Source organism: Vanellus vanellus, assembly GCF_965231255.1.
Source record: "Vanellus vanellus genome assembly, chromosome: 24".
In the NCBI taxonomy this organism is placed as follows: Eukaryota; Metazoa; Chordata; class Aves; order Charadriiformes; family Charadriidae; genus Vanellus; species Vanellus vanellus.
The window spans coordinates 6276206-6412693 of NC_138929.1; the positions used below are offsets into that span (position 1 = coordinate 6276206).

At 53.5% G+C, this 136488-nt stretch overlaps 28 protein-coding genes and 1 pseudogene across 30 annotated transcripts in view; 14 read left to right on the forward strand and 15 right to left on the reverse strand.

Moving 5' to 3' along the window:
• The window catches only part of GOSR2 (golgi SNAP receptor complex member 2), a 13394-nt gene extending 11311 nt beyond the window's left edge, over positions 1 to 2083 (forward strand). For both annotated transcript variants that reach the window (XM_082494947.1, XM_082494948.1), the window contains one exon: positions 1622 to 2083. In XM_082494947.1, the coding sequence (XP_082351073.1) occupies positions 1622 to 1783 (162 nt within the window). In that variant the 3' untranslated portion in view covers positions 1784 to 2083. The remainder of the gene's footprint in view (positions 1 to 1621) is intronic.
• A 13698-nt stretch (positions 2084 to 15781) lies between these two features.
• LOC309681205 (gametocyte-specific factor 1-like) lies at positions 15782 to 23216 on the reverse strand (the record flags this gene model as incomplete). Its single annotated transcript, XM_082495044.1, has 6 exons — positions 15782 to 16019; positions 16987 to 17047; positions 17500 to 17586; positions 18583 to 18709; positions 20980 to 21077; positions 23195 to 23216. The coding sequence occupies 6 exons, from the start codon at positions 23214 to 23216 to the stop codon at positions 15782 to 15784; spliced, it is 633 nt and encodes a 210-aa protein (XP_082351170.1).
• Positions 23217 to 28967: 5751 nt separating this feature from the next.
• On the reverse strand, positions 28968 to 29282 carry LOC309681283 (feather beta keratin-like; the record flags this gene model as incomplete). The annotated part of the gene is made up of 1 exon (XM_082495124.1): positions 28968 to 29282. The coding sequence occupies one exon, from the start codon at positions 29280 to 29282 to the stop codon at positions 28968 to 28970; it is 315 nt and encodes a 104-aa protein (XP_082351250.1).
• A 3284-nt stretch (positions 29283 to 32566) lies between these two features.
• On the forward strand, positions 32567 to 32872 carry LOC309681314 (feather beta keratin-like; the record flags this gene model as incomplete). The annotated part of the gene is made up of 1 exon (XM_082495161.1): positions 32567 to 32872. One exon carries the CDS (start codon positions 32567 to 32569, stop codon positions 32870 to 32872), a length of 306 nt encoding a protein of 101 aa, XP_082351287.1.
• A 2919-nt stretch (positions 32873 to 35791) lies between these two features.
• On the reverse strand, positions 35792 to 36106 carry LOC309681324 (feather keratin 1-like; the record flags this gene model as incomplete). Its single annotated transcript, XM_082495174.1, has 1 exon — positions 35792 to 36106. The coding sequence occupies one exon, from the start codon at positions 36104 to 36106 to the stop codon at positions 35792 to 35794; it is 315 nt and encodes a 104-aa protein (XP_082351300.1).
• A 4454-nt stretch (positions 36107 to 40560) lies between these two features.
• Positions 40561 to 40875, forward strand: LOC309681076 (feather keratin 1-like; the record flags this gene model as incomplete). The annotated part of the gene is made up of 1 exon (XM_082494879.1): positions 40561 to 40875. One exon carries the CDS (start codon positions 40561 to 40563, stop codon positions 40873 to 40875), a length of 315 nt encoding a protein of 104 aa, XP_082351005.1.
• A 10687-nt stretch (positions 40876 to 51562) lies between these two features.
• On the reverse strand, positions 51563 to 51877 carry LOC309680985 (feather keratin 1-like; the record flags this gene model as incomplete). Its single annotated transcript, XM_082494764.1, has 1 exon — positions 51563 to 51877. The coding sequence occupies one exon, from the start codon at positions 51875 to 51877 to the stop codon at positions 51563 to 51565; it is 315 nt and encodes a 104-aa protein (XP_082350890.1).
• A 3336-nt stretch (positions 51878 to 55213) lies between these two features.
• On the forward strand, positions 55214 to 55528 carry LOC309680998 (feather keratin 1-like; the record flags this gene model as incomplete). Its single annotated transcript, XM_082494779.1, has 1 exon — positions 55214 to 55528. One exon carries the CDS (start codon positions 55214 to 55216, stop codon positions 55526 to 55528), a length of 315 nt encoding a protein of 104 aa, XP_082350905.1.
• Positions 55529 to 58698: 3170 nt separating this feature from the next.
• LOC309681083 (feather keratin 1-like) lies at positions 58699 to 59013 on the reverse strand (the record flags this gene model as incomplete). Its single annotated transcript, XM_082494895.1, has 1 exon — positions 58699 to 59013. One exon carries the CDS (start codon positions 59011 to 59013, stop codon positions 58699 to 58701), a length of 315 nt encoding a protein of 104 aa, XP_082351021.1.
• Positions 59014 to 62771: 3758 nt separating this feature from the next.
• Positions 62772 to 63086, forward strand: LOC309681095 (feather keratin 1-like; the record flags this gene model as incomplete). The annotated part of the gene is made up of 1 exon (XM_082494907.1): positions 62772 to 63086. The coding sequence occupies one exon, from the start codon at positions 62772 to 62774 to the stop codon at positions 63084 to 63086; it is 315 nt and encodes a 104-aa protein (XP_082351033.1).
• Positions 63087 to 66256: 3170 nt separating this feature from the next.
• Positions 66257 to 66571, reverse strand: LOC309681109 (feather keratin 1-like; the record flags this gene model as incomplete). The annotated part of the gene is made up of 1 exon (XM_082494928.1): positions 66257 to 66571. One exon carries the CDS (start codon positions 66569 to 66571, stop codon positions 66257 to 66259), a length of 315 nt encoding a protein of 104 aa, XP_082351054.1.
• A 3756-nt stretch (positions 66572 to 70327) lies between these two features.
• Positions 70328 to 70642, forward strand: LOC309681121 (feather keratin 1-like; the record flags this gene model as incomplete). The annotated part of the gene is made up of 1 exon (XM_082494949.1): positions 70328 to 70642. The coding sequence occupies one exon, from the start codon at positions 70328 to 70330 to the stop codon at positions 70640 to 70642; it is 315 nt and encodes a 104-aa protein (XP_082351075.1).
• A 3170-nt stretch (positions 70643 to 73812) lies between these two features.
• Positions 73813 to 74127, reverse strand: LOC309680960 (feather keratin 1-like; the record flags this gene model as incomplete). The annotated part of the gene is made up of 1 exon (XM_082494730.1): positions 73813 to 74127. The coding sequence occupies one exon, from the start codon at positions 74125 to 74127 to the stop codon at positions 73813 to 73815; it is 315 nt and encodes a 104-aa protein (XP_082350856.1).
• Positions 74128 to 77883: 3756 nt separating this feature from the next.
• On the forward strand, positions 77884 to 78198 carry LOC309680959 (feather keratin 1-like; the record flags this gene model as incomplete). The annotated part of the gene is made up of 1 exon (XM_082494729.1): positions 77884 to 78198. The coding sequence occupies one exon, from the start codon at positions 77884 to 77886 to the stop codon at positions 78196 to 78198; it is 315 nt and encodes a 104-aa protein (XP_082350855.1).
• Positions 78199 to 81368: 3170 nt separating this feature from the next.
• On the reverse strand, positions 81369 to 81683 carry LOC309680961 (feather keratin 1-like; the record flags this gene model as incomplete). Its single annotated transcript, XM_082494731.1, has 1 exon — positions 81369 to 81683. The coding sequence occupies one exon, from the start codon at positions 81681 to 81683 to the stop codon at positions 81369 to 81371; it is 315 nt and encodes a 104-aa protein (XP_082350857.1).
• A 3758-nt stretch (positions 81684 to 85441) lies between these two features.
• LOC309680962 (feather keratin 1-like) lies at positions 85442 to 85756 on the forward strand (the record flags this gene model as incomplete). Its single annotated transcript, XM_082494732.1, has 1 exon — positions 85442 to 85756. The coding sequence occupies one exon, from the start codon at positions 85442 to 85444 to the stop codon at positions 85754 to 85756; it is 315 nt and encodes a 104-aa protein (XP_082350858.1).
• Positions 85757 to 88926: 3170 nt separating this feature from the next.
• LOC309681149 (feather keratin 1-like) lies at positions 88927 to 89241 on the reverse strand (the record flags this gene model as incomplete). Its single annotated transcript, XM_082494985.1, has 1 exon — positions 88927 to 89241. One exon carries the CDS (start codon positions 89239 to 89241, stop codon positions 88927 to 88929), a length of 315 nt encoding a protein of 104 aa, XP_082351111.1.
• A 3756-nt stretch (positions 89242 to 92997) lies between these two features.
• LOC309681157 (feather keratin 1-like) lies at positions 92998 to 93312 on the forward strand (the record flags this gene model as incomplete). The annotated part of the gene is made up of 1 exon (XM_082494995.1): positions 92998 to 93312. The coding sequence occupies one exon, from the start codon at positions 92998 to 93000 to the stop codon at positions 93310 to 93312; it is 315 nt and encodes a 104-aa protein (XP_082351121.1).
• A 3170-nt stretch (positions 93313 to 96482) lies between these two features.
• LOC309681264 (feather keratin 1-like) lies at positions 96483 to 96797 on the reverse strand (the record flags this gene model as incomplete). The annotated part of the gene is made up of 1 exon (XM_082495101.1): positions 96483 to 96797. The coding sequence occupies one exon, from the start codon at positions 96795 to 96797 to the stop codon at positions 96483 to 96485; it is 315 nt and encodes a 104-aa protein (XP_082351227.1).
• A 3756-nt stretch (positions 96798 to 100553) lies between these two features.
• LOC309681277 (feather keratin 1-like) lies at positions 100554 to 100868 on the forward strand (the record flags this gene model as incomplete). Its single annotated transcript, XM_082495118.1, has 1 exon — positions 100554 to 100868. The coding sequence occupies one exon, from the start codon at positions 100554 to 100556 to the stop codon at positions 100866 to 100868; it is 315 nt and encodes a 104-aa protein (XP_082351244.1).
• Positions 100869 to 104038: 3170 nt separating this feature from the next.
• Positions 104039 to 104353, reverse strand: LOC309681284 (feather keratin 1-like; the record flags this gene model as incomplete). The annotated part of the gene is made up of 1 exon (XM_082495125.1): positions 104039 to 104353. One exon carries the CDS (start codon positions 104351 to 104353, stop codon positions 104039 to 104041), a length of 315 nt encoding a protein of 104 aa, XP_082351251.1.
• A 3758-nt stretch (positions 104354 to 108111) lies between these two features.
• Positions 108112 to 108426, forward strand: LOC309681316 (feather keratin 1-like; the record flags this gene model as incomplete). Its single annotated transcript, XM_082495163.1, has 1 exon — positions 108112 to 108426. One exon carries the CDS (start codon positions 108112 to 108114, stop codon positions 108424 to 108426), a length of 315 nt encoding a protein of 104 aa, XP_082351289.1.
• Positions 108427 to 111596: 3170 nt separating this feature from the next.
• LOC309681326 (feather keratin 1-like) lies at positions 111597 to 111911 on the reverse strand (the record flags this gene model as incomplete). The annotated part of the gene is made up of 1 exon (XM_082495176.1): positions 111597 to 111911. The coding sequence occupies one exon, from the start codon at positions 111909 to 111911 to the stop codon at positions 111597 to 111599; it is 315 nt and encodes a 104-aa protein (XP_082351302.1).
• Positions 111912 to 115669: 3758 nt separating this feature from the next.
• LOC309681077 (feather keratin 1-like) lies at positions 115670 to 115984 on the forward strand (the record flags this gene model as incomplete). The annotated part of the gene is made up of 1 exon (XM_082494880.1): positions 115670 to 115984. One exon carries the CDS (start codon positions 115670 to 115672, stop codon positions 115982 to 115984), a length of 315 nt encoding a protein of 104 aa, XP_082351006.1.
• Positions 115985 to 119154: 3170 nt separating this feature from the next.
• Positions 119155 to 119469, reverse strand: LOC309681302 (feather keratin 1-like; the record flags this gene model as incomplete). Its single annotated transcript, XM_082495146.1, has 1 exon — positions 119155 to 119469. The coding sequence occupies one exon, from the start codon at positions 119467 to 119469 to the stop codon at positions 119155 to 119157; it is 315 nt and encodes a 104-aa protein (XP_082351272.1).
• Positions 119470 to 123227: 3758 nt separating this feature from the next.
• LOC309680986 (feather keratin 1-like) lies at positions 123228 to 123542 on the forward strand (the record flags this gene model as incomplete). Its single annotated transcript, XM_082494765.1, has 1 exon — positions 123228 to 123542. The coding sequence occupies one exon, from the start codon at positions 123228 to 123230 to the stop codon at positions 123540 to 123542; it is 315 nt and encodes a 104-aa protein (XP_082350891.1).
• A 3170-nt stretch (positions 123543 to 126712) lies between these two features.
• Positions 126713 to 127027, reverse strand: LOC309680999 (feather keratin 1-like; the record flags this gene model as incomplete). The annotated part of the gene is made up of 1 exon (XM_082494780.1): positions 126713 to 127027. One exon carries the CDS (start codon positions 127025 to 127027, stop codon positions 126713 to 126715), a length of 315 nt encoding a protein of 104 aa, XP_082350906.1.
• Positions 127028 to 130373: 3346 nt separating this feature from the next.
• LOC309681084 (feather keratin 1-like) lies at positions 130374 to 130688 on the forward strand (the record flags this gene model as incomplete). Its single annotated transcript, XM_082494896.1, has 1 exon — positions 130374 to 130688. One exon carries the CDS (start codon positions 130374 to 130376, stop codon positions 130686 to 130688), a length of 315 nt encoding a protein of 104 aa, XP_082351022.1.
• A 4078-nt stretch (positions 130689 to 134766) lies between these two features.
• The window catches only part of LOC309680974 (feather keratin 1-like), a 283730-nt pseudogene continuing 282008 nt past the window's right edge, over positions 134767 to 136488 (reverse strand). Inside the window, exon 2 of the transcript in view lies at positions 134767 to 135102. The product of the transcript in view is annotated as a feather keratin 1-like (transcript). The remainder of the gene's footprint in view (positions 135103 to 136488) is intronic.

The following is a 136488-nucleotide window of genomic DNA, read 5'->3' on the forward strand; positions in this document are numbered from 1 at the left end:
TCCGAGACCAAAGATACAGCAGACTGTGAGAACAGAAGCTAGAGTTTTTATTTTAAAGTTAAAGCGTGGTAGTAGAGCATTGTGTTAGGAATTTGTCCTATTGACCTTGCTCAGAGAAGAAATAACTGAAGTCTTACAGCTTTCTGAAGCAGGGTGTTCTGTTAAGAACTTGGACCCAGAAGTCATTTTGAGAGACTGGGTCCGTTATCATCGCCATGATGGGACAAGGCTACTTCCTAGCCATACACGTCTCTGCGCACACGTAGGTGTGCTGGAGGCTGGTCCTGGCCAACGTCTCTCCAATTGCATGCTGTAAGCTGAGCTGCAGTGCACAGTGTGGCACCTCTGCTGGCCCATCGGGGTATGTTACCCATTTGTCTAGCTGACCTCACCTAGCTGTGCCGTCGTGACTCTGCAGCCGTGAGTTCTCTCCCTTATTCCCAGAGGGGACGATCCAGCTCTGAACTGTGCCCAGAGCCCATCTGCGTGCCTGTATTTCATAGAATCGTAGAATGGTTTGGGTGGAAAGGGACCTTAAAGACCATCCAGTCCCACCCCCTGCCCTGGGCAGGGACACCTCCCACCAGCCCAGGTTGCTCCAAGCCTCGTCCAACCTGGCCTTGAACACCTCCAGGGATGGGGCAGCCACAGCTTCTTGGGGCAACCTGGGCCAGGGGCTCACCACCCTCATAGTCAAGAATTTCTTCCTCATATCTAAAGAAATTCTCCCCTCTTTCAGTTTAAAACTATTACCCCTCGTCCTGTCACTCCACTCCCTGATCAAGAGTCCCTCCACCTTTTCTGTAGCTCCCTTTGAAGTAGCTACAATATTCAATTCAATGCAAATTTCATACAGTTTCCTTTGGTGCCCTGAAATAAAGTAGCAGTATTCCTGCTGCACTGCAGTAGTGACTCCCTCAGCTCATTTCCTGGTACCTCCGGTTCTGCAGCTCACTGGGTTTATCTGTCATGTGCCAACTGCTGACGGGGTAACTGGTGGGATCCACATTCTTAATAACACCAACTGTTTCAGCAGCAAAACAAAACTGAGGTTTGGGCCTGCCTGCAGTACACCTGTGGCAGTCTTTGTTCAGTGCTTTTCTCCGGAAGGGTTTCTCAAAATTGCAGCAATTACATTTTTATATGCCTTTTCGTTGCACTCTACCATTAGCCTGACAAGTTTCTGGAACTTCTTTTCAACCTCGTATTGGTATGAACTGTATGTCAGTAGGAGGGAAGTTCTGCAAGAAAGGTTGTCTGATCAAGAAGCTTCAAGCTGTTATTAGATTTTGTGTCTGGAAAAGGACCAGAAAAACTCTTGACGCCTCTGTAGAGAGTGCATTTTCTCTGAGCCGCTCTTTATGACGTCTCTGTCTGGACAGATTGTTTTGTATCTTTAACCACATTCCTGTTCATGTGTGTGAATTAATGAGTCTGATCATCCAGCTATTCCCAGGGTCCTGTGGCCATCTCCTCTGAAATTGTAGAACTGTTGGCTGATAGCAAGTTCTATCAGACAGAATTCATCATTTGCCATCTGTGATGATATATTCGTGGACTGTGGAATAAGAAGTGTTGGACCGTGAGGCTAACTGTTTCTTTGCTGTCTTTTTCTTCTTAGGGTACTCATAAGAAGATCCTGGATGTTGCCAATATGTTGGGCTTATCCAATACAGTAATGCGGCTGATTGAGAAGCGAGCCTTTCAAGATAAATACTTCATGATTGGGGGAATGATTTTGACTTGTGTAATTATGTTTCTCGTCGTGCAGTATCTGACATGAGCTACTGAACTCCAGAGGAGATTGTCTTTTGGAGCAAGATGGACTGTCCTCCAAACTGTACTTTTTCCTCCGAGCACCGCTTTGGATGAGCCCCTCCTGTGAACTTCCGAGTTTACAAATCACACTCAGACACGTCATGTGGAAAGCATATAGGGAAACAAATTTTTCTGGGAATGCTGTAGTTGAGAATGGCCCTATAAAAATAGCCCTGGCCTTTACTGCTCTCACCTTACTGTCTGTGAGTTTCAGAATCTGCATAAATAGGAAGCAGAAGTGAAGGTTTTGCCCAGCTGCATTGCAAGGTAGGAGTGTCCGTGTGGGTAAGTAGGGATGAGAGGATGCAAAGGCACAGCGTAAGATGTAGTGAGCCTTTCCTTTGCTAGCTAGAAGTGACCCTGATCCCTGTATTCTGCAATGAAAGAATGCCCTGGAGGAGAGTTTTGCATTGCTCGTGGGCACACGCCTGCCGAGTAAGTGTGCAAAAGAGGTGGGAAGTGAAGGGTTCCCACCTGTAAACTCACTGTTGCACTTGGAGGGAGAAGGATTTGTGGGGAAGGGCCTTAAAGCACGGTTATAACCTCAGCTAACGTTTTTTTGTTCACGCGTACAGTATTAACCAGCACAGATCTTCCCATTTTAGGCTGAAATGCTTCTCATCTTACCTGAGGTATGTTTTGGTACCTTTTTGTGCCCCGCTGCTGCCCCGTGGGAGCTGAATGCTGTACGCCTGCCTGCTTTCGGTCAGGGGGGCGTCAGGCCTGTGTCATCTCGCTGTGCCTCGTACCAAATCCAACCTCCAGAAACTCTTTAAGACTGACATTTTTAGTGCTAATGCACATCACGTTTTGGGGAGTTGTATTCCTTTTCTGAGATGGTCAGTTGGGGTTTTGCACTCTGTAGCTGGTACTTTTCGTGTCAAAGCAGGCAAGTCTTCACTGTGCTCAAATTCAGATTCATGGGTTTTGTGTTTGTAGAGGCGGAATGGGCTGTCTCTGCTGTTCTTTACGTTCAGAATAACAGTGGGATCAGGGCAACAGACCTTTCTCTTGAAATTAGCTGTCGTCAGAAGAGTTTCCTGAAGTTACGTGCCTTGGGATGGTAAACATCCCTCATCCTTGGGGTGTTCTTTGCATTATCCTCTGTATCTGCAAATTTACTGTGAAAGACATTCTCATACATCTCATCTCACAGAGATGACCACCAACTTAGACGGATCTCCTTGCCTGTAGATGTCTGTCCACATTTAAATATCCATGGTTATGAAATGCCTCATTGTTTAAATATGGTACTCCTTTCCCCGCAGACTGTGGGGGCTCTATCAGAATGGCCATCCTGGGATTTTGGGCATCATCCATTTCAGTCGGCCTTCAGATACATTCCCATCTCTGTCCCTGTACATGTCTGGAGCATTTCCAGGTGTCAGACAGTGGCCCAGAAGTGTCATATTCAGAAGATGTGGCATAATGCTGGCAAATCCTTCTTTTTTTTTTTTTTTTTTTTTTTTGTCTGGTATGGTTGTGGGTCTTAATTTGTAATAGATTACAAATTCTGCATCCTGTCTTTGCTGCAATCAGCTCTGCTTTGATTATCATGTAGCCTGTTGCAAACGTGGAGAAATGGTATTAATAATGGTAAAAAATGGATTTCAGGTAATATGGGCAAGTGAAACAGGCTTTAGCTGTGCTTGTTTACAGCAGCGTAACTGAAGTCTTGACTGACCTGTGTGCTCTGGCATGGCTTTAAAGCCCAGATACGGGCCAGTTGGCTTCCTACTTGGTGGCAAGGGAAGGGCCAGCAGGCAGCGCTAGCCACCTGCGCCACGGACACAGGAGCAGAGGCTGATGTGCCACCAGCGCCTGGATAATCCTGTCAGGTGGTTCAGCAGAGGAAAGCAGGGAACCTCAGTGCTTGTGGAATACCCTGTGTGCTCCACACCTTCTGGCTGCCTCGTTCTGTGCTGCTCAATGTGTTGGGTGCTTCTCGAGTGGTTTGTGCTCTTCCTGTTCCTCGCGCTTTCCCAAGGAAACCCATCAGCAGACCAAGTACGGAATCAGTTTTCATTTGAGCCTGAGGGATGAGGGAATTAAAAGGAAAAGAGGAAGTCTGCAGCGAGATATCATCTGTCTTACTGTGTCTTTAATCTAAATCTGAAATCTAAATTTACCTTAAATTATTTTTAAATAGGAAATCTGAGAGGTTTAGCATACGATGCACTTGTGGGATCATGTTCTATGAGATCAGTTGTGCACCTTATAAGGGATCCCTGCAAATCTTTCTGTGCTGATAAACTGGTCCAATTCCACCTTGAGTTTACAGCTTTCTGGTTTAGTGCTTAAAGGATGGCATTTGATGGTGTCCAAAGTTTATATAGTTGTGACTTGGTGTAGCAGGATTTCTCTTCTACCAAGGTGGGACTGTAGCCAATTTTTCCTTTTTTGTCTTGTGGTAGGAGCCATAAAATAATTGGAACTGGATTTTTTTTTTCCCTGTTTTTGAGACTAGCTGGGCATTTTAATGCATGTTTCTCGGTTCATTTATTTTGCCCGTTTAGAGTCTCCTTGTTCTCATGTTGGCCAGTTTCCTTTTTGTAAGTGAAGTGTCCTTGCTATTCGCTGTCTCTGAAGGTGAGATGTAGGGCTTGAAGGAACCGCTTAGGTAACTGGGTTTGCTGACAAATTTGTACTATGTTATGTCCAAAATGATTTACAAGAGCGTCTGTGCTGTCTCAGATGGTGTAAAACCCTCACAGCCTCTGTCATTCCATGTGCCACAGGGAGGGCTCAGGTAGGAGCGGGAGTCCTGCTAACATGGAATGAGACGGAGCTGAAACGCCGGTGGCTTTACACGTTGCTGCTGCAGTTCTCTGTAAAGTTCCTTTTTCTTGCTAAAGACTACATTTCCTTCAACAGAGCCCTTCTGCTTCTCAACTTCTGGGACACAGCAAGCGTTCCAGCTGTTGGCTGAACTGCTCTCTTACGGGAGGACACTGTGGAAACTAACTTGCCTCTGGAAAAAAACCTTTTTACCAGTATTTTATACATAAAGGGGCAGGGGTGGGACATGATGTGATTCATGTGATGTGTTATGTGATTAAAGATTTTTTTCAAACACAATGAAGTTTTTTACTTTGACAGAGTAATATTTAAAACAAGCTGGATGAATTCCAATATTCTAAATATTGATGCAGATGAGGCAGAAGGGGAACCCAGCCTGAGCTCAGCTGTGAAAAGGAAGGTCACAGAAAGTGGAAGTGGGAGTGGGCTACCAGAAGGAATCACAGAGTGGTCGGGGTTGGAAGGGACCTCTGGAGATCATCCAGTCTAACCCCTGCTGCCAGAGGAGGGTCACCTGGAGCACATTGCACAGGACAGAGTCCAGGTAGGTTTGGGATGTCTCCAGAGAAGGAGACTCCCCCCCCTCTCTGGGCAGCCTGTGCCAGTGCTCCGCCACCCACAAAGTAAAGAATGTTGAGACGGAATTTCCCGTGTTCCAGTTTGTGCCCGTTGCCCCTTGTCCTGTCACTGGGCACCACTGGAAACAGTCTGGCCCCATCCTCTTGCCACCGCCCTGTAGATACTGATTAGCATTGATGAGATCCCCTCTCAGCCTTCTCTTCTCCAGGCTGAACAGCCCCGGGGCTCTCAGCCTGTCCTCAGCAGAGAGATGCTCCAGTCCCTGAGCATCTCCGCAGGCTCTGCTGGACTCTGCAGTAGTTCCTGGACTTTCTTGGCCTGGGGAGCCCAGACCTGCACACACAGCTCCAGCTGTGGCCTCCCCAGGACAGAGCAGAGGGGGAGGATGGCCTCCCTTGACCTGATGGCCATGGTCTTCTTAATACCCCCAGGAGACCATTGGCTGCCTTGGAATGGACAGATATTACTTAAGGGTCAAAGCCAAAGCTCAGCTGACGTTGAAACTAGTGAGGGATAAGATGGGCTTTTTTAAATGCACTGGTAGCAGAAGGAACCAAAGGCACCAGCCAAAGGAGACACTACAGGAGGCAGCTGGGTGACAGTCTTTCCTCCTCCTGCCTCTCCCACTGCCCACCCAGGAAGGTGGGTTGTGGCAGAGAGAATCATAGAATCGTCTGTGTTGGAAGGGACCTTTAAGATAAGTCCAACCATCAGCCCAACACTGCCCAAACCACCACTAACCCATGTCCTTCAGCACCACATCTGCCCGTCTGTTAAATACCTCCAGGGATGGTGACTCCACCACTGCTCTGGAAAGCCTGTGCCAATGCTTGACAACCCTTTCTGTGAAGGAATTTTTTCTAATATCTATCCTAAACCTCCCTGGCACAACTTGAGACTGACGCCCCCCTTGCTACACAGCTGTAGAGAGCGAGAAGGTCTCCCCTCAGCCTCCTTTTCTCCAGCCTCAACACCCCCAGTTCCCTCAGCTGCTCCTCATCAGACGTGCTCCAGACTCCTCACCAGCTCTGTTGCCCTTCTCTGGACATGCTTCAGCACCTCAATGTCTTGTCGTGAGGGGCCCAAAACTGAACACAGTACTCGAGGGGGGGCCTCACCAGTGCCGAGGACAGGGTGACCCTTGCTGCCCCAGTCCTGCTGGCCACACTATTCCTGATACAGACCAGGATGCTGTTGGCCTTCTTGGCCACCTGGGCACACTGCTGGCTCATGTTCATCCTGTTGTCAACCAGCACCCCCAGGTCCTTCTTCACCGTACAGCTTTCCAGCCACTCTGCCCCCAGGCTGTAGTGCTGTGTGGAGTTGGTGTGACACCAGTACAGGACCCGGCAATTGGCCTTGGTGATCATCACACCATTGGCCTCGGCCCATGGATCCAGCCTGTCCAGATCCCTCGGTAGTGCCATCCTGCCCTCAAGCAGATCGGCATTCCTGCCCAACTTGTTGTCATCTGCCAATCTACTGAGGGTGCACTCGATCCCCTCATCCAGATTACAGATAAAAATGTTAAAAAGAGGGGCCAGACCTTCCTCTTTCCTGTCCTGCACCTGCTAATGATGCAGGTGGCGGGGGCTGGAGTCACAGTGTCCTGCTGAACCTTCCTTCTCAGTCCTAACGAGGACAGCAAAGGAAAAACTTGGAGGGCACAATGTGGACGTTGCTTAAGAGGTCGTGGATTTAAAATGTGAGATCAAATCAGTTAGGCAATCAGGTTAGATTATCTTTCTTTTGCAATTATGTTTTGTTTTGCAGTAATTCGAGTTCCCCACAGCTACAAACCACTTACTAAATCAGCAAATATCCAGCAAAGAATTCAAAAAAAGTTAAAAAATCATCCTGTGATGTAGGTATGAACTAGATACATAGATCAGCTCAGCCTTTGGCAGTCTGCTGAGACAGGGCTTCACAGTTTATCTTCTCGGGTGGTCCCCAGAAGGACTTCAATACCCTATGCAGCAGCTCAAGCTTAGAAACAGTGTTGTTGATTCAGCTGTGTACTTTAAGGTGTGACTGTACATGTAGAAGAAATCTAGGAGGGTATAAAACAGAGAGGTAAATGTTTTGAAACAAAGAGACTGAGTGCAGTCAGTATTTTAGCAGTTAAAAGCAGAGTGAAGTGTCGCTCACGTATATGCAGATTGGAGGGGGAGATAATGACTAGTGAGACATTCTGATTGGGTGGGATAGAATTAAGTTAGAAGGAAGATGGTACAGATAAGTACTAGAAGGTGTTTATACTTGTCCAGCAACCAAAGCTTAATATGTATGCCTATGTTACGTGTACTGTTTCCAAATGTTAACCCTGTAATGTGTGATTACAACTGGGATTAAGAAAGAACACCTCCTTTAGGGTAAAGCAAACCCAATGGTAACACTACCCATGGTGGCAGTATCACTATTGAATGCCTCAACCGTATCATAGAATTGCAGAATGGTTTGGGTTGGAAGGGACCTTAAAGCTCATCCAGTCCCACTCCCCTGCCATGGGCAGGGACACCTCCCGCCAGCCCAGGTTGCTCCAAGCTGCATCCAACCTGGCCTTGAACACCTCCAGGGATGGGGCCTTGCTTCCAGGGATGGAAGAAAAATTTCTCTTTGTGTGCTATAACAAAATCCAAAGGTGATTGTATCGTGTTTTCACAATAACACTGTGTAAATATGCCAACTTCAATAGCTGCTCTGCAGAGGGTGCTCCTGCCTCACTCTGTTTTGTCTTGCCCAAGGCCTGCAGACCTCCCACCCCTCCCCGCAGCACCAGCCGCTGCAGTCCTGGGTGGATTTTTGGCAGCAATTGGCCCTCCTCCTCCCCAGGCAATCATTTGGCTCTTGTTCTACCGATCTTCGTGGTGTTTTGGCTCTTGTTCTACCACTCTTTGTGGTGTATCTTTGTGCCTTGATTTAAGGAGGTGAAAAGCTAAAAGTGAAAAGAGGGGGGAGGGATCTGGACAGGCCGGATTGATGGTCCAAGGTCAATGGTGTGAGATTCAACAAGGCCAAGTGCCGGGTCCTGCACTGTGATCAAACCAACCCCATGGACACTACAGGCTTGGGGCAGAGTGGCTGGAAAGCTGCCCGGGGGAGAAGTACCTGGGGGTGTTGGTGGACAGTGGCTGAACATGAGCCAGCAGTGTGCCCAGGTGGCCAAGAAGGCCAACGGCATCCTGGCCTGTATCAGGGATAGTGTGGCCAGCAGGGCTGGGGAAGTGGTGGTCCCCCTGTCCTCGGCACTGGTGAGGCCCCACCTTGAGTACTGTGTTCAGTTTTGGGCCCCTCACAAGAAGACAGACATTGAGGTGCTGGAGTGTGTCCAGAGAAGGGCAACGGAGCTGGTGAGGGGTCTGGAGCACACGTCTGGTGAGGAGCGGCTGAGGGAACTGGGGGTGTTGAGGCTGGAGAAGAGGAGGCTGAGGGGAGATCTCATTGCTCTCTACAGCTCGCTGAAAGGTTGTAGTGAGGGGGGGTGGTGGTCTCTTCTCCCAAGTAATGGGCGATAGGACAAAGGGAAACGGCCTTAAGTTGCACCAGGGGAGGTTTTGGCTGGGTATTAGGAAAAATTCCTTCACGGAAGGCTGTCAAGCATTGGCACAGGCTGCCCAGGGCAGCGGTGGAGTCGCCATCCCTGGAGGTATTTAACAGAGGGGCAGAGGTGGTGCTGAGGAACACGGGTTAGTGGTGGTTTGGGCAGTGTTGGGCTGATGGTTGGACTCGATGATCTTAAACGTCCCTCCCAACGTAGCTGATGCTATGATTGTATGAATAACACATTGACTGGGGCCAGAGAAGAACAGAAGTGACAGCAACGTTCTGGAAATGAGCTGTAGAAATTACAACCCAGCTGGGCTTCAGATGACATCAGACTGGTATATTGTCAGAGTTGTCAGTTGCGCTGGAAGGAGTGAAGGACTGCTGCTGCCCTTGGCCATCAGCAGCTCTCCAGGGTAACTCGGATGCTGGTTTGATGCGTTCCCTCCTTATGGGCAGGGAGGAGGACACGGCCAGGCAGGCAGAGCCCTATGGAAATCCTCAGGGACTTTGCAGAGCCTGGGTTTGGTGACAGAGCTCTGGGATGAGTGTGCAAGTGCCTCTCTACCTCTGGAGCCCACGTGGTGGGGACTACTGGGAGCAATAGGCACCGCTGCCCATGGAGCAGGTGACATCTGCTATCCCAGTGGCTCACAGCAGCATTCCTGGGACAGGGACACCCCAGCAGTAAGGATGGGACGTGGCCATGGGCCTTCCTGGGCAGACCTGTGCACTGTGGGGAACAGGAACAGCTGCCACGAGGCATCCGAACATCAGCAGGGCTGAGAGCTCCATGCAGGAAGGTCCTTTGCGGACACTAGATAAGAGTCAACTGGGCCATTTCCATCTACCTGCTCTGGAACGTGTCATAGCTGTGTGAGGAAACACCTTGTCTGCACACTTCGGCCAACGCTTGTAAAGAAACACGCTCAGCTCCGTGGCGGGGGGAGCAGCCCAAGCATCCACTGCTTTGGTTTCCAGCCTATTGCTGAGTGAGCACTTGTAAATGATCTCCAAGCTGAAACCACGCTTTAGGTTTTATGAGTTATAACCTGGACTAAAAGCCATGAAAGGGGAAATGACTTCTTAAATGTGGTTTGGTTGTAAAGGTGAGATCTGGGGCCAGAGCCTGATCTACCAGAAAAAGGAGACTTTGTGCCGCCTTCAGGAACCCCAGGCAGTCTTGCCTGCTGGAACCTGAAGTTGAGAAGCAGGAGGTAATTCCCTGGGGAGTTAAAGGAACATCACATGCAACTCACCACCATAACTCAGGCTGAAGTGCTGCAAAGTGAGAGGTCCACCTACAACACAAAGGCTGTTATCTCTGGAGAGAGTCCTTGGACAGCCTGGTCCCCACCACCACCCAGCTCTTCTCCTCCAGCATTCCTGACCAGAGCACAGACGAAGGAGCTGGACACTGAACTCCAAAGGCAAAACAATACCAGGAGCTCATTCACATCCCAGAACAAGCGTAAAGGGGTATTTTTTTGCGGTTGGCATTTTCTTGCCTCACCAGGCAGATCGCTCTCTCTCCCACCTACAGCACTTTACGTTTGCTTGTAAACACCCCCATGATGGAAAGGTCTTCCTTATTCCCTCTCCATCTCTCACCCTCTTCCCTTTTGCACTGGGTCGGAGCCAATACAGTTCAGGACACTGTATTTTTGTGCAATGTTGAGGTTATTAGATTGACTAAGCAGGATTTAGCTCATCAGATTCAAAGCTGCTTATTGGCAGAAACAAGGATCCCTGCCCGCTTTGATGGGGGGACACTGGACAGTGCTATTCTCCTGGATAACTGCTAACTAATAAATGCAACTAACTCAAATCCCCATTAGCTGAAGACAGCACTCAGGAAAGAGAACAGTCTGAACTGCCATGGAAGGGAGAGACTCAAGGGTTGTGTCCTCCAGGAGTATTCCACTGGATGCGAGCCACACGTATGGACACACTGCAGCCGCGAGTGCATCTCTGTGGGATTACAGGCAGCCTGTGCTCATCTCAAGATCATGGGGAAAGGGGAGAACAGATGGAGAAAGGGGTGCCAGTGGCTATGGCCAGAGGATTGCATGGCCTTCTGGAGTTGGTGACAAAGGGCCCCAGAGACCTCAGCGGTGCAAACCACTGAGTGCCAGAAGGGCAGTCTGGAAATCATCCATCCCAACCCTGACCCTGATCAGATGTGTGGCTGAAGGTAGAGCTCCTCCTTCTTCTCCCAACACAGCAAAGTGAAAAATACACAAATCTGTGTGCAGGCGTGGCTTTGGCCATGCGAGTCAGGAGGAAAGGGGCTTATCCCCCCACCAGTTCCAGAGCACTGAGAAAGGAAGAGGGAAGACTGGAGAAAGGACATGTCCTTCCTGTACCAGTGGACTATGGCGCTGCTGAGGGAAAGCACGTGCTGCATCCTGCAGATGAGAAGAGCAGGGAATGGGCAGAAGGCACTGCTCATGGTGTTCCCACTCCAGCTGCAGCTAACAGCCAAGCAGAGAGGAGCTGGGTACCCCAGACCATCCCGCCAAGGTGCAGAGGAGGGATCCAGCATGCAAGAGCCACCCCAGGGGGAAGTGTAGGGAACAGACTGCACTGGCTGGATCACAGCCCACAGGGAAGAAGCGATCTGGTTCCCCACCGACCCATGTAAGCCTGTGCACCTCGCTGTGCTCCAGCCCCAGTGGGACACAGCACTAGCACGGGGGTGTCCTGCAGCACAGGCTCAACCCTTTGGTGAAAGAAAGTCTGTGCAGAACCATATGGTGAGCCATGGGGACAAAGCAGAGATCTGTGGGTCTAGGATCTGGACCAAGAGCATGGGTGCACCTCACCACTGAGCAGAGCTGCTGCACCTCCATGGCCGGGTGCAAATCAGGGGTGGGGAGACCCAGACGCCACCCAGGCCTGTGGGCACCGGGAGAAAAAACAAGGAACTCCAGCATGTCCAGGCTCCTCAACACAGAGGAATCTGTGCCTAAAGGTAAACGCTGCTTCCTGTCTTCCCTCCTGAGTCACCAGTGACAACTGCAGACACAACCATTTCTAGCCCAAATTTCCTTAGGCATTTCTGGTCAGACTGGTCCAATTGCCACAGAGCTGGTAGCTCAGACAAGGCAGAAATGGCCCAGCAGGCAGGGTGCACCCACAGGAATGCTCACAGGGTCAGCACAGGCACCGTTGACCTACCAAGAAACTCAGGTTGGGGGAAGAGTCACCCAGGCATGTGCTCAGAAACCCTCTCCGGCAGGCCAAAAGGGGCTGATGTTTCCCCACATCCCATCAGCATTTCCTGTCAAGGGACACATCCAGACTCTAGGGAAGGGGGTGAAGGCTCCAGCACTGCACAACCTGCCCATCACAAGAGACACTGACTGCAGCAATAGTCACATCAAAGTCCTCGCTCTGCCACCTCAGAGTAGGTGTCATCTGGCATACTTTTTAAAACATACCTTGACTTGTGTTAAATACAAAACAATCAGAGGGCGCTTCATCCCAACAGCCCAATGACAGACAATAGTGGGATTTTAAGTAGTCATAATGCTGGAGGAGGGTCAGCTTTCTGTTTTACATCCTTACAGCCTGTTAACCTTGCATTCCCAAATCACTGCAGGGAACAGTAAAATTAGGGGTTTTCCGCTCTTCACAGGCGGTGGCACGTGCAGGACGTGCTTGAGGAACCTGCCCAGAAGGATATGGGATTTCAGGTCTCAGAGCTCTGTCATGTTGTCCTGCTTGCTTTCTCTCTCTCCCTCCTCTCCTTGAAGAGAGAGGTGGGAGAGCTTCTGTTGTTCGTCTCAGTGGCCAGTCCAGCTCAAACCATGGCACATGTGTTGGCTGCACCTATCCTACAAGACAAACCTACTTCTTGTGGTCCCTAATCCCCCCAGTTATTGTGGCCAGGGGATGTTTCGAATTCCCAACCATGACCTTCCAAGCCCGTGTGGCTCTTTTCAGGAGGCAGGGCTATTGGAGAATAGTGCTCTCCCAGGACTCCCCCTGACAAAAGCAATAATGTGCCTCCTGGGAGAAGGTGCACCTGAAGTTCACCTCTTCTGCAGTGCAGACAAGTGGTGAGACCCAACAAAAAGCAGGTAGTTATGGCACTACATACTGCCAGACTTTCACCCACTGGCAATTAAATAAGCTTAGGATAATGGAGCCTGATTATGGCATCTAAAATTATAACTCTGGCCCACAAATCCTGCAAATAAGCTACTGCAGTCAAACCAGAAACAAACTGCTGGCATTTGTCACCACTTTCATTCAAAGTGACAAAAAAATAATAATTAAATGAAAGTTGCATGGAGGGCTTACTGTGTAAGCATTTACTTATTCAACAGAACAAGAGTATAACGCGCCATTGCAGATGTCTTTTAGAAACGTAAAATGGGTCCAAGAGTATTCATAACCTTTTTATTCTGAATTGCCAACAAGAATCTTGACAGAACCGAACTTTAAAATAATCCTAATTTTGCACATTCTAGTCAACGTGCAATATTTTACATTGGCAGTAATACAAGTGGTGAAAATTCACTATTTTGAGGAATATTCTTTTCAAAAGGCATTATTTTCTTCCTAGACAAATACCATGTCTCATTTCTTAACTCTTTGTGTTTCTGTATTTAGATCCCATTTTGTACTTTGCATCCATTTTTAGAAATATACTGCTTAATCCAAACATTTATACAGTCCTAAATGCATATTTTTAGTGATTTAAACCCTTCCTGCAACCCCACACCCCACTCCCCTCTCCCCCAACAAAGAACAGTTACATTAGAGCATGTTTTAAGTGTTTGGAAAACCACAAAACCTTAATGGAAACTAGGCAAGTACTTAAGCGTTCTCTTTAAAACTTCACCTGTTTGGTATTATGCATATTGTAAGGAATTCACAGAGGATTCTCCATTATTATATGACGTGAAACATCACACACCCACGTGACAGAGTTAAGGCTCAAAGCTTGAAGGTGCGAAGGTGTGATCAGGATGCTTTCTAGGAAAAAGACACAAGTCTGTAAATGACAGTGTACTTGAAAACCAACTATGCACTCTATATATGCCCTGTCTGGACAAACTCACATGCTGGCAAGATAAAAAGGTGAATGCACATAGAAATACTTCTAGGCTTGGCTGATCCAGATGATTTTAATTATGCCATAAGAAGTCTCAGCCTCTTTACAGCTGGAGACACTCTCAGAACATACTTTATGCTCTCCAGGCTGTAACAGGCCTTCAAATACGAGTTTACTACCTACAGATGTTATGACCACAGCTTATTGCAGAAAAAGTTTTCTCCACCTCCCCAGCAAACAATCAAACATTCTCACAAGTGTCCAGTAAAAGTTCCACAGAAATCACTCTATACACCATATAATCCTGAAAACAGTAATATGTAGTGTTGCTTTGCAGACGCAGGACACATGCTTATGGTGCAGAGTAGAAATTCTCAGAAATTACTCTGTTGTGCGGTTCCCGACTTCCACTGAAATGGGACTACTACATTCCTGCCACACCAAGGCCTGAATTCATACAAATCTGCCCATTTTTGCAGGGCATTTCTGCCTGCCTCCCCCCCCCCCCCCCCCCCCAAGCATAATTGCATCCCTTCGTTTAGTTAGCACAAAACACCTTACATAGACAACTCTGAAGGGGCCTCTCTTGCAAATGCACACACTGATTTTAAGGCATCAAGCTAATGAACAAGATTTTAGTGGTAGGTGCACCCCCCCCCCCCCCATGCTGTTCTGTTTCCCACTATCACTCCTCTGATTAGGAACCTAATCAGACCCTATCTCCTCTACTTCGAGCCATCATCCCCCTTCCCGACCTCCACCACTTAAAACCCATCACTATTTCAGAAGACTTCCACTGGTTCCAAATCACTGAGGCAAACAGAACTTTACAGCTCATCAGCGCTGCCATTTGAGAAGTGAACCACCAGAGGCTTGCCAATACCTGCATTTTTCCCATTTATTATTCACTGCTGTCTCAGGTGGGAAGATGTCTGAGTTGGTGCAGTGTAAATTTAGCCCTATTCTATTAAATCTATTTATATTTCAACCCTTGGATTTCCTTTTTTCCCCTGATTCCCCTTCCTGGGTGGGGAGGGGCCATTGGATGAGAGAATAATTGCCTGAATGACAATTAATTGTTTTGGGTTCTTCAAACCGTAACACTTATGAAACAAATGCTTGGGATAAAGATTTGACAAGCAAGGATAGTTTTAAAAACTAAAGTGTTGCAAAAACATGTCATGCAGCAACAGTCAAGTCTACAGAGTCCTGCCATCAGGTCCAGGGAATATCTACCACCTGCAGGAGCTGTAGGGTCCTAGAAAGGGAATGAACTTCCAAGGGGAAGAGACACTAATACTCCAAACTCTGAAACGGGCAAGACACATTTTTAGCACGAGATGGAGAAAAATGCAAGAATTCCCTCCACTCCCCCAAGCGAGAGTGGCCTTTGGCTGAAGTAGCACTTGTCACCTTGGCAACAATGCTTATCTACAAGTGTCATTTTAATTGGGTTTGGCAGATTCAGCCAGACCCTATGGCAACTGCATAGTCACTGGATCATGCAGGAGCCATGCCTGCAAAGCCTGGAGAGCACTGGGTTTAGTTGCTCCAAGCAGGAAATAAGATGGTCATTCCTCAAAGCATCTTTAAGCTTCTGCTTTGCTGCTAATGGCAAATAACGGTCTGACTTCAGCATCAGACACTTCAACAGAAGCTCCCTCTCACCTCCAGATGTAGTTTGATAGTTTTTTTTCCCCAGTAGTGCTGGTTTAAGCAGCCTGAGTTTTACCCCTGCTCTGACGTAGCTGCATCTGACAGTGAGCAGAGTTGTACAAAGCAAGGAAATAATTTGGTTTAAGGAGGGGTGTGTGTGTGTGGAAGGACTTGTTTAGAGAAACAGACCCCAAGTGGCTGGGCAGCAGGGCTGCTTAAGTTAGACCGCTGTAAAGAAGGGCCAGTTAAGAATATGAAACAAAGAATACACAGGATGCTTCAAAGAAAGGATACAGAGGATGATCCAAACATCACATGCCCTCAGAAGGTGCTCTCAAGGAGGCAGGTGTTACACACTACCTCTCCTGTCCATGCAGCAGTGGCCATAGAACACTGCTGCAACCAGAGATTTAAGCGGCTGCCACCAGCTACAGAAGTCACAGTATCAAAACCACATGCATAGTACTTACAGTCTTTCCATGATACGGCGTATGGGAAGGACTCAGGGGCACGTACTCTTGAAGGCAAGCAATTCTTTTGTTCAAAGGTAGTCCTGGAACTAAAAGACTTCAGTTACTTCTCCTGACAAATACACTTGCTCAAATTTATTCATTTTGCTATAGCATGGAGGAGAGCGGGGACATAAGGGGATGGTACTTTGCTACTTGCAGCTGGTGGTACTTAGAAGAGCTATATATGCTCTAAACACTAGAAAGTTTTCCAAAAAGCATAACAAGTGAAACCAGACGTCACTGTTGTTATGGAAGGAGAGGTGGTTCACGGCTGAGCTCATACAGAACTACAGAGCTGTCAGGTGTGGGACTGTTGCTGCATATGGACTTAGACAAACCTTAAAACATGCTTTGGCAACTAGTGGTATCATCACATCTTGCATACAGCCTGCAATCACAATCCACTGTCAGACCAATGAAACAAATCAAGGCCGCTCCATCCTGTTCACAGCTGGCCATTAAGCTCCTCACTTCCCCAAACCCAAACTGTGATTAAGCTTTGCAAAGGGCAAGGGAGGGGGATTTCCGCTAACATAAGGACATAATGCCAGTACATCTGCCACATCTAAGGTGACAGGAGGTCACAAGGGACTGCTAGCTAACCATTAGCTCAACAGAACCTCAGTAACTGTACGAAGTGGCTCCAGAGGGAGGCACCTGGCCACATTTCCAATGCCAGCATAATGGCTCAGCATCTTTCTCCCCTGCATATTGACCAGACACCCAGCATACTGAATGTATGCCACGGGCAGGCAGAGCACCCTGCCACGTGCAAACAAGAGCACAGAGTACCTGTGTTCTTAAAAGCTTCCTTCTCTGGTACGGGCCAGTCATACGAGAAAGCAACTAACATTGAACCAGCGCTCTAAGAACATTCACTGTTAATCCCTCCTCCCAGGGTTTGTACAGCAGCAAAGCCAGCCTGTGTCCAGCCATAGAGGCTGAGTTACGAGAAGGCTGCAATAATCCTCTATATAAAACATTGTTGTGAGGAATCAAACTCGCATTTGCTACCTGTTTACGCTAGAATTGGTCATGCCCCAAACAAAAGGAGAATCTGACTGCTCCAACGATTCTGCAAAAGGAAACAGATATTGTGGCTCAGAACTAAGAAACTCCAGCAACCACCAGCAGATCAGGAATATCTCTGTCGCATTTCTATATGTTCAAGATGGAGTAAAAGTTGATCTAATGAGGAATGTGTCTGCTTCACTGTCATTTAACTGAGCAACATAAAAGTTATCGTGTTTCCATCGTCATCATTGCACATAAAGTACAAAAGCTTATATGGGAAAGAGTAGATGCTTGGGAATCTCTCTCCATGCCAATTATGGCAGGCATGTTCAAGAGTTCCCTATACCAAGAAAAGCCTGCTAGGTGGAGAGATGCATGGTTTCAGGAATGGGCACAAGCAGGGTGGCCTACAAGCGGGACCAGAGTGAACAGCGTTCTTGGACTCATACTGTCGCAGTTGGTGGACAGGGCCAGGGAGAAGGCAGCAGTGTGGCAGACAGGGAAGTTCCTCACCTGTTTCCCAGTCTTCCTCACATGGAGGTGCCTGCCATGTGCTCACAGCATTCATCTGCTCTCTTTGGAAGCCAGAGGACTGATTCACTTCAGGAAGAGGAAAAAAAACTCAGTGACTAGCAGTCAATCCTGCTTCAGAGGCATTAAGTGCTTTGGATCAAGCTGTAAAACAGCTCTTGACTTAAGAGGAAACCCTGCACAATGCAAACAGGTTAGGTATGCCCAGGAGCCAGGTATTGATCTGAAATCAAGCAACTTCAAATTCACCTTTTTCAACAAACAGGAAAATACTCTGCCCCCTGGAACTTTGCAGCAGGAATGCTCGAGTGACAAGGAAAACCGCTGACATGAACGCAGGCATCAAGGCTAGCCTCAGTGCAACTCTACAGAAGACAGAAAACCATCTATCTGCTTTGTAGCAAGGCAATAGTTAAAGAGCCACTGCAGGGGACAAAAAGGACACTGCATAGCACAGGATTCCTGCTAAATATTTTTGGGGGTTTGGACAGCCCCCTCCCACCTTGTCTCACTGGGCAGGAGACTGAAATCTTAATTGTATGGCAGACGAAGCAAGAGCAGCAGCAAAGCAGCCCAGAAGAGGAACTGCCCCATCTCTTGGTTGGGGTGAGCTATTCAGGTTGCCCTAGAGGAGAACAGATGCAGTAGTTTCCACAGCTGAAACACCTGTTTGGTAGAAATCAGCTTTTCACATGGCACCAGTGGTCAAGCCTCAACAAAAGGAGATCAACTCTACAAAAAGAAGGGCCTGTCCTTCTGGTCACTAAAGCATCCCAGCTCCTGCTGGAGGTACTTCAATTTGCACAGTCTAGGGTACAACCTTTTTATTCAACAAGCCTGGTAACAAACTAAGTACAAGGTCTACTGGGAGCACCTGCAATATTCTTCTGAACCAATACAATAAATTGAAGCAAATAAGACTCAAGTGTGCCCAAAGCTGCTGTGCCACACAAAACTATCGACAATAATTTGACTTCCGCTTTTTGGTGATTCTATGAGCTATCCTGACAAACAGGAGACCTCAGTCCCCAGGGTAAACAACCATCTCAGAGCAGGAGCTCTTACCTATATCTTGCTCAAGGATCCCTTTGTCATTGCACTTCATTATGTGATCACTGAGGTCAGCTCGAGGAACTAGATGGCGAGCGTTGAAGGGGCACGTGGCCAATTCCTTTGCAACTTCAGGGTAGCTCTAGACAAGGGAAAACCAAAATCATGTGCCACATCACTCAAGTTCAGTTACCTTTTGCTAATCTATAGAAAACAAACAAGGATATTTGTGATGTTGCTTTAAAAAGAAGACTAAACAAGGAACAGCAATATATTGTTAAGACACTAAAAATGCAAGGGGAAACTAACATGACTATTTTCTAAAACACAATTCACTGAGAAACTGAGCCACCCTTGAGCTGACTGAAATGAAACATACCCTCAGCTAAACTCCCTACAGTTTGCTGCAACATTGGCAATGTGGTTGCATGGTTTAAAGCACACATGAAACTATTTTAAAAACAATAGGGGAGAAATGTTAAGCAAATCTAAACCATTCATATATTTTTTTAAATAAGCAAGCACAGTGGCAGAGAAACTCCTTAAACCTCTCAAAACAGTGAAGGAGCTGGTAGCATCCACCTGCAGATTTTGGTGCTACAGATTACCATTCAAAAGTAAAACCTTTTTATCACAGACAGAGGTTCTACTGGCAGTGCTCAGCTGTCACTATGGTAAATTAGTTCACCCCCTGCAAATGATACAGCCTTTATTGGGAAAAGTACAATTTTGCCACTGCCCCAGTGCCTGCCTGGTTCCAGCTGACACAGCTCTGCTGGTCTGACTTGCACCTGAGGCAGACTCAGAGGCAGAAGTGCCTTGCACAGACACTGCTCGAGGCAGCGTCTCCTCCACTACCGCTGATACGTGACTGCAGCACAGGCTGCAGGAACATCCAAGGCAGTTGTCATTACTAGGTCTATACAGCCTGTCTTGCTGTGTCCTCATGTGTCCATCATTTTCTTCAACTAGTTTGAGCAAGCTATTCTGGCCACACAGCAGAAGGTTCTCAACACTGACGCAGCTCAAGCTAACAGAATTCAACTTTCTCTGCTGGAAGGGTTCCCGTTCGTGTGGCAGGGCTGCATTTCGCACAAAGCAATGGGAAACTGAGGCAGGTGGAAGCATTTAATTGGATTTTATGCATAGGGTATGCAAAGGGAATTCAACAAACTAACAAGCAAGAAGGACAATCTCTGCCCAGACACTTGCCACTGCAAATAATGACACACATGCATCTTCAGATAGATCAGATAATAATCCCTGAGCCCTTCTTCTGTTAATTACTTACAGATACCAACTGCATCTGATAGTCTGACTAGTGATAGTGGTGATCACTATCTCTCCTTGTCCGCCCAACTAGTTAAGCTTGCCAAAACTGTCTGGTCATCACTTATGCAACACAAGGACACAACCAACATAGTTAAAAGTTTACTTGCCAACATTGTTCAGCTGGCTTACATGCACATTCTTGCCAAAATTTGCAGGGGGTCAACAGGGAAAATTTTAGCCCTCTTGAATGCTGGCAAGATGGAGGTACTTGCAACTTAGCTCTTCTCACCACTTTCACTTGTTTCTTAGTATTTTTTTAAGGCATTAGTTCCACTAAGATGAATTGTTTATAAGTACTGATAACAGGACACACACTCTACAACTGCATCTAGAAGGCACAGCACTATTATACTGTTTTAAAAACATATTGCCAAACTTAAAGAGGAACAATCAGTTTTCAAAAGTTCCCAGCAAAAACCCAAAGCTCAATCAGATGCTACCGCTTGGCAGGTTTAAAGAAAACAAACAAACTGTGAGGACAACAGAGAAGAGAGGAAGGAATGCTTCCTATAAATGATTTGTATTCAAATTCTGGATAAAAGATGGGAAAGGGGAAGAAAACCTCTCCTATGTGTGCTGAGCCCAGGATGTGCAATTTCTGCCAGATGCACATTAAATAGTTATTAGCAAAACAAAACAAAAAAAACCCAAAACACAACCACCCAGCCCTGCTATGCAGCTGCATTTCCAGCACTTAAAGAATGAATTGCAACATCACAACACTTCCACTCTTGACTAGCCAGAAGGGGTGCACGCAACTCAGAGGGAGTTCTCCAACTTAAAGTGGAAAAATGTATCTTACATCCAGGTGGAAGAGACCAGAATTTCCTCCCTGACCTAACCATGAAGAATCTGTATCTCCTTTCAAACAGAGCCACACTAGTCTTGAGTGAATTAACATATGCTTGAAGCTATTACTAAACAAATAATAAAGTTATATGAAATAAAGGCTAAACAAGGCTATTTGTCAGAAACTTACTCCAGCCAGCCAGAAAATGCAACAAGAATGAGAACATGCATGTTATATTTACACATACAGAACTACTCCCATTCAGTGCCTTTTTTGGCAGTCCAGCTTACCTTCCTACACTTTACAAGGTGATAGGGAAACCGACTGGCTCTGATTCGATGGTGCTTATTATACGGACATTGTATTAATCTCTCCGGATCCAAAACATCTAGTAGAATGTAAGAACAGAGAGAAAAAAAACACTAGTTAGAAAGACAAGATCTAGCATCACTAATACAGCAAAGCAGGGAAAAAAAAAACCCATACCGCCACATGAGGGCTGTGATCTTAAGGAGTTAAACCAGTTGTTCTTAGTTTGAAAGCATTCATTAAGGCAGGCATCTGTTTTGCATAACCAAAGAAATTCATTTAAGTTTGTGGTGACTGGGTTGTTAGTCAAAACAGAGGATATTAAGTAGCACTGAGCACAATAACTCTTTAAGTTACCATATTAGGCAGGTAACCACACTTACTCAAAGTGAATGAGGCCAGCAGTACTTTTCCAGCTATGTTAGAGGAGAATCAGTGGGAAGACGACACACTCACCAGTGCCCTCAGGAGTACCATCAGTCTGAACCAAGTCTTTTTTGATCAACAGCTAGTTTTGCTGGAAGAAGAATGCCAGACAATTTGGTTTCATTTCTGAGGAAGCAGCCTGCCTAACATGGTGCGGGTGACTTCCAAGTGAAATTTTTCATAAGTCATACAATTATATTTGGAGCCGTTGAGTTAATAAACCAGCTAGAACACCTAAGAATCTAGGTACCAAACAATGAAGCAGCATGAGTACATGCATACATGATATAACTTATCTATCTCTAGATAAAATATTAAAATAGAAATATTAATATCTCCATTAAAAAAAAAAAAACACATTTCCATATTCTCAGTGAGGAAGACAGCCAGCCAGAAGGAGACACAGGTCCCCTCTGCTGCCCACAGGTCTGTTTGTGGGGTACACACCTGGAAGCCAGACCAGGCTCCTTTCATCCTTTCTGCTCTGCCATTCTTTTTGCACAGGCTTTTAGCACATTTAGGATACGATTACACAGTAGCTTAAACAGATCTAAGCATGGGCTGCTGCCGTTGAGCTTGTCCCCTGCCATCACATCCCATTCTCCTTCACATACATTGGTATTCATTGATACTCAGTTCTCTCAACAGACAGGTCAGGGAGCTGTATCAGCCCACAGGCTGACAACTAGTTAAGACGTTGCTCAACAAGTCACACTAAGCAGCTCATGCTGTGAGCCACCAGGAAGGAAGGATGAACCTAATCCTTTCCATCTCAGCTGTACAGTGCTCTGCCACCCGTGGGCACCTCTCACTATCATTAGCCAGTTTAGGTCACTAGAACAGCTGAAAACTGAAGACTTCTTCATCATTCAGAAGGATTGATAAGCTTTGTACTGGTTCAGCTGCCCCTGACAGGGCAATCAGAAGAGGTTTCTCTGTGAACTGGCTCAACACAAGATCAGACCGGGTGCATCACCAGTAAAAGGAAGGAGACAGAGATGAGTACCAGAGGAAAAGGAAAGCCCTCACTGCAGTACATAAAACAGCAAGCACAAAAGTCACAGGAGTTGGCTTGACCAGGTAAATAGCTGCAGTTAACACAAAACTGCAACGAGTAAAGCCTCTGCGCCACCACAGCAATGCCATGTGGGAATGAGATCCCTGTCCTTCTCCATACCGCCCGCAAACACAAACCCACAGCAACCCAGAAAAATGCATTTCTGGAGTCAGCTGAGCCCACGGCTACAGGCGGGAGCAACGCTTTAACCAAATTAAGTCACTTTACTCAGATACTTCCTAAAGGCCAGCACCTGCCCACATCAGAAGTGCGCCTGATGTGGTAACCACATATGACACTAGTTAAAATAACCAGCAACACACTAAAGCCTTCTTGGCTCAGGCACGGAGCACAGAGACTGACCCGGACCTGCTGTTGTGGGGCCAGGCCGGGCCAGGCCCTGCCTGCAGCAAGAAGGCAGATGCAGACGCAGACCCCTACCCCTACCCCTTCCCCTTCCCCTTCCCCTACCCCTTCCCCTACCCCGACCCCTTCCCCTACCCCGACCCCTTCCCCTACCCCGACCCCTTCCCCTACCCCGACCCCTTCCCCTACCCCGACCCCTTCCCCTACCCCTACCCCTTCCCCTTCCCCTACCCCTACCCCTACCCCTGCCCCTACCCCTTCCCCTTCCCCTTCCCCTACCCCTTCCCCTTCCCCTTCCCCTACCCCTACCCCTACCCCTACCCCTACCACCCCACCCCGAGCCTCACCGAAGTCATCCTCCAGCTCCATGTCGGGGAAAGGGTTTCGCGGTACACTGGGCCACCGGGCCCGGGGCCGCCACCTCTTCCCGGGGAGCGGTGCCCGCGTGCTGCGCGGCGCCTCTGCGCCTGCGCGGCTGTTTCCTAGCAACCGTCCCCTCCCCGCTCGAAGCCCCTCCCGCCGGGGGGCGGTTGCCAGGGCAACGCCGCGGCCCGGGGGGTGTCTGTCGCCGCCATCTTGCCCGGGCCTGGTCTTGCGGCGTCACCCGGTTGCTGCGAGTAAGGCCGGCCTGGCGGAAGGGCCCTCCTCGCCACCAGCGCCCAATGAGGCGCTGAAATGAGGACTGAAAACAACAAACCCCCTTCCCCAGCTAGGGAGAGTCGTGTCCCTGCCCTGGAGGTCTCGCAGGAGGCTGTGGCTGAGGGTCTGGTGAAGCCATGCGCTGTGCAGCTCCAGTGGGTAGCCTGTCCTGCTGGGCTGTTTCCAGATGTTTGGAGCAAGGGGATTTGCTTACCCTGCTTGATTTCTGCTCCCACAGGTCTCCTACCTCGAAGGCTCTAAGCAAAGAGACAGCTTTGAACAAAGGCCACATTTTTACACTCTGCTCTTGGGCCCATGCAACACTGGAGGAAAAAACCGGAAGTTTTACTGTCAAATGAAATCAAACATGCATGCTGCTTCCTCTCCCCACATTACTGGGTCCAAAACCACTCGCTTTTGCCTCATGATTGCCTCATTTTGCAACCAAACTATAGTGTTCAGTGGATGTAGAAAAGAATGGAGAGGTACTTTTTGGAAGCAGAAAGCTGGAGATCTAGGGGCCTGGATTCTTGCAAACCATTGTTGTCCGAAAAGTGGATTCATGCCCGTGGTTAACCAATCTCACACGTTCAGGAGAGATGCTGTATTTATTCAGGCCTGGGTGCTCGGTGGATTTTCCACAAATCAAGCACACCCCATGCCGGTCTTCCTGCTATGTTTGTACACAAAAGTTACAAGGTAGTACACTCCCAGTTACAATGATTGGTTAGTAATTTACATATAATATCTGCTATGTCATTCTTTTAATTGTCATGCATGCCTGGGGGAAGGGTCTTCACCCGGGCAAGGGTCTTCTTGACCTGTGGGCATGTTTTTTAGTATTATAATGAAGGCAGTTTACTTCAGGATACCTTAAAAGTAAGTTCTGTTGCCGGGTTGGCCAACTGGATTCTCCTCTTGCCAGGTTGTCATATAATTCATCCTATATACAATCAATCGCAGATGTTAAGGTCCAGAAAATAGGGACTTCAAACAACACAGCGTTCTGTTCATTACTAGTTAATTAAGGCTAACATTGACAATGCTAACATAAGCTAACTTCTTAGGTCAGGATGCCCTACATCACCATCACCCAGGTCCCTTCAGCTGCAGGATGGGAGTGCAGCCCAGTGGCTAGAGTACAGCATCTGCTTGAGCACTGGCTCGTGCAGACTGCGTTCACAAGCAGGTGTCAGGCCTGCCTGTGCTGCCATGGAGTGGGACACACAGGAGGATGTGCGTGGAAGACGGACGTGCTCTGCTCTGTGAGTGAATCCCTGTCCTGATGTTACCTAGCGCCTTTCAGGGGTGAGGGAAGGAAACTTGAATGTCTGGAAGAGATGTGTTTTCCACTGCAGCACAGTTTTAGCTTCTCCTTCCAGTCACTGCTTTTTCCAGGTCAAGAAGTGGCAACCAACGTCTGATAAGAGTTTGCTGCACTTTGGAGCTCAGTGTAGACTCCAGTGCATTGCTCCATTGCAAAGTTTCCTAGTAAAAACAGGCTAAGAGCATCACAACTTGGCCGCATGGACCTCATCTGTTCCCATCCACCACACAGACTTTGATACTGCCCACAAAGCACTTCTGGAGCAATTTGGCTTCCAGAGCTGCATCTCTGCCATGTCCTTTCACTGGTTCCAGTGGGGCTCTGAGCTGGGAAACTTCCCTCAGAGAGACATTTGCAGCTAGTTCAGGTGAATTTAGGACCCATGGATTGAAGACATATCCATGGAAAGGCCTGATGTTAGGCTGAGACTCTGGCCCCCTTATGCTGCCCACTCTGACACAGCGAACCCTCCCCAGAGGTGATATGAAATCTCTCCAGGAAGCCTGGACAAGCAGAGGGTCTCATCGCTGCACCAAGCAAGTGGTTGTTCTTCCAGAATCCCAGTGGGGTGCCCCTAGCTCTCTTCTCCTCCTATGTATGTAAATTTGCAAGCCTGGAGGGAGGATTTCAACTCATCCTGGCTCCTCCTGGGCACTGGAAAGTCTCCTGCCACTGTCTCTCCCCAGCGCTGTCAGACCCTGATAAACATCGCCTAGAGCTGAAGGATCTTGAGTCCCTGCTGAAGGTGAGTCACTGCTGTGCTGATGTGCCTAAGGCCCACTGAAGCCATTGTTTACTTTCTGGCTGACTGTCCCCTCTGGGCTTGCATTGCTGAGATGCTTTTTCATCTTCCATTTGGTTGTCCATGAGAAAAATCCCCCTCTATCCTGTTGTCTGACTGCAGCAAATCTGCTGTAGGTGCCAAGTTAGGGGACACAGCTACTCTGGTTAGGTAGAAGTAGTTCAGGACAGAGGGCAAACCAAGAGATTACAGAGCCTACAAAAAAAGTTGACTTGTGCTTGTGCTGCTGGATAAGTCACACACATATTTTTACTGAATCGTTCTGGCATTCATCATGCTGTAAAGGTTATATCCATGGCAGTGATATTCATGATCACTGCTCTGCCATATGCTGCACCAACATACAAGCTGGGCCAGCATCATGGCCAGCATTTTCTTAGAAAACTTGCTTTGCATTGGTATGTCCTCCTGTACATCTCCACTCCATCTAAAGTGAATTCCTGTTGCAGCTGAACAGGTTTTCTCTGTAGTAAGACAGGCAAGGGATGGGAGGGTGGTTGGCTTCTGATTTAGAACCCAGGTAGCTTTTCTGCAAAGAAAACAACACTTATTAATTTTTTCCCTCTAAATGTGATTTAGGGAACAATTTGCTGTAGAGCTGAAAACATTATCTTCTACTCCATCATTCTGCCTCTACTTCTGTCCTCCCCGGACAACATATGCTCACAGCCTACATCTCCTCAAGGCAATAGCCCTTTCTTGGAAGTGACTTCATATGAGGAGACTCATATGGATGTGAGCAAAAGGAACTGACCCTCAGTTCCCTGATTTCCTTGAGGGAAAGAAGAGCACTAGAGGGTTTCCCACTGTTTTAGTTAGAGGTTACTGGACAAGGTTTTCTGGCAGTAGGTCCTGCCCTGCCTAATTTATTTCCAGGAGGTAACTGAAGACTTACCAGTGCTCTCTGGTAGTAACAACAGTAAAATCATCTTAAGGTACAAGAGACAGTGTGTTTATACAATCATAACAGTAGATCAGGAGTACAGTGTAGGCTTCTTTTGAATGGAAATACTAACTACAGACGTTTTCAAGCACAGAGAGGCTTGCATCTTCTTGTCCTTTCATTTGCAAAAATAAGTAAAATCTTAACTGTTTCCAGGAGCCTGAGATGGACTAGATCTGCCAAAGGATTGAGATATCTCCCTGCATACATGATCTTGCAGTGGTGTATTTCTCATCTGTCCTAATGCAGATCATAATACAATTCTGACCATTATGTAAACCCAAGGGGTTATACACAGGAGTGACCCTTTTTATCCCTATTTCCAAAATGTTCCCCTGTCAGGGAATGATTGACATGTGTCTTGGATGCTAGTGGTAACTTGACAGTGCTAGGTTAACAATTGGAGTTGGTGGTCTGGAAGGTCACTTCCCACCAGAATGATTCTATGATTTTGTGCTTGTCCTGAGCTGGCTGTTGGGCTGCAGAATCTAAAGCAGCCATTGCTGACACAAGGATGGGCTATGCTCCCTTCTCAAGGTGGCTGGGAGAACTTCTGACAGGAAACTGTCTCTTCGCAGTCACAGGTCACTTGGTGACAGAGCACACATGACACTGCAAAACTCACCCTGAGCAGCAATGCATCTTGCCTTGCCTTCTCCTTTCTTGTTTCCACATTTGATCTTAATCTCTTTTTTCTTGAAGAAAAGGCAAGCAGAAGGCAAAGCAGCTCCTCGCTTGCTGACAGTCTGTTCTGACAAGCCTTTAAGTGCTGAATACCATGTTCTGCTCTCCTACCATGGGGATAGTGAAAAGACTCTCCCAAATTCAGGGGTACGTGTTGTGAATTCAAAAGATGTCATGAAAAAGTCCAACCTCTTTGGCAAGGAAGCTGAGCCATGTGTGTCTGTTCCCTTAGACTGATTCGCACCTGCTCACACAGCAGACCCTGCCCACAGTGGGAAGACCTCTCCAGTGGAGCTCATGTTTATATGGATGGAATTCTCCAGCAGAAGACATTTTCCTGACTCGCATTTGAGCATTTGCTTGCAAGGGGCTGGAAGATGTGTGTGGAGGATTTTGGCAGTGTCTCCGCTACCAAGCCAATTGCCGATTAGGGCTCTGGGACGTTCCTGCATCATCATGTTCGGGAATGTCCTGAGGCAGTTCAGCAGCTCTCATTCCTCAGCTGTAACCCTCTGTACAGTTTTTCCTGCTGGTGTCAGCACTGCTTTGGAGAGCTTCTGGACTCCCCTTAATGAATGACTTGCCACAACCCCCTGCCTCCCTCCTTGCCCTCAGTGTCTCTCCAGCAGCTTTCCCAAGGAAAGCCACAGCATAGATGGAAGTAGGAGGACTATGTGCCCAGTGAACCTGTTCACCTCATTCTCGCTCCTGCTATTCTCTGGGACCATTTTCTACCAGAGCCTTTCCCCTCCAGCACAGTGGCATCCAGAGCAAGAGGAACTCCCTTTCCTCCCCTTCTCAAGACCTTGTGGGGCTGCTGCCCTCCCAGGGCCTTTAACAGCCCAGGCTTCTCAACCAAGCTTGGGAGTGGCCACACAGCCCTTCAGTAGCATGAGCACTGAGGCCAAGAGGGCATTCTGGGCAGAGGCTCAACAAAGCCAGGCCTGATGGCCAGGGGCTCTGAAGGATGCCTCCTCACCTGCAAGTGACAGTGCCTGACGGGGGGCCTGGTGCACTGTGTCCCACCCTTCCCTCTTTTGGTAATGTTGAAGGCTCTCCGTGTGCCCCATGCACTCCTGACTCCCCCACAGAAACACCCTCCTTCCTGACTGTATGTGTTGGGAGTGTCCACAGAGTGAAGGACCATGCAGTGACAGTTAACAATTATTGTGTTAACAACCACTGCGCAACCACCCCCAAAACCCCCATCCCAGAACTACCCCAATCAACATCTCTGTTCTTGACTATCTTGAGAGACCATTTGCAGGGCAAAGGACAACACAAAGTCACGGGCTGGGATGCATCAGAACTTTAATGAGTCAAAAGAGGGAAGCGAGATTGCTCGAAGTGGAGGCCCCAGTGCAGGGAGCACCAAGGTTGGATGAGAGACTGTGCCCCATGTCTGTGGCAGAGATCCTGACAGGTGTCTGTCTGCCTGTCCCAGAGGTGGTGCAGGGCCAGCAGGTCCTCCCTCGGCTGGCTTTGTGGGGCTCAAAGCCCAGGGCACCACAAGAGAACAAGGACACAAGAGGGAAACAAGAGAGTGGAAGAGGCGAAAGGCAGGCATGGGCCATGCTTTCCGAGAGCCAACGCTGGCCCCGTCCTTTGGCAAGGGGTGCTGGGGTTGCTCAGACCCTCTGAAAACAACAACCCAATGCTCCGTCCCCACTCCGGTACCATCTTGAGGGTCCCCAGGGACCTTCCTCAGGGCCACGGTCAGCAGCTTTAGCAGGGGAGGCACCTCCTGCCGCAGTAGCGGCTGCCGAAGCCGGAGAGGCCAAAGCCCCCGGAGGAGATGGGCACTCCCTCAGAGCTGAGGATGCTGCCAACGGCAGCGGAGGTGGAGGATCCCACAGCGGTGTTCTGCGGGAAGGAGCTGAGGATGGGTCCGGGCAGGGTCACCACCACGGGAGGAGGTTCGATGACGACGGTGGAGTCCTGGCACTGCCTGACACAGGGCTCATTGCAGCTGTTGGCCAGCGGGGTCGGGCCGCAGGGCTGGCACGGCAGACATGGCAGGCACTGGTTGTAGCAGGACATGTCTTGTGGCTGGAGGTGCACCTGCGAGAAAGAGCAGGGGGAAGCAGACCAGGAGAGATGAGTGAGGAGCAGCCTGTCACCCCACAACAAGGGTCCGAAGGCATGTGCTGGGTGGAGAGCTAGAGTTTCTTTAGGGACACCCACAGGCTTCTCCTTCCCCTCAGCCCAAAAGTGCCCTGCCAAGAGCGACCAAGCCTCGGAAAGTCCTAGCCCATAGCTCAGGGGATACCTCAGCCAAGACCCAGCCTCTTTCCATGCTAGGCCTTCTCCCTCCTTCCTAATTCTATGACAAGGGCCTCCAAGTCCTCCTGTGCCATGTTGGAGTAGGCCTCGGCTGAGGTATCCATTGGTGTGAGACCTCAGCCTGGGGAAGGATGAGAAGCAGAAAGGGCTGCAGACTCACCTGGTTCCAAAGGAGAGCGAGGTGAGAGAAGTGAATGAGAGAAGGTAGCTCTGGGTTTAGTTTTATACTGCTCCTGCACCGCCCCAGGTCTTGAGCCTGTCTCTGTGTGGGCAGTAATTTTCCAACAGACTCATCCTAAATGCAGAATACCGTTCCTAATGACACAGTTTGTAATTTGGTTTCCTTCATTTCCTCCTTTTCATTTCCTCATTTCTGAAATGCCCTTTCTGCCAGAGACACTTCTGTCAAGTGCTGGCATGAGAGGTCCGTGGACTTCCAGGCAGGAACACAATAGCGCTGAGGGCAGAACTCAAGTGCTGAAGAGGTCTCATGCAGGCAGGGGACAGCACCTTGGGCACTTTGTGCTCATTTGCAACGCTTTTTTCAGAAAGGGTTCCAGGTACTCCAAGTGTCTCAGTTCTCAGCTGGTTCCCAGGCACAAGGACTTGCTCAGTCCTTCTCTCTCCCTCTATCCCAGCTCACTCTGACAGTCATTGGTAGTCATTCCTCATGTTGGTGGGCTGTGCTTCTGGTTTCAGCACTCTTTCTCCTTATACTGCTTGGTTTGAGGAGAAATTTCCCCCCTTTCTTGGCCTCCTCTCTGGTGTCTTTCTAGGTGTGCAACCCAGCCTGGGACACCTAGGTGGCTGTAGTACCCACAAGTGACAGGATTCTCACTTCCATATCCTAGACACTGGATAAAACCTCTCGGGAATTGAATCACACGAGTGAGAGCCTGCCTATTGGAGCTTCTCAACAGCTCAAAGCCAATGCTTTTTACCTGTGTCGAGGTGAAGGGGGTGTGGGCAGAAATGTGCCCAGGTGTGTTCAGGGGACACGGAGGAATGGGGCAAGAGGGGATTCAGTCACAGGTAGAGAATTTGTCTCTACTGTTGCACACCCCACTCCCCACCAGTAAGTGCCACTGTGCAGTGATTACAGATACGGAAAGCCTGGCTGGAAGAGAGGAAGGAGGTTACTGAGAGGAACAGCCCAAGATGAAACACAAGTTTCTTGCAGAAGCAGTTCTCGATAGGGAGAGCATTTCCCCCTCTCCTGTATTGCCCTTCTTTTCACTGCCAACAGTCTCCGAGGGAAAGAGTTCTTCTCCTGACACTCCTCATAGGATAGCAGCAGTGTTTGGGGACTGTGGCCATGAATCAGACAATCCTTCCCTCCCAGGCAGTTCCTAGCATAATAGGATTTCCGTGTGGGACATAAAAGCTCTGTGTGGCTAAAGACCAAATGAGTTGTCAACTGTTTGGCTCTTCTTTTGCAGCTGAGACGGTCTGTCCTTCCTCTCAAAGCACAGTGACACTAGATCATCTGTCCTTGTTTTTGGTAGCGACTCAAGGTCTCAGCCCCTGGCCGTCTCAGTGTCAGGTCAGTTAGCTGCAGAGGTGCCCATGGCTTTGACTTGGACACGAGGGTCCTATATCCCATCCCAGACACTGTTAACACTGCAACAGAAGCAGATTCACTCAGGAGTGTCCTTCATGAGGTGCATAGGACTTCCTGGCCTTTCTCCCTGTACATAAAGCTAACCCCATTGTTTTGAACTCCTTAACACTGGGAGGAAGAGATGTATCCTGACCTGGAGAGGCAGGGAGTGGTGACTGACAGTCATGCTAAGATGCTTTGAATGTTGATACACTGAATTTGACTGAGTTACCAAACTGGTGTGAAACTGTCCTCACTAGGCTCTGCAGTAGCAGACTGTGAGCTTTGAAGGAGCATGAAAAGGAGAGCTCAGGAGACAGGGGTTGTGTTTCAGTGCAGGCACCCAGGGCACGTCTCTGCCAGGTCCATGCCATTGCTGTTCAGCTGCTACTGGGCTCCTTTTGGCCTGTGGAACCTGCTGCTCTGTGGTGTTCATGTGCAGAGGAGTGGAGAGAGCCATCACCATGACCAGCACATCCCCTGAGGAGGAGACGTACACAGGGACACACAGACAGATGCTCATGCACACCTGTGTGTATGCACACACTTAAGCATGCATATACACGCAGATATTAGGGAAAACAAATTCTTTTGTTGCAAGAATGAATACAGACACGCAAGTGAGAAAATATATATGCATGCATGAATATATGTGAAATTACACAGATGTTTGCACAGATTAGACAGAGAAATAACCCTAATATGCTGAAGGCATTAGCTGGAGACCCTAGGAGATTGTTCAGAGAGGGGAAATGACAAAACAGACTGACAGATTTGTCCCAAAAGCAAGAGCATCAGGAGGAGGTGATTTAAAATGAGCAGTGCAGCCCACTCACTGGAAAGTACAGTATGACCATCGGAGCATGCTGGACCCCTTATTTTGAACAGGGCAACAAACAACCCCGTGGGAGAATCTCAGGCCATTGTTACTTGCCTCTACAGGATCTCTACACAGCAACTGGGTCATGTCTTCAGCCAGCAATGATGCATTCCTGACCTGAAAATGCTTGGGTCTCTCATCTCAACACTTGAAAGGAGACTCAAAGGGAAATGGCCATGGGATAAATCACAATATGAAAGCATTGAACTGTGGAAAACCAAAACAGAGCCTGCACCATTGGCTGGTGTGTCTTCAATTAGAGAGTCTGTTGGAAAATTACTGACTGTATATAGCATGACTGCGCACCTGGGGCAGTGCTGGAGCAGTATAAAAACCAGCTGAAATACCCAGTCTTTCATCCACTTCTCTCACCTCTTTCTCCTTGAGGATCAGGTGAGTCTGAAGCCCTTTCTTTTCTTTCTTTCCTCTGAGCAGCGTTCAGCTCCTCACCCAGCCTGTGCCTTGTCTCTTTCATGGTGGGGTGACAGGCTGCTCCTCACTCACCTGTCTGCCTCTGCTTTCCCCTTCCCTCTCTTCCAGGTGCACCTCCAGCCACAAGACATGTCCTGCTACAACCAGTGCCTGCCATGCCAGCCCTGCGGCCCAACCCCGCTGGCCAACAGCTGCAATGAGCCCTGTGTCAGGCAGTGCCAGGATTCCACCGTCGTCATCGAACCTCCTCCCGTGGTGGTGACCCTGCCCGGACCCATCCTCAGCTCCTTCCCGCAGAACACCGCCGTGGGATCCTCCACCTCTGCTGCCGTTGGCAGCATCCTCAGCTCTGAGGGAGTGCCCATCTCCTCCGGGGGCTTTGGCCTCTCTGGCTTCGGCAGCCGCTACTGTGGCAGAAGGTGCCTCCCCTGCTAAAGCTGCTGACCATGACTCTGGGGAAGGTCCCTGGGGACCCATAAGATTGTACCGGAGTGGGGACGCAGCATTGGGTTGTTGTTTTCAGAGGGTCTGAGCGACCCCAGCACCCCTTGCCAAAGGTCGGGGCCAGCGTTGGCTCTTGGAAAGCACGGCCCATGCCTGCCTTTCGCCTCTTCCACTCTCTTCTTTCCCTCTTGTGTCCATGTTCTCTTGTGGTGCCCTGGGCTTTGAGCCCCACAAAGCCAGCTGAGGGAGGACCTGCTGGTCCTGCTCCCTCTCTGGCACAGGCAGAAGAACATCAGGACGGATCTCTGCCACAGCCATAAGGCCAAGACTCCTTTCTGCCTCTGGAGCTCCCTACAGTGGGTCCTCCACTTAGAGTGACCTCATTGCCCTCTTTTGTCTCATTAAATTTCTGATGCATCCTAGCCCATGCCTCTGTGTCATCCTTTGCACTGCAGATGCTCTCCCAAGATGTCCAGGGAGAAAGCTGCTCGGGTTGGTTCTCGGAGGGATTTTTTGTGGATGGTTGTGCAGTGGTTGTTAACACAATGATTGTTAACTGAAAGACTGTGGGCAGCCTTTCCAAAGCAGCCTTTCTCTGGAAAATGCCTGGGCATCGGTCTGCTGGTGCTATGTGGTGGGTGATTGCCTTTGCTTCACTTGTATTTCCCTCTTTTTTCCCTTCCCTTGTTAAACTGCCCTGATCTCAAACCCGGAGTCTTTTGAGTGTCTTGCCCTTCCAGTTCTTCCCCTATCCCACTGGGACAGCAGATCAAGAGAAGAGCTCATGGGTGCTTAGTGCTTGCCAGGATCAGCACATCACAAACACACACGTTGTCCTTGTCCTGCTCCTTCCCAGTCTGTGCCCAGGGCTTCCTGGGAATGTTTCTGGGGAGAAGAAGTCAGGGAGAGACTTTGGGCAGGAAGGGAGGTAGCGGGTGCATGTTGACTGTCTCAAAGATCTGAGCAGGAGCTCTCTAAAGCAATATTGTGACCAGCAGCAAAGGCTGCAGAGGGGCTTGCAGCTGAGGAAGGGGAGCTGCTGAGAACTTCTGCAGGACATAGTTGGGCAAGAAGGCACATGTCCACCCAGAGCTCCGAATGGCATCTGGCTTGGTAGCAACCAGCCCTGTCTCCCCACGAATTCTTCAGCCCCTGACAAACAGCAGCCCAAAAGCAGGGCCAGGAAAAGGAGCCTTTGCAGTAACCCTATCAAAACACGTGTGACTCCCAGCACTGCTTCAGGACACCAAGGACTGTCATCAACATCCTGACCAATATGAGCAGGACCTGAGCTAGGAGATGTAGTGACTATTCCACTCTGCTCAGCACTTCCCTGATGGCATCAGAACACTACTGTAATACAAGAATGCTCTAATGCAAGAAAGACCTTGTACAAGTGGAGTGAGTTCACCAGAGGGTGTCCAGGAGAGTGAGGAATTGGATCAGTTCCTTGGGGAGAAGCTGAGGGCGCAGGGCTTGCTGAGTGTGAAGAGAAGGCAAGACCTAAGACCAGCTTTGGAGTAGCTATGGCGAGGTCCCCCAAGAAGATAGATCAGGCTCAACAGTCTGCCAGTGTGTGGTTGGAGGACTAGAGACAATGGGCTTATGGTGAAAGGTGAGAGGTTTGGACTCTTTAAGAGGAAAATGGTTTTCACCAAGAGGAGAGTCAAACAGTGGAAGAGGTTGCCTAGGGAGGTTGTGCAGTAACCTTCCTTGGACGCTCATGGTTGATTCAGCTTGGAGCAAGGGATTGGGGGCCAAAGACCTCTGGAGGTCCTTTTCAACTTGATTATGCTATGATCCTATGCTGCCAGGACCACGTTTTTGTGCCTCTGACCACTGGGGATGGGGCCTGCAATAAGGAGGAAGGGCTCAGCTTCCTTGCCGAGGAGATAAGCTGCGTGCAGGAGATGTCCTGAATGCTCTGTGGAAGGAAACAAAAGATTACAAAAAGCATCTCTGCAACAGTTAGAAGACCACAAGGCCTGTGGACCCCAGATGTTGGGACAATGCTTTCCCAAAGATGTTGTGCCAGTATGTTCCCTTACTGTTCTCATTCTTTTGTTTTCCACCCAGTCTTCTCCTCAGCCCGCAAGTCTGAAGCTCAATGCTTTTATTTAGGACAGGTTCTCCTAGGCTTTCCTGTGAGGTGTTGCCTCTGCCTTGTCAATAACATATTCATAGCTCCTCTTCCTCACTACTTGCTTCACAATTTGAGCTTACTAAGGAAAAGAAAAGGTATACACAACAAAGTGATGGTACTGACCTACATTGAATAATGCTATCATGATATACCACACTTAGGCAGAGAAGTTTAGCAACCACAGGGTACACCCAATTCATGACTAAGCATACTCAATGCAAATCTGTTGCCAGAGACTGCACAACCATCCCCAATAACCCCCTCCCAGAACCACCCTGAGGAACATCTCTCTCCCTTGGCATCTCAGGAGAGCATTTCCACGGAAAGGGATGACACAGAGACATCGGCTGGGATGCAGCAGAACTTTATTGAGTCAAAAGAGGGAGATGAAGACAATATGAATGTAGGTCCCAGTGCAGAGAGCACAGGGGCAGAAAAGAGTCTGTGCCCTGTGACAGTGGTGAAGATCCCAGGAAGTGTCCATCTGTCTTCCCCAGAGATGGAGCAGGGGAAGCAGGCTGGCTTTGTGGGGCTCAAAGCCCAGGGCACCACAAGAGAACAAGGACACAAGAGGGAAAGAAGAGAGTGGAAGAGGCGAAAGGCAGGCATGGGCCGTGCTTTCCAAGAGCCGACATTGGCCCCGTCCTTTGGCAAGGGGTGCTGGGGTTGCTCAGACCCTCTGAAAACAACAACCCAATGCTCCGTCCCCACTCCGGTACCATCTTGAGGGTCCCCAGGGACCTTCCCCAGGGCCATGGTCAGCAGCTTTAGCAGGGGAGGCACCTTCTGCCGCAGTAGCGGCTGCCGAAGCCGGAGAGGCCAAAGCCCCCGGAGGAGATGGGCACTCCCTCAGAGCTGAGGATGCTGCCAACGGCAGCGGAGGTGGAGGATCCCACGGCGGTGTTCTGCGGGAAGGAGCTGAGGATGGGTCCGGGCAGGGTCACCACCACGGGGGAGGGCTGGATGACGACGGTGGAGTCCTGGCACTGCCTGACACAGGGCTCATTGCAGCTGTTGGCCAGCGGGGTCGGGCCGCAGGGCTGGCAGGGCTGGCATGGCAGGCACTGGTTGTAGCAGGACATGTCTTGTGGCTGGAGGTGCACCTGGGAGAGAGGGCAGAGAAAAACAGAGCAGGGGAGATGAGTGAGGAGCAGCCTGTCACCCCACAACGAGGGACCCAACTCATGAACTGGAGACTAGAGCTGGAGGCTGTGCAGGGAGGCCCACCTTTCCCTCAGAAGAGCCCCACTAATGGTGACCAAGCCCAGGGAGATCCCCATCTACCGCAAGCTCAGGGGACACCTCAGCCAAGACCTAACCTCTCTCCATGCCATACCCTCTGCTCCCATCCCTCCCCCATGGCAAGCAATTCCAAGACCCTGTGTGGGACAAAGGGGCATGCAAGGGCTGAAAATCCCACAGGAGGAGTAGAACGAGAAGAAAGGACTTCAGACTCACCTTATTCACAAGGAGATAGAAGTGAGAGGAGTGGATGACAGAGTGAGGAGAAGGGCTGCTTTTATACTGCTCCTGCACTGCCCCAGGCCCACAGTCACTGCGCGCGGGCAGTAATTTTCCAACAGACTCACCTCCAAAGCAAAATATCCTACCTAATGGCACAGATTGTGTTTTGTTTTCCGTCAACACTGCCGTTTAATTTCCTCATTTCTGTCATGCCCAGTAGACCATGGAAGCTCCTTTCAAGAACAGGGATGAGAAGCCCAGGGATTTCCTGTGCAGGAACCCATCAGTATGGGGCCGAAGAAAATCCCCAGGTGGAGCCTCATGGAGTTGGGTTCTTCCTCACTATCTGAGTGGTATGTTGGGGCTCAGGACAGTGCCTTGTTCCTCCCACTCTCCTCACACCACCATGCACTTTGGTAGGACGCTTTGAACCTTGACCAGCAAGAGACACAATGACTTGGCCACTTTTCCAAACACACTGACCACCCTGTGAGCCCCCTGAGCTGTGGGTGTGCTGGTAAGAAGGGTCGCGCTAAGAGAAGTGACCATTCCTTCCTGGAGATATGCTTGAGTACAGCTCAGTGCTTGGATACTGTTTTTCCCCTGGACATGGATGGAGCTGCCCTGGCCACAGGGTAATTCAGCCCTGTGTGGGACACAGGCCTGCAGATGGCATGCACTCCTGGCTTGGTCTCACCCCAAAAGGCTGACACACAGCCAATCCAAAATTAGAGTGTGACTCACCACGGTTAGGGAGAGTCTATCCCAGGAAGGTTGCCTACTGAAGGCATTCCCTTGCCCTCCTGGGACGCGTCCCAGCTGCCTCCATGTCTGCAGGGCAGGGAAGCGCGGCACCTTTTTGATGTAGTCTGAGAGCTGTTTTTGAACACAGGGACATTCTGAGCACATCTCCTCCCTGAGCATCCTCAGGCACGTGACACTGCAGGGTCCTGCCCGGCCTCGCTCGCTGGGGAGTTGGGGGAAATTTCCTTGCCTCCCCAGTGGTGCTGGGTTGTGCTCCAAGCTGAGGAGTCCTCTGGGGCATGGGAAAGGAGGCATGCTGAAGCCCTGGTGCCAGGAGAAGACATATTGCCTGAGATGCAGGGATGAGTCCCAGCCAGCGGGGAGATGTTTTCTGCAAGTCTTTCTTTCCCTTTACAGAGCATTCATGAGAGCTCCTCACCACAGCCCAGTCTCTTTGGCCAGGAAGATGAGACCTGTGCATCCGTTCCCTTCAACACTCCAAGTGTTCTCTATTGCTGACCCTGCCCCAGGGGACAGATCTACCCACAGATATTGAAGGGCTCTAAGCCCATAGCATAGTTCAGTCCCCAGTCCATACTGATGCAAGGGGTTCTTCCTTTCCAGGTGCAGGATTTGATATTTCTTTTTTTTTTAATGCCATGAGGCTCCTGTAGGCCCATTCTTCAAGCCCATCTAGGTCTGCCTGTTCAGCAGCCCTGCCCTGGAGCACATCAACTGGTATGTACAGGTCAACTTTTCTCAGGCAGTCCTTGATTTGATGTCCACCCACTGCTGGGAGGGGTCCCCCCCTCCTTCCTTCAACTCTTTCAGTGGGCACAGCAGCCTGGGAGACCTTGTAGGTGAAGACTGAGAGAGAGAAGGCATTGAGTTCCCCAGCCTGCCCTCTGTCCACAGTTCAGGAAATCATCTGTCCCAGTCAGCAGTGGGCCCCAATTTTCCTCCATCAGTCTTCGACTACTTTTGTAGTGGATGGTGTTATCCTTGATGCTTTTTGCTGTGTGTCTGGATACCCTTTCGAAGACTCAAAGCCAGCTGAGCTTTGCCTCAATATTCTTTATTCATCTGGGTAGCCCTTTGATGGAGTCTGGTATGATTATGCCTCTTCTACTAAAGAGCCATGAGCTCGACACATTTCACGACAGTAGTGGTCCCAGCAGTGCTGAGCAGAGAAGAGGGATCACCTTCCGCAATGCAGCCCAGGATGCTGTTGGATGCTGTTGCTGCAAGGGCATGTGGCTGCTTCATGGTGTTCACAGGGACCCATGTCCTTGGCTGAAAAGCTGTTTTGCAGCCCATCGGCCCCAGCCTGTAGTGATGCATGAAGTCTTCCTCCCTCACTGCAGTACTTTGCATGAAGAGATTTTTTGATTTCCCTTGCCTGAACTTCATGGCATTCCTCTGCCCGTGTGTCCACCTTCTCGACATCCCTCTGAACATCCGCACAGCTATGTGCTGTATCAACACCCTCCTCCTGTGAGTGGTCTGTCATCTGCAGGTTTACTGAAGATGTAATCCTTTGAACCCTGCAGGTCATTAAAAAAGGGATTAACAATACTGGGCCTACTCTGGATCCCTGCTGTGCACCAGGAGTGACTGGCCTCTAATTGGACTTCATGCCCCTCATCACAGCCCTTGGAGACCAGCAGATGAACAACATTTGCTGCACTTCCCTCACCCACCAGAGGCAGGTACGTCATCAAAGAAGGCCATGAGCTTGGTCAGGCCTGCTTTCTGCTCCATAAATCCATGCTGACAGCTCACAGTCACCTTCTTGTCCTTTCGTCTTGGGAAATGGCTTCCAGGATGATTTGCTCCATCACCTTTGCAGGGATTGAGGTGAGGCTGACCAGCCTGTTATTTCCTGGTTCATCCTTCATGTCCTTCCTGAAGACTGGAGGCCCATTGGCTTTCTTCCAGCCCTCAGATGCATTCCATGACTGCCTGGGCATTCAAAGGGAGTTCAGAGTGGCCTTGTAGTGACACCATGTCAGTCCAATCTGTTTAAATGTCTTCCAGACCTTAGTCTCCTCTACTGTGGGTAAGTCTTTCCCACTCCTGACTTTCCAAGGAATCTCAGGAGCCCAAATTCTTAACAGCAAATCCTACCAGTAGAGACCAAGGCCCAAAAGCCTTGGAGTAAACCTTCCTGTATTCTCTGTCCTCAGAGAAGCTGCCCTGTTCAATGCTGGGGTTGCCTTTGCCCAAGCCTCACTTTTGCTGGTGACCTACCTGGAAGAAGACATTCTTGTGCTGTGTGCTTTGCCTGATTCAATGCCAGGTGGGCTTTGGCTTTCCTGACCCCAACCCTGCATACTCCAGACAGCCTGTCAAATATTGTCCCCAGAGCAAAGGGCATCAAGATGAAGACAGCTGAAAATGTTTGCATGGAGATGCAATGGCCAGTGACTGTTGGAGTGAGCTGAGTGAGAGGGAGGAGAAAGAAGCAAGTGGCATCTTTATACATCTATAGAGCAGCCATTGGATTCTCTGCTGATGTATGTGGAGTGGGGCAGAGATGGACGTTTCCCTGCAAAGGTAGTTGCAAGCAATTGCGCTTCACTGCCCCAAGCCAACATCCCCTGCCTGCATGGGACCCCAACAGAACTTGGGGGTCATCTTCTGCCTTCACTGACTTGATTCAGCCCAGGATATCATCTGGCCTCTCATCGTGGCACATGAAAGCAGCCTGAATAACAGATGAAGTATGCCAGAAATGAGGAAATGAAATGACAGCATTGATGGAAACAAAACCAGAACCTGTGCCATTAAGTAGGGTATTTTGCTTTGGAGGTGAGTGTGTTGGAAAATTACTGCCTGCGTGCAGTGACTGTGGGCCTGGGGCAGTTCAGAAGCAGTATAAAAGAGGGCCCTTCTTCCCACTCTTTCATCCACTTCTCTCGTCTCCATCCCCTTGGGAACAAGGTGAGACGGAAGCACTGTCTCCTCCATCTCCTCCTCCTCTTTCTCTGGGATTTCTCAGCACATACCTTCTCCATTTTCCTATGCTGTGTCTTGGAACTTCTTGTCATGGAAGAGGGAAGGGGGCAGAAGGTGTGGACGGAGGTTGGGGCTAGGCTGAGGTGTCTCCTGAGCTATGGGCTAGGTGGGGAAGTGCCTGGGCTTAGTTGCTCTTGGCAGACTACTTTTGGGATAAGAGGAAGGAGAAACCCATGGACGTCTTTACACCTCTAGCTCTTGTCTCCAGTACATGATTTTTCTCCCTTGTGTTGAGGTGACAGGCTGCTCCTCACCGACCACTCAGGCTTTCCCCTTCTCTCTCTCCCAGGTACACCTCCAGCCCCAAGACATGTCCTGCTACAGCCAGTGCCTGCCATGCCAGCCATGCCAGCCCTGCGGCCCGACCCCGCTGGCCAACAGCTGCAATGAGCCCTGTGTCAGGCAGTGCCAGGACTCCACCGTCGTCATCCAGCCCTCCCCCGTGGTGGTGACCCTGCCCGGACCCATCCTCAGCTCCTTCCCACAGAACACCGCCGTGGGATCCTCCACCTCCGCTGCCGTTGGCAGCATCCTCAGCTCTGAGGGAGTGCCCATCTCCTCCGGGGGCTTTGGCCTCTCCGGCTTCGGCAGCCGCTACTGCGGCAGGAGGTGCCTCCCCTGCTAAATCTTTTGCCTGTACTGAGGCTTCCACTCAGATAGACCTTGTTTTTCTCTCTTGACTCATTAAAGTTCTGTTGCATCCCAGCCTGTGTCTCTGTGTTGTCCTTTTCCCTGCAGGTGCTCTCCCAAGATACTCAGGGAGACACATGTTGCTCAGGGGTGGTTCTGGGAGGGTTTTTTTTGGGACGATTTTGCAGTGATTGTCAACACAGGCTTGCATTGAGTATGTTTCGTCATGCATCATGTGATCCTCAAGTTCCTAAACTTGTCTGCCTTTTTGGGTCAGCATAGAATTACCCTACGTAGTTCAGTGACTACTATCCACTTTGTTGTGCATACCTTTTCTTTTTCCTTGATATGCTCTACACTGTCATGCAAGTAGTGAGGAAGGAATGTGGTATACACAGGCATTAGCTTCCCAGAAGAGGGCAGGAGAACTCATACTAACCATAGTATTCTCAAAGGGAGTAACACAGTGCAGTGGACTGCCTTATCGTAGAACCATAATATCAAAGAAACATAGAATGGAGTGGAAGAGACCTTTAAAAATCATTCAGTCTGATCTAAAGATCATCTATCCCTCCTGGCATGTCATACAATGTCATGCTCAGGAATAAAACTCTGGGCAATCTTTCCAAACTAGCTGTTCTTCAGAGACTGGCTGGGCATGGGACCGATGGTCCTAGGTGCTGGGTGATTGCCTTGCAATAATTTTTTTTTCCCCTCTTTTGTCCATTCCCTTCTTAGACTGTCCTGATCATGATCCCAGAGTGTTTCACCCTCTTCCAGTTCTCCCCCGGCCCACTGGGGCAGCAGTTAAACAGAATAACTGGTGTGAGCTTAGTGCTTGCCAGGGTGAACACACAACACAGATCGACAGGCAGTGCCTGGCATTCTTGTCCTGCTCCTTCCCAGTCTGTGCCCAGGGCTTCCTGGGAATGTTTCTGGGGAGAAGGAGGCAGGGAGAGAAGCTGGGCAGGAAGAGAGGCAGTGGGTGCACGCTGAGTGTCTCAAAGGGCTGTCCAGGAGCTCTCCAAAGCAATGTGGTGACCAGCAGCAAAGGCTGCAGAGGGGCTTGCAGCTGAGGAAGGGGAGCTGCTGAGAACTGCTGCAGGACATAGTTGGGCAAGAAGGCACATATCCACCCAGAGCTCCAAATGGCATCTGGCTTGGTAGCAACCAGCCCTGTCTCCCCACGAATTCTTCAGCCCCTGACAAACAGCAGCCCAAAAGCAGGGCCAGGAAAAGGTGCTTTTGCAGTAACCCCATCAAAACACATGCGATTCCCAGCACTGTTCCCGCACATTGAGGACTGTCATCAACATCCTGGCCTATATGAGCAGGAGTATAGCGAGGAGATTGATGGGAGTGATGATCCCACTCTGCTCAGCACTCCCCTGATGGCATCTAGAACACTGTGTTGAGTTTTGGGCTCTAATGCAGGAAAGCTCTTCATAGAATCATAGAATGGTTTTGGTTGGAAGGGGCCTTGAAGATCATCAGGTTCCAACCCCCGTCCTGTAGGCAGGGACACCTCCCACTAGGCCAGGTTGCCCAAGGTCAAGTCCAGCCTGACCTTGAACACCTCCAGGGATGGGGCCTCAACAACCTCTCTGGGCAACCTGTTCCAGTGCCTTAACACCCTCAAAGTGAAAAACTTCTTCCTAATGTTTAATCTATACCTGCCCTCTTTCAGTTTAAAGCCATTCCCCCTCGTCCTATCGCTACATGCCCTAGTAAAAAGTCCTTCCCCAGCTCTCCTGTAGGCCCCCTTTAGGGACTGCAAGGCCGCAATAAGATTTCCCCAGAGCCTCCCCTTCTGCAGGCTGAACAGCCCCAACTCTCTCAGCCTCTCCTCATAGGAGAGGTGCTCCAGGGCTGGCAGGGCTGGCATGGCAGGCACTGGTTGTAGCAGGACATGTCTTGTGGCTGGAGGTGCACCTGCGAGAGAGGGCAGATGGAAAAAATGTAAAAAGGGTGGTTGAATAGCAGCCTGTCTCCCCACAATGAGGGAGACCCTATCCCTCAGCCCGAGAGTCCTACGAAGAGCAAGCATGCCCAAGGAGGTCCCCACCTAGCCCATAGCTCAGGAGACATTTCATCAAAGCCCATCCATGCCACAGCTTCTGCTCCCTTCCCTCTCCCATGGGAAGCAAACTCAAGACCCAGTATAGGACAAAGAGGCAGGTATGGGCTGAGAAATTCCAAAGTAGGAGGAAGAACAAGAGGAGGAGGAGGAGGAAAAAAGAAAAGGAGGAGGAAGACAAGAAAGGGGTCCAGACTCACCTTATTCACAAGGAGATAGAAGTGAGAGGAGTGGATGAGAGAGTGAGGAGAAGGGCCTACTTTTATAGTGCTCCTGCACTGCCCCAGGCACACAGTCACTGCACGCGGGCAGTAATTTTCCAACAGACTCACCTCCAAAGCAAAATATCCTACCTAATGGTACAGATTATGTTTTGGTTACCATCAACACTGCCGTTTAATTTCCTCATTTCTGACATGCCCATTAGGCCATGGCAACTCTTTTGAAGTATTGGGATGAGAGGCACAAGGATTTCCAGGGCAGGATCCAGTACACACAGAATATGTCCCCCTGTGTTCTGGAGGTGCCCATGCAGATGGAGGCGTGGGTCTGGGGAAATCTGGTGAGGTTGTTTTCAACTCTCTATGCAGGAAGGTGCGCTTGTCTTCCCACCAACGCAGTACTCCCCTGGGTGCCCAAAGGCTCCTGCAAATAAGGCCATGCTGCATTTTTCTCCCTCGCTGCCTGCTTCCCTGCTCATGAAACCATTGATCATTGCCTCTCCAGGAAGGTGGGCTGCACCATCTGATTTCTAATGCCTTCACTTAATGAAATCTTCACCTTCCTGGAGACATTTACTGGTTTCTTTGGCAAAGTCTTCCCCTCTCATTGCAGTCTCTGGAGTTCCCCAAACAATGCCCTCAGCAGGCTTGCAGACAGAGAACATTTCCCTACCAAAACCCCTGATTACTCAACAATCTCTGTGGAGTCAGGTCCGTCCCCTCTTACTATCAGAGGCGTATGTTGGTCACGGGACAGGACTCACTTTTCTCACACCACCATAAACTTTGGCAGCACACTTTGAAGCCTGACCTGCATGACACACAAAGGCCTGACCGCTTTTCCAATACACACCTTCTATCCTGCAAGCCCCTCAAGCTGTGGGAGTGGTGGCAGAAAGGTCAGGCTGAGGGCAATGACCATTGGGGCTGCCTGGAGCTCTGTGTCTGGGCATATCCCAGTGCTTTGACATGATTTTCCCTGGGCATGGATGGAGCTGCCCTGGCCACAGGGGAATTCAGCCCTGTGTGGGACACAGGCCTGCAGATGGCATGCACTCCTGGCTTGGTCTCACCCCAAAAGGCTGACACACAGCCAATCCAAAATTAGAGTGTGACTCACCACGGGCAGGGAGAGTCTATCCCAGGAAGGTTGCCTACTGAAGGCATTCCCTTGCCCTCCTGGGACGCGTCCCAGCTGCCTCCATGTCTGCAGGGCAGGGAAGCGCAGCACCTTTTTGATGTAGTCTGAGAGCTGTTTTTGAACACAGGGACATTCTGAGCACATCTCCTCCCTGAGCATCCTCAGGCACGTGACACTGCAGGGTCCTGCCCAGCCTTGCTCGCTGGGGAGTTGGGGGAAATTTCCTTGCCTCCCCAGTGGTGCTGGGTTGTGCTCCAAGCTGAGGAGTCCTCTGGGGCATGGGAAAGGAGGCATGCTGAAGCCCTGGTGCCAGGAGAAGACATATTGCCTGAGATGCAGGGATGAGTCCCAGCCAGCGGGGAGATGTTTTCTGCAAGTCTTTCTTTCCCTTTACAGAGCATTCATGAGAGCTCCTCACCACAGCCCAGTCTCTTTGGCCAGGAAGATGAGACCTGTGCATCCGTTCCCTTCAACACTCCAAGTCTCTCCCCAAGGCTAACCCTGTCTCAGGTGATAGATCTACTCAGAGAAGGTTCTTCCTTTCTGGGTATAGAACCATTTGTTAATGCCATGAGGTTCCTGTGGCCCATCCCTCCCGCTGGCCTAGGTCTCCCACTACAGCAGGCCTGCTGGGGAGTGCATCAGCTGGCTTGTACGGGTCAACTTTTCTCAGGCAGTCCTTGATTTGATGTCCACCCACTGCTGGGAGGGGTCCCCCCCTCCTTCCTTCAACTCTTTCAGTGGGCACAGCAGCCTGGGAGACCTTGTAGGTGAAGACTGAGAGAGAGAAGGCATTGAGTTCCCCAGCCTGCCCTCTGTCCACAGTTCAGGAAATCATCTGTCCCAGTCAGCAGTGGGCCCTCATTTTCCTCCATCAGTCTTCGACTACTCTTGTAGGGGTCGATGTTGCTCCTGGTGCTTGCTGCCTGTTTGGATGCCTCTTGCAAGACTCAAGGCAGGCTGAGCTTTGGATTTCCTAACAGCATCCCAACATGCTTGGGAATTATTTCCAAATTCCTCCTTTGCGGCTCATCCCTCCTTCCACCTCCTGGATGATGCCTTTTGACGTTGGTGCCCCGCCTTGAGTACCCCGCTTAGACACACCTGGTCTGCTGAGACATCTGCTTGTTTTTCTGAATATTGGGCTGGACCATTCTTGCTCTTGGACCACGAGGTGCCTAAGGCGCTGCCAGCTTTTCTGAGCTCCTTTGTGTTTCACAGCTGCCTCCATGGCATCCTATATACCAGGTGCCTGATTAGGCTGAAGTTTGTGGATGGAGAAGCCACAACCTCTGCGGGCAACCCCAGACAGTGCTTGAGCTCCCTTACGTTAACAAAGTCTTTTCTTATGTTTATGTGGAATTTCCCATATTTCAATCTGTGCCTTTTAGCTTTTGTTCCTTCACTGGATAGGGCTCCAGACAGTCTAAATCTGTGTTCTTGACTCCATCCCCATCAGCCCTTTTAGCCATTGCTAGGAAGTGTGCCCCAGGGCCTTCTCTCCTGCAGGGTGAACAGCCCCAGCTTTTGCAGCCCCTCCTGCCTCAGGGGCTGCAGTCAGTTCGGGGGCTCCATGGCCCTTTGCTGGGCTTATGCCAGTATGACTGTGCCTCTCTCATACTAGGGATCCACTACTGGATCCTGTTCGTTGCAGTTGTTGTCTCAGCAGTGCTGAGCAGAGAAGAGAGACCACCTTCCACGATCTGATAGAAACACCCTTCCTAATGCAGCCCAGGATGATGTTGGATTCCGTTTCTGCAAGGATGAGGGCTGTCTGATGGTGTCCTCCAGGACCCATGTCTGCTGCAACGCTATTTGTAAGCACACCACTACCAGCCTCTAGCGGTGCAGGACGTTCTTCCTCCTCCACTGTAGAACTTTCCATAAAGGGGTTAAACAGTCTTGGCCCCAGACTGGACCTGTGCTGTGCACCAGGAGTGAGTGGCCACCAGGTGGAATTCATACCACTCATCACAACCCTTGGAGTCCAGCAGCCATGCCAGCTTTCAGTCTCCTGCATTGCCCTCTTCCCTAGCCTGTAATCTTTCAGTTGGTCTGTAATGATTGTTACAGCAGACACCATCAAAAGCTTGTTGCCCTCCACATGCTTTGCCTGATTCAACACCAGGTGGACCCCAGCAGTCCTTTGGAGAGTACCTTGAGGCCATGATGACAGGACCCTGCCCGGGAAATCCTCGTGCCTCTCATCCTGGCACATCAAAGGAGCCTGCATGGCAGAGCAGGCATGCCAGAAATGAGGAAAGCAACGGCAGTGTTGAGGAAACGAAAACACAACCTGTGCCATTAGGTAGGATATTTTGCTTTGGAGGTGAGTGTGTTGGGAAATTACTACCTGCGCAGAGTGACTGTGGGCCTGGGGCAGTGCAGGACCAGTATAAAATTGGGCTCTTCTCACTCTCTCATCCGCTTGTCTTGCCTATTTCTCCTTCGGAACGAGGTAAGTCTGAGGCCCTTTCCCCTCCTTCTCCTCATCTTTGTCCTCCTCTGGGATTTTTGAGCATGTACCTGCCCCTTTGTCCTGGACTGGGTCATGGTACTGCTTGTCATGGGAAAGGGAAGGGTGTAGAAGTTGCACATGAAGAGAGGGTGAGTCTTGGCACCTCACACTCAGGATGTGTCTCCTGAGCTATGTTCCACATAGAGATTTCTCTTGCCTCCATGACACATGGCAGGGCATTTGTGGACCTTAGGGAAGAAGAAGGCAGTGTGCTACCCTACACAGCCAAAATTTCTCATCTCCAGTTCATGCCTCGGCTCCCTTATGGTGGCATGAAAGGCTGCTCCTCACCCACCTTTCAGGCTCTGCTTCCCCTACTCTCTCCCAGGTGCACCTCCAGCCACAAGACATGTCCTGCTACAACCAGTGCCTGCCATGCCAGCCCTGCCAGCCCTGCGGCCCGACCCCGCTGGCCAACAGCTGCAATGAGCCCTGTGTCAGGCAGTGCCAGGACTCCACCGTTGTCATTGAGCCACCTGCCGTGGTGGTGACCCTGCCCGGACCCATCCTCAGCTCCTTCCCGCAGAGCACCGCCGTGGGATCCTCCACCTCCGCTGCCGTTGGCAGCATCCTCAGCTCTGAGGGAGTGCCCATCTCCTCCGGGGGCTTTGGCCTCTCCGGCTTCGGCAGCCGCTACTGCGGCAGGAGGTGCCTTCCCTGCTAAAGTTGCTGACCACAGCCCTGGCGAAGGCGCCCAGAGACCCACAAGATGGTACTGGACTGGTGATAGAGCATCGGGTTGTTGCTTTCAGAGGGTCTGAGCGACCCCAGCACCCCTTGCCAAAGGACGGGGCCAGCGTTGGCTCTCGGAAAGCATGGCCCATGCCTGCCTTTTGCCTCTTCCACTCTCTTCTTTCTCTCTTGTGTCCATGTTCTCTTGTGGTGCCCTTGGCTGTGAGCCCTGCAGAGCCAGCCTAGGGAGGACCTGCTGGCCCTGCTCCCTCTCTGGGAAAGGCTGATGGACACCTTGTGGGATCTCTGCCACAGCCATGGGACGTAGTCTCTCATCCAACCTTGGTGCTCCCTGCACTGGGGCCTCCACTCAGAGTCACCTCATTTCCCTTTTTTAACTCATTAAAGTTCCACTGCATTCCAGCCCATGCCTTTGTCTCCTGCTTTGCCCTGCAGATGCTCTCCCAAGATATGCAGGGAGAGAGATGTTGCTCAGCGCTGGTTTTGGGGAGGGGGTTGTTGGGGATGGTTGTGCAGTGTTTGTCAACACAAGTTTGCATTGCAGATGCTTATTCATGCTTAGGGTGACACTCTGCTTTCTGAACTTCTCTACGTGTCTGGGGCTGGATAGAAGCACCCAACGCTCTTCAATTACTATACCTACTCCAAAGATGGTTTTCAGTCTCCTGCCAAAGCTGTCTCTTTTCCACACTCAGGAAGCCCTGTGCCCTCACCCTCTCCTTCCAAACCAAGTGCTCCAGCCCTCCTGCCATCCTGCCCACCCTCTGCTGAACTCACTCCACTTGCATGAGATCTTTAGTGCATTACAGCCCACAACTCGAAACAGTGTTCTAAATGCCGTCAGGGAAGTGCTGAGCAGAGTGGGATCATCGCTCCCATCAATCTCCTCGCTATACTCCTGCTCATATAGGCCAGGATGTTGATGACAGTCCTCAATGTGCGGGAACAGTGCTGGGAATCGCACGTGTTTTGATGGGGTTACTGCAAAAGCACCTTTTCCTGGCCCTGCTTTTGGGCTGCTGTTTGTCAGGGGCTGAAGAATTCGTGGGGAGACAGGGCTGGTTGCTACCAAGCCAGATGCCATTTGGAGCTCTGGGTGGACATATGTCATTGTACCCAACTCTGTCCTGTGGCAGTTCAGCAGCTCCCCTTCCTCAGCTGCAAGCCCCTCTGCAGCCTTTGCTGCTGGTCACCACATTGCTTTGGAGAGTTCCTGGACAGCCCTTTGAGACACTCAGCGTGCACCCGCTGCCTCCCTTCCTGCCCCAAGTGTCTCCCTGCCTCCTTCTCCCCAGAAACATTCCCAGGAAGCCCTGGGCACAGTCTGGGAAGGAGCAGGACAAGGAAGATGTGTGTGTGTGATGTGCTGCCCCTGGGAAGCACTAAGCACCCACAAGCTGTTCTTTTGATCTGCTGTCCCAGTGGGATGGGGGAAGAACTGGAAGAGAAAGAGTCCAAAAAAACCCCTTGGGTCATTTTCAGGTCGGTTTAATTAGGAAGGGAAAAACAAAAAACCCCAAACAGCGGATGCAATCACCCACCACCTAGCACCGGCAGACTGATGCCCAGGCATTCTCCAAAGAACAGCTGCTTTGGAAAGACTGCCCACAGTTATCTTGCTTAGCATGATGTTATATGGCATGGAAATAATCTTTGGTCACTTCAAGTCAGCCATCTTGGCTGTCCCCCCTCTCAACTGCTTGCTTACCCCTAGCCTACACTGCAGGGGTGCAGGGTGAGATGGCCTTGATGCTGTGCGAGCACTGCAGTGTTATCTGCACCATTTTAGCCAGACATTTAAAACACAGATCCATACGGCTTGCTATGAAGAAAATTACCTCCATCCCAGCCATATCCAGTAACCATGGTTCCTCATTGCCATCTCTTGTCTGAGGTTATTTTCTGATTGAATCCCCTCCTCCAGAACAGTGGCAGCCAGGGCAAAAGGAATTGCTGCCCCACCTCTACCTTCTATTCCTCTCCTCTCCTGTCCACTTTCTAGGAGATTGTGGATAACTGCTGTCATAGGGCCTTCCACAGCCCAGGCTACGCAACTGAGGTCAGCAGTGGCCACGTGCCCCTTCCGCAGCACATGCACCAAGGCCAAGAGAGAATGCCTGGGCAAAGGCTCAGCAAAGCTGGACCTCATGGCCAGGGGCTGTGGTGGAGTCATGGATGCCCTCTTCACCTGCAAGTGACAATGCCCCAGCGGCAGATTGGCTGCATCCAAAGAGTTAGAGTCAACGACTCAACGTCCAAGTGGAAACTAGTGAGGAGTGGTGACCTTAAGGGGTCTGTACTGGGACCAATTCGATTTCATATTTTCATCAATGACATAGTGGGATTGAGTGTACCCTGAGCAAGTTTGTGGATGACACCAAGCTGAGAGGTGCAACTGATAAACTTAAGGGAAGGGACGCAACCCAGAAGGATCTTGGCAGGTGTGAGGAATGGTCCCATGTGAATATCTGGGTTGGGGCAGTCATCAATATCAATATAGTCTGGAGGATGAATGGTTGAGAGCAGCCCCGTGGAGAAGGACTGGGAGATACTTGTGGTAAAAAAACTGAACGTGAGCCAGAAATGTGAGCTTGCAGCCCAGAAAGCCAATCGTACCCTGGGATATGTTGAAAGATGCATGTCCAGCAGTGTGAGGAAGGTGATTCTCTGTTTCTAGTACTCTCTCGATAGACCCCATCTGGAGTACTGCGCCCAGTCTGGGGTTCCCTGTACAAAAAATACATGGAACTGCTTGAAAGGCTTCATAGGAGAAATGGGTTGGCGTTGTTCAGCCTGGAGAAGAGAAGGCTCTGGGGAGACCTTATTGCTGCTTTTCAATATATATATAGAGGACATATAAGAAAGTCAGTGAGAGACTTTTTATCAAGGCCTGTAATAATAGGACAAGGAGCAACAGTTTGAAACAGAAATAGCATAGACTGATGTTGGACATAAGGAAAAAAATTATGATTATGGGAGTGGTGAGACACTGGGAAAAAGTTGCCTGGAGAATGATGGGATGCCCCATTATTGGAAATGTTCAATGTCACGTTCGCTTGAGTAACGTGATTCAGTGACAGATATTCCTGCCCATGGGAGGAGGGTTGGACTAGGTGATTTTTAAAGGTCTCATCCCATCCAAACTGTTCTATGATTGTATAATAATATGGTTCTATGATAAGGCAGCCTTCTGCACTGTGTTCCTCCCTTTGACAATGCTATGGTTAGTATGGGTTCTCCTGGCCTCTCCTGGGAAGCTAATGCCTGTGTCTTCTCAATAGCACATTCCTTTCTGACTACTTACATCCAAATGTTGAGCTTTCTGAGGAAAAAGAAAAGGTGTACACAACAAAGTGGATGGATGGTAGTCATTGATTTACCTCGGATAATTGTATCCTGACCGTAAAACGCAGACAAATTTAGAAACTAGAGGATCACCCCAAGCAAGAATAAGCATACTTATTGCAAGCCTATGTTGACAAACACTGCAGAATCATCCCCAAAAAACAACCCCTTCCCAGAACAACCCTTGAGCTACATGTGTCTCCATGGGCATCTTGGGAGAGCGTTGGCAGGGAAAAGACAACACAGAGGCACGGCCTGGGATGCAACAGAACTTTAATAGGTCAAGAGAGGGATGGGAGGTAGCTCTGAGTGGAGGCCCCAGTGCAGGTAGCTCCAGGTGCACTTAAGAGTCTGTGCCCCATGGCTGTGGCGGAGATCTCGCCAGGTGTCCATCTGCCTGTGCCAGAGAGGTAGCAGAGCCAGCAGGTCCTCCCTAGGCTGGCTTTGTGGGGCTCACTGCCCAGGGCAGCACAAGAGAACACAGACACATGAGGGAAAGGAGAGAGTGGAAGAGGGGAAAGGCAGGCATGGGCCGTGCTTTCCGAGAGCCGACGCTGGCCCCGTCCTTTGGCAAGGGGTGCTGGGGTCACTCAGACCCTCTGAAAGCAACAACCCGATGCTCTATCACCAGTCCAGTACCATCTTGTGGGTCTCTGGGCGCCTTCGCCAGGGCCGTGGTCAGCAGCTTTAGCAGGGAAGGCACCTCCTGCCGCAGTAGCGGCTGCCGAAGCCGGAGAGGCCAAAGCCCCTGGAGGAGATGGGCACTCCCTCAGAGCTGAGGATGCTGCCAACGGCAGCGGAGGTGGAGGATCCCACGGCGGTGTTCTGCGGGAAGGAGCTGAGGATGGGTCCGGGCAGGGTCACCACCACGGGGGAGGGCTGGATGACGACGGTGGAGTCCTGGCACTGCCTGACACAGGGCTCATTGCAGCTGTTGGCCAGTGGGGTCGGGCCGCAGGGCTGGCAGGGCTGGCATGGCAGGCACTGGTTGTAGCAGGACATGTCTTGTGGCTGGAGGTGCACCTGGGAGAGAGAGCAGGGGAAGCAGAGCTTGAGGTGTGGGTGAGGAGCCGCCTGTTATCTCCACCACGAGGCACACAAGTCATGAACTGGAAACAGAGCTGGAGGCTGTGTAGGGAGGCTCATGGTCTTCTACTTTGTCGAAACAAAAAAGCACTGCCAAGAGCAACCGAGCACAGGGAGGTCCCTGTCTAACCCATAGCTCAGAATACATTTCAACCAATCCCCAGCGTCTCTCGTACCACGTCATCTGCCCCCTTCCCAGTCCCAGGAGAAGCAACTCCAACACCCAGCATATGAAAAAGGATTGGGTAAGCAGTGAGGTACGCCGGAAGAATACAAGGAGGAGAAGAAAGGGCTTGCGACTCACCTTGTTCCCAAAGAGGTGGAGGTGAGAGGAGTGGATGAGAGAGTGAGGAGAAGGGCCCGCTTTTATACTGCTCCTGCACCGCCCCAGGCCAACTATCACTGCGCGCAGGCATTAATTTTCCATCAGACTCATCTCCAAAGCAAATTGTCCTACTCAATGGCACAGATTGTGTTTTGGTTTCCATCAACACTGTCATTTCATTTCCTCATTTTTGACATGCTTTGTCCACTCGCAGGCTCCTTTCATGTACTGGAATTAGTCACACAAGGATATCCTCAGCAGGACCATGCCATTTTTGGTAGTTTGGGCTTTCCTAGGAAGGAACACATCAGTACAGGCAGAAGACTGCTGGAGGGGTCCTGCGCAGGCAGGGAATGTTGTCTTGGGGCAGTGAAGTGTGTTTGTTCGCAAGTCCTTTTTCAGGAAGAGGCCCAACAGCACATGTCAGCAGAGCACCCAAAGGCTCCTCTTTCAGCTGTCTTCCTGTTGATGCCCTTTGCTCTGGGGACAACATTTTCCAGGCTGTCCGAGTATGCTGAGTTTGGGTTAGGAAAGCCAAAGCCTGCCTGGCATTGAATCAGGCAAAGACTGTGGAGGGCAACACGAAAGTCTTATCAGAGGTACATCAGCAGAAAAAGCGAGGCTTGGTCAAAGGCAGCACCACTGCTGATCAGGGAAAATTCCCTGAGGACAGGAGCTACATGCAATTTGGAGATTTGCCTGCTGCCCCGAGCATGGACTTGCCTCCATTAACTCCTCTCCTTTCAGCTACTGCTTTCAGCCTGGCTGGGGCAAGGATAAAGGATCCCATTGATCTTGGGTTTTTCCTGGAGGTCGTTCCCGTTTCTGTCTCCCTGATGCTCCTTAACCTTTCTACTTCCTCTCTGCCACCAGGCAGAGCAGATCATCCATCTAGTCACACCTCACACAGCTGTTCTCACTACTGCCATCTGTTACCAGCAAAGGGCTCTGGCACTCCCTGCAGCCCAAAACTTGGATGGCTGCATGTTTTTGTGGGAGCTCTGTATGGGTTCCTACATCCTCTCTGCCGACTGCAGAGGACATAGCTTTCCACTGGGTGGCTACTGTAGCAGTGCTCCTTCTGAGAGGGTGACGACCACTGGCTGAACTCACCTCTCGAGGTGGTAGGGTCAGCATCTCCCTGCGAAAGCTGCGAGTTCCTGTCGGGTCTCTCCACTGCCCCAGTATTTCCCTACCTCAGGAAAACCCCGTGTGTGCTGAGACCTGCCGATCTGTGCAGGTTGGACTGGCTCAGCAGCAGCTTTCCTTGGCGACTGACCCTGCACCACTACAGGATGGGACTGATAGGCTTCCAAACAGCTTTGCAGCAGAGGACATGGGCCCTGGAGGACACCATCAGGCAGCCCACATACTTCCCGAAATGCCATCCAAAATGCTGGGCAGCATTAGGAAGGCATCTTCTATCAGATCGAGGAAGGTGATCCCTATTCTTGACTCAGCAATGCTAAGATGACAACTGCCACGAACGGTGTCCATTTCATGGCTCCCCAGTACAAGAGAGGCATGGCCATAGAGATGCAAGTCCAGCAAAGGCCCATGAAGCCCATGAACTGACTGGAGCCTCTGAGGGCCTAATATTGGCTTGGCCATGTGTCAGCCTTTTGGGGTGAGGCCAAGCCAGGAGTGCGTGCTGTCTGCAGGCCCGTGTCCCACGCAGGGCTGAATTCCCCCGTGGCCAGGGCAGCTCCATCCATGCCCACGGAAAACGAGCTCTGAGCACTGGGCTGTGCCCACGTACACAGCTCCAGGCAGCCCCAACGGCATTGCCCTCACAAGGACCTTCTTGCGGGCACTAACACAGTTTGCGGTGGGAGCAGGACAGTCAGCGTGTTTTGGAAAACGGCCAGGCCTCGGAGCATCCTGCATGTCCGGGTCCAAAGCGTGTGGCCAAAGTGCAGGGTGGTGTGAGGAGAGTGCGAGGAACAAGGCACTGTCCCGAGTCCCAACACACCCTCTGGTACTGAGGAGGGACCCGACTCCACGGGCCTTGTTGAGGAATCACGAGGTTTGGGAGGGCAAAGTTCTCCTTCCGCAAGGCTGCTGAGGCCGTTGTTTGGGGACCCCCAGAGGCTGCCACGAGAGCGGACGACTTCACCAAACCAACTGACGCAGGCAGGAGAGACCTGCATTGGTGGGAGGTTATGTGCAACTTGCTGCAAAGGGGCTGGAAAACAAGCTCACCAGATTTCCCCAGACCCATGGACCCTGCCTGCACAGACCCCTCCAGCACTTGGAGCACATCTTTTGCCCGTACTTATGTGTCCCTGCCCGGGATATCCTTGGGCCTTTCATCTCAACACTTGAAAGGAGCCTCTGAGGCCTAATGGTCATGTCAGAAATGAGGAAATGAAATGGCAGCGTTGACGGAAACCAAAACACAACTTGTGCCATTAGGTAGGATATTTGGCTGTGGAGGTGAGTCTGTTGGAAAATTACTGCCCACGTGCGCTGACTGCGTGCCTGGGGCAGTGCAGGAGCAGTATAAAAGAGGGCCCCTCTCCTCACTCTCTCATCCACTCCTTTCACCTCCGTCTCCTGGGAACAAGGTGAGTCTGAAGCCCGTTCTTCTCCTCCTCCTCCTCCTCCTCCTGCTACTCCTCCTCCTTCTTTGGGATTTCTCAGCCCATACCTGCCTCTTTGTCCTATGCTGCGTCTTCCGCCTGCTTACCGTGGGAGGGGGAATAGAGCAGCAAGTGTAGCACGGAGAGGCATTCAGGTTTTGCGGAGGTTTCTCTTCAGCTTTGGGCTTTGGTGGGGATCTCACTGGGCATGGTAGCCCTTCTGGGGTTCTTTTGAGCTGAGGGGAATGGTGTCCCTCGTGGAGCAGTGACCAGCTTCTCTTCAACCACCCCTTGTGTTTGCTTGTCCCCTGCCTCCACTCCCAGGTTCACGTCCACTGTTGAAAAATGTCCTGCTACAGCCAGTGCCTGCCATGCCAGCCCTGCCAGCCCTGCGGCCCGACCCCGCTGGCCAACAGCTGCAATGAGCCCTGTGTCAGGCAGTGCCAGGACTCCACCGTCGTCATCCAGCCCTCCCCCGTGGTGGTGACCCTGCCCGGACCCATCCTCAGCTCCTTCCCGCAGAGCACCGCCGTGGGATCCTCCACCTCCGCTGCCGTTGGCAGCATCCTCAGCTCTGAGGGAGTGCCCATCTCCTCCGGGGGCTTTGGCCTCTCCGGCTTCGGCAGCCGCTACTGCGGCAGGAGGTGCCTTCCCTGCTAAAGCTGCTGACCACGGCCCTGGCGAAGGCGCCCAGAGACCCACAAGATGGTACTGGACTGGTGATAGAGCATCGGGTTGTTGCTTTCAGAGGGTCTGAGCGACCCCAGCACCCCTTGCCAAAGGACGGGGCCAGCGTCGGCTCTCGGAAAGCACGGCCCATGCCGGCCTTTCCCCTCTTCCACTCTCTCCTTTCCCTCTTGTGTCCGTGTTCTCTTGTGCTGCCCTGGGCAGTGAGCCCCACAAAGCCAGCCGAGGGACGACCTCCTGGCCCTGCTCCATCTCTGGCACAGGCAGAGGGACCTCTGCCACAGCCATGGGGCACACACTCCTTTCTGCCACTGGTGCTCCCTGCACTGCGGCCTATACTCAGAGGGGCCTCATAACCCTCTTTTGACTCAATAAAATTCTGCTGCATCCCAGCCCGTGTCTCTGTGTCATCCTTCCGCATGCGGAAGCTCTCCCAAGATACTCAGGAAGAGACATGGTGCTCCGGTGAAGTGCTGGAAAGCATTCTTCAGGATGGTTATGTAGTGGCACAGTCTTGCTTTGCGTATGCATAGTCATGTATCGGTTCATCCTCCCATTCTTTCGGGAATGGTGAAGGCTCCTCATGTGCCGCACAGACCCCCAGCTTCCCCAGGACAACACTCTCCTCACCATTGCAGCTGCAGTGTCCACAGAGGGATGGACCATGCAGAAGTGGTTCAAAACCTTTCTTGCGGTTGGTTACATTGTCTTGCTGCAAGGTTGGTGGGGATACAGTTGTTATCTTATTGATCACATGCATACGGATGTAACGAGGTCCACCCTCCCATTTTACTTCCAAGAAGCGCATTGCCTGCCAAGCTCCTTTGACCTTGCTGCTTTTTATGGACAATCCATCTTTCAGAAGAACGACAATTATTCTTTCCCTTCTCTAACCTTTCTTCTGCTTCCTTGTCCCACACAATGGGGCAACTAAACTGCCACTGAACTGACAGCCTTCTTTCACGGGCCCTTCTTAGAAGCTGTCTTCAACCTCAGTTCACGTATGCAGACTTCCACCTTAAAAGTGGGCTCAGCTTCCCACATCCTTTTCACGTGGCCTGTATACACAGGGCATTCTTCAGACCGTTGGAGGCCTCGTTGCCATCGAGGTCACTGTAGATGCCTTCCGGCACCACAAATTCTCTCAGGTACTGGATGCCTTCCAAAGTGCTAGTCCACCTTCCTTGCTAAATCACAAGATCTTCCTTGAGTGGATATCTTGCCCTCACATGTGACAGGAGACACCTCCGGAGGCTGCAGTTCACTCCCTCTTTTCCAATTCCTCTCTCAACTCCCTGGTGCCTAGCAAGGCATCGCAGACGTTGGGCTTCCTTACCTTCCCTTGGCCCCACTCTCCCGGCACCGGAGCTGCCAGCATTACTTGAAGTTCTCTGGAGGTCAGGGACCGGCTAATTTCCACCTCTTGAGTGATTTCTCTCACTTCATCCTCCCATTCCTTCTGAAGGACCAGCTCCCCAGTCCGACTCTTCCTGCTCCTCATTCCATTATTAACCAATTCTATGGAACCATTCACCTCCCGGTCCGCTATTTCCTTTTCACTACTGGGGCGATTCCTGTAGGTGGCATTTAGGTCCCTATCTCAACCAAGGTGCCCTCACATGCCGTTTGGATCTCTGCCTCAACTTCCGTGCTCTTAGAGGTAGTTGGGATGCTTGGTCCAGTCACGGTATTCTCAGCGGTGGTTTGAGTTCATGTCTTAACCACACTCCTCTCGTAGTACTGAACCCTGACTCAGTGAGCACAGCTCCAGCCCCAGTGCAGTGCTAAAACCACCTGGTTTTCAAGAAGCTGCCAGCCTGGGACCAGGCACCTCAGGGCGTGTTTCACCGTCACCACACCCAAAAGCTGTCTCCTCTTATGCCAGCATGACACCAGATTCCACAAACCCCGCAACAGGCCAACAGTGCTAATTAGCGCTGTTAAACGCCTCACATAAGGGTGACCAAGGACCTTGCTTGGGAGCCTGTGCAACAAAACAACCCGTCGCAGTCCCGGATGGGAAGATGGAGGTGTATTCCCTCATCCTCTCCACGAGACACCTCCCCCAGCACAGTAAGGGCCTCAATGCCAGGGCAAAGCGCAAAGCCGTTGGTTCTATTAACATGGTCTGAGTTCAGACAAAGAAAAAGATAAGCAGTGCCATGGGTTGACATGACGGCAGTTTAAGCAAGAAAAGCAAAAAAAGTGAGTGGAAGAAAATCAAAACACAAAGATTTATTCCCTACTTGCCATCAGCAGGTGATGTCCAGCCACGCCTGGGCAGCGAGGTCACAGTACACTTAGCGGTTGCTTTGCAAGACAAACGCTTTCTTGATCAATGCCTCCTGGCCGCACGTCTCCACCTTTCTCTTAGCATTTATTGCTGACCATGAAGTCGTATGATAGGGAATATCCCTTGGTTCAGCCTGCCTCTGCTGCCCTGGCTATGCGCCCTCCCAACCTCTTGCCCACCCCTCGCCGACTGGCCTTTTGGAGAGGGCATTGGAGAGACAAGGAAGCTGCTGGACTAGCACTGCCCGGCAGGAAAACAAACATTTATGTGTTATCCACAACGTTCTAGCTAGAACTACAAAGAACCCAGAGGAGGGATAACATGGTGAAACTTAACGCCATCCCAGGAAGGCCCTATAAATGCTGTTACCAGTCACCACACGACCATCCCAACAACCCCTGCCCAGAGTCACCATTGAGCAACACCTCTGTCCCTGGGCATCCTGGGAGAGCATTGGCAGGGAAAAGCATGACACAGAGACATGGGCTGAGATGCAGCAAAACTTTATTGAGTCAGAAGAGGGAAATGAGGTCACTGTGAGCGGAGCCCCCTATCTAGGGAGTTCCAGGGGCAGAAAAGAGACTATGCCCCATGCTGGGGTAGAGATCCCTCCAGGTGTCCATCTGCCTGCCCCAGAGAGAAAGCAGGGCCTGCAGGGAAAGGAGAGAGTGGAAGAGGGGAAAAGCAGGCATGGGCCGTGCTTTCCGAGAGCCGACGCTGGCCCCGTCCTTTGGCAAGGGGTGCTGGGGTCGCTCAGACCCTCTGAAAGCAACAACCCGATGCTCCGTCCCCACTCCGGTACCATCTTGAGGGTCCCCAGGGACCTTCCTCAGGGCCGTGGTCAGCAGCTTTAGCAGGGAAGGCACCTCCTGCCGCAGTAGCGGCTGCCGAAGCCGGAGAGGCCAAAGCCCCCGGAGGAGATGGGCACTCCCTCAGAGCTGAGGATGCTGCCAACGGCAGCGGAGGTGGAGGATCCCACGGCGGTGCTCTGCGGGAAGGAGCTGAGGATGGGTCCGGGCAGGGTCACCACCACGGGGGAGGGCTGGATGACGACGGTGGAGTCCTGGCACTGCCTGACACAGGGCTCATTGCAGCTGTTGGCCAGCGGGGTCGGGCCGCAGGGCTGGCAGGGCTGGCATGGCAGGCACTGGCTGTAGCAGGACATGTCTTGGGGCTGGAGGTGTACCTGGGAGAGAGGACAGGGGAATGTAGAGCATTAGAGAGGGAGAAGGAGCAGCCTGTCACTCCACCACGAGCAGACAAGCCACGCGGTGGACACAAAAGGTTGAGGGATTGTAGAGAGGCCCACGGGTTTCTCATTCCCCTCAGCCCACAAGATCCCCCCCTGCCAAGAGCAACCAAGCCCACGGAGGTCTCTGCCTACCCCACAGCTCATGTCAGCCAGCAGCCAGCCTCTCTCCATGCCACTCCTTCTGCCCCTTTCCCACTCCCATCACAAGCAGCGCCACCACCCACTCTAAGACAGGGTGTGTGCTGAGCAACCCCAGAGGAGGAGAAGGAGAAAGGGCTTCAGACTCACCTTGTTCTCAAGGAGATGGAGGCAAGTGGAGTAGATGAGAGAGTGAGGAGAAGGGCCCACTTTTATACTGCTCCTGCACCGCCCCAGGCCCGCAGTCACTTCGTGCGCAGGCAGTAATTTTCCAACAGACTCACCTCCACAGCCAAATATCCTACCTAATGGCACAGGTTGTGTTTTCGTTTCCCTCAACGCTGCCATTACATTTCCTCATTTCTGGCATGCCTGCTCTGCCGTGCAGGCTCCTTTGATGTGCCGGGATGAGAGGCAGGAGGATTTCCCAGGCAGGGTCCTGTCATCATGGCCTCAAGGTACTCTCCAAAGGGCTGCTGGGGTCCACCTGGTGGTGTGTTGTCGAATCAGGCAAAGCGTGTGGAGGGCAATTTCAACAGCTTGGCCTGACATGAGCGCAAGCAACCTGATGCCATGCACAGGACAAGAAGGTGATTGTGAGACATCAGCATAAATTTATGGAGGGGAAAGCAGACCTCACCAACCTCACGGCCTTCTTTGGTGGCGTACCTGGTTCCGGTGGGTGAGGACAGTGCAGCAAATGTTGTTAATCTCATCTAGGGGATGAGAAAATGGGTTTCTCTCCATTGGAAAACCAGTGGGTTCCCAAACAGCTTTGCAGCAGAGGACGTGAGTCCTGGAAGACACCATCAGGCACCTTGCATCCTTGTGGAAATGGCATGCAAAAGCATCCTGGGCAGTATTAGGAAGGGTGTTCCTATCAGGTCGTGGAAGGTGGTCCCTCTTCTCTGCTCAGCACTGCACAGACAACTCCTGATGTCCAGCTCCTGGCTCCCCAGTACGAGAGGGGCACGGCCATACGGGCATGAGCCCAGCTAAGGGTCACAGAGCCCCCGAACTGACTGCAGCCCCTGAGGCAGGAGGGGCTGCAAGAGCTGGGGCTGTTCACCCTGCAGGAGAGAAGGCCCCGGGGCACACTTCCTAGCAATGGGTAAAGGAGCTGATGGGACGGAGTCTAGAAGACAGATCTAGACTGTCCCGTGCCCTATCCAGTGAAGGGACAAGAGGTAAGAGGCACAGATTGAAGTATTCCACGTAAACATAGGAAAAGACTTTGCTAGTCTGAGGGTGCTCAAGCACCGGCTTGGGTTGCCCGGACAGGATGTGGCTGTGGCTTCTCCATCCTTGCACTTATTTGGAGCTTGACAGGACTTGGCCCTGAGCACCCTCCAAAGACTGACCGTGCTTTGAGCAAGGCCGTTTGGACTAGACGATCTCCAGGGGTCCCTTCCAACCTCAAGGATCCTGCGATTCTGTCGTGGTCAAATCACAGACGCTGCATAGCTGCCCCTAAGAAGGAAGAACTGCTTGGGAACATTGGAACCAAGGGCAGCCTTGACTGTCACACCTGAGAAGCACTGGAGTTCAAGACCTGATGGCAGGAAGGACAGAGAGGAGCAGAGTACAGCCCCTGGACTTCAGGCTTGCCGACTTCAGCCTGCACAGGCGGCTGGTAGGTAGGATGGTGTGGAGGCAGCTGTGAAGAGCACAAGAGCTCAGAAAAGCAGGCAGTGCCTCAGGCACCTTATGGTCCAAGCGCAAGAACAATCCAGCCCAATGCACAGGAAAACAAACAGAGGGAAAATCTGTAGAGGGAAAAGAACTGACTGCAGAGAACATCTCCCCACTGGTTGGGACTCATCCCTGGGTCTCAGGTGGTTACTCTTCTGCGGGGCATCAGGGCTTCAGCACACCTCCTTTCCCATTCACCAAAAGGCTCCGCAGCCTGGAGAGCAACTCAGTGCCGCTGGAGAGGAAGGAACCTGCCTTCATTTACCCAACGTATGAGAGCTGTCAGGACCCTACACTGCCACGTGCCAGAGGATGCTCAGGGAAGGGGGGGGATCCGAAGGGCCCAGAGTACAAAACCAGCTCTCAGACTACGTCAAGGAGGCAATGCACTTCCCTGCCCTGCAGACATGGAGGCAGCTGGGACGCGTCCCAGGAGGGCAAGGGAATGCCTTCAGTAGGCAACCTTCCTGGGATAGACTCTCCCTGCTCGTGGTGAGTCACACTCTAATTTTGGCTTGGCCATGTGTCAGCCTTTTGGGGTGAGGCCAAGCCAGGAGTGCGTGCTGTCTGCAGGCCCGTGTCCCACGCAGGGCTGAATTCCCCCGTGGCCAGGGCAGCTCCATCCATGCCCACGGAAAACGAGCTCTGAGCACTGGGCTGTGCCCACGTACACAGCTCCGGGCAGCCCCAACGGCGTTGCCCTCACAAGGACCTTCTTGCGGGCACTAACACAGCTTGCGGTGGGAGCAAGACAGTCAGCGTGTTTTGGAAAACGGCCAGGCCTCGGAGCATCCTGCATGTCCGGGTCCAAAGCGTGTGGCCAAAGTGCACGGTGGTGTGAGGAGAGTGCGAGGAACAAGGCACTGTCCCGAGTCCCAACACACCCTCTGGTACTGAGGAGGGACCCGACTCCACGGGCCTTGTTGAGGAATCACGAGGTTTGGGAGGGCAAAGTTCTCCTTCCGCAAGGCTGCTGAGGCCGTTGTTTGGGGACCCCCAGAGGCTGCCACGAGAGCGGACGACTTCACCAAACCAACTGACGCAGGCAGGAGAGACCTGCATTGGTGGGAGGTTATGTGCAACTTGCTGCAAAGGGGCTGGAAAACAAGCTCACCAGATTTCCCCAGACCCATGGACCCTGCCTGCACAGACCCCTCCAGCACTTGGAGCACATCTTTTGCCCGTACTTATGTGTCCCTGCCCGGGATATCCTTGGGCCTTTCATCTCAACACTTGAAAGGAGCCTCTGAGGCCTAATGGTCATGTCAGAAATGAGGAAATGAAATGGCAGCGTTGACGGAAACCAAAACACAACTTGTGCCATTAGGTAGGATATTTGGCTGTGGAGGTGAGTCTGTTGGAAAAAATTACTGCCCACGTGCGCTGACTGCGTGCCTGGGGCAGTGCAGGAGCAGTATAAAAGAGGGCCCCTCTCCTCACTCTCTCATCCACTCCTTTCACCTCCGTCTCCTGGGAACAAGGTGAGTCTGAAGCCCGTTCTTCTCCTCCTCCTCCTCCTCCTCCTGCTACTCCTCCTCCTTCTTTGGGATTTCTCAGCCCATACCTGCCTCTTTGTCCTATGCTGCGTCTTCCGCCTGCTTACCGTGGGAGGGGGAATAGAGCAGCAAGTGTAGCACGGAGAGGCATTCAGGTTTTGCGGAGGTTTCTCTTCAGCTTTGGGCTTTGGTGGGGATCTCACTGGGCATGGTAGCCCTTCTGGGGTTCTTCTGAGCTGAGGGGAATGGTGTCCCTCGTGGAGCAGTGACCAGCTTCTCTTCAACCACCCCTTGTGTTTGCTTGTCCCCTGCCTCCACTCCCAGGTTCACGTCCACTGTTGAAAAATGTCCTGCTACAGCCAGTGCCTGCCATGCCAGCCCTGCCAGCCCTGCGGCCCGACCCCGCTGGCCAACAGCTGCAATGAGCCCTGTGTCAGGCAGTGCCAGGACTCCACCGTCGTCATCCAGCCCTCCCCCGTGGTGGTGACCCTGCCCGGACCCATCCTCAGCTCCTTCCCGCAGAGCACCGCCGTGGGATCCTCCACCTCCGCTGCCGTTGGCAGCATCCTCAGCTCTGAGGGAGTGCCCATCTCCTCCGGGGGCTTTGGCCTCTCCGGCTTCGGCAGCCGCTACTGCGGCAGGAGGTGCCTTCCCTGCTAAAGCTGCTGACCACGGCCCTGGCGAAGGCGCCCAGAGACCCACAAGATGGTACTGGACTGGTGATAGAGCATCGGGTTGTTGCTTTCAGAGGGTCTGAGCGACCCCAGCACCCCTTGCCAAAGGACGGGGCCAGCGTCGGCTCTCGGAAAGCACGGCCCATGCCGGCCTTTCCCCTCTTCCACTCTCTCCTTTCCCTCTTGTGTCCGTGTTCTCTTGTGCTGCCCTGGGCAGTGAGCCCCACAAAGCCAGCCGAGGGACGACCTCCTGGCCCTGCTCCATCTCTGGCACAGGCAGAGGGACCTCTGCCACAGCCATGGGGCACACACTCCTTTCTGCCACTGGTGCTCCCTGCACTGCGGCCTATACTCAGAGGGGCCTCATAACCCTCTTTTGACTCAATAAAATTCTGCTGCATCCCAGCCCGTGTCTCTGTGTCATCCTTCCGCATGCGGAAGCTCTCCCAAGATACTCAGGAAGAGACATGGTGCTCCGGTGAAGTGCTGGAAAGCATTCTTCAGGATGGTTATGTAGTGGCACAGTCTTGCTTTGCGTATGCATAGTCATGTATCGGTTCATCCTCCCATTCTTTCGGGAATGGTGAAGGCTCCTCATGTGCCGCACAGACCCCCAGCTTCCCCAGGACAACACTCTCCTCACCATTGCAGCTGCAGTGTCCACAGAGGGATGGACCATGCAGAAGTGGTTCAAAACCTTTCTTGCGGTTGGTTACATTGTCTTGCTGCAAGGTTGGTGGGGATACAGTTGTTATCTTATTGATCACATGCATACGGATGTAACGAGGTCCACCCTCCCATTTTACTTCCAAGAAGCGCATTGCCTGCCAAGCTCCTTTGACCTTGCTGCTTTTTATGGACAATCCATCTTTCAGAAGAACGACAATTATTCTTTCCCTTCTCTAACCTTTCTTCTGCTTCCTTGTCCCACACAATGGGGCAACTAAACTGCCACTGAACTGACAGCCTTCTTTCACGGGCCCTTCTTAGAAGCTGTCTTCAACCTCAGTTCACGTATGCAGACTTCCACCTTAAAAGTGGGCTCAGCTTCCCACATCCTTTTCACGTGGCCTGTATACACAGGGCATTCTTCAGACCGTTGGAGGCCTCGTTGCCATCGAGGTCACTGTAGATGCCTTCCGGCACCACAAATTCTCTCAGGTACTGGATGCCTTCCAAAGTGCTAGTCCACCTTCCTTGCTAAATCACAAGATCTTCCTTGAGTGGATATCTTGCCCTCACATGTGACAGGAGACACCTCCGGAGGCTGCAGTTCACTCCCTCTTTTCCAATTCCTCTCTCAACTCCCTGGTGCCTAGCAAGGCATCGCAGACGTTGGGCTTCCTTACCTTCCCTTGGCCCCACTCTCCCGGCACCGGAGCTGCCAGCATTACTTGAAGTTCTCTGGAGGTCAGGGACCGGCTAATTTCCACCTCTTGAGTGATTTCTCTCACTTCATCCTCCCATTCCTTCTGAAGGACCAGCTCCCCAGTCCGACTCTTCCTGCTCCTCATTCCATTATTAACCAATTCTATGGAACCATTCACCTCCCGGTCCGCTATTTCCTTTTCACTACTGGGGCGATTCCTGTAGGTGGCATTTAGGTCCCTATCTCAACCAAGGTGCCCTCACATGCCGTTTGGATCTCTGCCTCAACTTCCGTGCTCTTAGAGGTAGTTGGGATGCTTGGTCCAGTCACGGTATTCTCAGCGGTGGTTTGAGTTCATGTCTTAACCACACTCCTCTCGTAGTACTGAACCCTGACTCAGTGAGCACAGCTCCAGCCCCAGTGCAGTGCTAAAACCACCTGGTTTTCAAGAAGCTGCCAGCCTGGGACCAGGCACCTCAGGGCATGTTTCACCATCACCACACCCAAAAGCTGTCTCCTCTTATGCCAGCATGACACCAGATTCCACAAACCCCGCAACAGGCCAACAGTGCTAATTAGCGCTGTTAAACGCCTCACATAAGGGTGACCAAGGACCTTGCTTGGGAGCCTGTGCAACAAAACAACCCGTCGCAGTCCCGGATGGGAAGATGGAGGTGTATTCCCTCATCCTCTCCACGAGACACCTCCCCCAGCACAGTAAGGGCCTCAATGCCAGGGCAAAGCGCAAAGCCGTTGGTTCTATTAACATGGTCCGAGTTCAGACAAAGAAAAAGATAAGCAGTGCCATGGGTTGACATGACGGCAGTTTAAGCAAGAAAAGCAAAAAAAGTGAGTGGAAGAAAATCAAAACACAAAGATTTATTCCCTACTTGCCATCAGCAGGTGATGTCCAGCCACGCCTGGGCAGCGAGGTCACAGTACACTTAGCGGTTGCTTTGCAAGACAAACGCTTTCTTGATCAATGCCTCCTGGCCGCACGTCTCCACCTTTCTCTTAGCATTTATTGCTGACCATGAAGTCGTATGATAGGGAATATCCCTTGGTTCAGCCTGCCTCTGCTGCCCTGGCTATGCGCCCTCCCAACCTCTTGCCCACCCCTCGCCGACTGGCCTTTTGGAGAGGGCATTGGAGAGACAAGGAAGCTGCTGGACTAGCACTGCCCGGCAGGAAAACAAACATTTATGTGTTATCCACAACGTTCTAGCTAGAACTACAAAGAACCCAGAGGAGGGATAACATGGTGAAACTTAACGCCATCCCAGGAAGGCCCTATAAATGCTGTTACCAGTCACCACACGACCATCCCAACAACCCCTGCCCAGAGTCACCATTGAGCAACACCTCTGTCCCTGGGCATCCTGGGAGAGCATTGGCAGGGAAAAGCATGACACAGAGACATGGGCTGAGATGCAGCAAAACTTTATTGAGTCAGAAGAGGGAAATGAGGTCACTGTGAGCGGAGCCCCCTATCTAGGGAGTTCCAGGGGCAGAAAAGAGACTATGCCCCATGCTGGGGTAGAGATCCCTCCAGGTGTCCATCTGCCTGCCCCAGAGAGAAAGCAGGGCCTGCAGGGAAAGGAGAGAGTGGAAGAGGGGAAAAGCAGGCATGGGCCGTGCTTTCCGAGAGCCGACGCTGGCCCCGTCCTTTGGCAAGGGGTGCTGGGGTCGCTCAGACCCTCTGAAAGCAACAACCCGATGCTCCGTCCCCACTCCGGTACCATCTTGAGGGTCCCCAGGGACCTTCCTCAGGGCCGTGGTCAGCAGCTTTAGCAGGGAAGGCACCTCCTGCCGCAGTAGCGGCTGCCGAAGCCGGAGAGGCCAAAGCCCCCGGAGGAGATGGGCACTCCCTCAGAGCTGAGGATGCTGCCAACGGCAGCGGAGGTGGAGGATCCCACGGCGGTGCTCTGCGGGAAGGAGCTGAGGATGGGTCCGGGCAGGGTCACCACCACGGGGGAGGGCTGGATGACGACGGTGGAGTCCTGGCACTGCCTGACACAGGGCTCATTGCAGCTGTTGGCCAGCGGGGTCGGGCCGCAGGGCTGGCAGGGCTGGCATGGCAGGCACTGGCTGTAGCAGGACATGTCTTGGGGCTGGAGGTGTACCTGGGAGAGAGGACAGGGGAATGTAGAGCATTAGAGAGGGAGAAGGAGCAGCCTGTCACTCCACCACGAGCAGACAAGCCACGCGGTGGACACAAAAGGTTGAGGGATTGTAGAGAGGCCCACGGGTTTCTCATTCCCCTCAGCCCACAAGATCCCCCCCTGCCAAGAGCAACCAAGCCCACGGAGGTCTCTGCCTACCCCACAGCTCATGTCAGCCAGCAGCCAGCCTCTCTCCATGCCACTCCTTCTGCCCCTTTCCCACTCCCATCACAAGCAGCGCCACCACCCACTCTAAGACAGGGTGTGTGCTGAGCAACCCCAGAGGAGGAGAAGGAGAAAGGGCTTCAGACTCACCTTGTTCTCAAGGAGATGGAGGCAAGTGGAGTAGATGAGAGAGTGAGGAGAAGGGCCCACTTTTATACTGCTCCTGCACCGCCCCAGGCCCGCAGTCACTTCGTGCGCAGGCAGTAATTTTCCAACAGACTCACCTCCACAGCCAAATATCCTACCTAATGGCACAGGTTGTGTTTTCGTTTCCCTCAACGCTGCCATTACATTTCCTCATTTCTGGCATGCCTGCTCTGCCGTGCAGGCTCCTTTGATGTGCCGGGATGAGAGGCACGAGGATTTCCCAGGCAGGGTCCTGTCATCATGGCCTCAAGGTACTCTCCAAAGGGCTGCTGGGGTCCACCTGGTGGTGTGTTGTCAAATCAGGCAAAGCGTGTGGAGGGCAATTTCAACAGCTTGGCCTGACATGAGCGCAAGCAACCTGATGCCATGCACAGGACAAGAAGGTGATTGTGAGACATCAGCATAAATTTATGGAGGGGAAAGCAGACCTCACCAACCTCACGGCCTTCTTTGATGGCGTACCTGGTTCCGGTGGGTGAGGACAGTGCAGCAAATGTTGTTAATCTCATCTAGGGGATGAGAAAATGGGTTTCTCTCCATTGGAAAACCAGTGGGTTCCCAAACAGCTTTGCAGCAGAGGACGTGAGTCCTGGAAGACACCATCAGGCACCTTGCATCCTTGTGGAAATGGCATGCAAAAGCATCCTGGGCAGTATTAGGAAGGGTGTTCCTATCAGGTCGTGGAAGGTGGTCCCTCTTCTCTGCTCAGCACTGCACAGACAACTCCTGATGTCCAGCTCCTGGCTCCCCAGTACGAGAGGGGCACGGCCATACGGGCATGAGCCCAGCTAAGGGTCACAGAGCCCCCGAACTGACTGCAGCCCCTGAGGCAGGAGGGGCTGCAAGAGCTGGGGCTGTTCACCCTGCAGGAGAGAAGGCCCCGGGGCACACTTCCTAGCAATGGGTAAAGGAGCTGATGGGACGGAGTCTAGAAGACAGATCTAGACTGTCCCGTGCCCTATCCAGTGAAGGGACAAGAGGTAAGAGGCACAGACTGAAGTATTCCACGTAAACATAGGAAAAGACTTTGCTAGTCTGAGGGTGCTCAAGCACCGGCTTGGGTTGCCCGGACAGGATGTGGCTGTGGCTTCTCCATCCTTGCACTTATTTGGAGCTTGACAGGACTTGGCCCTGAGCACCCTCCAAAGACTGACCGTGCTTTGAGCAAGGCCGTTTGGACTAGACGATCTCCAGGGGTCCCTTCCAACCTCAAGGATCCTGCGATTCTGTCGTGGTCAAATCACAGACGCTGCATAGCTGCCCCTAAGAAGGAAGAACTGCTTGGGAACATTGGAACCAAGGGCAGCCTTGACTGTCACACCTGAGAAGCACTGGAGTTCAAGACCTGATGGCAGGAAGGACAGAGAGGAGCAGAGTACAGCCCCTGGACTTCAGGCTTGCCGACTTCAGCCTGCACAGGCGGCTGGTAGGTAGGATGGTGTGGAGGCAGCTGTGAAGAGCACAAGAGCTCAGAAAAGCAGGCAGTGCCTCAGGCACCTTATGGTCCAAGCGCAAGAACAATCCAGCCCAATGCACAGGAAAACAAACAGAGGGAAAATCTGTAGAGGGAAAAGAACTGACTGCAGAGAACATCTCCCCACTGGTTGGGACTCATCCCTGGGTCTCAGGTGGTTACTCTTCTGCGGGGCATCAGGGCTTCAGCACACCTCCTTTCCCATTCACCAAAAGGCTCCGCAGCCTGGAGAGCAACTCAGTGCCGCTGGAGAGGAAGGAACCTGCCTTCATTTACCCAACGTATGAGAGCTGTCAGGACCCTACACTGCCACGTGCCAGAGGATGCTCAGGGAAGGGGGGGGATCCGAAGGGCCCAGAGTACAAAACCAGCTCTCAGACTACGTCAAGGAGGCAATGCACTTCCCTGCCCTGCAGACATGGAGGCAGCTGGGACGCGTCCCAGGAGGGCAAGGGAATGCCTTCAGTAGGCAACCTTCCTGGGATAGACTCTCCCTACCCGTGGTGAGTCACACTCTAATTTTGGCTTGGCCATGTGTCAGCCTTTTGGGGTGAGGCCAAGCCAGGAGTGCGTGCTGTCTGCAGGCCCGTGTCCCACGCAGGGCTGAATTCCCCCGTGGCCAGGGCAGCTCCATCCATGCCCACGGAAAACGAGCTCTGAGCACTGGGCTGTGCCCACGTACACAGCTCCGGGCAGCCCCAACGGCGTTGCCCTCACAAGGACCTTCTTGCGGGCACTAACACAGCTTGCGGTGGGAGCAAGACAGTCAGCGTGTTTTGGAAAACGGCCAGGCCTCGGAGCATCCTGCATGTCCGGGTCCAAAGCGTGTGGCCAAAGTGCACGGTGGTGTGAGGAGAGTGCGAGGAACAAGGCACTGTCCCGAGTCCCAACACACCCTCTGGTACTGAGGAGGGACCCGACTCCACGGGCCTTGTTGAGGAATCACGAGGTTTGGGAGGGCAAAGTTCTCCTTCCGCAAGGCTGCTGAGGCCGTTGTTTGGGGACCCCCAGAGGCTGCCACGAGAGCGGACGACTTCACCAAACCAACTGACGCAGGCAGGAGAGACCTGCATTGGTGGGAGGTTATGTGCAACTTGCTGCAAAGGGGCTGGAAAACAAGCTCACCAGATTTCCCCAGACCCATGGACCCTGCCTGCACAGACCCCTCCAGCACTTGGAGCACATCTTTTGCCCGTACTTATGTGTCCCTGCCCGGGATATCCTTGGGCCTTTCATCTCAACACTTGAAAGGAGCCTCTGAGGCCTAATGGTCATGTCAGAAATGAGGAAATGAAATGGCAGCGTTGACGGAAACCAAAACACAACTTGTGCCATTAGGTAGGATATTTGGCTGTGGAGGTGAGTCTGTTGGAAAATTACTGCCCACGTGCGCTGACTGCGTGCCTGGGGCAGTGCAGGAGCAGTATAAAAGAGGGCCCCTCTCCTCACTCTCTCATCCACTCCTTTCACTACCGTCTCCTGGGAACAAGGTGAGTCTGAAGCCCGTTCTTCTCCTCCTCCTCCTCCTCCTCCTGCTACTCCTCCTCCTTCTTTGGGATTTCTCAGCCCATACCTGCCTCTTTGTCCTATGCTGCGTCTTCCGCCTGCTTACCGTGGGAGGGGGAATAGAGCAGCAAGTGTAGCACGGAGAGGCATTCAGGTTTTGCGGAGGTTTCTCTTCAGCTTTGGGCTTTGGTGGGGATCTCACTGGGCATGGTAGCCCTTCTGGGGTTCTTCTGAGCTGAGGGGAATGGTGTCCCTCGTGGAGCAGTGACCAGCTTCTCTTCAACCACCCCTTGTGTTTGCTTGTCCCCTGCCTCCACTCCCAGGTTCACCTCCACTGTTGAAAAATGTCCTGCTACAGCCAGTGCCTGCCATGCCAGCCCTGCCAGCCCTGCGGCCCGACCCCGCTGGCCAACAGCTGCAATGAGCCCTGTGTCAGGCAGTGCCAGGACTCCACCGTCGTCATCCAGCCCTCCCCCGTGGTGGTGACCCTGCCCGGACCCATCCTCAGCTCCTTCCCGCAGAGCACCGCCGTGGGATCCTCCACCTCCGCTGCCGTTGGCAGCATCCTCAGCTCTGAGGGAGTGCCCATCTCCTCCGGGGGCTTTGGCCTCTCCGGCTTCGGCAGCCGCTACTGCGGCAGGAGGTGCCTTCCCTGCTAAAGCTGCTGACCACGGCCCTGGTGAAGGCGCCCAGAGACCCACAAGATGGTACTGGACTGGTGATAGAGCATCGGGTTGTTGCTTTCAGAGGGTCTGAGCGACCCCAGCACCCCTTGCCAAAGGACGGGGCCAGCGTCGGCTCTCGGAAAGCACGGCCCATGCCTGCCTTTCCCCTCTTCCACTCTCTCCTTTCCCTCTTGTGTCCGTGTTCTCTTGTGCTGCCCTGGGCAGTGAGCCCCACAAAGCCAGCCGAGGGACGACCTCCTGGCCCTGCTCCATCTCTGGCACAGGCAGAGGGACCTCTGCCACAGCCATGGGGCACACACTCCTTTCTGCCACTGGTGCTCCCTGCACTGCGGCCTATACTCAGAGGGGCCTCATAACCCTCTTTTGACTCAATAAAATTCTGCTGCATCCCAGCCCGTGTCTCTGTGTCATCCTTCCGCATGCGGAAGCTCTCCCAAGATACTCAGGAAGAGACATGGTGCTCCGGTGAAGTGCTGGAAAGCATTCTTCAGGATGGTTATGTAGTGGCACAGTCTTGCTTTGCGTATGCATAGTCATGTATCGGTTCATCCTCCCATTCTTTTGGGAATGGTGAAGGCTCCTCATGTGCCGCACAGACCCCCAGCTTCCCCAGGACAACACTCTCCTCACCATTGCAGCTGCAGTGTCCACAGAGGGATGGACCATGCAGAGGTGGTTCAAAACCTTTCTTGCGGTTGGTTACATTGTCTTGCTGCAAGGTTGGTGGGGATACAGTTGTTATCTTATTGATCACATGCATACGGATGTAACGAGGTCCACCCTCCCATTTTACTTCCAAGAAGCGCATTGCCTGCCAAGCTCCTTTGACCTTGCTGCTTTTTATGGACAATCCATCTTTCAGAAGAACGACAATTATTCTTTCCCTTCTCTAACCTTTCTTCTGCTTCCTTGTCCCACACAATGGGGCAACTAAACTGCCACTGAACTGACAGCCTTCTTTCACGGGCCCTTCTTAGAAGCTGTCTTCAACCTCAGTTCACGTATGCAGACTTCCACCTTAAAAGTGGGCTCAGCTTCCCACATCCTTTTCACGTGGCCTGTATACACAGGGCATTCTTCAGACCGTTGGAGGCCTCGTTGCCATCGAGGTCACTGTAGATGCCTTCCGGCACCACAAATTCTCTCAGGTACTGGATGCCTTCCAAAGTGCTAGTCCACCTTCCTTGCTAAATCACAAGATCTTCCTTGAGTGGATATCTTGCCCTCACATGTGACAGGAGACACCTACGGAGGCTGCAGTTCACTCCCTCTTTTCCAATTCCTCTCTCAACTCCCTGGTGCCTAGCAAGGCATCGCAGACGTTGGGCTTCCTTACCTTCCCTTGGCCCCACTCTCCCGGCACCGGAGCTGCCAGCATTACTTGAAGTTCTCTGGAGGTCAGGGACCGGCTAATTTCCACCTCTTGAGTGATTTCTCTCACTTCATCCTCCCATTCCTTCTGAAGGACCAGCTCCCCAGTCCGACTCTTCCTGCTCCTCATTCCATTATTAACCAATTCTATGGAACCATTCACCTCCCGGTCCGCTATTTCCTTTTCACTACTGGGGCGATTCCTGTAGGTGGCATTTAGGTCCCTATCTCAACCAAGGTGCCCTCACATGCCGTTTGGATCTCTGCCTCAACTTCCGTGCTCTTAGAGGTAGTTGGGATGCTTGGTCCAGTCACGGTATTCTCAGCGGTGGTTTGAGTTCATGTCTTAACCACACTCCTCTCGTAGTACTGAACCCTGACTCAGTGAGCACAGCTCCAGCCCCAGTGCAGTGCTAAAACCACCTGGTTTTCAAGAAGCTGCCAGCCTGGGACCAGGCACCTCAGGGCATGTTTCACCGTCACCACACCCAAAAGCTGTCTCCTCTTATGCCAGCATGACACCAGATTCCACAAACCCCGCAACAGGCCAACAGTGCTAATTAGCGCTGTTAAACGCCTCACATAAGGGTGACCAAGGACCTTGCTTGGGAGCCTGTGCAACAAAACAACCCGTCGCAGTCCCGGATGGGAAGATGGAGGTGTATTCCCTCATCCTCTCCACGAGACACCTCCCCCAGCACAGTAAGGGCCTCAATGCCAGGGCAAAGCGCAAAGCCGTTGGTTCTATTAACATGGTCCGAGTTCAGACAAAGAAAAAGATAAGCAGTGCCATGGGTTGACATGACGGCAGTTTAAGCAAGAAAAGCAAAAAAAGTGAGTGGAAGAAAATCAAAACACAAAGATTTATTCCCTACTTGCCATCAGCAGGTGATGTCCAGCCACGCCTGGGCAGCGAGGTCACAGTACACTTAGCGGTTGCTTTGCAAGACAAACGCTTTCTTGATCAATGCCTCCTGGCCGCACGTCTCCACCTTTCTCTTAGCATTTATTGCTGACCATGAAGTCGTATGATAGGGAATATCCCTTGGTTCAGCCTGCCTCTGCTGCCCTGGCTATGCGCCCTCCCAACCTCTTGCCCACCCCTCGCCGACTGGCCTTTTGGAGAGGGCATTGGAGAGACAAGGAAGCTGCTGGACTAGCACTGCCCGGCAGGAAAACAAACATTTATGTGTTATCCACAACGTTCTAGCTAGAACTACAAAGAACCCAGAGGAGGGATAACATGGTGAAACTTAACGCCATCCCAGGAAGGCCCTATAAATGCTGTTACCAGTCACCACACGACCATCCCAACAACCCCTGCCCAGAGTCACCATTGAGCAACACCTCTGTCCCTGGGCATCCTGGGAGAGCATTGGCAGGGAAAAGCATGACACAGAGACATGGGCTGAGATGCAGCAAAACTTTATTGAGTCAGAAGAGGGAAATGAGGTCACTGTGAGCGGAGCCCCCTATCTAGGGAGTTCCAGGGGCAGAAAAGAGACTATGCCCCATGCTGGGGTAGAGATCCCTCCAGGTGTCCATCTGCCTGCCCCAGAGAGAAAGCAGGGCCTGCAGGGAAAGGAGAGAGTGGAAGAGGGGAAAAGCAGGCATGGGCCGTGCTTTCCGAGAGCCGACGCTGGTCCCGTCCTTTGGCAAGGGGTGCTGGGGTCGCTCAGACCCTCTGAAAGCAACAACCTGATGCTCCGTCCCCACTCCGGTACCATCTTGAGGGTCCCCAGGGACCTTCCTCAGGGCCGTGGTCAGCAGCTTTAGCAGGGAAGGCACCTCCTGCCGCAGTAGCGGCTGCCGAAGCCGGAGAGGCCAAAGCCCCCGGAGGAGATGGGCACTCCCTCAGAGCTGAGGATGCTGCCAACGGCAGCGGAGGTGGAGGATCCCACGGCGGTGCTCTGCGGGAAGGAGCTGAGGATGGGTCCGGGCAGGGTCACCACCACGGGGGAGGGCTGGATGACGACGGTGGAGTCCTGGCACTGCCTGACACAGGGCTCATTGCAGCTGTTGGCCAGCGGGGTCGGGCCGCAGGGCTGGCAGGGCTGGCATGGCAGGCACTGGCTGTAGCAGGACATGTCTTGGGGCTGGAGGTGTACCTGGGAGAGAGGACAGGGGAATGTAGAGCATTAGAGAGGGAGAAGGAGCAGCCTGTCACTCCACCACGAGCAGACAAGCCACGCGGTGGACACAAAAGGTTGAGGGATTGTAGAGAGGCCCACGGGTTTCTCATTCCCCTCAGCCCACAAGATCCCCCCCTGCCAAGAGCAACCAAGCCCACGGAGGTCTCTGCCTACCCCACAGCTCATGTCAGCCAGCAGCCAGCCTCTCTCCATGCCACTCCTTCTGCCCCTTTCCCACTCCCATCACAAGCAGCGCCACCACCCACTCTAAGACAGGGTGTGTGCTGAGCAACCCCAGAGGAGGAGAAGGAGAAAGGGCTTCAGACTCACCTTGTTCTCAAGGAGATGGAGGCAAGTGGAGTAGATGAGAGAGTGAGGAGAAGGGCCCACTTTTATACTGCTCCTGCACCACCCCAGGCCCGCAGTCACTTCGTGCGCAGGCAGTAATTTTCCAACAGACTCACCTCCACAGCCAAATATCCTACCTAATGGCACAGGTTGTGTTTTCGTTTCCCTCAACGCTGCCATTACATTTCCTCATTTCTGGCATGCCTGCTCTGCCGTGCAGGCTCCTTTGATGTGCCGGGATGAGAGGCAGGAGGATTTCCCAGGCAGGGTCCTGTCATCATGGCCTCAAGGTACTCTCCAAAGGGCTGCTGGGGTCCACCTGGTGGTGTGTTGTCGAATCAGGCAAAGCGTGTGGAGGGCAATTTCAACAGCTTGGCCTGACATGAGCGCAAGCAACCTGATGCCATGCACAGGACAAGAAGGTGATTGTGAGACATCAGCATAAATTTATGGAGGGGAAAGCAGACCTCACCAACCTCACGGCCTTCTTTGATGGCGTACCTGGTTCCGGTGGGTGAGGACAGTGCAGCAAATGTTGTTAATCTCATCTAGGGGATGAGAAAATGGGTTTCTCTCCATTGGAAAACCAGTGGGTTCCCAAACAGCTTTGCAGCAGAGGACGTGAGTCCTGGAAGACACCATCAGGCACCTTGCATCCTTGTGGAAATGGCATGCAAAAGCATCCTGGGCAGTATTAGGAAGGGTGTTCCTATCAGGTCGTGGAAGGTGGTCCCTCTTCTCTGCTCAGCACTGCACAGACAACTCCTGATGTCCAGCTCCTGGCTCCCCAGTACGAGAGGGGCACGGCCATACGGGCATGAGCCCAGCTAAGGGTCACAGAGCCCCCGAACTGACTGCAGCCCCTGAGGCAGGAGGGGCTGCAAGAGCTGGGGCTGTTCACCCTGCAGGAGAGAAGGCCCCGGGGCACACTTCCTAGCAATGGGTAAAGGAGCTGATGGGACGGAGTCTAGAAGACAGATCTAGACTGTCCCGTGCCCTATCCAGTGAAGGGACAAGAGGTAAGAGGCACAGATTGAAGTATTCCACGTAAACATAGGAAAAGACTTTGCTAGTCTGAGGGTGCTCAAGCACCGGCTTGGGTTGCCCGGACAGGATGTGGCTGTGGCTTCTCCATCCTTGCACTTATTTGGAGCTTGACAGGACTTGGCCCTGAGCACCCTCCAAAGACTGACCGTGCTTTGAGCAAGGCCGTTTGGACTAGACGATCTCCAGGGGTCCCTTCCAACCTCAAGGATCCTGCGATTCTGTCGTGGTCAAATCACAGACGCTGCATAGCTGCCCCTAAGAAGGAAGAACTGCTTGGGAACATTGGAACCAAGGGCAGCCTTGACTGTCACACCTGAGAAGCACTGGAGTTCAAGACCTGATGGCAGGAAGGACAGAGAGGAGCAGAGTACAGCCCCTGGACTTCAGGCTTGCCGACTTCAGCCTGCACAGGCGGCTGGTAGGTAGGATGGTGTGGAGGCAGCTGTGAAGAGCACAAGAGCTCAGAAAAGCAGGCAGTGCCTCAGGCACCTTATGGTCCAAGCGCAAGAACAATCCAGCCCAATGCACAGGAAAACAAACAGAGGGAAAATCTGTAGAGGGAAAAGAACTGACTGCAGAGAACATCTCCCCACTGGTTGGGACTCATCCCTGGGTCTCAGGTGGTTACTCTTCTGCGGGGCATCAGGGCTTCAGCACACCTCCTTTCCCATTCACCAAAAGGCTCCGCAGCCTGGAGAGCAACTCAGTGCCGCTGGAGAGGAAGGAACCTGCCTTCATTTACCCAACGTATGAGAGCTGTCAGGACCCTACACTGCCACGTGCCAGAGGATGCTCAGGGAAGGGGGGGGATCCGAAGGGCCCAGAGTACAAAACCAGCTCTCAGACTACGTCAAGGAGGCAATGCACTTCCCTGCCCTGCAGACATGGAGGCAGCTGGGACGCGTCCCAGGAGGGCAAGGGAATGCCTTCAGTAGGCAACCTTCCTGGGATAGACTCTCCCTACCCGTGGTGAGTCACACTCTAATTTTGGCTTGGCCATGTGTCAGCCTTTTGGGGTGAGGCCAAGCCAGGAGTGCGTGCTGTCTGCAGGCCCGTGTCCCACGCAGGGCTGAATTCCCCCGTGGCCAGGGCAGCTCCATCCATGCCCACGGAAAACGAGCTCTGAGCACTGGGCTGTGCCCACGTACACAGCTCCAGGCAGCCCCAACGGCATTGCCCTCACAAGGACCTTCTTGCGGGCACTAACACAGTTTGCGGTGGGAGCAGGACAGTCAGCGTGTTTTGGAAAACGGCCAGGCCTCGGAGCATCCTGCATGTCCGGGTCCAAAGCGTGTGGCCAAAGTGCAGGGTGGTGTGAGGAGAGTGCGAGGAACAAGGCACTGTCCCGAGTCCCAACACACCCTCTGGTACTGAGGAGGGACCCGACTCCACGGGCCTTGTTGAGGAATCACGAGGTTTGGGAGGGCAAAGTTCTCCTTCCGCAAGGCTGCTGAGGCCGTTGTTTGGGGACCCCCAGAGGCTGCCACGAGAGCGGACGACTTCACCAAACCAACTGACGCAGGCAGGAGAGACCTGCATTGGTGGGAGGTTATGTGCAACTTGCTGCAAAGGGGCTGGAAAACAAGCTCACCAGATTTCCCCAGACCCATGGACCCTGCCTGCACAGACCCCTCCAGCACTTGGAGCACATCTTTTGCCCGTACTTATGTGTCCCTGCCCGGGATATCCTTGGGCCTTTCATCTCAACACTTGAAAGGAGCCTCTGAGGCCTAATGGTCATGTCAGAAATGAGGAAATGAAATGGCAGCGTTGACGGAAACCAAAACACAACTTGTGCCATTAGGTAGGATATTTGGCTGTGGAGGTGAGTCTGTTGGAAAATTACTGCCCACGTGCGCTGACTGCGTGCCTGGGGCAGTGCAGGAGCAGTATAAAAGAGGGCCCCTCTCCTCACTCTCTCATCCACTCCTTTCACCTCCGTCTCCTGGGAACAAGGTGAGTCTGAAGCCCGTTCTTCTCCTCCTCCTCCTCCTCCTCCTGCTACTCCTCCTCCTTCTTTGGGATTTCTCAGCCCATACCTGCCTCTTTGTCCTATGCTGCGTCTTCCGCCTGCTTACCGTGGGAGGGGGAATAGAGCAGCAAGTGTAGCACGGAGAGGCATTCAGGTTTTGCGGAGGTTTCTCTTCAGCTTTGGGCTTTGGTGGGGATCTCACTGGGCATGGTAGCCCTTCTGGGGTTCTTTTGAGCTGAGGGGAATGGTGTCCCTCGTGGAGCAGTGACCAGCTTCTCTTCAACCACCCCTTGTGTTTGCTTGTCCCCTGCCTCCACTCCCAGGTTCACGTCCACTGTTGAAAAATGTCCTGCTACAGCCAGTGCCTGCCATGCCAGCCCTGCCAGCCCTGCGGCCCGACCCCGCTGGCCAACAGCTGCAATGAGCCCTGTGTCAGGCAGTGCCAGGACTCCACCGTCGTCATCCAGCCCTCCCCCGTGGTGGTGACCCTGCCCGGACCCATCCTCAGCTCCTTCCCGCAGAGCACCGCCGTGGGATCCTCCACCTCCGCTGCCGTTGGCAGCATCCTCAGCTCTGAGGGAGTGCCCATCTCCTCCGGGGGCTTTGGCCTCTCCGGCTTCGGCAGCCGCTACTGCGGCAGGAGGTGCCTTCCCTGCTAAAGCTGCTGACCACGGCCCTGGTGAAGGCGCCCAGAGACCCACAAGATGGTACTGGACTGGTGATAGAGCATCGGGTTGTTGCTTTCAGAGGGTCTGAGCGACCCCAGCACCCCTTGCCAAAGGACGGGGCCAGCGTCGGCTCTCGGAAAGCACGGCCCATGCCGGCCTTTCCCCTCTTCCACTCTCTCCTTTCCCTCTTGTGTCCGTGTTCTCTTGTGCTGCCCTGGGCAGTGAGCCCCACAAAGCCAGCCGAGGGACGACCTCCTGGCCCTGCTCCATCTCTGGCACAGGCAGAGGGACCTCTGCCACAGCCATGGGGCACACACTCCTTTCTGCCACTGGTGCTCCCTGCACTGCGGCCTATACTCAGAGGGGCCTCATAACCCTCTTTTGACTCAATAAAATTCTGCTGCATCCCAGCCCGTGTCTCTGTGTCATCCTTCCGCATGCGGAAGCTCTCCCAAGATACTCAGGAAGAGACATGGTGCTCCGGTGAAGTGCTGGAAAGCATTCTTCAGGATGGTTATGTAGTGGCACAGTCTTGCTTTGCGTATGCATAGTCATGTATCGGTTCATCCTCCCATTCTTTCGGGAATGGTGAAGGCTCCTCATGTGCCGCACAGACCCCCAGCTTCCCCAGGACAACACTCTCCTCACCATTGCAGCTGCAGTGTCCACAGAGGGATGGACCATGCAGAAGTGGTTCAAAACCTTTCTTGCGGTTGGTTACATTGTCTTGCTGCAAGGTTGGTGGGGATACAGTTGTTATCTTATTGATCACATGCATACGGATGTAACGAGGTCCACCCTCCCATTTTACTTCCAAGAAGCGCATTGCCTGCCAAGCTCCTTTGACCTTGCTGCTTTTTATGGACAATCCATCTTTCAGAAGAACGACAATTATTCTTTCCCTTCTCTAACCTTTCTTCTGCTTCCTTGTCCCACACAATGGGGCAACTAAACTGCCACTGAACTGACAGCCTTCTTTCACGGGCCCTTCTTAGAAGCTGTCTTCAACCTCAGTTCACGTATGCAGACTTCCACCTTAAAAGTGGGCTCAGCTTCCCACATCCTTTTCACGTGGCCTGTATACACAGGGCATTCTTCAGACCGTTGGAGGCCTCGTTGCCATCGAGGTCACTGTAGATGCCTTCCGGCACCACAAATTCTCTCAGGTACTGGATGCCTTCCAAAGTGCTAGTCCACCTTCCTTGCTAAATCACAAGATCTTCCTTGAGTGGATATCTTGCCCTCACATGTGACAGGAGACACCTCCGGAGGCTGCAGTTCACTCCCTCTTTTCCAATTCCTCTCTCAACTCCCTGGTGCCTAGCAAGGCATCGCAGACGTTGGGCTTCCTTACCTTCCCTTGGCCCCACTCTCCCGGCACCGGAGCTGCCAGCATTACTTGAAGTTCTCTGGAGGTCAGGGACCGGCTAATTTCCACCTCTTGAGTGATTTCTCTCACTTCATCCTCCCATTCCTTCTGAAGGACCAGCTCCCCAGTCCGACTCTTCCTGCTCCTCATTCCATTATTAACCAATTCTATGGAACCATTCACCTCCCGGTCCGCTATTTCCTTTTCACTACTGGGGCGATTCCTGTAGGTGGCATTTAGGTCCCTATCTCAACCAAGGTGCCCTCACATGCCGTTTGGATCTCTGCCTCAACTTCCGTGCTCTTAGAGGTAGTTGGGATGCTTGGTCCAGTCACGGTATTCTCAGCGGTGGTTTGAGTTCATGTCTTAACCACACTCCTCTCGTAGTACTGAACCCTGACTCAGTGAGCACAGCTCCAGCCCCAGTGCAGTGCTAAAACCACCTGGTTTTCAAGAAGCTGCCAGCCTGGGACCAGGCACCTCAGGGCATGTTTCACCATCACCACACCCAAAAGCTGTCTCCTCTTATGCCAGCATGACACCAGATTCCACAAACCCCGCAACAGGCCAACAGTGCTAATTAGCGCTGTTAAACGCCTCACATAAGGGTGACCAAGGACCTTGCTTGGGAGCCTGTGCAACAAAACAACCCGTCGCAGTCCCGGATGGGAAGATGGAGGTGTATTCCCTCATCCTCTCCACGAGACACCTCCCCCAGCACAGTAAGGGCCTCAATGCCAGGGCAAAGCGCAAAGCCGTTGGTTCTATTAACATGGTCCGAGTTCAGACAAAGAAAAAGATAAGCAGTGCCATGGGTTGACATGACGGCAGTTTAAGCAAGAAAAGCAAAAAAAGTGAGTGGAAGAAAATCAAAACACAAAGATTTATTCCCTACTTGCCATCAGCAGGTGATGTCCAGCCACGCCTGGGCAGCGAGGTCACAGTACACTTAGCGGTTGCTTTGCAAGACAAACGCTTTCTTGATCAATGCCTCCTGGCCGCACGTCTCCACCTTTCTCTTAGCATTTATTGCTGACCATGAAGTCGTATGATAGGGAATATCCCTTGGTTCAGCCTGCCTCTGCTGCCCTGGCTATGCGCCCTCCCAACCTCTTGCCCACCCCTCGCCGACTGGCCTTTTGGAGAGGGCATTGGAGAGACAAGGAAGCTGCTGGACTAGCACTGCCCGGCAGGAAAACAAACATTTATGTGTTATCCACAACGTTCTAGCTAGAACTACAAAGAACCCAGAGGAGGGATAACATGGTGAAACTTAACGCCATCCCAGGAAGGCCCTATAAATGCTGTTACCAGTCACCACACGACCATCCCAACAACCCCTGCCCAGAGTCACCATTGAGCAACACCTCTGTCCCTGGGCATCCTGGGAGAGCATTGGCAGGGAAAAGCATGACACAGAGACATGGGCTGAGATGCAGCAAAACTTTATTGAGTCAGAAGAGGGAAATGAGGTCACTGTGAGCGGAGCCCCCTATCTAGGGAGTTCCAGGGGCAGAAAAGAGACTATGCCCCATGCTGGGGTAGAGATCCCTCCAGGTGTCCATCTGCCTGCCCCAGAGAGAAAGCAGGGCCTGCAGGGAAAGGAGAGAGTGGAAGAGGGGAAAAGCAGGCATGGGCCGTGCTTTCCGAGAGCCGACGCTGGCCCCGTCCTTTGGCAAGGGGTGCTGGGGTCGCTCAGACCCTCTGAAAGCAACAACCCGATGCTCCGTCCCCACTCCGGTACCATCTTGAGGGTCCCCAGGGACCTTCCTCAGGGCCGTGGTCAGCAGCTTTAGCAGGGAAGGCACCTCCTGCCGCAGTAGCGGCTGCCGAAGCCGGAGAGGCCAAAGCCCCCGGAGGAGATGGGCACTCCCTCAGAGCTGAGGATGCTGCCAACGGCAGCGGAGGTGGAGGATCCCACGGCGGTGCTCTGCGGGAAGGAGCTGAGGATGGGTCCGGGCAGGGTCACCACCACGGGGGAGGGCTGGATGACGACGGTGGAGTCCTGGCACTGCCTGACACAGGGCTCATTGCAGCTGTTGGCCAGCGGGGTCGGGCCGCAGGGCTGGCAGGGCTGGCATGGCAGGCACTGGCTGTAGCAGGACATGTCTTGGGGCTGGAGGTGTACCTGGGAGAGAGGACAGGGGAATGTAGAGCATTAGAGAGGGAGAAGGAGCAGCCTGTCACTCCACCACGAGCAGACAAGCCACGCGGTGGACACAAAAGGTTGAGGGATTGTAGAGAGGCCCACGGGTTTCTCATTCCCCTCAGCCCACAAGATCCCCCCCTGCCAAGAGCAACCAAGCCCACGGAGGTCTCTGCCTACCCCACAGCTCATGTCAGCCAGCAGCCAGCCTCTCTCCATGCCACTCCTTCTGCCCCTTTCCCACTCCCATCACAAGCAGCGCCACCACCCACTCTAAGACAGGGTGTGTGCTGAGCAACCCCAGAGGAGGAGAAGGAGAAAGGGCTTCAGACTCACCTTGTTCTCAAGGAGATGGAGGCAAGTGGAGTAGATGAGAGAGTGAGGAGAAGGGCCCACTTTTATACTGCTCCTGCACCGCCCCAGGCCCGCAGTCACTTCGTGCGCAGGCAGTAATTTTCCAACAGACTCACCTCCACAGCCAAATATCCTACCTAATGGCACAGGTTGTGTTTTCGTTTCCCTCAACGCTGCCATTACATTTCCTCATTTCTGGCATGCCTGCTCTGCCGTGCAGGCTCCTTTGATGTGCCGGGATGAGAGGCACGAGGATTTCCCAGGCAGGGTCCTGTCATCATGGCCTCAAGGTACTCTCCAAAGGGCTGCTGGGGTCCACCTGGTGGTGTGTTGTCAAATCAGGCAAAGCGTGTGGAGGGCAATTTCAACAGCTTGGCCTGACATGAGCGCAAGCAACCTGATGCCATGCACAGGACAAGAAGGTGATTGTGAGACATCAGCATAAATTTATGGAGGGGAAAGCAGACCTCACCAACCTCACGGCCTTCTTTGGTGGCGTACCTGGTTCCGGTGGGTGAGGACAGTGCAGCAAATGTTGTTAATCTCATCTAGGGGATGAGAAAATGGGTTTCTCTCCATTGGAAAACCAGTGGGTTCCCAAACAGCTTTGCAGCAGAGGACGTGAGTCCTGGAAGACACCATCAGGCACCTTGCATCCTTGTGGAAATGGCATGCAAAAGCATCCTGGGCAGTATTAGGAAGGGTGTTCCTATCAGGTCGTGGAAGGTGGTCCCTCTTCTCTGCTCAGCACTGCACAGACAACTCCTGATGTCCAGCTCCTGGCTCCCCAGTACGAGAGGGGCACGGCCATACGGGCATGAGCCCAGCTAAGGGTCACAGAGCCCCCGAACTGACTGCAGCCCCTGAGGCAGGAGGGGCTGCAAGAGCTGGGGCTGTTCACCCTGCAGGAGAGAAGGCCCCGGGGCACACTTCCTAGCAATGGGTAAAGGAGCTGATGGGACGGAGTCTAGAAGACAGATCTAGACTGTCCCGTGCCCTATCCAGTGAAGGGACAAGAGGTAAGAGGCACAGATTGAAGTATTCCACGTAAACATAGGAAAAGACTTTGCTAGTCTGAGGGTGCTCAAGCACCGGCTTGGGTTGCCCGGACAGGATGTGGCTGTGGCTTCTCCATCCTTGCACTTATTTGGAGCTTGACAGGACTTGGCCCTGAGCACCCTCCAAAGACTGACCGTGCTTTGAGCAAGGCCGTTTGGACTAGACGATCTCCAGGGGTCCCTTCCAACCTCAAGGATCCTGCGATTCTGTCGTGGTCAAATCACAGACGCTGCATAGCTGCCCCTAAGAAGGAAGAACTGCTTGGGAACATTGGAACCAAGGGCAGCCTTGACTGTCACACCTGAGAAGCACTGGAGTTCAAGACCTGATGGCAGGAAGGACAGAGAGGAGCAGAGTACAGCCCCTGGACTTCAGGCTTGCCGACTTCAGCCTGCACAGGCGGCTGGTAGGTAGGATGGTGTGGAGGCAGCTGTGAAGAGCACAAGAGCTCAGAAAAGCAGGCAGTGCCTCAGGCACCTTATGGTCCAAGCGCAAGAACAATCCAGCCCAATGCACAGGAAAACAAACAGAGGGAAAATCTGTAGAGGGAAAAGAACTGACTGCAGAGAACATCTCCCCACTGGTTGGGACTCATCCCTGGGTCTCAGGTGGTTACTCTTCTGCGGGGCATCAGGGCTTCAGCACACCTCCTTTCCCATTCACCAAAAGGCTCCGCAGCCTGGAGAGCAACTCAGTGCCGCTGGAGAGGAAGGAACCTGCCTTCATTTACCCAACGTATGAGAGCTGTCAGGACCCTACACTGCCACGTGCCAGAGGATGCTCAGGGAAGGGGGGGGATCCGAAGGGCCCAGAGTACAAAACCAGCTCTCAGACTACGTCAAGGAGGCAATGCACTTCCCTGCCCTGCAGACATGGAGGCAGCTGGGACGCGTCCCAGGAGGGCAAGGGAATGCCTTCAGTAGGCAACCTTCCTGGGATAGACTCTCCCTGCTCGTGGTGAGTCACACTCTAATTTTGGCTTGGCCATGTGTCAGCCTTTTGGGGTGAGGCCAAGCCAGGAGTGCGTGCTGTCTGCAGGCCCGTGTCCCACGCAGGGCTGAATTCCCCCGTGGCCAGGGCAGCTCCATCCATGCCCACGGAAAACGAGCTCTGAGCACTGGGCTGTGCCCACGTACACAGCTCCGGGCAGCCCCAACGGCGTTGCCCTCACAAGGACCTTCTTGCGGGCACTAACACAGCTTGCGGTGGGAGCAAGACAGTCAGCGTGTTTTGGAAAACGGCCAGGCCTCGGAGCATCCTGCATGTCCGGGTCCAAAGCGTGTGGCCAAAGTGCACGGTGGTGTGAGGAGAGTGCGAGGAACAAGGCACTGTCCCGAGTCCCAACACACCCTCTGGTACTGAGGAGGGACCCGACTCCACGGGCCTTGTTGAGGAATCACGAGGTTTGGGAGGGCAAAGTTCTCCTTCCGCAAGGCTGCTGAGGCCGTTGTTTGGGGACCCCCAGAGGCTGCCACGAGAGCGGACGACTTCACCAAACCAACTGACGCAGGCAGGAGAGACCTGCATTGGTGGGAGGTTATGTGCAACTTGCTGCAAAGGGGCTGGAAAACAAGCTCACCAGATTTCCCCAGACCCATGGACCCTGCCTGCACAGACCCCTCCAGCACTTGGAGCACATCTTTTGCCCGTACTTATGTGTCCCTGCCCGGGATATCCTTGGGCCTTTCATCTCAACACTTGAAAGGAGCCTCTGAGGCCTAATGGTCATGTCAGAAATGAGGAAATGAAATGGCAGCGTTGACGGAAACCAAAACACAACTTGTGCCATTAGGTAGGATATTTGGCTGTGGAGGTGAGTCTGTTGGAAAAAATTACTGCCCACGTGCGCTGACTGCGTGCCTGGGGCAGTGCAGGAGCAGTATAAAAGAGGGCCCCTCTCCTCACTCTCTCATCCACTCCTTTCACCTCCGTCTCCTGGGAACAAGGTGAGTCTGAAGCCCGTTCTTCTCCTCCTCCTCCTCCTCCTCCTGCTACTCCTCCTCCTTCTTTGGGATTTCTCAGCCCATACCTGCCTCTTTGTCCTATGCTGCGTCTTCCGCCTGCTTACCGTGGGAGGGGGAATAGAGCAGCAAGTGTAGCACGGAGAGGCATTCAGGTTTTGCGGAGGTTTCTCTTCAGCTTTGGGCTTTGGTGGGGATCTCACTGGGCATGGTAGCCCTTCTGGGGTTCTTCTGAGCTGAGGGGAATGGTGTCCCTCGTGGAGCAGTGACCAGCTTCTCTTCAACCACCCCTTGTGTTTGCTTGTCCCCTGCCTCCACTCCCAGGTTCACGTCCACTGTTGAAAAATGTCCTGCTACAGCCAGTGCCTGCCATGCCAGCCCTGCCAGCCCTGCGGCCCGACCCCGCTGGCCAACAGCTGCAATGAGCCCTGTGTCAGGCAGTGCCAGGACTCCACCGTCGTCATCCAGCCCTCCCCCGTGGTGGTGACCCTGCCCGGACCCATCCTCAGCTCCTTCCCGCAGAGCACCGCCGTGGGATCCTCCACCTCCGCTGCCGTTGGCAGCATCCTCAGCTCTGAGGGAGTGCCCATCTCCTCCGGGGGCTTTGGCCTCTCCGGCTTCGGCAGCCGCTACTGCGGCAGGAGGTGCCTTCCCTGCTAAAGCTGCTGACCACGGCCCTGGCGAAGGCGCCCAGAGACCCACAAGATGGTACTGGACTGGTGATAGAGCATCGGGTTGTTGCTTTCAGAGGGTCTGAGCGACCCCAGCACCCCTTGCCAAAGGACGGGGCCAGCGTCGGCTCTCGGAAAGCACGGCCCATGCCGGCCTTTCCCCTCTTCCACTCTCTCCTTTCCCTCTTGTGTCCGTGTTCTCTTGTGCTGCCCTGGGCAGTGAGCCCCACAAAGCCAGCCGAGGGACGACCTCCTGGCCCTGCTCCATCTCTGGCACAGGCAGAGGGACCTCTGCCACAGCCATGGGGCACACACTCCTTTCTGCCACTGGTGCTCCCTGCACTGCGGCCTATACTCAGAGGGGCCTCATAACCCTCTTTTGACTCAATAAAATTCTGCTGCATCCCAGCCCGTGTCTCTGTGTCATCCTTCCGCATGCGGAAGCTCTCCCAAGATACTCAGGAAGAGACATGGTGCTCCGGTGAAGTGCTGGAAAGCATTCTTCAGGATGGTTATGTAGTGGCACAGTCTTGCTTTGCGTATGCATAGTCATGTATCGGTTCATCCTCCCATTCTTTCGGGAATGGTGAAGGCTCCTCATGTGCCGCACAGACCCCCAGCTTCCCCAGGACAACACTCTCCTCACCATTGCAGCTGCAGTGTCCACAGAGGGATGGACCATGCAGAAGTGGTTCAAAACCTTTCTTGCGGTTGGTTACATTGTCTTGCTGCAAGGTTGGTGGGGATACAGTTGTTATCTTATTGATCACATGCATACGGATGTAACGAGGTCCACCCTCCCATTTTACTTCCAAGAAGCGCATTGCCTGCCAAGCTCCTTTGACCTTGCTGCTTTTTATGGACAATCCATCTTTCAGAAGAACGACAATTATTCTTTCCCTTCTCTAACCTTTCTTCTGCTTCCTTGTCCCACACAATGGGGCAACTAAACTGCCACTGAACTGACAGCCTTCTTTCACGGGCCCTTCTTAGAAGCTGTCTTCAACCTCAGTTCACGTATGCAGACTTCCACCTTAAAAGTGGGCTCAGCTTCCCACATCCTTTTCACGTGGCCTGTATACACAGGGCATTCTTCAGACCGTTGGAGGCCTCGTTGCCATCGAGGTCACTGTAGATGCCTTCCGGCACCACAAATTCTCTCAGGTACTGGATGCCTTCCAAAGTGCTAGTCCACCTTCCTTGCTAAATCACAAGATCTTCCTTGAGTGGATATCTTGCCCTCACATGTGACAGGAGACACCTCCGGAGGCTGCAGTTCACTCCCTCTTTTCCAATTCCTCTCTCAACTCCCTGGTGCCTAGCAAGGCATCGCAGACGTTGGGCTTCCTTACCTTCCCTTGGCCCCACTCTCCCGGCACCGGAGCTGCCAGCATTACTTGAAGTTCTCTGGAGGTCAGGGACCGGCTAATTTCCACCTCTTGAGTGATTTCTCTCACTTCATCCTCCCATTCCTTCTGAAGGACCAGCTCCCCAGTCCGACTCTTCCTGCTCCTCATTCCATTATTAACCAATTCTATGGAACCATTCACCTCCCGGTCCGCTATTTCCTTTTCACTACTGGGGCGATTCCTGTAGGTGGCATTTAGGTCCCTATCTCAACCAAGGTGCCCTCACATGCCGTTTGGATCTCTGCCTCAACTTCCGTGCTCTTAGAGGTAGTTGGGATGCTTGGTCCAGTCACGGTATTCTCAGCGGTGGTTTGAGTTCATGTCTTAACCACACTCCTCTCGTAGTACTGAACCCTGACTCAGTGAGCACAGCTCCAGCCCCAGTGCAGTGCTAAAACCACCTGGTTTTCAAGAAGCTGCCAGCCTGGGACCAGGCACCTCAGGGCATGTTTCACCATCACCACACCCAAAAGCTGTCTCCTCTTATGCCAGCATGACACCAGATTCCACAAACCCCGCAACAGGCCAACAGTGCTAATTAGCGCTGTTAAACGCCTCACATAAGGGTGACCAAGGACCTTGCTTGGGAGCCTGTGCAACAAAACAACCCGTCGCAGTCCCGGATGGGAAGATGGAGGTGTATTCCCTCATCCTCTCCACGAGACACCTCCCCCAGCACAGTAAGGGCCTCAATGCCAGGGCAAAGCGCAAAGCCGTTGGTTCTATTAACATGGTCCGAGTTCAGACAAAGAAAAAGATAAGCAGTGCCATGGGTTGACATGACGGCAGTTTAAGCAAGAAAAGCAAAAAAAGTGAGTGGAAGAAAATCAAAACACAAAGATTTATTCCCTACTTGCCATCAGCAGGTGATGTCCAGCCACGCCTGGGCAGCGAGGTCACAGTACACTTAGCGGTTGCTTTGCAAGACAAACGCTTTCTTGATCAATGCCTCCTGGCCGCACGTCTCCACCTTTCTCTTAGCATTTATTGCTGACCATGAAGTCGTATGATAGGGAATATCCCTTGGTTCAGCCTGCCTCTGCTGCCCTGGCTATGCGCCCTCCCAACCTCTTGCCCACCCCTCGCCGACTGGCCTTTTGGAGAGGGCATTGGAGAGACAAGGAAGCTGCTGGACTAGCACTGCCCGGCAGGAAAACAAACATTTATGTGTTATCCACAACGTTCTAGCTAGAACTACAAAGAACCCAGAGGAGGGATAACATGGTGAAACTTAACGCCATCCCAGGAAGGCCCTATAAATGCTGTTACCAGTCACCACACGACCATCCCAACAACCCCTGCCCAGAGTCACCATTGAGCAACACCTCTGTCCCTGGGCATCCTGGGAGAGCATTGGCAGGGAAAAGCATGACACAGAGACATGGGCTGAGATGCAGCAAAACTTTATTGAGTCAGAAGAGGGAAATGAGGTCACTGTGAGCGGAGCCCCCTATCTAGGGAGTTCCAGGGGCAGAAAAGAGACTATGCCCCATGCTGGGGTAGAGATCCCTCCAGGTGTCCATCTGCCTGCCCCAGAGAGAAAGCAGGGCCTGCAGGGAAAGGAGAGAGTGGAAGAGGGGAAAAGCAGGCATGGGCCGTGCTTTCCGAGAGCCGACGCTGGCCCCGTCCTTTGGCAAGGGGTGCTGGGGTCGCTCAGACCCTCTGAAAGCAACAACCCGATGCTCCGTCCCCACTCCGGTACCATCTTGAGGGTCCCCAGGGACCTTCCTCAGGGCCGTGGTCAGCAGCTTTAGCAGGGAAGGCACCTCCTGCCGCAGTAGCGGCTGCCGAAGCCGGAGAGGCCAAAGCCCCCGGAGGAGATGGGCACTCCCTCAGAGCTGAGGATGCTGCCAACGGCAGCGGAGGTGGAGGATCCCACGGCGGTGCTCTGCGGGAAGGAGCTGAGGATGGGTCCGGGCAGGGTCACCACCACGGGGGAGGGCTGGATGACGACGGTGGAGTCCTGGCACTGCCTGACACAGGGCTCATTGCAGCTGTTGGCCAGCGGGGTCGGGCCGCAGGGCTGGCAGGGCTGGCATGGCAGGCACTGGCTGTAGCAGGACATGTCTTGGGGCTGGAGGTGTACCTGGGAGAGAGGACAGGGGAATGTAGAGCATTAGAGAGGGAGAAGGAGCAGCCTGTCACTCCACCACGAGCAGACAAGCCACGCGGTGGACACAAAAGGTTGAGGGATTGTAGAGAGGCCCACGGGTTTCTCATTCCCCTCAGCCCACAAGATCCCCCCCTGCCAAGAGCAACCAAGCCCACGGAGGTCTCTGCCTACCCCACAGCTCATGTCAGCCAGCAGCCAGCCTCTCTCCATGCCACTCCTTCTGCCCCTTTCCCACTCCCATCACAAGCAGCGCCACCACCCACTCTAAGACAGGGTGTGTGCTGAGCAACCCCAGAGGAGGAGAAGGAGAAAGGGCTTCAGACTCACCTTGTTCTCAAGGAGATGGAGGCAAGTGGAGTAGATGAGAGAGTGAGGAGAAGGGCCCACTTTTATACTGCTCCTGCACCGCCCCAGGCCCGCAGTCACTTCGTGCGCAGGCAGTAATTTTCCAACAGACTCACCTCCACAGCCAAATATCCTACCTAATGGCACAGGTTGTGTTTTCGTTTCCCTCAACGCTGCCATTACATTTCCTCATTTCTGGCATGCCTGCTCTGCCGTGCAGGCTCCTTTGATGTGCCGGGATGAGAGGCACGAGGATTTCCCAGGCAGGGTCCTGTCATCATGGCCTCAAGGTACTCTCCAAAGGGCTGCTGGGGTCCACCTGGTGGTGTGTTGTCAAATCAGGCAAAGCGTGTGGAGGGCAATTTCAACAGCTTGGCCTGACATGAGCGCAAGCAACCTGATGCCATGCACAGGACAAGAAGGTGATTGTGAGACATCAGCATAAATTTATGGAGGGGAAAGCAGACCTCACCAACCTCACGGCCTTCTTTGATGGCGTACCTGGTTCCGGTGGGTGAGGACAGTGCAGCAAATGTTGTTAATCTCATCTAGGGGATGAGAAAATGGGTTTCTCTCCATTGGAAAACCAGTGGGTTCCCAAACAGCTTTGCAGCAGAGGACGTGAGTCCTGGAAGACACCATCAGGCACCTTGCATCCTTGTGGAAATGGCATGCAAAAGCATCCTGGGCAGTATTAGGAAGGGTGTTCCTATCAGGTCGTGGAAGGTGGTCCCTCTTCTCTGCTCAGCACTGCACAGACAACTCCTGATGTCCAGCTCCTGGCTCCCCAGTACGAGAGGGGCACGGCCATACGGGCATGAGCCCAGCTAAGGGTCACAGAGCCCCCGAACTGACTGCAGCCCCTGAGGCAGGAGGGGCTGCAAGAGCTGGGGCTGTTCACCCTGCAGGAGAGAAGGCCCCGGGGCACACTTCCTAGCAATGGGTAAAGGAGCTGATGGGACGGAGTCTAGAAGACAGATCTAGACTGTCCCGTGCCCTATCCAGTGAAGGGACAAGAGGTAAGAGGCACAGACTGAAGTATTCCACGTAAACATAGGAAAAGACTTTGCTAGTCTGAGGGTGCTCAAGCACCGGCTTGGGTTGCCCGGACAGGATGTGGCTGTGGCTTCTCCATCCTTGCACTTATTTGGAGCTTGACAGGACTTGGCCCTGAGCACCCTCCAAAGACTGACCGTGCTTTGAGCAAGGCCGTTTGGACTAGACGATCTCCAGGGGTCCCTTCCAACCTCAAGGATCCTGCGATTCTGTCGTGGTCAAATCACAGACGCTGCATAGCTGCCCCTAAGAAGGAAGAACTGCTTGGGAACATTGGAACCAAGGGCAGCCTTGACTGTCACACCTGAGAAGCACTGGAGTTCAAGACCTGATGGCAGGAAGGACAGAGAGGAGCAGAGTACAGCCCCTGGACTTCAGGCTTGCCGACTTCAGCCTGCACAGGCGGCTGGTAGGTAGGATGGTGTGGAGGCAGCTGTGAAGAGCACAAGAGCTCAGAAAAGCAGGCAGTGCCTCAGGCACCTTATGGTCCAAGCGCAAGAACAATCCAGCCCAATGCACAGGAAAACAAACAGAGGGAAAATCTGTAGAGGGAAAAGAACTGACTGCAGAGAACATCTCCCCACTGGTTGGGACTCATCCCTGGGTCTCAGGTGGTTACTCTTCTGCGGGGCATCAGGGCTTCAGCACACCTCCTTTCCCATTCACCAAAAGGCTCCGCAGCCTGGAGAGCAACTCAGTGCCGCTGGAGAGGAAGGAACCTGCCTTCATTTACCCAACGTATGAGAGCTGTCAGGACCCTACACTGCCACGTGCCAGAGGATGCTCAGGGAAGGGGGGGGATCCGAAGGGCCCAGAGTACAAAACCAGCTCTCAGACTACGTCAAGGAGGCAATGCACTTCCCTGCCCTGCAGACATGGAGGCAGCTGGGACGCGTCCCAGGAGGGCAAGGGAATGCCTTCAGTAGGCAACCTTCCTGGGATAGACTCTCCCTACCCGTGGTGAGTCACACTCTAATTTTGGCTTGGCCATGTGTCAGCCTTTTGGGGTGAGGCCAAGCCAGGAGTGCGTGCTGTCTGCAGGCCCGTGTCCCACGCAGGGCTGAATTCCCCCGTGGCCAGGGCAGCTCCATCCATGCCCACGGAAAACGAGCTCTGAGCACTGGGCTGTGCCCACGTACACAGCTCCGGGCAGCCCCAACGGCGTTGCCCTCACAAGGACCTTCTTGCGGGCACTAACACAGCTTGCGGTGGGAGCAAGACAGTCAGCGTGTTTTGGAAAACGGCCAGGCCTCGGAGCATCCTGCATGTCCGGGTCCAAAGCGTGTGGCCAAAGTGCACGGTGGTGTGAGGAGAGTGCGAGGAACAAGGCACTGTCCCGAGTCCCAACACACCCTCTGGTACTGAGGAGGGACCCGACTCCACGGGCCTTGTTGAGGAATCACGAGGTTTGGGAGGGCAAAGTTCTCCTTCCGCAAGGCTGCTGAGGCCGTTGTTTGGGGACCCCCAGAGGCTGCCACGAGAGCGGACGACTTCACCAAACCAACTGACGCAGGCAGGAGAGACCTGCATTGGTGGGAGGTTATGTGCAACTTGCTGCAAAGGGGCTGGAAAACAAGCTCACCAGATTTCCCCAGACCCATGGACCCTGCCTGCACAGACCCCTCCAGCACTTGGAGCACATCTTTTGCCCGTACTTATGTGTCCCTGCCCGGGATATCCTTGGGCCTTTCATCTCAACACTTGAAAGGAGCCTCTGAGGCCTAATGGTCATGTCAGAAATGAGGAAATGAAATGGCAGCGTTGACGGAAACCAAAACACAACTTGTGCCATTAGGTAGGATATTTGGCTGTGGAGGTGAGTCTGTTGGAAAATTACTGCCCACGTGCGCTGACTGCGTGCCTGGGGCAGTGCAGGAGCAGTATAAAAGAGGGCCCCTCTCCTCACTCTCTCATCCACTCCTTTCACTACCGTCTCCTGGGAACAAGGTGAGTCTGAAGCCCGTTCTTCTCCTCCTCCTCCTCCTCCTCCTGCTACTCCTCCTCCTTCTTTGGGATTTCTCAGCCCATACCTGCCTCTTTGTCCTATGCTGCGTCTTCCGCCTGCTTACCGTGGGAGGGGGAATAGAGCAGCAAGTGTAGCACGGAGAGGCATTCAGGTTTTGCGGAGGTTTCTCTTCAGCTTTGGGCTTTGGTGGGGATCTCACTGGGCATGGTAGCCCTTCTGGGGTTCTTCTGAGCTGAGGGGAATGGTGTCCCTCGTGGAGCAGTGACCAGCTTCTCTTCAACCACCCCTTGTGTTTGCTTGTCCCCTGCCTCCACTCCCAGGTTCACCTCCACTGTTGAAAAATGTCCTGCTACAGCCAGTGCCTGCCATGCCAGCCCTGCCAGCCCTGCGGCCCGACCCCGCTGGCCAACAGCTGCAATGAGCCCTGTGTCAGGCAGTGCCAGGACTCCACCGTCGTCATCCAGCCCTCCCCCGTGGTGGTGACCCTGCCCGGACCCATCCTCAGCTCCTTCCCGCAGAGCACCGCCGTGGGATCCTCCACCTCCGCTGCCGTTGGCAGCATCCTCAGCTCTGAGGGAGTGCCCATCTCCTCCGGGGGCTTTGGCCTCTCCGGCTTCGGCAGCCGCTACTGCGGCAGGAGGTGCCTTCCCTGCTAAAGCTGCTGACCACGGCCCTGGTGAAGGCGCCCAGAGACCCACAAGATGGTACTGGACTGGTGATAGAGCATCGGGTTGTTGCTTTCAGAGGGTCTGAGCGACCCCAGCACCCCTTGCCAAAGGACGGGGCCAGCGTCGGCTCTCGGAAAGCACGGCCCATGCCGGCCTTTCCCCTCTTCCACTCTCTCCTTTCCCTCTTGTGTCCGTGTTCTCTTGTGCTGCCCTGGGCAGTGAGCCCCACAAAGCCAGCCGAGGGACGACCTCCTGGCCCTGCTCCATCTCTGGCACAGGCAGAGGGACCTCTGCCACAGCCATGGGGCACACACTCCTTTCTGCCACTGGTGCTCCCTGCACTGCGGCCTATACTCAGAGGGGCCTCATAACCCTCTTTTGACTCAATAAAATTCTGCTGCATCCCAGCCCGTGTCTCTGTGTCATCCTTCCGCATGCGGAAGCTCTCCCAAGATACTCAGGAAGAGACATGGTGCTCCGGTGAAGTGCTGGAAAGCATTCTTCAGGATGGTTATGTAGTGGCACAGTCTTGCTTTGCGTATGCATAGTCATGTATCGGTTCATCCTCCCATTCTTTTGGGAATGGTGAAGGCTCCTCATGTGCCGCACAGACCCCCAGCTTCCCCAGGACAACACTCTCCTCACCATTGCAGCTGCAGTGTCCACAGAGGGATGGACCATGCAGAGGTGGTTCAAAACCTTTCTTGCGGTTGGTTACATTGTCTTGCTGCAAGGTTGGTGGGGATACAGTTGTTATCTTATTGATCACATGCATACGGATGTAACGAGGTCCACCCTCCCATTTTACTTCCAAGAAGCGCATTGCCTGCCAAGCTCCTTTGACCTTGCTGCTTTTTATGGACAATCCATCTTTCAGAAGAACGACAATTATTCTTTCCCTTCTCTAACCTTTCTTCTGCTTCCTTGTCCCACACAATGGGGCAACTAAACTGCCACTGAACTGACAGCCTTCTTTCACGGGCCCTTCTTAGAAGCTGTCTTCAACCTCAGTTCACGTATGCAGACTTCCACCTTAAAAGTGGGCTCAGCTTCCCACATCCTTTTCACGTGGCCTGTATACACAGGGCATTCTTCAGACCGTTGGAGGCCTCGTTGCCATCGAGGTCACTGTAGATGCCTTCCGGCACCACAAATTCTCTCAGGTACTGGATGCCTTCCAAAGTGCTAGTCCACCTTCCTTGCTAAATCACAAGATCTTCCTTGAGTGGATATCTTGCCCTCACATGTGACAGGAGACACCTACGGAGGCTGCAGTTCACTCCCTCTTTTCCAATTCCTCTCTCAACTCCCTGGTGCCTAGCAAGGCATCGCAGACGTTGGGCTTCCTTACCTTCCCTTGGCCCCACTCTCCCGGCACCGGAGCTGCCAGCATTACTTGAAGTTCTCTGGAGGTCAGGGACCGGCTAATTTCCACCTCTTGAGTGATTTCTCTCACTTCATCCTCCCATTCCTTCTGAAGGACCAGCTCCCCAGTCCGACTCTTCCTGCTCCTCATTCCATTATTAACCAATTCTATGGAACCATTCACCTCCCGGTCCGCTATTTCCTTTTCACTACTGGGGCGATTCCTGTAGGTGGCATTTAGGTCCCTATCTCAACCAAGGTGCCCTCACATGCCGTTTGGATCTCTGCCTCAACTTCCGTGCTCTTAGAGGTAGTTGGGATGCTTGGTCCAGTCACGGTATTCTCAGCGGTGGTTTGAGTTCATGTCTTAACCACACTCCTCTCGTAGTACTGAACCCTGACTCAGTGAGCACAGCTCCAGCCCCAGTGCAGTGCTAAAACCACCTGGTTTTCAAGAAGCTGCCAGCCTGGGACCAGGCACCTCAGGGCATGTTTCACCGTCACCACACCCAAAAGCTGTCTCCTCTTATGCCAGCATGACACCAGATTCCACAAACCCCGCAACAGGCCAACAGTGCTAATTAGCGCTGTTAAACGCCTCACATAAGGGTGACCAAGGACCTTGCTTGGGAGCCTGTGCAACAAAACAACCCGTCGCAGTCCCGGATGGGAAGATGGAGGTGTATTCCCTCATCCTCTCCACGAGACACCTCCCCCAGCACAGTAAGGGCCTCAATGCCAGGGCAAAGCGCAAAGCCGTTGGTTCTATTAACATGGTCCGAGTTCAGACAAAGAAAAAGATAAGCAGTGCCATGGGTTGACATGACGGCAGTTTAAGCAAGAAAAGCAAAAAAAGTGAGTGGAAGAAAATCAAAACACAAAGATTTATTCCCTACTTGCCATCAGCAGGTGATGTCCAGCCACGCCTGGGCAGCGAGGTCACAGTACACTTAGCGGTTGCTTTGCAAGACAAACGCTTTCTTGATCAATGCCTCCTGGCCGCACGTCTCCACCTTTCTCTTAGCATTTATTGCTGACCATGAAGTCGTATGATAGGGAATATCCCTTGGTTCAGCCTGCCTCTGCTGCCCTGGCTATGCGCCCTCCCAACCTCTTGCCCACCCCTCGCCGACTGGCCTTTTGGAGAGGGCATTGGAGAGACAAGGAAGCTGCTGGACTAGCACTGCCCGGCAGGAAAACAAACATTTATGTGTTATCCACAACGTTCTAGCTAGAACTACAAAGAACCCAGAGGAGGGATAACATGGTGAAACTTAACGCCATCCCAGGAAGGCCCTATAAATGCTGTTACCAGTCACCACACGACCATCCCAACAACCCCTGCCCAGAGTCACCATTGAGCAACACCTCTGTCCCTGGGCATCCTGGGAGAGCATTGGCAGGGAAAAGCATGACACAGAGACATGGGCTGAGATGCAGCAAAACTTTATTGAGTCAGAAGAGGGAAATGAGGTCACTGTGAGCGGAGCCCCCTATCTAGGGAGTTCCAGGGGCAGAAAAGAGACTATGCCCCATGCTGGGGTAGAGATCCCTCCAGGTGTCCATCTGCCTGCCCCAGAGAGAAAGCAGGGCCTGCAGGGAAAGGAGAGAGTGGAAGAGGGGAAAAGCAGGCATGGGCCGTGCTTTCCGAGAGCCGACGCTGGTCCCGTCCTTTGGCAAGGGGTGCTGGGGTCGCTCAGACCCTCTGAAAGCAACAACCTGATGCTCCGTCCCCACTCCGGTACCATCTTGAGGGTCCCCAGGGACCTTCCTCAGGGCCGTGGTCAGCAGCTTTAGCAGGGAAGGCACCTCCTGCCGCAGTAGCGGCTGCCGAAGCCGGAGAGGCCAAAGCCCCCGGAGGAGATGGGCACTCCCTCAGAGCTGAGGATGCTGCCAACGGCAGCGGAGGTGGAGGATCCCACGGCGGTGCTCTGCGGGAAGGAGCTGAGGATGGGTCCGGGCAGGGTCACCACCACGGGGGAGGGCTGGATGACGACGGTGGAGTCCTGGCACTGCCTGACACAGGGCTCATTGCAGCTGTTGGCCAGCGGGGTCGGGCCGCAGGGCTGGCAGGGCTGGCATGGCAGGCACTGGCTGTAGCAGGACATGTCTTGGGGCTGGAGGTGTACCTGGGAGAGAGGACAGGGGAATGTAGAGCATTAGAGAGGGAGAAGGAGCAGCCTGTCACTCCACCACGAGCAGACAAGCCACGCGGTGGACACAAAAGGTTGAGGGATTGTAGAGAGGCCCACGGGTTTCTCATTCCCCTCAGCCCACAAGATCCCCCCCTGCCAAGAGCAACCAAGCCCACGGAGGTCTCTGCCTACCCCACAGCTCATGTCAGCCAGCAGCCAGCCTCTCTCCATGCCACTCCTTCTGCCCCTTTCCCACTCCCATCACAAGCAGCGCCACCACCCACTCTAAGACAGGGTGTGTGCTGAGCAACCCCAGAGGAGGAGAAGGAGAAAGGGCTTCAGACTCACCTTGTTCTCAAGGAGATGGAGGCAAGTGGAGTAGATGAGAGAGTGAGGAGAAGGGCCCACTTTTATACTGCTCCTGCACCACCCCAGGCCCGCAGTCACTTCGTGCGCAGGCAGTAATTTTCCAACAGACTCACCTCCACAGCCAAATATCCTACCTAATGGCACAGGTTGTGTTTTCGTTTCCCTCAACGCTGCCATTACATTTCCTCATTTCTGGCATGCCTGCTCTGCCGTGCAGGCTCCTTTGATGTGCCGGGATGAGAGGCAGGAGGATTTCCCAGGCAGGGTCCTGTCATCATGGCCTCAAGGTACTCTCCAAAGGGCTGCTGGGGTCCACCTGGTGGTGTGTTGTCGAATCAGGCAAAGCGTGTGGAGGGCAATTTCAACAGCTTGGCCTGACATGAGCGCAAGCAACCTGATGCCATGCACAGGACAAGAAGGTGATTGTGAGACATCAGCATAAATTTATGGAGGGGAAAGCAGACCTCACCAACCTCACGGCCTTCTTTGATGGCGTACCTGGTTCCGGTGGGTGAGGACAGTGCAGCAAATGTTGTTAATCTCATCTAGGGGATGAGAAAATGGGTTTCTCTCCATTGGAAAACCAGTGGGTTCCCAAACAGCTTTGCAGCAGAGGACGTGAGTCCTGGAAGACACCATCAGGCACCTTGCATCCTTGTGGAAATGGCATGCAAAAGCATCCTGGGCAGTATTAGGAAGGGTGTTCCTATCAGGTCGTGGAAGGTGGTCCCTCTTCTCTGCTCAGCACTGCACAGACAACTCCTGATGTCCAGCTCCTGGCTCCCCAGTACGAGAGGGGCACGGCCATACGGGCATGAGCCCAGCTAAGGGTCACAGAGCCCCCGAACTGACTGCAGCCCCTGAGGCAGGAGGGGCTGCAAGAGCTGGGGCTGTTCACCCTGCAGGAGAGAAGGCCCCGGGGCACACTTCCTAGCAATGGGTAAAGGAGCTGATGGGACGGAGTCTAGAAGACAGATCTAGACTGTCCCGTGCCCTATCCAGTGAAGGGACAAGAGGTAAGAGGCACAGATTGAAGTATTCCACGTAAACATAGGAAAAGACTTTGCTAGTCTGAGGGTGCTCAAGCACCGGCTTGGGTTGCCCGGACAGGATGTGGCTGTGGCTTCTCCATCCTTGCACTTATTTGGAGCTTGACAGGACTTGGCCCTGAGCACCCTCCAAAGACTGACCGTGCTTTGAGCAAGGCCGTTTGGACTAGACGATCTCCAGGGGTCCCTTCCAACCTCAAGGATCCTGCGATTCTGTCGTGGTCAAATCACAGACGCTGCATAGCTGCCCCTAAGAAGGAAGAACTGCTTGGGAACATTGGAACCAAGGGCAGCCTTGACTGTCACACCTGAGAAGCACTGGAGTTCAAGACCTGATGGCAGGAAGGACAGAGAGGAGCAGAGTACAGCCCCTGGACTTCAGGCTTGCCGACTTCAGCCTGCACAGGCGGCTGGTAGGTAGGATGGTGTGGAGGCAGCTGTGAAGAGCACAAGAGCTCAGAAAAGCAGGCAGTGCCTCAGGCACCTTATGGTCCAAGCGCAAGAACAATCCAGCCCAATGCACAGGAAAACAAACAGAGGGAAAATCTGTAGAGGGAAAAGAACTGACTGCAGAGAACATCTCCCCACTGGTTGGGACTCATCCCTGGGTCTCAGGTGGTTACTCTTCTGCGGGGCATCAGGGCTTCAGCACACCTCCTTTCCCATTCACCAAAAGGCTCCGCAGCCTGGAGAGCAACTCAGTGCCGCTGGAGAGGAAGGAACCTGCCTTCATTTACCCAACGTATGAGAGCTGTCAGGACCCTACACTGCCACGTGCCAGAGGATGCTCAGGGAAGGGGGGGGATCCGAAGGGCCCAGAGTACAAAACCAGCTCTCAGACTACGTCAAGGAGGCAATGCACTTCCCTGCCCTGCAGACATGGAGGCAGCTGGGACGCGTCCCAGGAGGGCAAGGGAATGCCTTCAGTAGGCAACCTTCCTGGGATAGACTCTCCCTACCCGTGGTGAGTCACACTCTAATTTTGGCTTGGCCATGTGTCAGCCTTTTGGGGTGAGGCCAAGCCAGGAGTGCGTGCTGTCTGCAGGCCCGTGTCCCACGCAGGGCTGAATTCCCCCGTGGCCAGGGCAGCTCCATCCATGCCCACGGAAAACGAGCTCTGAGCACTGGGCTGTGCCCACGTACACAGCTCCGGGCAGCCCCAACGGCGTTGCCCTCACAAGGACCTTCTTGCGGGCACTAACACAGCTTGCGGTGGGAGCAAGACAGTCAGCGTGTTTTGGAAAACGGCCAGGCCTCGGAGCATCCTGCATGTCCGGGTCCAAAGCGTGTGGCCAAAGTGCACGGTGGTGTGAGGAGAGTGCGAGGAACAAGGCACTGTCCCGAGTCCCAACACACCCTCTGGTACTGAGGAGGGACCCGACTCCACGGGCCTTGTTGAGGAATCACGAGGTTTGGGAGGGCAAAGTTCTCCTTCCGCAAGGCTGCTGAGGCCGTTGTTTGGGGACCCCCAGAGGCTGCCACGAGAGCGGACGACTTCACCAAACCAACTGACGCAGGCAGGAGAGACCTGCATTGGTGGGAGGTTATGTGCAACTTGCTGCAAAGGGGCTGGAAAACAAGCTCACCAGATTTCCCCAGACCCATGGACCCTGCCTGCACAGACCCCTCCAGCACTTGGAGCACATCTTTTGCCCGTACTTATGTGTCCCTGCCCGGGATATCCTTGGGCCTTTCATCTCAACACTTGAAAGGAGCCTCTGAGGCCTAATGGTCATGTCAGAAATGAGGAAATGAAATGGCAGCGTTGACGGAAACCAAAACACAACTTGTGCCATTAGGTAGGATATTTGGCTGTGGAGGTGAGTCTGTTGGAAAATTACTGCCCACGTGCGCTGACTGCGTGCCTGGGGCAGTGCAGGAGCAGTATAAAAGAGGGCCCCTCTCCTCACTCTCTCATCCACTCCTTTCACTACCGTCTCCTGGGAACAAGGTGAGTCTGAAGCCCGTTCTTCTCCTCCTCCTCCTCCTCCTCCTGCTACTCCTCCTCCTTCTTTGGGATTTCTCAGCCCATACCTGCCTCTTTGTCCTATGCTGCGTCTTCCGCCTGCTTACCGTGGGAGGGGGAATAGAGCAGCAAGTGTAGCACGGAGAGGCATTCAGGTTTTGCGGAGGTTTCTCTTCAGCTTTGGGCTTTGGTGGGGATCTCACTGGGCATGGTAGCCCTTCTGGGGTTCTTCTGAGCTGAGGGGAATGGTGTCCCTCGTGGAGCAGTGACCAGCTTCTCTTCAACCACCCCTTGTGTTTGCTTGTCCCCTGCCTCCACTCCCAGGTTCACCTCCACTGTTGAAAAATGTCCTGCTACAGCCAGTGCCTGCCATGCCAGCCCTGCCAGCCCTGCGGCCCGACCCCGCTGGCCAACAGCTGCAATGAGCCCTGTGTCAGGCAGTGCCAGGACTCCACCGTCGTCATCCAGCCCTCCCCCGTGGTGGTGACCCTGCCCGGACCCATCCTCAGCTCCTTCCCGCAGAGCACCGCCGTGGGATCCTCCACCTCCGCTGCCGTTGGCAGCATCCTCAGCTCTGAGGGAGTGCCCATCTCCTCCGGGGGCTTTGGCCTCTCCGGCTTCGGCAGCCGCTACTGCGGCAGGAGGTGCCTTCCCTGCTAAAGCTGCTGACCACGGCCCTGGCGAAGGCGCCCAGAGACCCACAAGATGGTACTGGACTGGTGATAGAGCATCGGGTTGTTGCTTTCAGAGGGTCTGAGCGACCCCAGCACCCCTTGCCAAAGGACGGGGCCAGCGTCGGCTCTCGGAAAGCACGGCCCATGCCTGCCTTTCCCCTCTTCCACTCTCTCCTTTCCCTCTTGTGTCCGTGTTCTCTTGTGCTGCCCTGGGCAGTGAGCCCCACAAAGCCAGCCGAGGGACGACCTCCTGGCCCTGCTCCATCTCTGGCACAGGCAGAGGGACCTCTGCCACAGCCATGGGGCACACACTCCTTTCTGCCACTGGTGCTCCCTGCACTGCGGCCTATACTCAGAGGGGCCTCATAACCCTCTTTTGACTCAATAAAATTCTGCTGCATCCCAGCCCGTGTCTCTGTGTCATCCTTCCGCATGCGGAAGCTCTCCCAAGATACTCAGGAAGGGACATGGTGCTCCGGTGAAGTGCTGGAAAGCATTCTTCAGGATGGTTATGTAGTGGCACAGTCTTGCTTTGCGTATGCATAGTCATGTATCGGTTCATCCTCCCATTCTTTCGGGAATGGTGAAGGCTCCTCATGTGCCGCACAGACCCCCAGCTTCCCCAGGACAACACTCTCCTCACCATTGCAGCTGCAGTGTCCACAGAGGGATGGACCATGCAGAAGTGGTTCAAAACCTTTCTTGCGGTTGGTTACATTGTCTTGCTGCAAGGTTGGTGGGGATACAGTTGTTATCTTATTGATCACATGCATACGGATGTAACGAGGTCCACCCTCCCATTTTACTTCCAAGAAGCGCATTGCCTGCCAAGCTCCTTTGACCTTGCTGCTTTTTATGGACAATCCATCTTTCAGAAGAACGACAATTATTCTTTCCCTTCTCTAACCTTTCTTCTGCTTCCTTGTCCCACACAATGGGGCAACTAAACTGCCACTGAACTGACAGCCTTCTTTCACGGGCCCTTCTTAGAAGCTGTCTTCAACCTCAGTTCACGTATGCAGACTTCCACGTTAAAAGTGGGCTCAGCTTCCCACATCCTTTTCACGTGGCCTGTATACACAGGGCATTCTTCAGACCGTTGGAGGCCTCGTTGCCATCGAGGTCACTGTAGATGCCTTCCGGCACCACAAATTCTCTCAGGTACTGGATGCCTTCCAAAGTGCTAGTCCACCTTCCTTGCTAAATCACAAGATCTTCCTTGAGTGGATATCTTGCCCTCACATGTGACAGGAGACACCTCCGGAGGCTGCAGTTCACTCCCTCTTTTCCAATTCCTCTCTCAACTCCCTGGTGCCTAGCAAGGCATCGCAGACGTTGGGCTTCCTTACCTTCCCTTGGCCCCACTCTCCCGGCACCGGAGCTGCCAGCATTACTTGAAGTTCTCTGGAGGTCAGGGACCGGCTAATTTCCACCTCTTGAGTGATTTCTCTCACTTCATCCTCCCATTCCTTCTGAAGGACCAGCTCCCCAGTCCGACTCTTCCTGCTCCTCATTCCATTATTAACCAATTCTATGGAACCATTCACCTCCCGGTCCGCTATTTCCTTTTCACTACTGGGGCGATTCCTGTAGGTGGCATTTAGGTCCCTATCTCAACCAAGGTGCCCTCACATGCCGTTTGGATCTCTGCCTCAACTTCCGTGCTCTTAGAGGTAGTTGGGATGCTTGGTCCAGTCACGGTATTCTCAGCGGTGGTTTGAGTTCATGTCTTAACCACACTCCTCTCGTAGTACTGAACCCTGACTCAGTGAGCACAGCTCCAGCCCCAGTGCAGTGCTAAAACCACCTGGTTTTCAAGAAGCTGCCAGCCTGGGACCAGGCACCTCAGGGCGTGTTTCACCGTCACCACACCCAAAAGCTGTCTCCTCTTATGCCAGCATGACACCAGATTCCACAAACCCCGCAACAGGCCAACAGTGCTAATTAGCGCTATTAAACGCCTCACATAAGGGTGACCAAGGACCTTGCTTGGGAGCCTGTGCAACAAAACAACCCGGCGCAGTCCCGGATGGGAAGATGGAGGTGTATTCCCTCATCCTCTCCACGAGACACCTCCCCCAGCACAGTAAGGGCCTCAATGCCAGGGCAAAGCGCAAAGCCGTTGGTTCTATTAACATGGTCCGAGTTCAGACAAAGAAAAAGATAAGCAGTGCCATGGGTTGACATGACGGCAGTTTAAGCAAGAAAAGCAAAAAAAGTGAGTGGAAGAAAATCAAAACACAAAGATTTATTCCCTACTTGCCATCAGCAGGTGATGTCCAGCCACGCCTGGGCAGCGAGGTCACAGTACACTTAGCGGTTGCTTTGCAAGACAAACGCTTTCTTGATCAATGCCTCCTGGCCGCACGTCTCCACCTTTCTCTTAGCATTTATTGCTGACCATGAAGTCGTATGATAGGGAATATCCCTTGGTTCAGCCTGCCTCTGCTGCCCTGGCTATGCGCCCTCCCAACCTCTTGCCCACCCCTCGCCGACTGGCCTTTTGGAGAGGGCATTGGAGAGACAAGGAAGCTGCTGGACTAGCACTGCCCGGCAGGAAAACAAACATTTATGTGTTATCCACAACGTTCTAGCTAGAACTACAAAGAACCCAGAGGAGGGATAACATGGTGAAACTTAACGCCATCCCAGGAAGGCCCTATAAATGCTGTTACCAGTCACCACACGACCATCCCAACAACCCCTGCCCAGAGTCACCATTGAGCAACACCTCTGTCCCTGGGCATCCTGGGAGAGCATTGGCAGGGAAAAGCATGACACAGAGACATGGGCTGAGATGCAGCAAAACTTTATTGAGTCAGAAGAGGGAAATGAGGTCACTGTGAGCGGAGCCCCCTATCTAGGGAGTTCCAGGGGCAGAAAAGAGACTATGCCCCATGCTGGGGTAGAGATCCCTCCAGGTGTCCATCTGCCTGCCCCAGAGAGAAAGCAGGGCCTGCAGGGAAAGGAGAGAGTGGAAGAGGGGAAAAGCAGGCATGGGCCGTGCTTTCCGAGAGCCGACGCTGGCCCCGTCCTTTGGCAAGGGGTGCTGGGGTCGCTCAGACCCTCTGAAAGCAACAACCCGATGCTCCGTCCCCACTCCGGTACCATCTTGAGTGTCCCCAGGGACCTTCCTCAGGGCCACGGTCAGCAGCTTTAGCAGGGAAGGCACCTCCTGCCGCAGTAGCGGCTGCCGAAGCCGGAGAGGCCAAAGCCCCCGGAGGAGATGGGCACTCCCTCAGAGCTGAGGATGCTGCCAACGGCAGCGGAGGTGGAGGATCCCACGGCGGTGCTCTGCGGGAAGGAGCTGAGGATGGGTCCGGGCAGGGTCACCACCACGGGGGAGGGCTGGATGACGACGGTGGAGTCCTGGCACTGCCTGACACAGGGCTCATTGCAGCTGTTGGCCAGCGGGGTCGGGCCGCAGGGCTGGCAGGGCTGGCATGGCAGGCACTGGCTGTAGCAGGACATGTCTTGTGGCTGGAGGTGTACCTGGGAGAGAGGACAGGGGAATGTAGAGCATTAGAGAGGGAGAAGGAGCAGCCTGTCACTCCACCACGAGCAGACAAGCCACGCGGTGGACACAAAAGGTTGAGGGATTGTAGAGAGGCCCACGGGTTTCTCATTCCCCTCAGCCCACAAGATCCCCCCCTGCCAAGAGCAACCAAGCCCACGGAGGTCTCTGCCTACCCCACAGCTCATGTCAGCCAGCAGCCAGCCTCTCTCCATGCCACTCCTTCTGCCCCTTTCCCACTCCCATCACAAGCAGCGCCACCACCCACTCTAAGACAGGGTGTGTGCTGAGCAACCCCAGAGGAGGAGAAGGAGAAAGGGCTTCAGACTCACCTTGTTCTCAAGGAGATGGAGGCAAGTGGAGTAGATGAGAGAGTGAGGAGAAGGGCCCACTTTTATACTGCTCCTGCACCGCCCCAGGCCCGCAGTCACTTCGTGCGCAGGCAGTAATTTTCCAACAGACTCACCTCCACAGCCAAATATCCTACCTAATGGCACAGGTTGTGTTTTCGTTTCCCTCAACGCTGCCATTACATTTCCTCATTTCTGGCATGCCTGCTCTGCCGTGCAGGCTCCTTTGATGTGCCGGGATGAGAGGCAGGAGGATTTCCCAGGCAGGGTCCTGTCATCATGGCCTCAAGGTACTCTCCAAAGGGCTGCTGGGGTCCACCTGGTGGTGTGTTGTCGAATCAGGCAAAGCGTGTGGAGGGCAATTTCAACAGCTTGGCCTGACATGAGCGCAAGCAACCTGATGCCATGCACAGGACAAGAAGGTGATTGTGAGACATCAGCATAAATTTATGGAGGGGAAAGCAGACCTCACCAACCTCACGGCCTTCTTTGATGGCGTACCTGGTTCCGGTGGGTGAGGACAGTGCAGCAAATGTTGTTAATCTCATCTAGGGGATGAGAAAATGGGTTTCTCTCCATTGGAAAACCAGTGGGTTCCCAAACAGCTTTGCAGCAGAGGACGTGAGTCCTGGAAGACACCATCAGGCACCTTGCATCCTTGTGGAAATGGCATGCAAAAGCATCCTGGGCAGTATTAGGAAGGGTGTTCCTATCAGGTCGTGGAAGGTGGTCCCTCTTCTCTGCTCAGCACTGCACAGACAACTCCTGATGTCCAGCTCCTGGCTCCCCAGTACGAGAGGGGCACGGCCATACGGGCATGAGCCCAGCTAAGGGTCACAGAGCCCCCGAACTGACTGCAGCCCCTGAGGCAGGAGGGGCTGCAAGAGTTGGGGCTGTTCACCCTGCAGGAGAGAAGGCCCCGGGGCACACTTCCTAGCAATGGGTAAAGGAGCTGATGGGACGGAGTCTAGAAGACAGATCTAGACTGTCCCGTGCCCTATCCAGTGAAGGGACAAGAGGTAAGAGGCACAGACTGAAGTATTCCACGTAAACATAGGAAAAGACTTTGCTAGTCTGAGGGTGCTCAAGCACCGGCTTGGGTTGCCCGGACAGGATGTGGCTGTGGCTTCTCCATCCTTGCACTTATTTGGAGCTTGACAGGACTTGGCCCTGAGCACCCTCCAAAGACTGACCGTGCTTTGAGCAAGGCCGTTTGGACTAGACGATCTCCAGGGGTCCCTTCCAACCTCAAGGATCCTGCGATTCTGTCGTGGTCAAATCACAGACGCTGCATAGCTGCCCCTAAGAAGGAAGAACTGCTTGGGAACATTGGAACCAAGGGCAGCCTTGACTGTCACACCTGAGAAGCACTGGAGTTCAAGACCTGATGGCAGGAAGGACAGAGAGGAGCAGAGTACAGCCCCTGGACTTCAGGCTTGCCGACTTCAGCCTGCACAGGCGGCTGGTAGGTAGGATGGTGTGGAGGCAGCTGTGAAGAGCAAAAGAGCTCAGAAAAGCAGGCAGTGCCTCAGGCACCTTATGGTCCAAGCGCAAGAACAATCCAGCCCAATGCACAGGAAAACAAACAGAGGGAAAATCTGTAGAGGGAAAAGAACTGACTGCAGAGAACATCTCCCCACTGGTTGGGACTCATCCCTGGGTCTCAGGTGGTTACTCTTCTGCGGGGCATCAGGGCTTCAGCACACCTCCTTTCCCATTCACCAAAAGGCTCCGCAGCCTGGAGAGCAACTCAGTGCCGCTGGAGAGGAAGGAACCTGCCTTCATTTACCCAACGTATGAGAGCTGTCAGGACCCTACACTGCCACGTGCCAGAGGATGCTCAGGGAAGGGGGGGGATCCGAAGGGCCCAGAGTACAAAACCAGCTCTCAGACTACGTCAAGGAGGCAATGCACTTCCCTGCCCTGCAGACATGGAGGCAGCTGGGACGCGTCCCAGGAGGGCAAGGGAATGCCTTCAGTAGGCAACCTTCCTGGGATAGACTCTCCCTGCCCGTGGTGAGTCACACTCTAATTTTGGCTTGGCCATGTGTCAGCCTTTTGGGGTGAGGCCAAGCCAGGAGTGCGTGCTGTCTGCAGGCCCGTGTCCCACGCAGGGCTGAATTCCCCCGTGGCCAGGGCAGCTCCATCCATGCCCACGGAAAACGAGCTCTGAGCACTGGGCTGTGCCCACGTACACAGCTCCGGGCAGCCCCAACGGCGTTGCCCTCACAAGGACCTTCTTGCGGGCACTAACACAGCTTGCGGTGGGAGCAAGACAGTCAGCGTGTTTTGGAAAACGGCCAGGCCTCGGAGCATCCTGCATGTCCGGGTCCAAAGCGTGTGGCCAAAGTGCACGGTGGTGTGAGGAGAGTGCGAGGAACAAGGCACTGTCCCGAGTCCCAACACACCCTCTGGTACTGAGGAGGGACCCGACTCCACGGGCCTTGTTGAGGAATCACGAGGTTTGGGAGGGCAAAGTTCTCCTTCCGCAAGGCTGCTGAGGCCGTTGTTTGGGGACCCCCAGAGGCTGCCACGAGAGCGGACGACTTCACCAAACCAACTGACGCAGGCAGGAGAGACCTGCATTGGTGGGAGGTTATGTGCAACTTGCTGCAAAGGGGCTGGAAAACAAGCTCACCAGATTTCCCCAGACCCATGGACCCTGCCTGCACAGACCCCTCCAGCACTTGGAGCACATCTTTTGCCCGTACTTATGTGTCCCTGCCCGGGATATCCTTGGGCCTTTCATCTCAACACTTGAAAGGAGCCTCTGAGGCCTAATGGTCATGTCAGAAATGAGGAAATGAAATGGCAGCGTTGACGGAAACCAAAACACAACTTGTGCCATTAGGTAGGATATTTGGCTGTGGAGGTGAGTCTGTTGGAAAAAATTACTGCCCACGTGCGCTGACTGCGTGCCTGGGGCAGTGCAGGAGCAGTATAAAAGAGGGCCCCTCTCCTCACTCTCTCATCCACTCCTTTCACCTCCGTCTCCTGGGAACAAGGTGAGTCTGAAGCCCGTTCTTCTCCTCCTCCTCCTCCTCCTCCTGCTACTCCTCCTCCTTCTTTGGGATTTCTCAGCCCATACCTGCCTCTTTGTCCTATGCTGCGTCTTCCGCCTGCTTACCGTGGGAGGGGGAATAGAGCAGCAAGTGTAGCACGGAGAGGCATTCAGGTTTTGCGGAGGTTTCTCTTCAGCTTTGGGCTTTGGTGGGGATCTCACTGGGCATGGTAGCCCTTCTGGGGTTCTTCTGAGCTGAGGGGAATGGTGTCCCTCGTGGAGCAGTGACCAGCTTCTCTTCAACCACCCCTTGTGTTTGCTTGTCCCCTGCCTCCACTCCCAGGTTCACGTCCACTGTTGAAAAATGTCCTGCTACAGCCAGTGCCTGCCATGCCAGCCCTGCCAGCCCTGCGGCCCGACCCCGCTGGCCAACAGCTGCAATGAGCCCTGTGTCAGGCAGTGCCAGGACTCCACCGTCGTCATCCAGCCCTCCCCCGTGGTGGTGACCCTGCCCGGACCCATCCTCAGCTCCTTCCCGCAGAGCACCGCCGTGGGATCCTCCACCTCCGCTGCCGTTGGCAGCATCCTCAGCTCTGAGGGAGTGCCCATCTCCTCCGGGGGCTTTGGCCTCTCCGGCTTCGGCAGCCGCTACTGCGGCAGGAGGTGCCTTCCCTGCTAAAGCTGCTGACCACGGCCCTGGCGAAGGCGCCCAGAGACCCACAAGATGGTACTGGACTGGTGATAGAGCATCGGGTTGTTGCTTTCAGAGGGTCTGAGCGACCCCAGCACCCCTTGCCAAAGGACGGGGCCAGCGTCGGCTCTCGGAAAGCACGGCCCATGCCTGCCTTTCCCCTCTTCCACTCTCTCCTTTCCCTCTTGTGTCCGTGTTCTCTTGTGCTGCCCTGGGCAGTGAGCCCCACAAAGCCAGCCGAGGGACGACCTCCTGGCCCTGCTCCATCTCTGGCACAGGCAGAGGGACCTCTGCCACAGCCATGGGGCACACACTCCTTTCTGCCACTGGTGCTCCCTGCACTGCGGCCTATACTCAGAGGGGCCTCATAACCCTCTTTTGACTCAATAAAATTCTGCTGCATCCCAGCCCGTGTCTCTGTGTCATCCTTCCGCATGCGGAAGCTCTCCCAAGATACTCAGGAAGAGACATGGTGCTCCGGTGAAGTGCTGGAAAGCATTCTTCAGGATGGTTATGTAGTGGCACAGTCTTGCTTTGCGTATGCATAGTCATGTATCGGTTCATCCTCCCATTCTTTCGGGAATGGTGAAGGCTCCTCATGTGCCGCACAGACCCCCAGCTTCCCCAGGACAACACTCTCCTCACCATTGCAGCTGCAGTGTCCACAGAGGGATGGACCATGCAGAAGTGGTTCAAAACCTTTCTTGCGGTTGGTTACATTGTCTTGCTGCAAGGTTGGTGGGGATACAGTTGTTATCTTATTGATCACATGCATACGGATGTAACGAGGTCCACCCTCCCATTTTACTTCCAAGAAGCGCATTGCCTGCCAAGCTCCTTTGACCTTGCTGCTTTTTATGGACAATCCATCTTTCAGAAGAACGACAATTATTCTTTCCCTTCTCTAACCTTTCTTCTGCTTCCTTGTCCCACACAATGGGGCAACTAAACTGCCACTGAACTGACAGCCTTCTTTCACGGGCCCTTCTTAGAAGCTGTCTTCAACCTCAGTTCACGTATGCAGACTTCCACGTTAAAAGTGGGCTCAGCTTCCCACATCCTTTTCACGTGGCCTGTATACACAGGGCATTCTTCAGACCGTTGGAGGCCTCGTTGCCATCGAGGTCACTGTAGATGCCTTCCGGCACCACAAATTCTCTCAGGTACTGGATGCCTTCCAAAGTGCTAGTCCACCTTCCTTGCTAAATCACAAGATCTTCCTTGAGTGGATATCTTGCCCTCACATGTGACAGGAGACACCTCCGGAGGCTGCAGTTCACTCCCTCTTTTCCAATTCCTCTCTCAACTCCCTGGTGCCTAGCAAGGCATCGCAGACGTTGGGCTTCCTTACCTTCCCTTGGCCCCACTCTCCCGGCACCGGAGCTGCCAGCATTACTTGAAGTTCTCTGGAGGTCAGGGACCGGCTAATTTCCACCTCTTGAGTGATTTCTCTCACTTCATCCTCCCATTCCTTCTGAAGGACCAGCTCCCCAGTCCGACTCTTCCTGCTCCTCATTCCATTATTAACCAATTCTATGGAACCATTCACCTCCCGGTCCGCTATTTCCTTTTCACTACTGGGGCGATTCCTGTAGGTGGCATTTAGGTCCCTATCTCAACCAAGGTGCCCTCACATGCCGTTTGGATCTCTGCCTCAACTTCCGTGCTCTTAGAGGTAGTTGGGATGCTTGGTCCAGTCACGGTATTCTCAGCGGTGGTTTGAGTTCATGTCTTAACCACACTCCTCTCGTAGTACTGAACCCTGACTCAGTGAGCACAGCTCCAGCCCCAGTGCAGTGCTAAAACCACCTGGTTTTCAAGAAGCTGCCAGCCTGGGACCAGGCACCTCAGGGCGTGTTTCACCGTCACCACACCCAAAAGCTGTCTCCTCTTATGCCAGCATGACACCAGATTCCACAAACCCCGCAACAGGCCAACAGTGCTAATTAGCGCTATTAAACGCCTCACATAAGGGTGACCAAGGACCTTGCTTGGGAGCCTGTGCAACAAAACAACCCGTCGCAGTCCCGGATGGGAAGATGGAGGTGTATTCCCTCATCCTCTCCACGAGACACCTCCCCCAGCACAGTAAGGGCCTCAATGCCAGGGCAAAGCGCAAAGCCGTTGGTTCTATTAACATGGTCTGAGTTCAGACAAAGAAAAAGATAAGCAGTGCCATGGGTTGACATGACGGCAGTTTAAGCAAGAAAAGCAAAAAAAGTGAGTGGAAGAAAATCAAAACACAAAGATTTATTCCCTACTTGCCATCAGCAGGTGATGTCCAGCCACGCCTGGGCAGCGAGGTCACAGTACACTTAGCGGTTGCTTTGCAAGACAAACGCTTTCTTGATCAATGCCTCCTGGCCGCACGTCTCCACCTTTCTCTTAGCATTTATTGCTGACCATGAAGTCGTATGATAGGGAATATCCCTTGGTTCAGCCTGCCTCTGCTGCCCTGGCTATGCGCCCTCCCAACCTCTTGCCCACCCCTCGCCGACTGGCCTTTTGGAGAGGGCATTGGAGAGACAAGGAAGCTGCTGGACTAGCACTGCCCGGCAGGAAAACAAACATTTATGTGTTATCCACAACGTTCTAGCTAGAACTACAAAGAACCCAGAGGAGGGATAACATGGTGAAACTTAACGCCATCCCAGGAAGGCCCTATAAATGCTGTTACCAGTCACCACACGACCATCCCAACAACCCCTGCCCAGAGTCACCATTGAGCAACACCTCTGTCCCTGGGCATCCTGGGAGAGCATTGGCAGGGAAAAGCATGACACAGAGACATGGGCTGAGATGCAGCAAAACTTTATTGAGTCAGAAGAGGGAAATGAGGTCACTGTGAGCGGAGCCCCCTATCTAGGGAGTTCCAGGGGCAGAAAAGAGACTATGCCCCATGCTGGGGTAGAGATCCCTCCAGGTGTCCATCTGCCTGCCCCAGAGAGAAAGCAGGGCCTGCAGGGAAAGGAGAGAGTGGAAGAGGGGAAAAGCAGGCATGGGCCGTGCTTTCCGAGAGCCGACGCTGGCCCCGTCCTTTGGCAAGGGGTGCTGGGGTCGCTCAGACCCTCTGAAAGCAACAACCCGATGCTCCGTCCCCACTCCGGTACCATCTTGAGTGTCCCCAGGGACCTTCCTCAGGGCCACGGTCAGCAGCTTTAGCAGGGAAGGCACCTCCTGCCGCAGTAGCGGCTGCCGAAGCCGGAGAGGCCAAAGCCCCCGGAGGAGATGGGCACTCCCTCAGAGCTGAGGATGCTGCCAACGGCAGCGGAGGTGGAGGATCCCACGGCGGTGCTCTGCGGGAAGGAGCTGAGGATGGGTCCGGGCAGGGTCACCACCACGGGGGAGGGCTGGATGACGACGGTGGAGTCCTGGCACTGCCTGACACAGGGCTCATTGCAGCTGTTGGCCAGCGGGGTCGGGCCGCAGGGCTGGCAGGGCTGGCATGGCAGGCACTGGCTGTAGCAGGACATGTCTTGTGGCTGGAGGTGTACCTGGGAGAGAGGACAGGGGAATGTAGAGCATTAGAGAGGGAGAAGGAGCAGCCTGTCACTCCACCACGAGCAGACAAGCCACGCGGTGGACACAAAAGGTTGAGGGATTGTAGAGAGGCCCACGGGTTTCTCATTCCCCTCAGCCCACAAGATCCCCCCCTGCCAAGAGCAACCAAGCCCACGGAGGTCTCTGCCTACCCCACAGCTCATGTCAGCCAGCAGCCAGCCTCTCTCCATGCCACTCCTTCTGCCCCTTTCCCACTCCCATCACAAGCAGCGCCACCACCCACTCTAAGACAGGGTGTGTGCTGAGCAACCCCAGAGGAGGAGAAGGAGAAAGGGCTTCAGACTCACCTTGTTCTCAAGGAGATGGAGGCAAGTGGAGTAGATGAGAGAGTGAGGAGAAGGGCCCACTTTTATACTGCTCCTGCACCGCCCCAGGCCCGCAGTCACTTCGTGCGCAGGCAGTAATTTTCCAACAGACTCACCTCCACAGCCAAATATCCTACCTAATGGCACAGGTTGTGTTTTCGTTTCCCTCAACGCTGCCATTACATTTCCTCATTTCTGGCATGCCTGCTCTGCCGTGCAGGCTCCTTTGATGTGCCGGGATGAGAGGCAGGAGGATTTCCCAGGCAGGGTCCTGTCATCATGGCCTCAAGGTACTCTCCAAAGGGCTGCTGGGGTCCACCTGGTGGTGTGTTGTCGAATCAGGCAAAGCGTGTGGAGGGCAATTTCAACAGCTTGGCCTGACATGAGCGCAAGCAACCTGATGCCATGCACAGGACAAGAAGGTGATTGTGAGACATCAGCATAAATTTATGGAGGGGAAAGCAGACCTCACCAACCTCACGGCCTTCTTTGATGGCGTACCTGGTTCCGGTGGGTGAGGACAGTGCAGCAAATGTTGTTAATCTCATCTAGGGGATGAGAAAATGGGTTTCTCTCCATTGGAAAACCAGTGGGTTCCCAAACAGCTTTGCAGCAGAGGACGTGAGTCCTGGAAGACACCATCAGGCACCTTGCATCCTTGTGGAAATGGCATGCAAAAGCATCCTGGGCAGTATTAGGAAGGGTGTTCCTATCAGGTCGTGGAAGGTGGTCCCTCTTCTCTGCTCAGCACTGCACAGACAACTCCTGATGTCCAGCTCCTGGCTCCCCAGTACGAGAGGGGCACGGCCATACGGGCATGAGCCCAGCTAAGGGTCACAGAGCCCCCGAACTGACTGCAGCCCCTGAGGCAGGAGGGGCTGCAAGAGCTGGGGCTGTTCACCCTGCAGGAGAGAAGGCCCCGGGGCACACTTCCTAGCAATGGGTAAAGGAGCTGATGGGACGGAGTCTAGAAGACAGATCTAGACTGTCCCGTGCCCTATCCAGTGAAGGGACAAGAGGTAAGAGGCACAGACTGAAGTATTCCACGTAAACATAGGAAAAGACTTTGCTAGTCTGAGGGTGCTCAAGCACCGGCTTGGGTTGCCCGGACAGGATGTGGCTGTGGCTTCTCCATCCTTGCACTTATTTGGAGCTTGACAGGACTTGGCCCTGAGCACCCTCCAAAGACTGACCGTGCTTTGAGCAAGGCCGTTTGGACTAGACGATCTCCAGGGGTCCCTTCCAACCTCAAGGATCCTGCGATTCTGTCGTGGTCAAATCACAGACGCTGCATAGCTGCCCCTAAGAAGGAAGAACTGCTTGGGAACATTGGAACCAAGGGCAGCCTTGACTGTCACACCTGAGAAGCACTGGAGTTCAAGACCTGATGGCAGGAAGGACAGAGAGGAGCAGAGTACAGCCCCTGGACTTCAGGCTTGCCGACTTCAGCCTGCACAGGCGGCTGGTAGGTAGGATGGTGTGGAGGCAGCTGTGAAGAGCACAAGAGCTCAGAAAAGCAGGCAGTGCCTCAGGCACCTTATGGTCCAAGCGCAAGAACAATCCAGCCCAATGCACAGGAAAACAAACAGAGGGAAAATCTGTAGAGGGAAAAGAACTGACTGCAGAGAACATCTCCCCACTGGTTGGGACTCATCCCTGGGTCTCAGGTGGTTACTCTTCTGCGGGGCATCAGGGCTTCAGCACACCTCCTTTCCCATTCACCAAAAGGCTCCGCAGCCTGGAGAGCAACTCAGTGCCGCTGGAGAGGAAGGAACCTGCCTTCATTTACCCAACGTATGAGAGCTGTCAGGACCCTACACTGCCACGTGCCAGAGGATGCTCAGGGAAGGGGGGGGATCCGAAGGGCCCAGAGTACAAAACCAGCTCTCAGACTACGTCAAGGAGGCAATGCACTTCCCTGCCCTGCAGACATGGAGGCAGCTGGGACGCGTCCCAGGAGGGCAAGGGAATGCCTTCAGTAGGCAACCTTCCTGGGATAGACTCTCCCTGCTCGTGGTGAGTCACACTCTAATTTTGGCTTGGCCATGTGTCAGCCTTTTGGGGTGAGGCCAAGCCAGGAGTGCGTGCTGTCTGCAGGCCCGTGTCCCACGCAGGGCTGAATTCCCCCGTGGCCAGGGCAGCTCCATCCATGCCCACGGAAAACGAGCTCTGAGCACTGGGCTGTGCCCACGTACACAGCTCCGGGCAGCCCCAACGGCGTTGCCCTCACAAGGACCTTCTTGCGGGCACTAACACAGCTTGCGGTGGGAGCAAGACAGTCAGCGTGTTTTGGAAAACGGCCAGGCCTCGGAGCATCCTGCATGTCCGGGTCCAAAGCGTGTGGCCAAAGTGCACGGTGGTGTGAGGAGAGTGCGAGGAACAAGGCACTGTCCCGAGTCCCAACACACCCTCTGGTACTGAGGAGGGACCCGACTCCACGGGCCTTGTTGAGGAATCACGAGGTTTGGGAGGGCAAAGTTCTCCTTCCGCAAGGCTGCTGAGGCCGTTGTTTGGGGACCCCCAGAGGCTGCCACGAGAGCGGACGACTTCACCAAACCAACTGACGCAGGCAGGAGAGACCTGCATTGGTGGGAGGTTATGTGCAACTTGCTGCAAAGGGGCTGGAAAACAAGCTCACCAGATTTCCCCAGACCCATGGACCCTGCCTGCACAGACCCCTCCAGCACTTGGAGCACATCTTTTGCCCGTACTTATGTGTCCCTGCCCGGGATATCCTTGGGCCTTTCATCTCAACACTTGAAAGGAGCCTCTGAGGCCTAATGGTCATGTCAGAAATGAGGAAATGAAATGGCAGCGTTGACGGAAACCAAAACACAACTTGTGCCATTAGGTAGGATATTTGGCTGTGGAGGTGAGTCTGTTGGAAAAAATTACTGCCCACGTGCGCTGACTGCGTGCCTGGGGCAGTGCAGGAGCAGTATAAAAGAGGGCCCCTCTCCTCACTCTCTCATCCACTCCTTTCACCTCCGTCTCCTGGGAACAAGGTGAGTCTGAAGCCCGTTCTTCTCCTCCTCCTCCTCCTCCTCCTGCTACTCCTCCTCCTTCTTTGGGATTTCTCAGCCCATACCTGCCTCTTTGTCCTATGCTGCGTCTTCCGCCTGCTTACCGTGGGAGGGGGAATAGAGCAGCAAGTGTAGCACGGAGAGGCATTCAGGTTTTGCGGAGGTTTCTCTTCAGCTTTGGGCTTTGGTGGGGATCTCACTGGGCATGGTAGCCCTTCTGGGGTTCTTCTGAGCTGAGGGGAATGGTGTCCCTCGTGGAGCAGTGACCAGCTTCTCTTCAACCACCCCTTGTGTTTGCTTGTCCCCTGCCTCCACTCCCAGGTTCACCTCCACTGTTGAAAAATGTCCTGCTACAGCCAGTGCCTGCCATGCCAGCCCTGCCAGCCCTGCGGCCCGACCCCGCTGGCCAACAGCTGCAATGAGCCCTGTGTCAGGCAGTGCCAGGACTCCACCGTCGTCATCCAGCCCTCCCCCGTGGTGGTGACCCTGCCCGGACCCATCCTCAGCTCCTTCCCGCAGAGCACCGCCGTGGGATCCTCCACCTCCGCTGCCGTTGGCAGCATCCTCAGCTCTGAGGGAGTGCCCATCTCCTCCGGGGGCTTTGGCCTCTCCGGCTTCGGCAGCCGCTACTGCGGCAGGAGGTGCCTTCCCTGCTAAAGCTGCTGACCACGGCCCTGGCGAAGGCGCCCAGAGACCCACAAGATGGTACTGGACTGGTGATAGAGCATCGGGTTGTTGCTTTCAGAGGGTCTGAGCGACCCCAGCACCCCTTGCCAAAGGACGGGGCCAGCGTCGGCTCTCGGAAAGCACGGCCCATGCCTGCCTTTCCCCTCTTCCACTCTCTCCTTTCCCTCTTGTGTCCGTGTTCTCTTGTGCTGCCCTGGGCAGTGAGCCCCACAAAGCCAGCCGAGGGACGACCTCCTGGCCCTGCTCCATCTCTGGCACAGGCAGAGGGACCTCTGCCACAGCCATGGGGCACACACTCCTTTCTGCCACTGGTGCTCCCTGCACTGCGGCCTATACTCAGAGGGGCCTCATAACCCTCTTTTGACTCAATAAAATTCTGCTGCATCCCAGCCCGTGTCTCTGTGTCATCCTTCCGCATGCGGAAGCTCTCCCAAGATACTCAGGAAGAGACATGGTGCTCCGGTGAAGTGCTGGAAAGCATTCTTCAGGATGGTTATGTAGTGGCACAGTCTTGCTTTGCGTATGCATAGTCATGTATCGGTTCATCCTCCCATTCTTTTGGGAATGGTGAAGGCTCCTCATGTGCCGCACAGACCCCCAGCTTCCCCAGGACAACACTCTCCTCACCATTGCAGCTGCAGTGTCCACAGAGGGATGGACCATGCAGAGGTGGTTCAAAACCTTTCTTGCGGTTGGTTACATTGTCTTGCTGCAAGGTTGGTGGGGATACAGTTGTTATCTTATTGATCACATGCATACGGATGTAACGAGGTCCACCCTCCCATTTTACTTCCAAGAAGCGCATTGCCTGCCAAGCTCCTTTGACCTTGCTGCTTTTTATGGACAATCCATCTTTCAGAAGAACGACAATTATTCTTTCCCTTCTCTAACCTTTCTTCTGCTTCCTTGTCCCACACAATGGGGCAACTAAACTGCCACTGAACTGACAGCCTTCTTTCACGGGCCCTTCTTAGAAGCTGTCTTCAACCTCAGTTCATGTATGCAGACTTCCACCTTAAAAGTGGGCTCAGCTTCCCACATCCTTTTCACGTGGCCTGTATACACAGGGCATTCTTCAGACCGTTGGAGGCCTCGTTGCCATCGAGGTCACTGTAGATGCCTTCCGGCACCACAAATTCTCTCAGGTACTGGATGCCTTCCAAAGTGCTAGTCCACCTTCCTTGCTAAATCACAAGATCTTCCTTGAGTGGATATCTTGCCCTCACATGTGACAGGAGACACCTCCGGAGGCTGCAGTTCACTCCCTCTTTTCCAATTCCTCTCTCAACTCCCTGGTGCCTAGCAAGGCATCGCAGACGTTGGGCTTCCTTACCTTCCCTTGGCCCCACTCTCCCGGCACCGGAGCTGCCAGCATTACTTGAAGTTCTCTGGAGGTCAGGGACCGGCTAATTTCCACCTCTTGAGTGATTTCTCTCACTTCATCCTCCCATTCCTTCTGAAGGACCAGCTCCCCAGTCCGACTCTTCCTGCTCCTCATTCCATTATTAACCAATTCTATGGAACCATTCACCTCCCGGTCCGCTATTTCCTTTTCACTACTGGGGCGATTCCTGTAGGTGGCATTTAGGTCCCTATCTCAACCAAGGTGCCCTCACATGCCGTTTGGATCTCTGCCTCAACTTCCGTGCTCTTAGAGGTAGTTGGGATGCTTGGTCCAGTCACGGTATTCTCAGCGGTGGTTTGAGTTCATGTCTTAACCACACTCCTCTCGTAGTACTGAACCCTGACTCAGTGAGCACAGCTCCAGCCCCAGTGCAGTGCTAAAACCACCTGGTTTTCAAGAAGCTGCCAGCCTGGGACCAGGCACCTCAGGGCGTGTTTCACCGTCACCACACCCAAAAGCTGTCTCCTCTTATGCCAGCATGACACCAGATTCCACAAACCCCGCAACAGGCCAACAGTGCTAATTAGCGCTATTAAACGCCTCACATAAGGGTGACCAAGGACCTTGCTTGGGAGCCTGTGCAACAAAACAACCCGGCGCAGTCCCGGATGGGAAGATGGAGGTGTATTCCCTCATCCTCTCCACGAGACACCTCCCCCAGCACAGTAAGGGCCTCAATGCCAGGGCAAAGCGCAAAGCCGTTGGTTCTATTAACATGGTCCGAGTTCAGACAAAGAAAAAGATAAGCAGTGCCATGGGTTGACATGACGGCAGTTTAAGCAAGAAAAGCAAAAAAAGTGAGTGGAAGAAAATCAAAACACAAAGATTTATTCCCTACTTGCCATCAGCAGGTGATGTCCAGCCACGCCTGGGCAGCGAGGTCACAGTACACTTAGCGGTTGCTTTGCAAGACAAACGCTTTCTTGATCAATGCCTCCTGGCCGCACGTCTCCACCTTTCTCTTAGCATTTATTGCTGACCATGAAGTCGTATGATAGGGAATATCCCTTGGTTCAGCCTGCCTCTGCTGCCCTGGCTATGCGCCCTCCCAACCTCTTGCCCACCCCTCGCCGACTGGCCTTTTGGAGAGGGCATTGGAGAGACAAGGAAGCTGCTGGACTAGCACTGCCCGGCAGGAAAACAAACATTTATGTGTTATCCACAACGTTCTAGCTAGAACTACAAAGAACCCAGAGGAGGGATAACATGGTGAAACTTAACGCCATCCCAGGAAGGCCCTATAAATGCTGTTACCAGTCACCACACGACCATCCCAACAACCCCTGCCCAGAGTCACCATTGAGCAACACCTCTGTCCCTGGGCATCCTGGGAGAGCATTGGCAGGGAAAAGCATGACACAGAGACATGGGCTGAGATGCAGCAAAACTTTATTGAGTCAGAAGAGGGAAATGAGGTCACTGTGAGCGGAGCCCCCTATCTAGGGAGTTCCAGGGGCAGAAAAGAGACTATGCCCCATGCTGGGGTAGAGATCCCTCCAGGTGTCCATCTGCCTGCCCCAGAGAGAAAGCAGGGCCTGCAGGGAAAGGAGAGAGTGGAAGAGGGGAAAAGCAGGCATGGGCCGTGCTTTCCGAGAGCCGACGCTGGCCCCGTCCTTTGGCAAGGGGTGCTGGGGTCGCTCAGACCCTCTGAAAGCAACAACCCGATGCTCCGTCCCCACTCCGGTACCATCTTGAGTGTCCCCAGGGACCTTCCTCAGGGCCACGGTCAGCAGCTTTAGCAGGGAAGGCACCTCCTGCCGCAGTAGCGGCTGCCCAAGCCGGAGAGGCCAAAGCCCCCGGAGGAGATGGGCACTCCCTCAGAGCTGAGGATGCTGCCAACGGCAGCGGAGGTGGAGGATCCCACGGCGGTGCTCTGCGGGAAGGAGCTGAGGATGGGTCCGGGCAGGGTCACCACCACGGGGGAGGGCTGGATGACGACGGTGGAGTCCTGGCACTGCCTGACACAGGGCTCATTGCAGCTGTTGGCCAGCGGGGTCGGGCCGCAGGGCTGGCAGGGCTGGCATGGCAGGCACTGGCTGTAGCAGGACATGTCTTGTGGCTGGAGGTGTACCTGGGAGAGAGGACAGGGGAATGTAGAGCATTAGAGAGGGAGAAGGAGCAGCCTGTCACTCCACCACGAGCAGACAAGCCACGCGGTGGACACAAAAGGTTGAGGGATTGTAGAGAGGCCCACGGGTTTCTCATTCCCCTCAGCCCACAAGATCCCCCCCTGCCAAGAGCAACCAAGCCCACGGAGGTCTCTGCCTACCCCACAGCTCATGTCAGCCAGCAGCCAGCCTCTCTCCATGCCACTCCTTCTGCCCCTTTCCCACTCCCATCACAAGCAGCGCCACCACCCACTCTAAGACAGGGTGTGTGCTGAGCAACCCCAGAGGAGGAGAAGGAGAAAGGGCTTCAGACTCACCTTGTTCTCAAGGAGATGGAGGCAAGTGGAGTAGATGAGAGAGTGAGGAGAAGGGCCCACTTTTATACTGCTCCTGCACCGCCCCAGGCCCGCAGTCACTTCGTGCGCAGGCAGTAATTTTCCAACAGACTCACCTCCACAGCCAAATATCCTACCTAATGGCACAGGTTGTGTTTTCGTTTCCCTCAACGCTGCCATTACATTTCCTCATTTCTGGCATGCCTGCTCTGCCGTGCAGGCTCCTTTGATGTGCCGGGATGAGAGGCAGGAGGATTTCCCAGGCAGGGTCCTGTCATCATGGCCTCAAGGTACTCTCCAAAGGGCTGCTGGGGTCCACCTGGTGGTGTGTTGTCGAATCAGGCAAAGCGTGTGGAGGGCAATTTCAACAGCTTGGCCTGACATGAGCGCAAGCAACCTGATGCCATGCACAGGACAAGAAGGTGATTGTGAGACATCAGCATAAATTTATGGAGGGGAAAGCAGACCTCACCAACCTCACGGCCTTCTTTGATGGCGTACCTGGTTCCGGTGGGTGAGGACAGTGCAGCAAATGTTGTTAATCTCATCTAGGGGATGAGAAAATGGGTTTCTCTCCATTGGAAAACCAGTGGGTTCCCAAACAGCTTTGCAGCAGAGGACGTGAGTCCTGGAAGACACCATCAGGCACCTTGCATCCTTGTGGAAATGGCATGCAAAAGCATCCTGGGCAGTATTAGGAAGGGTGTTCCTATCAGGTCGTGGAAGGTGGTCCCTCTTCTCTGCTCAGCACTGCACAGACAACTCCTGATGTCCAGCTCCTGGCTCCCCAGTACGAGAGGGGCACGGCCATACGGGCATGAGCCCAGCTAAGGGTCACAGAGCCCCCGAACTGACTGCAGCCCCTGAGGCAGGAGGGGCTGCAAGAGCTGGGGCTGTTCACCCTGCAGGAGAGAAGGCCCCGGGGCACACTTCCTAGCAATGGGTAAAGGAGCTGATGGGACGGAGTCTAGAAGACAGATCTAGACTGTCCCGTGCCCTATCCAGTGAAGGGACAAGAGGTAAGAGGCACAGACTGAAGTATTCCACGTAAACATAGGAAAAGACTTTGCTAGTCTGAGGGTGCTCAAGCACCGGCTTGGGTTGCCCGGACAGGATGTGGCTGTGGCTTCTCCATCCTTGCACTTATTTGGAGCTTGACAGGACTTGGCCCTGAGCACCCTCCAAAGACTGACCGTGCTTTGAGCAAGGCCGTTTGGACTAGACGATCTCCAGGGGTCCCTTCCAACCTCAAGGATCCTGCGATTCTGTCGTGGTCAAATCACAGACGCTGCATAGCTGCCCCTAAGAAGGAAGAACTGCTTGGGAACATTGGAACCAAGGGCAGCCTTGACTGTCACACCTGAGAAGCACTGGAGTTCAAGACCTGATGGCAGGAAGGACAGAGAGGAGCAGAGTACAGCCCCTGGACTTCAGGCTTGCCGACTTCAGCCTGCACAGGCGGCTGGTAGGTAGGATGGTGTGGAGGCAGCTGTGAAGAGCACAAGAGCTCAGAAAAGCAGGCAGTGCCTCAGGCACCTTATGGTCCAAGCGCAAGAACAATCCAGCCCAATGCACAGGAAAACAAACAGAGGGAAAATCTGTAGAGGGAAAAGAACTGACTGCAGAGAACATCTCCCCACTGGTTGGGACTCATCCCTGGGTCTCAGGTGGTTACTCTTCTGCGGGGCATCAGGGCTTCAGCACACCTCCTTTCCCATTCACCAAAAGGCTCCGCAGCCTGGAGAGCAACTCAGTGCCGCTGGAGAGGAAGGAACCTGCCTTCATTTACCCAACGTATGAGAGCTGTCAGGACCCTACACTGCCACGTGCCAGAGGATGCTCAGGGAAGGGGGGGGATCCGAAGGGCCCAGAGTACAAAACCAGCTCTCAGACTACGTCAAGGAGGCAATGCACTTCCCTGCCCTGCAGACATGGAGGCAGCTGGGACGCGTCCCAGGAGGGCAAGGGAATGCCTTCAGTAGGCAACCTTCCTGGGATAGACTCTCCCTACCCGTGGTGAGTCACACTCTAATTTTGGCTTGGCCATGTGTCAGCCTTTTGGGGTGAGGCCAAGCCAGGAGTGCGTGCTGTCTGCAGGCCCGTGTCCCACGCAGGGCTGAATTCCCCCGTGGCCAGGGCAGCTCCATCCATGCCCACGGAAAACGAGCTCTGAGCACTGGGCTGTGCCCACGTACACAGCTCCGGGCAGCCCCAACGGCGTTGCCCTCACAAGGACCTTCTTGCGGGCACTAACACAGCTTGCGGTGGGAGCAAGACAGTCAGCGTGTTTTGGAAAACGGCCAGGCCTCGGAGCATCCTGCATGTCCGGGTCCAAAGCGTGTGGCCAAAGTGCACGGTGGTGTGAGGAGAGTGCGAGGAACAAGGCACTGTCCCGAGTCCCAACACACCCTCTGGTACTGAGGAGGGACCCGACTCCACGGGCCTTGTTGAGGAATCACGAGGTTTGGGAGGGCAAAGTTCTCCTTCCGCAAGGCTGCTGAGGCCGTTGTTTGGGGACCCCCAGAGGCTGCCACGAGAGCGGACGACTTCACCAAACCAACTGACGCAGGCAGGAGAGACCTGCATTGGTGGGAGGTTATGTGCAACTTGCTGCAAAGGGGCTGGAAAACAAGCTCACCAGATTTCCCCAGACCCATGGACCCTGCCTGCACAGACCCCTCCAGCACTTGGAGCACATCTTTTGCCCGTACTTATGTGTCCCTGCCCGGGATATCCTTGGGCCTTTCATCTCAACACTTGAAAGGAGCCTCTGAGGCCTAATGGTCATGTCAGAAATGAGGAAATGAAATGGCAGCGTTGACGGAAACCAAAACACAACTTGTGCCATTAGGTAGGATATTTGGCTGTGGAGGTGAGTCTGTTGGAAAAAATTACTGCCCACGTGCGCTGACTGCGTGCCTGGGGCAGTGCAGGAGCAGTATAAAAGAGGGCCCCTCTCCTCACTCTCTCATCCACTCCTTTCACCTCCGTCTCCTGGGAACAAGGTGAGTCTGAAGCCCGTTCTTCTCCTCCTCCTCCTCCTCCTCCTGCTACTCCTCCTCCTTCTTTGGGATTTCTCAGCCCATACCTGCCTCTTTGTCCTATGCTGCGTCTTCCGCCTGCTTACCGTGGGAGGGGGAATAGAGCAGCAAGTGTAGCACGGAGAGGCATTCAGGTTTTGCGGAGGTTTCTCTTCAGCTTTGGGCTTTGGTGGGGATCTCACTGGGCATGGTAGCCCTTCTGGGGTTCTTCTGAGCTGAGGGGAATGGTGTCCCTCGTGGAGCAGTGACCAGCTTCTCTTCAACCACCCCTTGTGTTTGCTTGTCCCCTGCCTCCACTCCCAGGTTCACCTCCACTGTTGAAAAATGTCCTGCTACAGCCAGTGCCTGCCATGCCAGCCCTGCCAGCCCTGCGGCCCGACCCCGCTGGCCAACAGCTGCAATGAGCCCTGTGTCAGGCAGTGCCAGGACTCCACCGTCGTCATCCAGCCCTCCCCCGTGGTGGTGACCCTGCCCGGACCCATCCTCAGCTCCTTCCCGCAGAGCACCGCCGTGGGATCCTCCACCTCCGCTGCCGTTGGCAGCATCCTCAGCTCTGAGGGAGTGCCCATCTCCTCCGGGGGCTTTGGCCTCTCCGGCTTCGGCAGCCGCTACTGCGGCAGGAGGTGCCTTCCCTGCTAAAGCTGCTGACCACGGCCCTGGCGAAGGCGCCCAGAGACCCACAAGATGGTACTGGACTGGTGATAGAGCATCGGGTTGTTGCTTTCAGAGGGTCTGAGCGACCCCAGCACCCCTTGCCAAAGGACGGGGCCAGCGTCGGCTCTCGGAAAGCACGGCCCATGCCTGCCTTTCCCCTCTTCCACTCTCTCCTTTCCCTCTTGTGTCCGTGTTCTCTTGTGCTGCCCTGGGCAGTGAGCCCCACAAAGCCAGCCGAGGGACGACCTCCTGGCCCTGCTCCATCTCTGGCACAGGCAGAGGGACCTCTGCCACAGCCATGGGGCACACACTCCTTTCTGCCACTGGTGCTCCCTGCACTGCGGCCTATACTCAGAGGGGCCTCATAACCCTCTTTTGACTCAATAAAATTCTGCTGCATCCCAGCCCGTGTCTCTGTGTCATCCTTCCGCATGCGGAAGCTCTCCCAAGATACTCAGGAAGAGACATGGTGCTCCGGTGAAGTGCTGGAAAGCATTCTTCAGGAAGGTTATGTAGTGGCACAGTCTTGCTTTGCGTATGCATAGTCATGTATCGGTTCATCCTCCCATTCTTTCGGGAATGGTGAAGGCTCCTCATGTGCCGCACAGACCCCCAGCTTCCCCAGGACAACACTCTCCTCACCATTGCAGCTGCAGTGTCCACAGAGGGATGGACCATGCAGAGGTGGTTCAAAACCTTTCTTGCGGTTGGTTACATTGTCTTGCTGCAAGGTTGGTGGGGATACAGTTGTTATCTTATTGATCACATGCATACGGATGTAACGAGGTCCACCCTCCCATTTTACTTCCAAGAAGCGCATTGCCTGCCAAGCTCCTTTGACCTTGCTGCTTTTTATGGACAATCCATCTTTCAGAAGAACGACAATTATTCTTTCCCTTCTCTAACCTTTCTTCTGCTTCCTTGTCCCACACAATGGGGCAACTAAACTGCCACTGAACTGACAGCCTTCTTTCACGGGCCCTTCTTAGAAGCTGTCTTCAACCTCAGTTCATGTATGCAGACTTCCACGTTAAAAGTGGGCTCAGCTTCCCACATCCTTTTCACGTGGCCTGTATACACAGGGCATTCTTCAGACCGTTGGAGGCCTCGTTGCCATCGAGGTCACTGTAGATGCCTTCCGGCACCACAAATTCTCTCAGGTACTGGATGCCTTCCAAAGTGCTAGTCCACCTTCCTTGCTAAATCACAAGATCTTCCTTGAGTGGATATCTTGCCCTCACATGTGACAGGAGACACCTCCGGAGGCTGCAGTTCACTCCCTCTTTTCCAATTCCTCTCTCAACTCCCTGGTGCCTAGCAAGGCATCGCAGACGTTGGGCTTCCTTACCTTCCCTTGGCCCCACTCTCCCGGCACCGGAGCTGCCAGCATTACTTGAAGTTCTCTGGAGGTCAGGGACCGGCTAATTTCCACCTCTTGAGTGATTTCTCTCACTTCATCCTCCCATTCCTTCTGAAGGACCAGCTCCCCAGTCCGACTCTTCCTGCTCCTCATTCCATTATTAACCAATTCTATGGAACCATTCACCTCCCGGTCCGCTATTTCCTTTTCACTACTGGGGCGATTCCTGTAGGTGGCATTTAGGTCCCTATCTCAACCAAGGTGCCCTCACATGCCGTTTGGATCTCTGCCTCAACTTCCGTGCTCTTAGAGGTAGTTGGGATGCTTGGTCCAGTCACGGTATTCTCAGCGGTGGTTTGAGTTCATGTCTTAACCACACTCCTCTCGTAGTACTGAACCCTGACTCAGTGAGCACAGCTCCAGCCCCAGTGCAGTGCTAAAACCACCTGGTTTTCAAGAAGCTGCCAGCCTGGGACCAGGCACCTCAGGGCGTGTTTCACCGTCACCACACCCAAAAGCTGTCTCCTCTTATGCCAGCATGACACCAGATTCCACAAACCCCGCAACAGGCCAACAGTGCTAATTAGCGCTATTAAACGCCTCACATAAGGGTGACCAAGGACCTTGCTTGGGAGCCTGTGCAACAAAACAACCCGGCGCAGTCCCGGATGGGAAGATGGAGGTGTATTCCCTCATCCTCTCCACGAGACACCTCCCCCAGCACAGTAAGGGCCTCAATGCCAGGGCAAAGCGCAAAGCCGTTGGTTCTATTAACATGGTCCGAGTTCAGACAAAGAAAAAGATAAGCAGTGCCATGGGTTGACATGACGGCAGTTTAAGCAAGAAAAGCAAAAAAAGTGAGTGGAAGAAAATCAAAACACAAAGATTTATTCCCTACTTGCCATCAGCAGGTGATGTCCAGCCACGCCTGGGCAGCGAGGTCACAGTACACTTAGCGGTTGCTTTGCAAGACAAACGCTTTCTTGATCAATGCCTCCTGGCCGCACGTCTCCACCTTTCTCTTAGCATTTATTGCTGACCATGAAGTCGTATGATAGGGAATATCCCTTGGTTCAGCCTGCCTCTGCTGCCCTGGCTATGCGCCCTCCCAACCTCTTGCCCACCCCTCGCCGACTGGCCTTTTGGAGAGGGCATTGGAGAGACAAGGAAGCTGCTGGACTAGCACTGCCCGGCAGGAAAACAAACATTTATGTGTTATCCACAACGTTCTAGCTAGAACTACAAAGAACCCAGAGGAGGGATAACATGGTGAAACTTAACGCCATCCCAGGAAGGCCCTATAAATGCTGTTACCAGTCACCACACGACCATCCCAACAACCCCTGCCCAGAGTCACCATTGAGCAACACCTCTGTCCCTGGGCATCCTGGGAGAGCATTGGCAGGGAAAAGCATGACACAGAGACATGGGCTGAGATGCAGCAAAACTTTATTGAGTCAGAAGAGGGAAATGAGGTCACTGTGAGCGGAGCCCCCTATCTAGGGAGTTCCAGGGGCAGAAAAGAGACTATGCCCCATGCTGGGGTAGAGATCCCTCCAGGTGTCCATCTGCCTGCCCCAGAGAGAAAGCAGGGCCTGCAGGGAAAGGAGAGAGTGGAAGAGGGGAAAAGCAGGCATGGGCCGTGCTTTCCGAGAGCCGACGCTGGCCCCGTCCTTTGGCAAGGGGTGCTGGGGTCGCTCAGACCCTCTGAAAGCAACAACCCGATGCTCCGTCCCCACTCCGGTACCATCTTGAGTGTCCCCAGGGACCTTCCTCAGGGCCACGGTCAGCAGCTTTAGCAGGGAAGGCACCTCCTGCCGCAGTAGCGGCTGCCGAAGCCGGAGAGGCCAAAGCCCCCGGAGGAGATGGGCACTCCCTCAGAGCTGAGGATGCTGCCAACGGCAGCGGAGGTGGAGGATCCCACGGCGGTGCTCTGCGGGAAGGAGCTGAGGATGGGTCCGGGCAGGGTCACCACCACGGGGGAGGGCTGGATGACGACGGTGGAGTCCTGGCACTGCCTGACACAGGGCTCATTGCAGCTGTTGGCCAGCGGGGTCGGGCCGCAGGGCTGGCAGGGCTGGCATGGCAGGCACTGGCTGTAGCAGGACATGTCTTGTGGCTGGAGGTGTACCTGGGAGAGAGGACAGGGGAATGTAAAGCATTAGAGAGGGAGAAGGAACAGCCTGTCATTGCACTACAATGAAGAAAAGACACAAGGTAGAGACAGGTGGTGGAGGTATTGTAGGGAGGCCCATAGGTTTCTCATTCCCCTCAGTTCAGAAGAACCCTGCAAAGAACAACCAAGCCGAGGGAGGTCCCCTTCTAGCCCACAGCTCATGTCAGCCAAGAGCCAGTCACTCTCCATGCCACACCTTCTGCCGCCTACCCAATCACATTACAATTAGTGCCACAGCCAGTGAAAGACAGGGTATGTGCTGAGAAATCCCAGAAGATGAGAAGCAGAAATGGCTTCAGACTCACCTTGTTTCCAGGAGACGAAGGTGAAAGGAGTGGATGAGAGAGTGAGGAGAGGGGCCCTCTTTTATACTGCTCCTGCACTGCCCCAGGCACACAGTCAGTGCACGTGGGCAGTAATTTTCCAACAGACTCACCTCCACAGCCAAATATCCTACCTAATGGCACAAGTTGTGTTTTGGTTTCCGTCAACGCTGCCATTTCATTTCCTCATTTCTGACATGACCATTAGGCCTCAGAGGCTCCTTTCAAGTGTTGAGATGAAAGGCCCGAGGATATCCCGGGCAGGGACACATAAGTACGGGCAAAAGATGTGCTCCAAGTGCTGGAGGGGTCTGTGCAGGCAGGGTCCATGGGTCTGGGGAAATCTGGTGAGCTTGTTTTCCAGCCCCTTTGCAGCAAGTTGCACATAACCTCCCACCAATGCAGGTCTCTCCTGCCTGCATCAGTTGGTTTGGTGAAGTCGTCCGCTCTCGTGGCAGCCTCTGGGGGTCCCCAAACAACGGCCTCAGCAGTCTTGCGGAAGGAGAACTTTGCCCTCCCAAACCTCGTGATTCCTCAACAAGGCCCGTGGAGTCGGGTCCCTCCTCAGTACCAGAGGGTGTGTTGGGACTCGGGACAGTGCCTTGTTCCTCGCACTCTCCTCACACCACCGTGCACTTTGGCCACACGCTTTGGACCCGGACATGCAGGATGCTCCGAGGCCTGGCCGTTTTCCAAAACACGCTGACTGTCTTGCTCCCACCGCAAGCTGTGTTAGTGCCCGCAAGAAGGTCCTTGTGAGGGCAACACCGTTGGGGCTGCCCGGAGCTGTGTACGTGGGCACAGCCCAGTGCTCAGAGCTCGTTTTCCGTGGGCATGGATGGAGCTGCCCTGGCCACGGGGGAATTCAGCCCTGCGTGGGACACGGGCCTGCAGACAGCACACACTCCTGGCTTGGCCTCACCCCAAAAGGCTGACACATGGCCAAGCCAATATTAGGCCCTCAGAGGCTCCAGTCAGTTCATGGGCTTCATGGGCCTTTGCTGGACTTGCATCTCTATGGCCATGCCTCTCTTGTACTGGGGAGCCATGAAATGGACACCGTTCGTGGCAGTTGTCATCTTAGCATTGCTGAGTCAAGAATAGGGATCACCTTCCTCGATCTGATAGAAGATGCCTTCCTAATGTTGCCCAGCATTTTGGATGGCATTTCGGGAAGGATGTGGGCTGCCTGATGGTGTCCTCCAGGGCCCATGTCCTCTGCTGCAAAGCTGTTTGGAAGCCTATCAGTCCCATCCTGTAGTGGTGCAGGGTCAGTCGCCAAGGAAAGCTGCTGCTGAGCCAGTCCAACCTGCACAGATCGGCAGGTCTCAGCACACACGGGGTTTTCCTGAGGTAGGGAAATACTGGGGCAGTGGAGAGACCCGACAGGAACTCGCAGCTTTCGCAGGGAGATGCTGACCCTACCACCTCGAGAGGTGAGTTCAGCCAGTGGTCATCACCCTCTCAGAAGGAGCACTGCTACAGTAGCCACCCAGTGGAAAGCTATGTCCTCTGCAGTCAGCAGAGAGGATGTAGGAACCCATACAGAGCTCCCACAAAAACATGCAGCCATCCAAGTTTTGGGCTGCAGGGAGTGCCAGAGCCCTTTGCTGGTAACAGATGGCAGTAGTGAGAACAGCTGTGTGAGGTGTGACTAGATGGATGATCTGCTCTGCCTGGTGGCAGAGAGGAAGTAGAAAGGTTAAGGAGCATCAGGGAGACAGAAACGGGAACGACCTCCAGGAAAAACCCAAGATCAATGGGATCCTTTATCCTTGCCCCAGCCAGGCTGAAAGCAGTAGCTGAAAGGAGAGGAGTTAATGGAGGCAAGTCCATGCTCGGGGCAGCAGGCAAATCTCCAAATTGCATGTAGCTCCTGTCCTCAGGGAATTTTCCCTGATCAGCAGTGGTGCTGCCTTTGACCAAGCCTCGCTTTTTCTGCTGATGTACCTCTGATAAGACTTTCGTGTTGCCCTCCACAGTCTTTGCCTGATTCAATGCCAGGCAGGCTTTGGCTTTCCTAACCCAAACTCAGCATACTCGGACAGCCTGGAAAATGTTGTCCCCAGAGCAAAGGGCATCAACAGGAAGACAGCTGAAAGAGGAGCCTTTGGGTGCTCTGCTGACATGTGCTGTTGGGCCTCTTCCTGAAAAAGGACTTGCGAACAAACACACTTCACTGCCCCAAGACAACATTCCCTGCCTGCGCAGGACCCCTCCAGCAGTCTTCTGCCTGTACTGATGTGTTCCTTCCTAGGAAAGCCCAAACTACCAAAAATGGCATGGTCCTGCTGAGGATATCCTTGTGTGACTAATTCCAGTACATGAAAGGAGCCTGCGAGTGGACAAAGCATGTCAAAAATGAGGAAATGAAATGACAGTGTTGATGGAAACCAAAACACAATCTGTGCCATTGAGTAGGACAATTTGCTTTGGAGATGAGTCTGATGGAAAATTAATGCCTGCGCACAGTGATAGTTGGCCTGGGGCGGTGCAGGAGCAGTATAAAAGCGGGCCCTTCTCCTCACTCTCTCATCCACTCCTCTCACCTCCACCTCTTTGGGAACAAGGTGAGTCGCAAGCCCTTTCTTCTCCTCCTTGTATTCTTCCGGCGTACCTCACTGCTTACTCAATCCTTTTTCATATGCTGGGTGTTGGAGTTGCTTCTCCTGGGACTGGGAAGGGGGCAGATGACGTGGTACGAGAGACGCTGGGGATTGGTTGAAATGTATTCTGAGCTATGGGTTAGACAGGGACCTCCCTGTGCTCGGTTGCTCTTGGCAGTGCTTTTTTGTTTCGACAAAGTAGAAGACCATGAGCCTCCCTACACAGCCTCCAGCTCTGTTTCCAGTTCATGACTTGTGTGCCTCGTGGTGAGATAACAGGCGGCTCCTCACCCACACCTCAAGCTCTGCTTCCCCTGCTCTCTCTCCCAGGTGCACCTCCAGCCACAAGACATGTCCTGCTACAGCCAGTGCCTGCCATGCCAGCCCTGCCAGCCCTGCGGCCCGACCCCGCTGGCCAACAGCTGCAATGAGCCCTGTGTCAGGCAGTGCCAGGACTCCACCGTCGTCATCCAGCCCTCCCCCGTGGTGGTGACCCTGCCCGGACCCATCCTCAGCTCCTTCCCGCAGAGCACCGCCGTGGGATCCTCCACCTCCGCTGCCGTTGGCAGCATCCTCAGCTCTGAGGGAGTGCCCATCTCCTCCGGGGGCTTTGGCTTCTCCGGCTTCGGCAGCCGCTACTGTGGCAGGAGGTGCCTTCCCTGCTAAAGCTGCTGACCGTGGCCCTGAGGAAGGTCCCTGGGGACCTCAAGATGGTACCGGAGTGGGGACGGAGCATCGGGTTGTTGCTTTCAGAGGGTCTGAGCGACCCCAGCACCCCTTGCCAAAGGACGGGGCCAGCATCGGCTCTCGGAAAGCACGGCCCATGCCTGCCTTTCCCCTCTTCCACTCTCTCCTTTCCCTCTTGTGTCTGTGTTCTCTTGTGCTACCCTGGGCAATGAGCCCCACAAAGCCAGCCGAGGGAGGATCTGCTGGTCCTACTCCCTCTCTGGGACAGGCAGGTTGACACCTGGAAAGACTTCTGCCACAGCCATGGGGCACAGACTCCTTTCTGCCCCTGGTGCTCTCTCTACTGCGTCCTCCACTGAGGGTGAACATTTTTCCCTCCTTTGACTCATTAAAGGTCTGCTGCACCCCAGCCCAGGTCTGTGTGGTATCTCTTCCCCTGCAGATGATCTTTCAGGATACCCAGGGAAAGATATATTGCCCAAGGGGTTTTTTTTGGAGGGGCATGTTGCAAGTGATTTTGAAGTTACTGTCAGGAGAAGCTTTGCATTGAGTATTCCTATTGTTGCTTGGTGTGATTTTTTAATTTTTAAATATGTCTGTCTATTTGGGTCTGAATATAATTGCCTAAGGAAAATCAGTGACTACCATCCACTTTGTTGTGTACACCTTTTCTTTTTCCTCAGAAGGCTCAATGTTGGGATCCAAGTAGTCCGGAGGGGATGTGGTAGTGACAAGACACAGGCACTAGCTTCCCAGGAGAGGCCAGGAGCACCCATACTAACCATTGCATTGTCAAAGGGAGAGACATAGTGCAGAAGGCTGCCTTATCATATTACCACATTATTATGCAATCATAGAATGGTTTGGATGGGATGAGACCTTTAAAAATCACCTGGTCCAACCCTCTTGTCATGGGCAGGGATATCTGTCACTGTATCATGTTACTCAAAGTTCTGTTGAACCTTACCTTGAACACTTCCAATGATGGGGCATCCCATCATTCTCTGGGCAACGTTTTCCAGTGTCTCACCACCCACATCATGATTTTTTTTTCCTTATGTCCAACATCAGTCTACACTCTTTCAGTTTAAAACTGTTGCTCCTTTTCCTGTCACTACAGGCCTCAATAAAAAGTCTCTCTCTGACTTTCTCCTTTATATATCCCCTTCATATAATTATGTTAAGTCCCCTTTATATATTGAAAGGCTGCAACAAGGTCTCCACAGAGCCTTCTCTTCTCCAGACTGAAAAACCCCAACTCCCTTAGCCTTTCTTCATAGGAGGGGTGATGCATTTCTTCTGACTCTTTCCATAACCCTTCTCTGGACCTGCTGTGACATGTCCATTTCTTATTTGTACTGGGGATGCCAGACTGGATGCGGTGCTCCTGGTGGGGTCTAATGAGCTTAGACTAAACGCAGAGAATCACCTTTCTTGACCCGCTGGCCACATTTCTTTCAATACATCGCTGGGTATGATTGGCTTTTTTGGTATGATTTGCCAGCCACATTGCTGGCTCGTTCAGTTTTTTTTACCACAAGTATCTCCAAGTCCTTCTCTGCCAGGCTTCTCTCAACCATTCATCCTCCAGCCTGTATTGATATTGAGGATCACCCCAACCCAGGTGCAGGACCTTGCAGTTGGCCTTGTCTATGTTCTTGAGTTTCACATGGGACCATTCCTCAAGCCTGTCAAGATCCTCTGGGTTGTGTCCCTTCCCTTAAGAGTATCAGTCAAGCCTCTCAGCTTGGTGTCATCCACAAACTTGCTGAGAGTGCACTCAATCCCACTATCTATCTCATTGATGAAGATATGAAATCGAATTGGTCCCAGTACAGACCCCTGAAGGTCACCACCCTTCACGAGTTTCCACTTGGACATTGAGTTGTTGATGCTAACTCTTTGGATGCAGCCAAAGTGCCCTTGGGGCACTGTCACTTGTAGGTGAGGAACGCATCCATGAGCCCCTGGCCATGAGGCCCAGCTTTGCCGAACCTTTGCCCAGGCATTCTCTCTTGGCTTCAGTGCACGTGCTGCGGAAGCGGCATGTGGCCACTGCTGACCTCAGTTGTGGAGCCTGGGCTGCAGAAGTCCCTGTGAGGGTAGCAGCCTCACAGGCTGCTAGGAAGTGGCCAGGAGAGGAGAGGAGAGGCAACAATTCCTTTTGCTCTGGCTGCCACTGTGTTGGAGGAGGAGGCTCAAGCAGAAAATTATCTCAGAGGACAACAGGAGAGGCAAGGGGGGAACCAGCCTGAACTGGGTCTGGCTGGGATGGAGGTATTTTCTTCATAGCAGCCCATATGGAGCTGTGCTTTAAATGCCTGGCTAAAACAGTGCAGATAACATAGCAAAGCTTTAGGTATTGGTGCACAGTGCTTGCACACCATCAAGGCCATCTCTCTTTTTCACTCTGTATGCCCTGCAGTGGAGGCTTGGGGTGAGCAAGCTTCTCAGAGGGGACCTGAAGTGACCAAAGGGTTATTCCACGCCTTATAACACCATGCTCAGCAATAAAACTGTGGCCAGTCTTTCCAAAGCAGCCATTCTTTATTGAATTTTTGGGCATCGGTCTGCTGGTGCTAGGCAGTGGGTGATTGACTTCGCATCACTTTTTACTTTTCTCTTTTTTCCCTTTCCCTCTTAGACTGTAGTGATCTTAACCCAAGGGTATTTTGCTTTCTTGCTCTTCCAATTCTCCTTCATCCCAATGGGACAGAGGATCAGGAGAACAGCTGGTGGGTGGTTAGTGTTTGCCACGGTGGACACACCACACAGACCCACAGGCAGTGCCTGGCGTTCTTGTCCTGCTCCTTCCCAGTCTGTGCCCAGGGCTTCCTGGGAATGTTTCTGGGGAGAGGGAGGCAGGGAGAGACGCAGGGCAGGAAGAGAGGCAGTGGGTGCATGCTGAGTGTCTCAAAGGGCTGTCCAGGAGCTCTCCAAAGCAACGTGGTGACCAGCAGAAAAGGCTGTAGAGGGGCTTGCAGCTGAGGAAGGGGAGCTGCTGAACTGCTACAGGACAGAGCTGGGTACAATGACACATGTCTGCCCAGAACCCTCAATGGCATCTGGCTTGGTAGCAACCAGCCCTGTCTCCCCACGAATTCTTCAGCCCCTGACAAGCAGCAGCCCAAAAGCAGGGCTAGGAAAAAATGCTTTTGCGGTAACCCCATCAAATCACGTGCAACTCCCAGCACTGCTTTGGGACACCAAGGACTGTCATCAACAGCCTGGGACGAGCAGGACCATAACCAGGAGACTGATGGGAGCAACAATCCCACTCTGCTCAGCACTTCCCTGATGGCGTCCAGCACACTGTGTCGAGTTATGGGCTGAAATGCAATAAAGACCTTGACCAAGTGGAACAACTTCAGCAGACAGTAGGTAGGATTGTGAGAGGGCTGGAACACTTCCCTGGGGAGGAGAGGTGAGGGCACAGGGCTTGCTGAAAGTGGAGTACATAACACTTTGCTGAGAAACCTAAAATCATCTCTGGATGAGCTATGGTCATTGAACAGTGTTATGCAGCCCAAGACAGGCAAAGAGATTTAGAAAGCAGAATCAGTACCTCTCATCCTGAGTAACTTGGGAGAGCATCTGCAGGGAAAAGGATGAGACAGAGACATGAGCTGGGATGCATTAGATCTTTATTGAGTCAAAACAGGGAGACAAAATTGCTCTTGGCGGAGGCCCCAATCCAGAGAGATCCAAAGGCAGAAAGGATTCTGTGGCCCATGGCTGTGGCAGAGATCCTTCCAGGTGTCCATCTGCCTGTCCCAGAGATGGAGCAGGGCTAGCAGGTCTTCTCTAAGCTGGCTCTGGGGGGCTCACCGCCCAGGGCAGCACAAAAGAACACAAACACAAGAGGGAAAGGAGAGAGTGGAAGAGGGGAAAGGCAGGCATGGACCATGCTTCCGAGAGCCGACGCTGGCCCCGTCCTTTGGCAAGGGGTGCTGGGGTCGCTCAGACCCTCTGAAAGCAACAACCCGATGCTCTATCCCCACTGCGGTACCATCTTGAGGGTCCCCAGGGACCTTCCTCAGGGCCACGGTCAGCAGCTTTAGCAGGGAAGGCACCTCCTGCCACAGTAGCGGCTGCCGAAGCCGGAGAGGCCAAAGCCCCCGGAGGAGATGGGCACTCCCTCAGAGCTGAGGATGCTGCCAACGGCAGCGGAGGTGGAGGATCCCACGGCGGTGCTCTGCGGGAAGGAGCTGAGGATGGGTCCGGGCAGGGTCACCACCACGGGGGAGGGCTGGATGACGACGGTGGAGTCCTGGCACTGCCTGACACAGGGCTCATTGCAGCTGTTGGCCAGCGGGGTCGGGCCGCAGGGCTGGCAGGGCTGGCATGGCAGGCACTGGCTGTAGCAGGACATGTCTTGTGGCTGGAGGTGCACCTGGGAGAGAGGACAGGGGAATGTAAAGCATTAGAGAGGGAGAAGGAGCAGCCTGTCACTCCATTATGTTGAGACTAGACATGAGGTGGACATGAGAGGTTGAGGCATCGTAGGGAGGCCCATGTGTCTCTCCTTCCTCTGAGCCCAGAAGACCCCAGCTAAGAATGACCAGACCTTGGCAGGTCCCCATGTAGCCCACAGCTTACGTCAGTCAAGACCCTCACTATGAAAGGCATTCTGCTCCCTTCCTTCTCCCATGTTAAATAGCCCTATGACCCAGCGTAGGACAGGGTATGTGCTGAGAAATGCAGGAGGAGGAGTACGAGAAAGAACTTCACACTTACCTTATTCCCAAGGAGATGGGGATGAGAGGAGTGGATGAGAGAGTGAGGAAAAGAGCCTGCTTTTATAGTGCTCTTGCACTGCCCACCGTCACTGCACACAGGCAGTAATTTTCCAACAGACTCACCTCCAAAGCAAAATATCCTACCTAATGGCACAAGTTGTGTTTTCATTTCCCTCAATGCTGCAATTTCATCTCCTCATTTCTGGCACGCCTGCTCTGCCGTGCAGGCTCCTTTGATGTGCTGAGATGAGAGGCCCTAGGATACTCTGGGCAGTGTCATGTCAGTGCAGGGAGATGATTCCTCCTAAGTGCTATTGCGGTTCTGTGAATGCAGGGGACGTTGACTTGAATCAGTGAAGTGTGATTTTTTTTCAGCTTCCTTTGCAGGAAGAGATCTAACACTGCCTTGCACTGCACACAGCAGCAGAACACCCAAAGACTCTTCTTCCTTAAGTATGTGCTACGTGATCCTCTCTCCTCCCTATCTCTCAGGTCACTCTAATGGTCACTAGCTGTGGCATCTCCAGGCAGCCAGCCTGTATCAAAGGTGTCTCTTGGTACCCTTTTCTCTGGGGAGAATATTCACCAGGCTGACTGCGTATGCAAGTAGGAAAGCCAAAGCCTACATGGGTTCAATCAAAGAAATCATGTGGAGGGCAAGAAGAAGGTCTTCTTCCAAGTAGGTCAGCAGCAAAACCAAAGCTTGGGTAAAGGCAGCCCCAACGTGGAATGGGGAGATTCGCTGGTGACAGGGGTTACAGAAAAGGCAGAGGTACTCCAGGGCTTCTTGGCCTTGGATTTTACTGGCAGGATTTGCTGTTGAGAGATCAGGCTGCTGAAATTCCTTGGAAAGTCTGGAGGAGGGAAGCCTTCCCCACAGTAGAGGAGGACCAAGTGTGGGAACATTTAAACAGATTGCACTGACATGAGTGCAAGCAACCTGATGCCATGCACCTGAGGGAATTGTTTGGTGTCACTACAAGGCCACTCTCAAGCCCCTTTGAAAGTCACAGCAATCAGGGAATGCATCTGAGGACTGG